This window comes from Leptonychotes weddellii, chromosome 6 (assembly GCF_054177405.1).
Source record: "Leptonychotes weddellii isolate Sample4059 chromosome 6, ASM5417740v2, whole genome shotgun sequence".
NCBI classification, from domain to species: domain Eukaryota; kingdom Metazoa; phylum Chordata; class Mammalia; order Carnivora; family Phocidae; genus Leptonychotes; species Leptonychotes weddellii.
The window spans coordinates 25,291,161-25,395,283 of record NC_138374.1 but is presented as its reverse complement, the minus strand read 5'-3'; the positions used below and the strand labels follow the sequence as shown (position 1 = coordinate 25,395,283).

At 52.6% G+C, this 104,123-nt stretch overlaps 1 protein-coding gene across 1 annotated transcript; it reads left to right on the top strand.

Moving 5' to 3' along the window:
• Positions 1 to 31,886: 31,886 nt before the first annotated feature.
• Positions 31,887 to 92,115, top strand: PAX2 (paired box 2). The gene is made up of 9 exons (XM_081823072.1): positions 31,887 to 31,929; positions 35,464 to 35,629; positions 36,433 to 36,630; positions 63,415 to 63,500; positions 65,063 to 65,182; positions 70,759 to 70,827; positions 89,001 to 89,176; positions 91,425 to 91,551; positions 92,006 to 92,115. Exons 1-9 carry the CDS (start codon positions 31,887 to 31,889, stop codon positions 92,113 to 92,115), a joined length of 1,095 nt encoding a protein of 364 aa, XP_081679198.1.
• The last annotated feature ends 12,008 nt before the right edge of the window (positions 92,116 to 104,123 follow it).

Below are 104,123 nucleotides of genomic sequence, written 5' to 3'. Positions count from 1 at the left end.
TTTCTGACAGTCCTTTGTCTCTAGTTCTCCCTGCCTGGATTTCCCTCCCCAACAAAGTTTGCTGCCAGGGACACATTCTGGGAGAGAGAGGAAAATGAGGAAGCCAGTGGATCTGCCTCGGGTGCCAGAGCACATGAGCACACTTTTGGACTCCTCCGTGTTCCAGGACCAGGTTAATTTACAGGGATCATCCAAAAACCAGAACAGACCCTGTTCCAGGGCTACCTCTCCCGGCTCTAAGAGCTCCTAAGAGTCCTCTTAGCCTCCCTCCCTTCCCCTATCCCACTCCCTGCCTCCACAGCAGGTCAGTGTGAAAAACACAGAGGGGGCACATCCGCCCCTGGCCACATCACAGTTACTTTTCACCACCTCCAAGGGCCAGGAGTACTACCATTGAATTCTCCTTCCGCGCGCGGCAGCCTGCCCCAGCCCTCCTGATCCTCCATACTCGCCAGGGAGAGGCAGCCTAGCAGGCCGGACATGTGGGCGGCGCCCGCCGCCGGTGGAATGGAGTGGACCCCTTTTCTGGAGAGGTTCATCGTGTCCTGCCTGCAGTGTGGGTGGGAGCGGGGGTGACGACCGACACTGGATCAGAGGCGAGAACCCCAGATGAGAACGAGATGAGAGGGGCCAGGTGCCTATGGCTCGGAGCGACAGGACGGGTGGCCCGAGAGGTCCAGCCCAGCCCGGCCGCGCAGGGGGAGCCGGGAGCCGGGTGGGCGGGGTGGGGCGGGCGCCACCAGGCGTGGCGCAGGGAACCGAGCAGAATGAAATGCAGATGCAAAACGTGCTCGTAAGAGTTTCCTCTCTCTCCCCATCTGCCAAAGCCGAGATTTTAATCTTTAATCCATGAGCAATCAGCGAGCAGCGGCGAATGGCACATTACAGATGTTTTACTGTCGCGGGCGCTCGCAGCTTCCGCGCTCCGCACAGGCGCGCCCGGCGCCCCCGCCCCGCCTCGCCCCGCCCGCCCCCTCCCTCCCCCTGTGGTCCCTCTTCCTCTCCCCTTCCCTGGTCGTCGTTTAACAATATCCCCCTCACGTGCACGCTCGCGGCCTGCTGCGGAGGTGGGAGTGGGGCACAGGACCATTAACCCTTCCTAGCGGCCCTGGGACTCGGCTGGCGCGGGTACAGGCCGGAGCAGTGGCGGGGCAGGGGCGGCGCTCCGTGTTGTGTCGAGGCGGGTTCCCGGCCCGTCCAGATCCGGGAACGGGAGAGCAGGGGCGTCGAGTGCCCCGCTAGCTGAGCTGTCCCACACCCACCCCTTTCCCCGACCCCACCAACCGGGCCGCTCGCGGCTCCTGCGATTAGCGCTCCAGATGTTCCGCTGCGCTGGGGCTCCAACTTCCAGATGTTGGGCACCTCTGTTCTCACGCATGGTAAGCGAGGAGATTACTTTCATGGTCAGATCTGGAAGACCCTAGGGAAATCTGACAGGATGGAGTCTTGAAAACCAGCTGATAAAATCTCACTTCAGTTGGGGAGTTGTGCCCTCTCTAAAATTGGGGCAGAAGTCCCTCCTACCTCTTGGGAGCTTGAGCAAGAGGCAGAAGATGAAGCCCTTATCAGGCTCTGAGTCCAATTTGCTCCTCACAACCCCCTGAAAGCCACAGAGATGTATTATTCCCCCAGCTCAGAAATGCTTAACAGTGATCCAAGTTTTCTAAGATATTGTGTGATGATTTGATTACAATCTGTCACTTCCACTAGTCCATAAGTTCCATGAGGTCAAAGATTGTGTTTTCACTCATCATTGTGTTCCCTGGGTCTTAATACCAAGCCTGGCACATACTAGATGCTCAATAAATAAGTGTTGACATAATGGAGAATTCATATGGTCTGCAGTAGTCTTGGATCATATTTTCTTGTGCCATTATCAGTGAAGACAGGCCCTTCACCCCCATGCACCTAAAGCATGCTCACACATCCCCCTCCGAAGACGTCCTAATCTGTAGCTCTCATCTCTTTAGTTAATAGCCCATTTCCCTCCCTATGTCCACGATGGGTCTTTAAAATTAAATAGAAAGAGATGCCAGAGTGTGTCGGACACTAAGCCAGGGCTTCTTTGGCAAGCTGCCTTCTCTCCCCAGGCCCCAAGAGCCAGGGGTCCCTCTGACTCAGCCTTCACCCACAACTCTTGGACATCCTTCCCCTTTCCCCCACCTGAGTCCCTCTGTTGGCATGGACATACACCATAACCTCTCTGACACTTCCCTTCCCCAGCAGCCCCAAATGTACCCCCAGTCCAAGCCCAGTCCCAACCTAGTCCAAAACTCTATTTCACTAAGCAGGGTCCAGCCCACCACTGGGACCCCACTCTCCCGCCAAACAGCTTCTGGTCTTCTGAAAAGAAAAAGGAACGGAAGGAGGTGGAGACTGGAAATGCAGTGGATAAAAAGGTGGAAACGAAAAGCCTGAGAGGAAACCAAGACAGGTGGAAGAAGAGATCCACAGCATAGGTAGGGGCGGAAAGGGGCACACCCCGAGACGACAGAAGCCCGCCTGAGAGAGGGAGGACAGAGGCGGATGTAAAGCCGAGAGGCAGAAACAGTGATTGGCAGAGGCCTCTGGAGAGGTCCAGGCAGACGCCGGTGGAAAGAGGGATGGGAAGGAGGGAGGCTGCTGGGGGGTGGGTGGGGGAGGCTGAAGAGTCGGGGCAAGAGGAAGGACTCGGATTCTGGAAGCAGAGCGTCGGGGCGGGAGATGCCAAAGGACCAGGGTCTGAGATGGGTCGAATTGGCCTGGAGTCTGGGCCGCCCGGAGCCTAGGCCGCAGGGCCCACAGGCGGCCCTGAGAGGCGGCAGCGGCGGTGAGGAAAGCCGGAGTGAGAGGCAGCGGAGCCACGTGTGTGTTTTTATTATTATTATTTCTGATTAAAGAGGAATTCATCTCGTATCTGCCTCCTGCCAGGGGCCGAGGCGCCGCCATTGGGGTTAACGGTGCGGAAGAATACAAAAAAATTTCATTGAGGAGGATTATAAAAGTTACTAGCTGGAACATTAACAGAAGAGTAACTTGTAAAAAATGCAATATTACAATATTCACAAGGACGGCAGAGCGTGGTAAAGCTATAAAATTCAACATTAAAATCTTCCACAGCCTAGATAACCTAGTTAACAAACATGGTATTGGAACTACTTTTCTGTTGGGGCTGAGGGATACGAGCCGGGGGCTGATCACACCTCGGCGGCGGCGGCGGCGGCGGGAGGAGCGGGGCGGCCCTGTGCTAGCCCCGCCCCTCCCCGGCCTCAGCCTCCTCCCCAAGGAAATGGGGATGACCCGTCGGTCCAGTGTGGGAAATGAAATACTTCACAACCTCGAGTAGGGATGTACACTGGTGAGGTTATTTTTTGTGAGAAGTGCTAATTAAAGCAGACAATTCACCATGGATTTAGTCCCGATGAATAGGATATAGGTTTCTGTAACTACAGAATGTGCATATAACATATATCAAGAAAGGATTGTATGTGTGTATGAATATATGTATTCAACGTGAGATATATGTACGTGTGCAGGATGTGTGTCCTTAGGGTCTCTGTATGCATGTGCATAGTTCTGGAGAACATATGCGTGGCATGGAAATGTGTAGGTAGGTAGGGTATGCAGGGCACAGAGCTTTGGGGTGCAGGGTGTGGGTGTTCATAAAATGTATGTATGTCAAGTGAGTTTGTAGGGTATATGTGTAGGTAAGATATGTGTCTAGACAGCATAGGTATTTGCTAAGTATATGTATGTACATGGTGTATTCATGTATAGGTCATGGTGTCATTGCAGGCATATTCTATATCTTTGCAAGATGTATTTATGAAAAGGATCTACGTGTGCTTCTGTGTGCATGCATGTGCAAGGTATATATATATGACGGCATTATGTGGTTGTGAACATAGAATATGTGTGCAGATAGCAGAGAAAGTATAATATGTTTGCTGTATGTGCAGAATATTGCCTTATGCATAAGCTCTGTATGGGATAGTATGCATAAATGTGTGTGTGTTCGGGGCATGTGTGCATGAGTGCAGTACGAGTGTATGTGAACAGAGGGGATGTTTGTGAATGTGTGTCCGGGTATTTTGTATATATTCAAGTATTTGCAGCTCATATGTATGTGAGCAGAATACATATATGTGAAAGGCATGGGTATGTATATGCTATGTGTTTATGAACAATATACAGACATCATGTAAGATGTCTGAGTTGTGTAATGTCTATGGATATTACAGAACATCTGTTTTTGTCAGGCCCCCGAATACTTGTGTGTGATTAAAAGCATAGACTTCAGAGACAGGCAGATTGGGACTGAATCAGAGCTTTGTCATGCACTGAGTGTATGATCTTAGGCAAACTTAATCTTTGGTGGCCTTAGCTTCCCTAACTGCAAAAATGGGGATAAGTAATAGCACCCACTTCAATGAGTTGTAATTGGAATTGGATGAGTTAATACTTGCTGTGGTAGGCAGACCAATGGCTGGCTCCCCAAAAATGTTCAATTCCTAATCCCCAGAATCTATGATTATGTTTCCTTACATGGCAAAAGGGATTTTGAAGATGTGATTTTGTTAAGGATTTTGAGATGAGAAGATTGTCCTGGATTATCTGAGCAGGCCCAATGTCATCACAAGGGTCTCTGTAAGAGGGAACCAGGAGTATCAAAGAAGATGTGAGGACAGAAGCAGAGATCAGTGATGTGGCTCTGAGCCAAGGAATGTGGTGGCTTCCAGCAACTAAAAAAGGCAAGGACACTCATTCTCCTCTAGAGTCTCCAGAAGGAACACAGCCCTGCCTACCCATTTTAGACTTCTAACTCAAGAACTGTAAGACAGTAAGTGTGTTGTTCTAAGCCATTAAATGTATGGCACTTTGTTACGGTGGCGATAGGAAAGTAGAACACTTGTAAGCTGCTTACAACGGTGCCAAGTACACAGCAAGGACCTTGTAAGTATTCGTTAAATACATTTCGTGGACACGATGCTTGAGGCTCTAGGGGAAGCCGAGTTTGTTAGTCAGTTGCCAGGTTTGCTATCCCCATCTAAGGCTGCCTTTGGCTACCATGGGCCCTCCAAGATTCTGGATCCCGCCAGAGCCTATGTTTTGTCAACACAGGCATGGACACATTAATGGGTGTGTGTGTTGGGGGGGGTGTTCCCTTAATATTTGCCTGTTTATTCTCCCTTAATCATGCACTGGAGTTCAGGCTAGTATTGGGAATCCAGGCATGTGGCTGAGGGGGTAGGGGGTGCAGCTTGAGAATCTCTGGACTTCTCAGTGTATTTGCTCTTTGGCTCAGGCTTGGCAGGAGGACGAAGTTGTATGGGGAAAGAGAAACTTGTGTGGGAAGTTGGGCCTTGCGTTCCAGTGGAGTATACATATGTCTTTGGGCACAGAGAGCTACACCAGGCCACTGGTCACACTTAGCCACAATTTTAGCCAAAGGACTCAAGCCATCAGTGAGGGAAGTACTTGCTCATAGGCCATGGCTCTCCCCTTACCTCTCTGCTTCTTTTGCTGTCTTCTTTTATCTCCAGCTTGGGGCCCCTGGGTAATGCTCCCTCCAGGTTTCCAGATGGGGACAGGGATTTTGGAGACACTGCCACAAGATAATGGAATAATTGGATTAATTTGCACCACAATATATATATATATATTTTTTAAAGATTTTATTTATTTATTTGACAGAGAGATAGAGAGAGAGAACAAGTAGACAGAGAGGCAGGCAGAGGGAGAGGGAGAAGTAGGCTCCCCGCTGAGCAGGGAGCCCGATGCGGGGCTTGATCCCAGGACCCTGAGATCATGACCTGAGCCGAGGCAGCCGCTTAACCGACTGAGCCACCCAGGCGCCCCTGCACCACAATATATTTTTAATTCATACAAGTAGGTGTGATGTTATGAGCCTCAGTTTCCTCATCCACAAAGAAGGATATAATAATAGTAATCCTTTCTTGCCTTCCTCACTGCGGGTTAAGAGACTCAAGAGAGAGCATGCTCTCCAGTCGTTTGGTTAATGCCTGGGGCCCTGGAGCCAGATTCACATTTACTTGGAGAAAAGGGGCAACTCTTGTTGCTCTTGGGCATGGGGCAGTGCAAGGATATAAGTAGGAAGGGTGAGTCACAAGGGATCTGAAGGACCATCGCTAGAGGTTAGATACCCAGTTCTTCTCACCACGCAAGAGGACATAGGAAGTCTGTGCAGATGTGTCTGGACTATAGGGGCCACTGTGCACTTGTGGCAGACCCGAGGGAAGTGTGATAGAGCATTCTTGGGATGAGTCCGCCATGGGTACAAAAACAGGATGCAGAGTTCTCTCTGTGTGTTGAGATGGTTAAGCACTGAACTCTGGAATTAGAATACCCAGGTAAGGATCTTGGCTCTACCATTTCCTAGCCAGTGTAACTCTGGGCAGCTTAATTAACCTCTCTATCTCAGCTTCCGCATCTGTAAAATGGGATAATAATGGTGTCTAACTCATAAAGTTGTTGTGAGGATTAAATGTGACATGAAATATTTATCAGTGCCTAGCATATAACAAATTCCCAATAAACATTGTTGTTGACAATGATGATGTTAAGCATCATTCTCCTCTCCTCTTCTGGAAGAGGCAGGATGGTGCTGTGGCCTATGAACCAGAGGGACCTGGTTAGAATTGAAGCCCCACCACTAACCAGTTGTATGAACTTGAACCGCTGTGCAACTATAATCCAAATGAGCCTCAGGCTCCTCATCTGCATAATGGAGTCAGTAATAACTACCTTCAAGGCACATGCCATGAAGATCAGAGTTAATAAACATGTGGCCCAAAAGCCATGGCTGCCCTTCAGCTAGGTTTGCTGTGCCTCTACTGTAAATAGGTAAATCATGCTGTTACTGCCAAAGTCAAAATATACTGAACGGTACCCAGGGGAAAAGCCTTCCTTCCACCCCTGCCTCTTTCTTTGAGGCAACTACTATTTCCAGTTTCTTGTATACCTTTTCAGGGCTCATCTATTCAGGTACAAATTTGTGCATGCATGTGTGTGTCTCTTTTTCTCTCAATAAGTGGTACCTTACATGTTGTTCCATGCCTAACTTTTTCACTTAATTCGTCTTCGAGATCTTTCCATATCTTTTTTTTTTAAGATTTTATTTATTTATTTGATAGAGAGAGACACAGCGAGAGAGGGAACACAAGCAGGGGGAGTGGGAGAGGGAGAAGTAGGCTTCCCGCAGAGCGGGGAGCCCGATGCGGGGCTTGATCCCAGTACCCTGGGATCAGGTACTGAGCCGAAGGCAGACGCTTAACAACTGAGCCACCCAGGCACCCCATATATCTTTTTTTTTTTTAAGATTTTATTTATTTATTTGACAGAGAGAGAGAGCAGGAGAGCAAAAGCAGGGGAGAGAGACAGAGGGAGAAGCAGGCCCTCCGCTGAGCAGCAAGCCTGATGCGGGACTCGATCCCGGGACTCCAGGATCATGACCTGAGCCAAAGGCAGTCGCCTAACCAACTGAGCCACCCAGGCGCCCTTTCCATATCTTTATATGTAAAGATTCACTTCATTCTTGTGAAGGCTGCCTAATATTCCATTGAATAGATGTGTCATAAGTCATTTAGCAAGGCTCCTAATAATGGACATTTAGATTACTTCTAATCTGCAAACAAACCTGTAATGACTATCTTTACACATTTGTCATTGGCCTTACACACCTTCTGCTTGCTTAGGTTTTGTGGGTTTTGTTTTGTTTTGTTTTTTTAATTTGTGATAGTTTCCAATGAATTTCAAATAAAAACCAAGATTCCTGGGTGCTCTTAAAAAAATCAGACAACCTGGTATCACTGGCCCCCACTTCCACATGACAGTCACATCCGTAAGAGGCCATGCCCTCTCCAGTTGCCCCAGAACCCCCCATCCTGTTGTCTTCCCAATCATTTCTGCCCCCATAGGCATTTGTGTTGATGAACCCCTAAGTAAGACTTAGGATATGCAAATAGTGTCTAGTAGCCAAGGAATGCTCTTGTTACTCTTTCATGGGGAATTACTGATCTACAGTTTTTAGAATGGGCCTGTTTTAGGGGCACAGGTTTTTATAGTATGCAGTGGTCCTGGTGGTCCAAACAGGAAGAGGAGCCATGCTCAGAGGCCCCAGGCTCATACTCACAGGCCTTCCGAAGCTCTGGAAGGAGGGAGGGCATTCCTTCCCATATACCCTGCCCCATTTAGTGAAATGAATACTAACCTGCCAAGAGACCTGTCCTGGTCAATATAGTAGCCATCAGCCACAATTAAATTAAATAAATCAATCAAAACGATATATATTTTATATATAAAATAAAAAATCAGTTCCTCAGTCTCATTTGGTACTCTGTGAATGCTCAGGTCGCCACATGTGGCTAGTGGTCTCTGTTGAAGGGTGCAGATATAAAACATTTGCGCTCACAGATCATTCTATTGGACAGCATTGCTCTAGAGTGTAATCTCCATGGAGGCAGGACTGGGTCTCTCTTGTCCACCACTGTACTTCCCATGCCAGGCCCAGAGCTGACAGAGGAGGCCCTCAGCAGTGGTTGTTGCATTAATGACTGAGGAATGAATGAATCAGCCAACTGCCCACAGCACAGAGCCACAGGCTCCTCCACAGCAACCTACTGAGGCAGGCTTTTGACGGGAAACTGAGGATGGGCTAGGTCAGAGGGAACCTCAATATGCTGCCGGAGCCTGGCTGCCTCCAGAGAGGCCAGCAGGGTCCCCTCAGGACTGAAGCCTCAAAAGGGAGCTGTCACCCACCGCTGGTTGTTTGAGTCAGAAACCTGTGCTCTGGACATTCCTGCTGTCACGTTTTGTGAGGTTTCCTTCCTTAGAATCTAAACATTCCATTGTCTGTGAGTCTGAACCAAGGAGACCTCGCTAACCCCTGGGGGTCAGTGCAGAGCAAGTGGGGCTCTTCCAGTAGCTAGATGGGGCAGCTGAGATCTTGCTGGTTACAGGGGAACTCCCCCACCAAGCCAGAAGTTCCTCCTGCGTAAAGTGCGAGTACAGGCTAAGAGAGAAAGAGAGGAGAGAGACGAGGGAGGCTAGGAACCTGGGTGAGGAGACACACAGCTATGTGTTGGGAATGTGTGTCTTCCTGTACTTCTGGGCATCTGTATGTACTGGGGGCTCTGTGTATGTATCGGGGGACTGTGTGTGGTCTGAGGGGAAGCTATGTGTGTAGAGATTGGCTACATGAGTACGGTTAGGGTCCAATGTGGGGGAGCGTGCTGAGGGTTATGTGTGTTGGGGGCTGTGTGCGGTGCATGTGGTGCGGGGCTGTGTGTGTGCTCGGTGTGTGTGTGGTATGTGTGGTGGAGGCTGTGTGGGGTGTGTGGCTGTGTGTGTGCCTGGGGGGGTATGTTTGTAGTGTGTAGTAGATTCTAGTGTGTGATGGGCAGGAACACGTCTCTCATGTGGCCCTGCTTTATTTGCTCAGACTCCATATGGGCCAACGTCGGCCCGGGAATGGACCTGGGGAAGACCTCAGTCCAGGAGGGGGGTTCAAGCCGTTCTGTTATGAATTGCCCTTCTTGCTTCTTGGTTCTGGCAGGGAGATGGGGATGCTGCCTGGGGAAAAAGCGAAGACCCAAAGAGACAGGGAGACGGAGAGAAAGAGAGGAACAGAGGGAAGACCTGACCAGGCCCTAGAGACCAGGTGAGGGGCTGGGGGTGGGGAGGGAGAGTGAGAGAGAGCGGGAGCAAGCTAGTGGGGAGGGGAAAAGCGGAGACGCAGTGGATCAGAGGCCAGAGGGGGAGCTGGGAGAGGGAAGAGAGCGGAAGAGAGAGGAGAGAAAGAGAGATTGATGGGGAGTGGGGAGAAGAGAGAGAGTGGCGGGGGCCAGCCGAGGCAGCGGATCAAAGGCCAGAGTCGGGGCCCGCGTCCTGGGGGCGGCGGGAGAGGAAGGGGGGCTCGGGGAGGGGGCTCAGCGGGGGAATTGCCGGGCTGGCGCTCGGGCGCTCCGAGCCGCGCGGCTCCCCGGGGAGACGGCAGACACTTTGCGGAGATGTTACTCCGGAGTTGGAGACGATGATAAATATGATAATTTGTATAAAATCTGAATGGGTCTTGTTTTCAGGGAGAATGCCTGGGATGATGAATGGGCCCGGCTCTCAGATAGATGGCTGATAAAAAGTGTATTGGATTGTTGAGAGCGATTTTAATTCTCATTCTGTACCTGCAGATGCCGCGGCCGCCGCGCCCGGCCTCCTCCTCCCTCCTGCCCACGGTGCGGGGCGGCCGGCGGCCCGGCCGGCCCCGGCGGCTCAGGAGGCTTCTGAAATGACTCTAATTACAGAGTTATTAATTTTAAGAGGAGGGTGAGCGGGGGGTTTATGATTATTAATCGAGCGCCGGCGCGCGGCAGGCGGGGCGGGGCGGGGCGGGCCGCGGGCGAGCGCGCTCGGAGCGGGGAGGACGCGCCTGGCCCCGGGGCAGCTCCAAGCCCGGCGGGCTCTTCGGCGGCGGCGGCCAGGCCAGCTTCGATCGCGAGCTGCGGGCGGCCGAGTCCTCCCGTGCGCATTCCGCCCTTCCCACCCCTACCCCTAATCCGACTCGGCGGTCCAGCCTCTCGGCCTGGCCCGCTCCCCTGCGCAGCCGAGCGTCCGTCTCTGCGTCCCCGAGACCAGTGGGTCCGCAACCCCAGGCCCGAGAGGCGCGGCTCTGGCGGAGGAGGCGCACCTCCCAGCTCCCAGCTCCCACAGGTGCTGAGGAGTCCCCGTGAACCCCGAGCCTGTGACTGAGGCAGTGCGGGCTCCTTCGAAGGCCTACGATGGTAACAATGACATTTAGGGGGTCGCTGTGTGTGCCAGCAGCTGTGCGGGCACTCTAATGCTTTAATTTCCGGTGCAGAAGGGATGCACCTCCCACTTCCCAGACGAGAAACCTCAAACTTGGAGAGTAACTTGTCTTTGGGAAAGGGTCTGTTTACTTCAGGGATGCTGCGGGCAGCACCTCCCACGCACCTCCCCCCATACCCACCCACCCCGCCAAGTACACAACAACTACCTGATGAAGACCTGGGGTGGGGGACAGGAAGAGAAAGCTCCTCTCTAATCCATCCAGTCACCAGCGCTAGGGTGCTAGTCTCAGCTCTGAGGGATTTGGCAGTTGCCTAACACCCTGTTCATCTTGGAGGGAGGTTCTCCAAAGACTAGGCAGCAAACTGGGAAGCAGACACCTGAAAGTCCATAAGTGGCTTTGCTCTGTGGGGCTGGCACTTTGGGAATAATATCTTCCTGGCTATAGTGACTAGTTTTAAAGAACTCACAGGTAGGGAATTGGTTAAATTCCAGTAAAAAAAAAATATATATATAGGACATCTCCAGTATAGGCTCAGACTTCTCTCATAGGCACACATTCATCCCTGTCACTCTACCTGCATGGGCTCAAAGAGTATAGATAGTTTCCACAGGCCTGGGAACTTCCAGAACTTCTTCAACTTCTGTCTTTTGGCAAAGAGAACTCCTGCTCAAAGGGGGAAAAGAAAGACCTCTGTGGGCCTAGAGAAGGAGGGACTGTAGGTAGTTCCAGCACATAGCAGGAAGGGCAGCTCTCTGGCCCCAGAGAAGTCAATGCTGAGGACAGCCACAGGGCCTGTTATGGGAACCCAGGGGAGCCCGTAGAGAGGATGGGCTCATGAGCAGGGTCCTCTCTGCTTCCCTGCAGTTCCCAGGGGCACCTTGGTCCAGCTCACGGGGATCTGTATGGGACAACCCAGATCAGGCCTGGAGCATGGGGGTGGGGGGTGGGGCATCAAGATCAATCTAGGCAACTCTTGGCTGTGGCTGCTATTAAGGATCAGGATCAGGGCGCCTGGGTGGCTCAGTAGTTAAGCATCTGCCTTCGGCTCGGGTAGTGATCCCGGGGTCTTGGGATCGAGCCCCGCATCGGGCTCCCTGTTCAGCAGGAAGCCTGCTTCTCCCTCTCCCACTCCCCCTGCTTGTGTTCCCTCTCTCTCTTTGTCTTTCTCTGTCAAATAAATAAAATCTTAAAAAAAAAAAAAAAAGGATCAGGATCCACCCAGGTCTGATCAAAGGCTGAGTACAGCTGGAGTGAAGCTGCAGGCCTGGAAGCTGGAAAAGCCTGAGAGTCCCTACAGAGGCAGAAGGACTGGCTGGGAAAAATCACAGTCTTCCAATACAAAGGACAGCTCTTAGGGTGGGGCTCCCAGCTTCTTGAAGGGCTGAGTGAGGGCTGGTGGCCCTGAAGCCACACAGACTGTCTGGCCTGGTCACAGGAGCCAGCTCTCAGTTTCCAGATTCAGAGGCCCTGGGCAGAGAAGAGAAAAGAGCATGGAGGTGGTGAAAGGGGACTGGTGTGAGGATCTGCAAGAGAGAGGGGAGGACTCCTGGGTTCCACCAAATGGAGGCCCTGAAGAAATCCTCTCAGACCCATTCAACCCCCTAATCACAGCCAGTGTCCCTTCTCCCCCTGACTTCCTTGTGGGCACTAAGAATATCTAGTATAGCCTGTGCTTAAGAACGTAGGTTATGGAAGCAATATCTGGGGTACAGATCCTACTTTTGCTACCTACTTGCTCTATGATTGTGGACAAGTTACTAAAACTCTCTGTGCTTCAGTTTCCTCATCTTTAAAATGGGGTTAATAGTAATAGATGTGGATTAACAGAATTAATATATGCAAAGCACTTAAAACAATGCCTGACATGCAGTAAGCCCCTCAGGCATGTTAGTTGCTTTTGTTGTTATTATTAAGGTACTCCAGTGGGTGGGGCACCTGGCCTTCCCCTCTGGATTGACAATTTTTCCAGAGTATCTCTATATTACTGCTCTTTGTACCCCCTGACACTCTGTTCCCTGTGCAAGAGAAAATGCTCAATGAGTGCATGCAGAGGCCTGGGCCTGGGCTGGGCATGAAGAACGAATTAATGTGGTCAGACATCTATGGCTAGGGGTTAATATACCCTTTATTTAATACCATCCAACAATTCCATAAGCAAATACTCTTGTCCTCATTTTACAGATGTGGACACATAGGCACAATGGGTTCAAGGGATGTGCCCAAAGTCACATAACTAGTATGTCTTAGAACTGAGGAAGGTGGAGTCTACCTCAGGACTGCCTGGCTCCATTTTTCACTCTTGGATGCTGCCTTCTCTGTCTTGGGGTTCGTGAGAAGTTACCCCCTTCTGTAGTGCATGTTGTTTTATGAGGCTGCATGAGGTGAGGAGAAAAGGGTTACCTCTAGATGTGATACATGGATTTCCATTTCTGTAACCATTATGGGGGGGATGACTTAGGAAGGGGGGCTGGTGAGTGTGGGGAGGGGTCACAGTTGAGACTGAAGTTATTCAGAGACCTTAATTTATCATCTTATTCCACAACACACACACACACACACACATCCAAGTACTCACCATCTTGCCTCCATCTCTCACATATCTTCTCTATCTCCCTCAGACTTTTTGTTTTCAACCTTCCATCTTCTCTTGTTGAGAACACTGTTTTCTCAGTCTCTGCTGCTCTCTCTCTACCTCCAGCCCACTGCCCACACCTGCAGAGTGGTGTTTCCCCTCCAAATCAGATCTTTTTCCTTCCCTGCTTAAAATCCTTCAATGGCATCCCATGGCCTAAAGGAGAAATCAGAACTCCTTAGCAAAAGTGGTCCTTGATCTAGGCCCCATCTACCTCCCAGTCTTATTTCCCTTGCATCACCTCTGACCCCCTATTGCCCTCCCAGAACCCTTAGCAGTTCCCCAGCTAGGTGGGTTGTTGCCCCCTCCCCATGTCTCTGCCCCAGTCTCCTTCTGCCTGGGAATATTCCCCCCAGCTGCACCCTGCATCTAGTGGACATCTAATCATCTTGCAAGACCCCATCCCCTTTATGAGGCATTCTCTGACATCCTCTGTGTCCTCCATCTTGACACCTTCTGGAGTTTCTTGGCAAAGCTCTCCATTTGCCGCCAGATAACGTCCTCCTTGAAAGCAGGGACAGTGTCTGATTTACCTCTGTAACCCTGGTGTTCATCACTGAGCGGACCAAGGTGGACTGACCAACTGACTGATGCCCTCTGAGCTGGTTTAGCTTGGTCACTTGCCTCCCTACTTTCCCCAGCCCAAAGGGTTCTGGTCTAGGTATCAGTTTTGTCCTGTCTCCCTACAAAAGTAGGAATGGCCTGAACTGTCAATCTTCTTCCTGAAGGTCTTTTCCCAACTCCTGTAGTCCAGCTCTGTGGCTGCCCGGGCCTGCCAGACAAGGCAGGAGGACGGGGCAAGAGGGGGAGGAGAAGTGGAGTGGACTGGACCATACCCACCCAGAAATCCCAGAGGTTGGAAATTTTCCAGGCGCTAGTCTCCAGGGGCTGCCTGGCAGGCCAGGAAGCCTTCTTCTCCTCTCTCGGTCCCATATGCACAGAGTCCCCCAGCGGCCCTGTTGGGGTCTCAGTCTCTAGCCCGACGTCCTGGGGGCGCCACAGCGCAGGGGCTTGCAATGAGTGAGACCCGGGAGGGGACGTTCCACCTGTGTCCGCGGAGTGACCTCGTCAGTCATGAGGGCTGACGCTCCCTAACCTCCTTGCTCCTTCTCTTCCCTCCGGTCCACATTTCCACTTTTCATTCCTCCCTGCTTCTCTTCTGCTCCGCTCCCCCGCCACGCCCCCTCGCTTCTTCCTCCTCTTTCCTTTCCTCCTCCGCACTCTGTGCCCCGGGAGCTTACTGCGGGGCCTGGCCCCTGGAGCGAGCGGAATCTGCGCCGCGCCTCCCGGTCGCCGCGGGGAGGCCGTTCAGGAAATGCGCCCTCCACTGGCGCCGGGGCGCGGCTCTCTCTGCGTTACTTTTTCCTCGACGCTCAGCCTGGCGCGCCGGCCCGGGCGCTGGGGATCTGCAAGAGGGGGCTGGGGTGGCGAGTTCTCCGAGGCCCTGCTGAAGAACGGGGGCCGGGGGTCCTAGCTGCGCGGACGCCGAGGGGTCTGAGCTAAGCGGCCGAAGCCCGCCTGCCCCGGGTCCCCGCCTCCCTTCGCGCCAGGGCAGGACGTCCTAGGCTCCCAAGGCGCGTCCAAGAGAGCCTTGCGGCTTGTATCTACCCATCCCCTCCTCCGCCGTGGATCCAGGGTGACACCCCACACACAAACACCATGCCTTCCGGGGTCAGATACTCCTGTGCGCTCAGCGCCCTGGAACTTCAACTTGGAGTCGGGTTCTGCGCGCGACCCGACCCAGAGCCCCGAGTGCGGAGGCTGCGCTGCACGCCCGGGCCTCCCGGGTCTGCGGCCCTGGCGAGGGATCCTTGGCCGCCGCGGGGCGCGTTTTCACTGCCGAGCCTCTGACAGGGTAGTTTCTGTAGATAAAAGCATTTGTTCTTTTGGTCTTCTTTTATTTTCTTTATTCTTTTGTCCCCACCTTCTTAATCTCCCCTCCGCGCCCTCCTTTCTTCTTTAACTTCCCCTTCCCCTCATTTTCCCTTTCTTTTCGTTAGCTTTTATTCCTCACTCTCTGTGTCCGTCTTTTTCTGTATCTCCCTTGCTTATTTTGGCCCCTTCTCTGCCGCTGGGTCCCTGACTTTCTTTGGGTCTCCCTTCCCGGACCCTTCGCTGTCCCTAGACTAGGGTTGCGCCATCTCACTGCCTCCCTTTCCCCCTGACGCCGTTCCCCTTTTCACTTTTTCGTTCTCCCGGCGGCCCCAGTCTGGCGGGCTCGGGTCCGGCTCCCCCGCCGCCGCCGCCGCAGTGATTTATTCGCCTCACCCGGCGGAATCAGGTGCTGAACCGAGCCCCGGAACGAGGGAACAGATTTCTCCCAGGAAGGGTTTGTGAACGAAACGATGCTAATTACGGGGTGGGGGTCGCGCCGCCGGAGGAGGGGAGGCGCGCCAGGCCGAGTGCGCCGGGCGAGGGGAGAGGCCGGGGTCGGGGCACGGCCCTCCCAGGCCGCCTCCCCGGCCTCCTCCCCTGCGGCTCTCGCCCTGGCTTTCGCCTTTCCCTGGGAACTTTCCTGTCTGAGTTAACTATTAACCGCTGGCGAGAGGCAATTTTCTTCGGAATTCAGCGATTTCCTTTCCGCGGTGGAGGCAGATTAACATGCAAATGGGAGATGCTCGGCCTGAGTCTGCGCGCGGACAAGGATGCCTCCGTCCCTCCAAACAGGGTCCTTCGCGACCGCGGAAAACTACAGCCCCGGCCTTCGCGCCCCACCCCCCCACCCCCCCCGTGCCGACGCAGGAAGCCGTGACCGAGCCAGTGCCCGGCAGGTGCCCGGAGTGAAGGTGGAAAAAGCCGAACGCCCGTGCTTGGGGGCGGGGTTGAGGGGGAAGCGTAACCTGGGCAAGCCCGGGGCACCTCAGACTCGGGGCTGGGCACGGCCACCCGAGGAGCCTGGGACCAACACAGCCTGGTCCTTACTCGGAGCCCCGAATGCGGGGACGCTCGTGGGGGCGTTGGCAAACTTTCCCACCTCCAGAACCCCAAGACTGCGCCTCACGTCCTCCCCCTTCGCCACTGCCGAGCACCCCGACACACTTGCACACACACCCTGCTCTGGCTTGTGCCCGCTGCAAACTTTGTCAAACTTGAGCCGTTGGGCACAAACTCCTCGCCTTTTCCTCCTTTCCTCTTTTGCCCGGGCCGCTCTTCCTGGTGCAGGACGGGAGGGGTTCTCGGCTTCCAGACATGGGAGAGGACAGTTTGTGAAAGTGCTGGCCTGGCCTCGCTGGGATGCTAGCCCCTGCCTCCCTCCAGGCCGCCGGACACCCAACGCCTTCCACCGCAGAAGGCGCTGGTCGTTGCGGCTGAGAGGCTTAGCAGGGCCCTGGCCCACAGCCCCCGCGGTCGCCCCGGCCGGCCCCTCACTGTCGCGTCGGGCCGTGCTGGGCGTGGAGGCCCGCTTCAGGGCTCCCAGGCCCTCGCCAGCCGTCCTCTCTGCGCTCCCTGTCTTCCCAGCTTATCCTCCTCCCCACCCCACCCCCCCAAGCCCACGCCCCGGGTTAGCTCTCTCTCCTGACCGACTCGCCAGCTCCGTCTCTGGCGGGCTGCCTGTCTCTCTGTCTCTCCCTGTCTCTCTGTCTCTCCCTGTCTCTCTGTCTCTGTCTCTCTTGTTTGTTTCAAGGCGCGGACACTGATTGCGCCTTATGAAGTTCTAACTGGTTTTGTGTCAGGAAGATCTTTCTCGCTGCTACCCAGCCTGGCGTGACGGATTAAACATCAACTAGTTAAATAAAAATTAATATCAACTGCCTCCTAACTTCTAATGTCATGTTGTTTATAACTAATGAACTGATTAGGGGATAAACACATCACGAAGACATTCGGCTCTCCTGCCTGGGCTCCGCCGCCTTCCGGTGCCCGCTCCCCGGAGCAGCCTGCGGGCTGCCAGGCCAGGAGAAGGGCGGTGTCCGGAGGGGCTGGGAGCTCCCCCGGGCTTGCTCCTCTGACTGCCTTGGTCTCTTTCCCGCTCTTTCTCTGTACATTCCTCTGGACATTTCCTTTTCTCAGCCTCTCCTCTTTTCCTTTTCTTTCCTTCTTTCTTTCTTCTGTCTTCCTTCCCTTTCATTCTTCTCTGGCCTCTGCTTTTCTGCAAAGACCAGTCCCTCAGACTGTCCCTGGTTGTGTCTGTCTGTCCGTCTGTCTGTCTCTGTCTCTCTTCCTGTTAGTCTGGGCCCCCAACCCCCCTTTCTCTGTGGGAGTCTACCTCTCCCTTCCCACTTCTCCCCCCTCATTTGGATTCATTTCTCCCCCAGCTCAGAGTGTAATGATTAAAGGTGTCCTTGTGACCGGGCTTCCACCCTGCTACAAAGCAAGAGGCTGTCACCTCTCTTTCAGCACCTTCTCAGCTATTTAGGGGAAAGAAGAGGGTGGAGTCCGGTTTTTAATTTCTCTTCTATTTAATCTGGAACAGGAGAGAGAAAATAAATGTGATTTTTAAAACTTTCACCTTTCCTCTTGTCCCAGAAGCAATTAATACAGGTTCAAGTGCTAAATTTAATTTTCAAGGGAAGAAAAACTGCTCTGATGTTCTTCCTCCAGGGGCTTCAGAGCCCTCTCCACACACACCCATCTCACCAGCCAGTCCCAGTCTGATCTGAGCAGCCTCCTGCAGGGCTCTTTCCCTAAAGATACTTAAACCAAATCACAATTGTCATCATGATAACAATAAGTCAGGAGAGCAAGTAATCACAGACCTGGCCTCAGTGATTTTTTTTTTTTTTCCTAAGAAGCCACAACGTTTAAACTTGGTTTGCCCTGGACCGCAGGGTCTGACAAGACAATAACAACAGAAAAGGCTTTTAAAACCAATTTAGCACACGTGAAAATGTAATTCTAATGAAGAATCAATAGACTGGTGGTTCATTTTTCCTGGGACTCCTTGGAGAACCTGAGAGAGACTTTCAATCAATGGGACAGGCAATGAGCAAAAAGGCCCAAGAGACAGTGTGGGACAGGGGTGAGGGCTGGAAGACAAAGAGAAGCAGAGCCTGAGGGAGGAGGCTGGAAGGAGGCTGAGGTACAAAGCTGGACCCTTTGGCATCACTTTGCAGGCTTTGGGAGTCCCCAAGGCTCCAAGTGTATCAGAGCCAAGAGCTAAGAAAGTTCCTTCCTCCTCTTGGTCCCTCTGGTATGCGACAGGCTACTTAGCACAATGGCCTCAGCTGCCTTCCCCTGGGCTTGGGCCCCAGCCCTGGCACTGCCCCAACCCTGGGTCCTGTGTTCAGGTAACTGTGACGAGCTGGCTCAGGAGCAGGCAGGGACACTGATCCAAGTGTGTGTGTCCCCAGTTCAAAACATCTGGTTTCCCAATGGGTGCCTCCCTGCTATGTGTGTATCTGGAACATTGGGGTCTCAGTTCCTGTCTCTGATAATACAGAAACAAGAGAAATGAATGTGTGTGTAGTCACACTTCACATTTTAGAAATCACTTCCACACAAGTTATCTCTTGAGAAACCTGTGAGAAGTGCAAGGATTATTAACGCTATTTTATAGTGGTAACAAAGGCACAAAGAACTATGCAGAGAAGGTGTGACTCAGCAGGCCCTGGGTGATGACTGGGTGTGGTTCTGAGTAGGTGACAGGGTAGGGGGCTGTGTGTGTGTGTGTGTGTGAACATCTCGTGGGTGTGTAAAATAGTGACCGCATGAGTGTGATTTGTGTGTGTGTGATTAGGGTTTCATTTATGCATACTGCTTTCCCATCCTTGTTCTTAGGAATGTTGCTCTGTGTATAACAAAAAGCAAAAAAGTAAAATAAATAATTTTTTTTTGCCTTAAGTTTTTGTGCTCTTGGAATGGAAAATCACTGTTTAATTTTTTAAAACAAAGACAGGAAAGAAACACCAGCAAAGTCTGATGTTTAAAATCACAAATATTGGTAAGATGATAATTTTGCCATGATTTTCCTAAAAAGGGCAGAAATTCTTGTTCCTGTAGGAAAATTTTTAAAAGTTGAGGAACCATGATATAGGTTTTCCCTCTGTGCCACGCCCCCCCTTCCTGTGCCTGGTCACACAATCTTGAGGAACTTTTGCTGAAATGGATAGGACTCCCAGAGAAGAACTTCCAGTTCCTTACCTAAGTGGGCTCAGTAGGCCCCGTGAACCTGGTCCCTGCCCTTTGCTTGATGCCTTTCTGCCTGGGGCCTGGAGGTGTATGTACAGGAGATGAAGCCAGCCATAGGCTTACCCAGCACTTTCCTTGGCAGCCTCTGAGTGTTACTCAACACATGTGAGCAAGGCTTTGTGAGTGTGGGAGGCCCAGGGTGGGAAAGTTGGTGGGGGTATAAAGCAGGATAAATGAGAAAGGGGTACATGGGGGTTAGAAGGGGGAATATAGTGCTTGAGAGGTGTGTGATTATGTAAGTAGGAGTACAAGAGAGTGCTTATGTGAAAAGTGGTTTATGAGAGGTTTTAGGGAGAATTTGTGATAAGGATGTGAGGTGCAAATTCTAGATTGGGGGCGCCTGGGTGGCTCAGTCGTTAAGCGTCTGCCTTCGGCTCAGGTCATGATTCCAGGGTCTTGGGATCGAGTCCCACATCGGGCTCCCTGCTTGGCGGGAAGTCTGCTTCTCCCTCTCCCACTCTCCCTGCTTGTGTTCCCTCTCTCGCTGTTTCTCTGTCTGTTAAAAAATAAATAAAATCTTTAAAAAAAAAATTCTAGATTGGGAGGGCATGATGTGGACAAAGCTAAAGTGAGACCTTGATCAGGGCTGAAAGCATGAGTGTGCTTGGAGATGGTGTGAATCTGAGGGTCCAAGGGCCTGGAGAAAGAGGACCAGAATATTTTGGAATGGTGTGGCTCAAGTGGGTGGTTATTTGAGTGAGGCCAGAGCTAGGGAGGGATCTGGTCATTTTCCCTTTCTTCCCTTTCCTGAGGCCCTGATCATCTCCTTACCAGCAAAGAAGCCAAGACTTTTTCCTTTTATTCTAAGTTAAAGGAAGGAGGAGGAGAAGAAGAGGAAAGGGGAGAGAGGAAGGGGAAGGAGGAAGGGGAAGGGGAAGGCAAAGACGAAGAAGGAGGAGGGGGAGAGGGAGGAGAAGGAGGAAGAGGAAGAAAAAGAAAAAGAATCCGCAACAGGAGAGCTTGTGAATGTATTAATGACAAGGACCTTCAGGGAGCGACTATGGGTTCCAACAGAGTTGGGGTGCGTTTGTTGGGCTTGGAAACTGAGGCTGAGACGGGGGTTGGGGGGCTGGCAGGCTGCGGAGCCCAATATCGGGAAAGCAGAACGGGGCAAAGCTGAGAGTGGGGGCGGGAAGGGGGCCGCCCAAAGTTGGGGAGTGCGCGAGAGTGAAGACGCCCCTGCGTGTGAGGCTGTGCGACTGACGGGGAGCGTGTGACAGTGAAGAAGAGGGGGTGGGGTGAGAGGGTGTGCCGGCATCTAGGCTGGGGATTCGGTCTCTGGGTGCCTCTAGCAGCGCGGGTGGCGGCGTGCGGGCGGCTGGCTCCGGGCCTGGGTGCGTGTGCGCGCGGGTGCGCGGGGCGGAGAGCCGGGGGCTCCTCCGCGCGTGGCTGTGCCTCGGCGCGGCGGGCTGTGCGAGCGCGGGCGCGGGCGCGGGCGCGAGCGGACGCACAGCCCAGGCGGCGGGCAGCCTGGGTTATCTGAGCCGCTCGGTCTTGGGTGGCTGCGCCCAGATCTCGGGGCGGCGGCGGCGCAGGCGAGACGCGTCGTCGGGCTGCGGCGGAGCCGAGAAGCGAGACCCGGGCCCAGACGGCAGCGGCGGGGCGCAGAGCATGGAACAGCGCACGGGCCGGGCAGGTAAGAGCGAGGAGCGACCGGTCAGCGCCACAGGCGAGGGGGGGGCGGGCGGCGTGTGAGAAAGATGGGGCAACCCGGCCAGCCGAGGACAGACCCCACTCCTCTTTCCTTCTGTGCTTGCCCTGTGGCGGGGGGGGGGGCACTGTAATCGCTGGGGACCGGGGCTCTGCGGCCTCTCCCCACCCGTGGGACCTTCTGGGCCCTCCCTCCCGGTGTCCTCTAAATCTGCTGAAAACTTTCCACCCAGAAAACGTGAGTTTTACAACTTCTCTTGGTCTCTTTACAGAGCCGGGCTTTTCCATTCTGTTGTGCCTTTAGGACTTTATCTTTCCACTTTCCAGTGTATAAATGTTTTGCACAACTTCCTCCAAGTTGGGTGCACAAGGAAGGTCTTGGTTTCTAGTGGGAATGGAGTGTGGGTGTGTGTGCACATGTGTTCGTGGATGGGGACACGCTGTGTGCACAGGTGTGAGGGTCTTGTGTCTTTGAGTATGAACCAAAGTGTAAGCACTGGTGTAGATGTGTCTGACGTTTGCAGAAAAGGCTCTGCCCCCAAAATAAACAACTCAAGGGAGGCCTGAGGCAAGGGGAGGGATGGCAGGCCTCAGGGGACCCAGATGGAGAGAAGAATCTGAACCTGCTGACTCAAAGGGCTAAGGGAGTGGAGGGCTGCTCCTTTTTTTTTTTTTTTTTCCCCTCCCTACCCCTCTCCTCCAGGCCTGCCAGTTCAGCTCTGTCTGCCCATTAGGTGCCCTAGAGTAATGCAGAGGTGGGAAGCCAGGGACCCAAGTTTAGTTTTGGATTGATGAGGAGGGGGAGGGTTGGATCAGTTTCTAAGTTTTCCAAATAATTCTACAGAGGTCAAGGACCTACTCCGGGCCCTTTTTTGCCTCATTCCTCAACTTTCCCAACTCCCCCCACCCCCCTTTCACCAGACCCCAGCAGCTCAGGTTCTAGTTCTTTCAGCTGATAATCCAGTCTCAGCATTGGTCTTCCTCTAAGCTTCTTGGCCCAGTCCCTAGGCTGCCTCCATTCCCCCTTGGGGGCCTGGACCCACTAGGGAACCTGGGCCCCCAGGAGTGTCAACTGTGGCCTCCTGGGCTTTTAGGGTTCTGGGCCACCCCTCTGCACCAGAGGTTTAAGTAGGGAGATCAATAGCAAACAGTTGTAATGATCTAATTAATTATGGCAAAATTAAAAGCGAGTACAAAATCAATCTCTGATGGTGTTGAAGATGGAATTCAATTGAGAACCCATCTGTGCACCCCCTCGACCGTATAAATATGCAGCCCAAGGACAGACCTAATGGCTGGGCCTTCCTGGAAACCTCTCTCCCCCTTTCTTCCTCCCCTGTACAGGGCTTCTCCCTCACTCATAGCATCTATTTTGCTTCCTACCACCTCCTGCCCCCACCCCTCCTTCTTTCCCTGTCCCTCTGCTCAGGCTCTCAACACTCCCACTTTTCCATTTTCCCTCTCCGAAGGCGGCTCTTTTCTGCCTTGCAGACCTGAGGTGCGCGGACCTGGTTCCCAGTCCTGGCAAGTCTCCCAGCCAGGCACCCTCCCCAGCGCCTCGGAAAAGAGAAGGCAGAGCGGGATGGGGAGGCATCCCTGAGCTCTGCTAGGGCCCTCACCCCACGTTTCTGAGCGCGGGATACTCCAGAACGGACCAGGGCTCTTACCCAGGGTCGCCTGCGCCTACCTGCACCAGGCCTGGTAGCCGCTCTCCCAGCGCGGGTGGCAGAGGGGCCGGGCAGACCAGCTGTGCACCGTGCTCCCTTTCCCTTCCCTCCTTTTCCCACTTTGGCCGGTGTGGGGACTGCACTCCCGCCAGCCGCGGCTTGGGGAAGAGTGGGGAGGAGCTGCGGAGCTGGGCAGGAGGCAGGACTGTGTTTGAGAGAAGGAAGCCACCGTTCCCTTCGAGGCAGCCCCACGGAGCCCCGGAGTCTTCTGCCCTCCGAGCCGCTTTCTCTCTTTCTTTCTCTTTTCACCGCCCTCCTCCTGCTCCTCTGCCCTAATTTCTACTTCAGGCACGTCTGGCCGGGGCACAGCTCCCCGGGGGCTCTGCGGCCCCCAGACGATCCCCGCGCCCCTTTGGCTTCATCCGGCTAGTTCAAAATGACAATGACACGCGCGCGCGAGCGAGCGTGCCTGGCTGACGCCCTGGCGCAACCGCCACAGCCGGGTTTGCGAAGGATGCGGGTTTTATTTAGTCTCGCTGAGCCAGACCGGGAGCAGCGAAAACCACCAGGAAAAGGCCAGGTATGGGGGAAGGAGAGAGAATCTGCAACTAGATCAATTGTGGTCTTTGGCCATCGTAGCCTATACCCCCAGAATCATAAAAATAAGACGTTTATTTGATGTCCGCTGGCCTGTCCTAGTTGGTTCTCTGGCTCCCTGTCGCTGGTCCCCTGCCTCTCCCTCCTGGGGCTCTGGGCCCACTCCCTGGCCCACACTGAGTTCCCAGGTTTCTTTCTGCCCTCGGAGACCCCTCCCACTCCCTGGTCCTGCCGCCGGGCCCTCAGAGCCTGGGGGAGACACAGCCCGACGCCTCCCCGCCCTCTTTTGCCCGGCCTCCTCACCCCGTTATTAATTGCTGTGTTGACCTGCAGGATTGATTGGCGGCCCCGCAGGAAGAGGCTGAGAAGGCCTTGGCCTCCGAGCAGCCTCGGCGGAAGGCAGAGGGAGGAGGAGGAGGTGCTGGATATGGGTCCTGAGCTCCAGTCTCAGCCCCGCCTGGGACACAGCTGTTTGCCCAGACACCCTTCTCCACCCCCTCACACACACACACACCTTCCACGCACCCTCACAACACACTCAGACGATCCCCTCACCAAGAGATGTTCAGCCCCCAAGGAGACCCATCAGAAATTCTCCTTAATTGATTTAGAAACGGAAAGAGGCTTCCTCCCTCCATTAGTCAGTTTCTTCAGTATGTTCGTTAGCCGCGGGTCTAGACCTCACCGCCGGTCCAGACATGGCGGAGCAAACTGCTGGGACCAGGGCTTTTTTCTGTCCAAGATTCACTTTGCGTCTTTTTTTTTTTTTTTTCTAGGAACAGTTACAGAAAGTTAAGAAATAATCCTGGATGCAGTGACCTTTAGAGTTTCAAACCAAAGCACTTTTTCCAGAAAGAGCCCTTGTCCTGGCTCCTCAGGGATTCGGTGCAGCCCTTTTGTTTCAAGTTCGGGGAGTGGACGGCTCTGGACCAGGAGGGTGGAGGGCGGAGGCTTGCAGCCTCCTGGGGCTGGGGTCTAACCCTACAGCCGAGACCCTCCCTCCTCCCCACCCCCACCCCCGCCTGCTTAAACCTTAGCGCGCGCGCGGGCGCGCGCGCGCACACACACACACACACACTCTCTCTCTCTCTTTCTCTCTCTCTCTCTCTCCCTCTCTCACGGCCCCCACAGCCACAGCAACACCACTCGCCCCGACCCCAGGCCACAGGCCCACGGGCCAGGCACCCAAGCAGGAGTGAGCCCTCAGACGTCCCAGCTTTGGGCTGGGGTGGGAGGAGGTGGCAGGAGTAAGACAAACCTCAGCCGGTCCCCAGAAGGCCCCCTGTGCTTTGGTTCTCTCCCTGTCTCAACCAGCCCCACTCGCTTCGGTTTTCCCTTCTCCCCTCCGCTCGGGTCCTTTGTCTCCAGCCACTTCGCGGCGCCAAGCAGCCTGTCCCCCGCCTTGGCGGCCCTGCTCTTCGCTTCCCTGTTCCGCTGGCGGGTCCCCCCACCCCCCCTCGCCTTACCCGCTCCCGGCTCTGGCGCGTTCTCCGCCTGCTCCTCACATCCACACAGCTGCTGCGAGAGGAGGAAGGGAGGGCGGGCGCGCCGCGGATGGATCCGACAGAGTAGATTTGGTGCCTGCTCGCAACTCCGGCAAAACTCAGCCCGCCGGGGTGCTCCCGCCCCTCTCCAACTATTCCTCAGCGCTGCCGAGCCGCGCGCCCTCGCCCGCGTTTGGCCCCTTCCTTTCCTTGTACGTCGGCTGTGGCTCTTTCGCTCCCCGCTGGCCGGCCCAGCATCTGCAGTTGCGCTCCCCCTCTGCCCTGCACTCCGAGCCCGTTCGGCTGCCCCCTGCTAGCTGCCGCCTGCCCCCTTTCTCCGCAGCCCCCTTCGTCGCGGTGGCGGTGGCGGGGAGCGCCGGGGCGGCCCGGGGCCCGTCGGCACTGTCTCCCTCCACCCCAGTCAGGTCAGGCTGCGGGCTCGACGTCTGGCTGAGAAGGGGGTTAATCATTACTTGGCCACCGGCACAGCCTCACTCGCACTCTCTCACCCGGGCTTGGGGAGGAAGGGAAGAGGTAGTTGGCCGGCTGGGGACCTCGGCTTTGCCCCAACCAGCCTCTTGGGGCCTTCCAGAGACAGGTGTCTTCTCCGTTCCCTCGGCACCCCTTTCATGTCCCTTTTCTTCCTCTCCTCTCTCCCCGCCTTCCACGCCTCCCCTTCAGCAGGCCTCTCCCCACCGTCTCATCTCTGCTCTGGCTTTGGCAGGTTGACCGAAGGCCCTGGGAGGACCAACTTTCTTTGTTTGGAACTGGACTGGACGGGATTTCCTTTCCCAGGTCTCCGTGAATGGGCCAGCCTCCTCCCAACGGTTTTGGCCGGCTGGCCCGCAGGGGACCCCGCCTGAGGCTACAATTAACCTGGCTGTTGGGGGGTGGGTGGGCGGTAGGACTTTAACGGATCCTCTAGCATCTGCCTGACGCAGCGGGGCAAGGGTACTGGAAGAAGTGAGAATGGAGTGGCAGGAAAGATAGATGAGAGCAGAGTGGCAAATATGGACAGGGTGTGGTATAGTCAACACAGGAGGGGAGGCAGCAAGGAATCCTCTTGTTTCCTTTATAGGATAGAAGTTGGATGGAAAGCACCACCCCTTGCCCTGCCTAACCAGCCCAGATCCCTCCTTCCCTCTTTGTGGAAGGGTAAGGGTTCAGAAAGCTGGGCACTTATTCCTTAATCTACCACAGAAATGTTTGGTTTTCAAAGTGCTTTGGTCCACGGAGTAGGCAAGACAGGTAATCATCCCTATTTTACAGGTGAGGAGACTGAGGCTCAAAGAGGGAACGGGACCGTGCATGTGGTGGCTGTTGCTCCTTCTCATGGGTTGTGGGGTGAGTGGCCCCTTTAGCTGTGCAGAGGTCCATGAGTGTCTGGGGGGTGTGGGACAGGCTGTATGCAGGTCTGAGCTGGGAGTACCACGGCCTCTGTGGGCCTCTTGCCTCCCCCCCCCCCACTTTGTTTTCTGTTACACAGGGCCCTCCACTCCTACCCTGTAGACCTACTGGCCCAGTTTCTCCTGGTTTGACAATTTTTTCAGCTCCCCAGTCGGGTGGCCCACCGGCGGCCGCCACCTGGCAGGCCCGTGCCGCTAAGAGGCCGCTTTAGTGGCCAAGTGGCTTGCATTGTCGTTTTCCCTCAAAGGGGCTGCGAAGGGCCGGGCAGGTCGCTGGGACCTCTTGCGAGGAGCAGCCGGGTTAAAGGGGGAGGGGCCGGCGAGGATAAAGGCGCAGCACGTGCGCCCGGCCTCCACAGGACCAACAGACCGAGCGGGCGGGGCCAGCCGGGAGGCGCCCCCCCCCAACCCGGGCTTCACGCAGGGAGCCCAAATATTGGGAACAAAAGCAGGAAAAGAACTGAGAGAGCGGGAGGGAGGGAGGGAGCAAGGGAGGGAGCGAGGAAGCAGAAATTAGGGGGTCTTAGATGAAAAAAAAAAAAGAAAGTAGCTTTAGGGGGAATGTGCCGTGGAGTGTGAAATTGCAGCCCATGGTGCTCCATATTGTACCAGAAGCTCTTCCAAAAAAAAAAAAAAGCCATCCTCCAACGTGACCAGAGGGCTAGGAAGGGGGAGGGGCGGGGAGAGAATGGGGAGGAGGAGGGGAGAGGGCTGGGCGGGAGTCGGTCAGGCCGAGCTGGAGAGGGGGCCGGGTGCGTGCGCCGGCTGTCCGGGATCTGGTCGCGGAGAGCTGGCGCCCCAGGGTGCGCCAGGACCCAGAGGGCGAGTGGGCCGCGGCCGTCGCGCACTTGGATTGTCAGCGAACTTTTTTTCTCTCCGCCTTTTTCTTTTTTCTGGTGGTAGTGGTGGTGACTTCCAAAACTGGGACTGATTCAGAAAAGGAGCTCGGCTGCGAAGCTGCTACTCTGCTCTACCTTCCTCTCTTCCCTCCGTTTCTGCTTCTCTTCCCTTCGGAGTAGTTTTTCCCCCCTTGGTTCTAAACAGCTTCCCCACCCCCCCGAACTTTAATGCGTTTAATTTGGTCCGCGCTGTGGGGAGCATTTCCTAGGGAGATACATTTAATTTCGGAATTTCTAATCCCCTCCCTCAGAGGCCGGGCCCTGGCTCCCTTCGCCGCTCCCCCGGAGGTGGAAGGAGTGGAAGGAGGAAGACAAGCCCAGGCCAGGGGAGAGGGGCAGGGCGGGGAAGCTCCTCGCGGCCCCCAACCCTCCCCCCACGTGACCCAGCCGCCTTCCCAAAGTGCTCGAGGACCCGGGGTCTGGGCTCTGGGTCAGGGCCCTGCCTTCAGCGGAGAGGCAGCTACACCTCTGCCTTTCCTCACCCGGACAGAAAGCACTGGGCCAGGGAATGGGAAACCGGAAAAGGAGCAGAAGGGTGGAGAAGAGAGCTGGTGCAAGCGGGGGCAGCGGACAGGGTCTAGATGAGCACTTGACTTCATGCACAATCTACCCAGAAACGCATTTGGTAGCTCTGCGCGCTAGTCGTGCTTGGCTTGCCTTGGGATGCCTGTGGATGTGTACACGTGGGGTGCGGAGGAGGAAGTCAACGGGGGCCCTGCTTCTCCCACACCTACACCCTGCAGAGCAGGCCCTGGACAGCACGAGAGTTAGGCCAGCTGCAGCTCAGCAGCCAGAAAGGAGGCAAGGGCTGGGGCAGCCGGAGAGCCTGGCCGAGCGGAGAAGGCGAAGGAAGGGAGATCCACAAGGAAGATTTATTGGGCAGATCAGATGCACAGAGGCGGCTAATGAAGCAAATCCCGAGATGGGTATCAGAGCAACTCCCCAAAAGTTTATTTGCCTTTAAATTTCCGCAGGGAGGCGGGCGCCTTGTTTGAAGTGTAAATGCCCCTAGGTTGGGGGGTGGAAGGGCCGCTTTGAAAACACCAGAGAGAAAAGGTTCATTTAGAGGCAGACGGGAAAAGCAACCAACCCTGACAGGTCGGAGCCCGGGTTGTGTTTGGGGTTGGGTTGTTTTCTTTCTTTCTCTTTCTTTTCCTCTTTCCTCTACTTTCTTCTTCCCTTTTCCCTTTTCTTGCTTTTTTCTCCTCTACTAGACTCTATAGAAGAAGAAAGGGAAGAACAGGAAAGGGAGCATCAGAGCTGGAGAAGCCAGTGCCTGGAGAGAAATCTATAGGCCAGCCCTGGAGCCATAGGAGAAGGCAGAGCCTTGGTTAAAAGCGTTTCTAATCATCAGGGATCATTGCTCTTTAACTTTCTAGACCCAGGAATGGGCTGGAGCCGAGGAGGAAGCTGCCAGGGGCTGGGTTGGTGGGAGGGTGAGTGTCCAGCTAGTGCAGTGCTGGGGAAAGGGTCCCAGAACTGGGGGTGGCTGGGGTGGGAGTGATTCTGGAATCTCAGAGGCTACCTGGGAATTGGACTATCCGGGAAGGGTCTTTACTCCTCAGGGGGTACATGGGAAAGATAGGTGTGTGAGTCTAACTTGCAGCACACTTGGCGCATTAAGTTGCCCTAAGTCCCCTTTCACAAAATGTGAAATCCCCCTTGCCCAACACATGAAAATGCCTGTTGTCTGCACCCACACTTCTTCATAGTATGTGCAACACAGAGATATGTCTGCTGGTTCTAGAAAAATCAGTGAGTCTATGTGTGGAGGGGGATTCTGTCCACAGTCTTATTCCTCCAATAGTTCAGACTCCCCAAGACTTATTAACTTTCTGGACCAACATAGGGAGACCTGGGGCAAAGGGCTTCTTTAGTTTTGAGCTCCGCTCAATAAGGATCCTTCCTCTGTACCTCTCCTTCCACCGCAATCTTGGTTAATCACCTTCCTGAAGGAAGCCCAGAGCTGCACCAGGTAATACCACCTGAGAGCCCCTTTCTCCCAGGCCTGGGAGCCTTTCCCTTTAGGCTGCCCGAACTGTATTTTCCTTTTTTTCTCTCCCCACACGAGGTTAGTGCGGGTACATGGGGTTGTGAGGCCAAAGCAAACCCGGGAGCGCCATCTGCAGGTCTCTAGAGGAAGAGACTGACCTTCGGGGCTGGACCCTGCGCCTTCACCCTCCAGCCCAAGGGAACCAGCCTGGCCACCCAAGGAAGAGGGAGTGAGGGCTGGGAGGGAGGAGCCTGGAGGGAGGTGTTTTTTTTGTTTGTTTTTTGTTTTTTTTCCCTCCCAGAAGTTACTCCGCAGGTGGATTAAGCGGATCAGGCTCAGGAGGATCCAGGAAGGGAGTCAAATGTCCAGCCGACTCAGCCCCCTAAGGAGTGGGTGGTTCAGAGTCCTTTGGGGACTGAGCCTGGCTGGATCCCCGTCGGAGGATTAAGGGCACTCTGAACACCTGGGTGCAGGAGGCCCAGTAGGAGTCTCCTGGCTGAGTGGGGCGGGTGCGTCCCCCATCCTAGCTGCTGCCTGGGCACTCGCCAGCGGGACAGCGGCGCGAGTCTGCGGCTCTTTCACGGGTGCCAGGGTCTGCAGTCAGGGGCCAGAGGCGCCTCAAGACCGAGCAGCAAGAGCGGAGCTCGGGCTTCCCTGAGCCGCCCTTTCGCAGACCCAGGGAAGCGGGGGGAGGGAGCGAAGGAGGGAGAGAGAGTTAAAACATCAGCTGAAGTGCCAAGATGATTTATGAGACGAGGGAAAATATTTCATAAAGATCTCCCGGATATTCTGTACTTAACCAGTTAGGAGACAAAGGGCTTCTCCTGCCTGGTGCGTACCAGCGGACCCGAGCGAGTGCGGACGAGGGCTGCGGAGGCTGGGCCAGCGGCTCTGGCAGGAGCGGGACCAGGCCCAGCGCGCTGCGCCTCCTGCGCTACCTCGGGATCCGTCAGGCTGGCAGCGGGCGGCGCTCAGCCTCGTTCGCAGCCTCTTCTCCCCAGCCGGGGAGAGCAAAGCTCGTCTCCCGCGTCCTCTGCCGCCAGCGCCCAGTCGCTCCGCACTGTCTCCCCTCCCCAAGCCCTTCTCCCAGGCCACCCGAGGGTCCAGAAGCCAAGTCCCCGGGCTCTCCCACCGTCCGTTGGGTCCCACTGAGGCAGGTGGGTCCTTGCTGGAGGTCTCCATCCAGCTCCATCCTAAACCGAGCGTTCTGGGCTGCCCAGACTCTGATGGCCAAGGGGAAGAGGGAAGCCCTGCGCGCAGTCGCGCCTGGGATGAGAGAGGACAAACTGCCGGGCACTTTGCCCTGGAATGAGAATTGGGGGTGCGTGGGTGGGGAGGTACCTCAGGAGGGAAAGGCGAAAGGGAAGGACCAGAGAGAAGAAGGAAGAATCAGGAAGGAACGGAAGGGAACTCAGAGCTGAGAGGAGGGGGTTAAGGCTAGGGATGCGGACCGGGGTCCGGGCCGCGTGGCCCACGCGGGCACTGGCCCGTGGATGGCAGGGCTGGGTGAGTTGGGACTGCGAGCCTGGCTTCCGAGAGCGGCGCGCTCCGGGGCACTCTGTCGTTGCCTGAATATTCATTAGACTGGCCGCTCTTTATCCTTATCTAACGTTTATCTTATCGGCGAGTTTCGTTTCTCAGTGCAGTTTTAATCCCGGGCTCCCCTTTCCCCTCCCCCTGGCCCGCTCCCCTCCCTCCCTCTTCCTTCGCCCACTGCTCCCTCCCTCCCTCCCGTTTCCCCCTCCCCTCCCCTCCCCTCGCCGGCACCGGAGTGACAGGCGCGGGGCCCTCCTCGCCGAAGCTCGGGGCTCCGGCGCTGGCGAATCACAGAGTGGTGGAATCTATTGCCTTTGTCTGACAAGTCATCCATCTCCCAGCGCGGGGAGGAGGAGGGGGTCTGGAGGGGGCTTTGCAGCTTTTAGAGAGACACACACCGGGAGCCGAGGCTCCAGTCTCCGGCCGAGTCTTCTCGCAGCCGCAACCCACCTGGGGCCAGCCCAGTGCTGCCGGCGCTGCTCGGCTCCCTCCCTCCCTCCCGGCCCTTCGGCCGCGGCGGCGAGCGCCTGCCTTTTCCGGAGGCGGGGGCCCGGCTCGCGCTCTCCCCTCCCGGAGGCGCCCGTTCGGACATCCCGAGGATTGCTACTTCTCTGCCAACTTCGCCAACTCACCGGCACTTGGAGCGGCCCGGCTCCCCGCCCGGCGCCCTCGGGCCGCCCCCGCTCCTCGCCCTCTCCGACCGCCGCCTCTCGGATGACCGGGTTCCAGGGGAGCTGAGCGAGCCGCCTCCCCCGCCCAGCCTCAGCCCTGGCCTCAGCTGCCGCGCGCGCCATGCGCCCCCAGATCCCCCCGGCCCGGCCCGCCGCCCTGGGGCCGCTCTGCTGACCGCCCAGCCCCGCGCCCCGACGGTGGGAAGTTGCGGTCGCTGCGGGTGCGAGATCCGATCCGCCCGGGAAGCGTCCCCGCGGGGAGCACAACGCGGCGTCCCCCGCCCGCCCCGCCGCAGCCGGGCGCCCGTTCACCTCCCCCCACCCCAACGTCCCTCCCTTTTCTCCTCAAGTCCTGAAGTTGAGTTTGAGAGGCGACACGGCGGCGGCGGCCGCGCTGCTCCCGCTCCTCTGCCTCCCCATGGATATGCACTGCAAAGCAGACCCCTTCTCCGCGATGCACCGTGAGTACCGGCGCCCGGCTCCTGTCCCAGCTCGGGGCTCCCCGTCCTAACCCTCTCCCGTCCAGTCCTGGCGCGGCCCTGGCCCCCTGCACTCAGGTCCCATCTTGGAGACTGCGCTGGCTTCTCCAGGCCCCCCCTTTCGTTCTTCCTCTTCCCCTCATTTTCCAGTGTTTCTAAAGCCTCCAGTTTCTCTCTTCTGCCTTAGGTCACCAATACTTCTCCCTCTACCTGCCTTCCTACCTTCCCTCGTGCCCATCACCTGTCTTCCTTTCTTCCACCTGCTCCTTCTTAGGTCATCGATCCACAGCCCCTGGCCCTGGCTCCAGCCATCCTACGCCCTGGTCACCCTCTTGCCCTGGGCTGGGAGACTAAATTGGCAGGCAGTTTTGAGGGGTTTGAGTTGTGTTGTTTTCTCTGTTCTCTCCCTCTCCCTCTCCCTCTCTCCCTCTACCCTCGCTTTCTCCCTCTCTCTCTCTCTGCCTCCCCCACCCTCCATTCATCTCTACCTTTCTCAAACTTAGAGTGTGCTTGTCCAGGTGGAGACCCCTAGCATGGGCAGCTTCCGTGTCAGGGCAATCAGGCAGAAGAGTGTGGGGTTGGGTGCCCCCATCTGACCCTCAGCTCCCAGCATCTCCAGGCCCTGGCAGCCCAGCCAGGGCTTGGTGTGAGCTGGTTTGTAATACTCCCTCTTCTTTTCTTTCCTACTTCCTTCCCCTCTTCTTCTCCTTCCCCTGCTCTTCTCCTTCAGTTGGGAGTCTGAGATTGGCAGGATGTGGTGGTCATCTTTCTCCACCTCTCCCTGGGAGATGCTCTAAAAACAAAGAGGGGTTCCAAGGAGAAATCGAAGTCAGGAAGAGATGGAGTAGAGGAGCCTGCCAGGCAGCCCCTGGGCAGAGCCAAGCTCTGCTTGCAGTTCTGGAGGCGCCTTGCCGGCCTTCCACTCCCTGGTGAAAATGGTCCTGCCAGTGACCTGGCTGGTGGGTAGTCAAAGAGGGGGAAAACGAGGGGGAAAGAACAAAAGGAAGGCAAACGCCAAAGCTGGGGAGAAGGGAAAGAGAAATTTTTTAAAAGGGGAAGAAAATAAAAGAAAGAAAACAGAAAGGATGTTATAGGGGAAAGAGAAGGGGAGAAAAAATGAAAAAATAGGAAAGAGGGAATTATTTTAATGAAATTTGAATTTATCTAATTCATGTCATATGTCTTTAGCTTGGAGAACAATTCAGAGGTTGGTTTTTTTTTGTTGTTTTTTTTTTAGACAAATGGATTCTAAATAGAGAACTTCTCCTCCTCTGTAGATTAATAATTAAGGATGATTTGTAACTTTTCACAGGGAAACTTTTTTAGACCTGGCTTGGATCGGTGCTCCAGACAAGAGAGCCGAGGAGGAAGAGCTCTGTTTTTCTCTTAAGCATATAATTAGCATTACAGGGGGAGCTTTAAAAAAAAATACTCCTGGGGTAAAATATATTTTCCTAAATAATTTCCAAGTACAGGTAATCCAAGTCAGGGGCCTCGGGCCGCCACGGGTCTCCGTGAGCTGAGCCCGAAATCCTGTCTCCTTTTCGGAGCGAGTGGAACCGGGTCGACACGCCGGCTTCGCCTAGCCCGCCGGCCTCCCTGCCCCGCCGCCTCTGCTCTCGCTCTTCTCTCGGGCAGATTCCGCGGGGGATTTGCCGAGTCCCAGCCGCCCACTGGGTGTCACTTTGAAACCCAAAGTGGGGCAAGGCGAGCTGAAGGTGGTCGGAGGAAGGGAGAGACGGCGGCGCGGGCGGGCGGGCTGGCCAGCAAGCCGGAGCAGCCTGAGTCCGCGCGGGCGGCAGTGGCGCATTCCAGGCCCGACTCAGCGGCGACTCCCGGCGCTGGACCCCTGTCGTGCCCCCTTTCCCGTCCCCTTTCCTTAGATTGGGGACGAGGGGCCGGGCCTGGAGCCCGGGGAGGCTGAATTATTCATCTTTAATCTGCCCGCAGCTGCCGCCTTTTCATACCGGTAACGCGAGTTCTCCCGGGGCCTAAATTATTGATGGTCGGGGTTTGGAGGGAGGGGAGGGGTGAGGAGTGGGGCTAGAGGTAGGGAGAGTAGCGGGAATGTGAGGCAAAAATAAGAGGTTCTAGCCTCCCCCAGCCTCCAGATCTGAAGCCTCTCCCCAGGGGTTTTACCGGCCCTTGCTCTCGGTACCCCCAGAAGGGGACGGGAAAGAAATGAGCAGAGCGCAGATGTTCCCGCTTTCTCCGAAAGCCGCCTGAGGCTAGCAGGGCAGGGGCTGTAGGTTGCCGGCCAGGTCAGGCTGGCCGCTAGAACTCTCTGTGCTTGGATTGCTCAGTAACTGCAGCTGTGGGTTGATCGCTCTGGGTGCAGGATTTCTAGACTGCTGTAGGCCAGGGAGAATGGGGCGCCGCGCAGCGTCCTCAGGCCTGGCATCCGGTGACCACTTGGGCTCCGAGGTTGGGGGCCCCAAGCTGGAGTCGGAATGGAGACCCAGCGCCCTCCTCCTGGCCAGGAGAGCAAACGCCCTTGCTTCGCGGTGTCCTGGGAGGCTGCCGAGGTCTAAGAGGTCAGAGGGATGGGAGCCGGCTCTGGCAGGCAGCACAGGGTGCCCCGTGAGCCCTCAGCCCGTCTGGGCAACCTGCACCAGGCTACCTAGGGGAAGCAGTGGGTCCCAAGCCTGGCTCAAGGCGGCAGGCAGACAAGCCCCGGCAGCCTGCGTTCTCTGGCTGCTGCCGAACCGAGCGCGGCGCGGCCCTCCGCTGCCTCCCTGGCTCTGAGCGCAGCAGACTCTGGACCCCTGCGTCTTCAGCCTTCCCTCCTCCACCTGGCTTTCTTTGAACTTTAGACCCTAGGGAGACAAGTGGGAAATATGGCCCCCAAATATCTAAAGATAGAAAACATAAAGGAAAGGAAAAATCCTGATCAAAACCCAGAATAAAACAAAAACACAGGGAAAGAGGCATGAACACTCTAACTCTGATTTAAAATAGATACAAGAGGTAAGGAGCAAAAGGAGGGAGTCAGACACTTAGTCCCTCTCTGTGCTCAGAGCCCTTTTGTACTGGGTCAACTGGTCCCAGACCCCCAAAATCATCTGCCTCCAAGCCCTAGCACACACCAACGACTCTCCCTTGCTTGCGGCTCAGGCGGGATCTCACCTGGCCCTGCTTCTGCTCTCTGCTCGGCTCCTCTTTTCCTCTCCTACATTCTTTCCTGCCGGCATCAATTTCCCCCCTGCCCTCTTTCTTCTCACCCTGCTTCTCCGTTCCTTCCCTCACTTTCTCCCTCGAGAGGTACTGGTCTTAGAGCCATGTTCTTCCCAGCTCTCTGCCCTGCGTCTGCGTTTCCGCGTCTCTACGGCCAATGGGTTTCAATCCCCAATCCCCCGTGTTGTGCTTGGCAGCAGACCACTGTTCTGCCGCAAGTCCCAGATCATGCCCCTCCACCCTGCCTGCTCCCTTCGCACAGCCTGGGCCTTGGACCCTGACTAATGGCCGGTCCCTGCTGTGTGTGGGGTGTTGTGTTTTTTTCTTGTCTCTCCCCAGCAGGGCACGGGGGTGTGAACCAGCTCGGGGGGGTGTTTGTGAACGGCCGGCCCCTGCCCGACGTGGTGAGGCAGCGCATCGTGGAGCTGGCCCACCAGGGTGTGCGGCCCTGCGACATATCCCGGCAGCTGCGGGTCAGCCACGGCTGTGTCAGCAAAATCCTGGGCAGGTGAGGGCCTCAGAGCTGCCCCTGGGAGAAGCCTTGCCTCCTTATCCCGCGGCCCTGGGTCTCCAGACCAAGGACTTGGCTAAAAGTCCAGGATGCCAGTGGGGGTATCTAGATACTCTGGAGTATCTAGAGAGCTGCTCCTTTTGGAGAGGGCGCTTAGGTGGTGGCCATGGCCCCAGGAGCGAGGATAGAGCAGGGTCATTCAGCTCCTGCCCAGCTTCAGGGTTCTCGTGAGGAGGCTGCCAGATACCAGACTTCAGAAAGGGAGGGACTCCTCTTCAAGCAGAGTTAATGCAGACTTGCGGGGGGTGGGGGTTGTCGGAGGAACAGGGTGGGGAGCGTAAATGGGTCCCCAAGAGGAAAGAAAAAATCAGCATTGGGGAGGGGACAGTTCTCACCCGGGCTCTGTGTTCAGTAGGAAAGGGCTAGAGGTGGTGGCTCAGCCCTGGTGGGCCTGAAGGCCTGGAAGCGGCTGCCTCCTCTTCTTTCCAAATGCAAGGCTGGGCTTTCAGACTCCCAGGGGCACCTATCCCCGCTGGTGTGCTCGCAGCCCCCGGCATGACTGTCTTCCTGGAGGGAGTGTCCCTGTCGTCCTCCCCCGCATCCTGCGGCCCATCCCTCGCCCTAGCCAAGCGCCCTCCGGAAGCTGGCTCAGCCATGCTGAGTCTTTGCCCTCCACGCTGCTGCCTCGGGTGGGAGAGTGGTGCTGCCGCCGCGGCCGGCCGCAGCCGCCCTGGAGCCTGCAGCCTCCCTGCCCCTGCCACGGCCTGTTCTCGCTGACCCCGCCGGCCTTCCCGGCGCAGGTACTATGAGACCGGCAGCATCAAGCCCGGAGTGATCGGAGGCTCCAAGCCCAAAGTGGCGACGCCCAAAGTGGTGGACAAGATTGCTGAATACAAGCGGCAGAACCCAACAATGTTCGCCTGGGAGATCCGAGACCGGCTCCTGGCCGAGGGCATCTGCGACAATGACACGGTGCCCAGCGTCTCTTCCATCAACAGGTGAGCAAACCACCCCGGACTGCAAGGTGGGACTCCAGCTCCCAGCTCCTGCCCATCAGGGCGTCTCCCAGCTTGCAGTCTCGTTCTTTCCCTAGCTTCTGCCCTTGCTCCAGGCTCCCAGTCCCCGAAGTCCTTTGGGCAGGGAGAGGAGACCTGGAAGGCAGAGAGAGACAGACAGAGCTGTCTCCAGCTCAGGGCTGGGTATTCCCTGCCAGGCTTCTCCCGCCGGCGTCCTGGAAATGAATCCAAGTGTTTGTGGTAATTAAGACTCCAAGATTACGTGCCTCGGTATCTAGAGACAATCACAGCCCACAGCCGAAGCCTTTAAAATGACCAGTGTCTATTCATTGCTTCCAAACAGACTTCCCTTTCTAAAGGCATGCTCCTTTCCCCAGGGGCAGCCGCCTGTCCTGGCTGCCCCACCCTCCCTGCCAACTCCCACAAAGCTTGCCTCCCAGGAGCCCAGGCCTTGCTAGCCAGCTCGCACAAATTTCCGGCCTACGAGCACGAGTATCCAGGCCTGCAGAGCAAACGCCGGCCACCAGCCAGCAATTGGCAGGGAGTAGGGAAGCTGGACAAGGAGTGGGACACCAGGAGGGCAGGGAGAGAGCTCTGGACCCCAAGGCTCAACTTTAGGATGCTTAGGGCCAGGGATAAGTCTGCACCGATGACAGGCTCAGGCACATGGGCCAACATCGGCTGGAGTCATCGAGACCTGTAGTTGCACAGGATAGTCTCCCAATCCCCAAGCCACTCCAGCATGCTCTCTGGGAGAGTACACATGTGTGTTCCACGTGTGTATACCGTGCCAGTGTGCAAATGGGCCTGTGCTGGGTACAACACGTACAAGGAGCAGTGGGATGCAAGCACCCAGGAGGGCTTCCACATCACAGAACTGTGCAGTGTGACCTCACCAGAGACCCTGTACAAGTTCCAGACAGCTTGGCCAGCCTTTCAACTACTGCCCCCCATTTTAAGACAGAGTCCCAAATGAGAAGAAGGCTGAGGGTTTCTTACCCTTGTTATTCTTTGTATTCTTCATAGATTCATTGTCAGGACAACTAATAATTCAGATGGTGACTTTTTCTGAAACTGGCATCACATATCAAGGTTTTTTTTTTTTAATATTTTGCAAATGATATGGAATTATCCCAAATCATCCTGAAAACAGCAGGTAAAATTAGCTGGTAGAATGTACCTTGGCTAAAGAAGATTCCCTCTGCCACACTCGTGCTGTAACGTACTGCGCGGCGACCCCAGAAATTATCCCAGTGTGTGCCATATGTATTAAAATGGTTATTCAGTTATGAACAGGGTAACATAATACTGATCAGCTAATTATACACCCTCCGAAAACCCTCCAGCTCCCGGGGCCTGGCTCGCTAGGTACTGAAAAGCATAGCGGTTTGACATTCAGACACCTTGGAAGGAGCTGGAGAAAGACTCTGGGTGGTTTGGGAGAGGAATGTGTCTTTTTGCATTTAAAAGCCAGAGGAGGCTGGGGAAGCTTTGGGGCTGGGGCAGGATTGGTGGGTTAGGAACGGGCTTGGGACAAAGCATTTGTTTTCGGAGCCATCTGGAGACTCAGCCTCTCGGCTGTCTGCTGGTCCCGGGAGTGAGTTGGAACGGAGATCTTGGGAGGAGAGCTGCCTGCTGAGGAGCGATGTTGCTGGGGCTGGGAGCTGGTGTACTGGGGGACATTCAAGAGAAATGCTTGTTGTCAGTGATAGGATTTGCAAGCCTTTGGAGGAACCCGAGACATGCACAGTTAAGGCAGTTTGCTTTTCTTGATGGGTGGAGGATTGGAGCAATCAAGGCACTTCTGACGGCAGCATCCCTCACCTACCACCCCGTCTAGAACCCCGTCCCTCCTCTCCCCAACATATACCTTCACTGGCTGAGATGCTTTGAGAAGCTGGCTTATGCAGGAGTTTGGGGATGCTCCCATTCTGAAAAGCCACAGAAAGCAGGGAACAGGTGACCCCAGGATCAAGCTCAGAAGCCTGGGGGTGCACTCCCCAGCACCGGGGCAAAGTAGAGGGGTGGGTTGAGAGTAGGAAAAGAATGGCCTCAGCTTGGTAGTGCTGACAGCTGCAGGATCTGCACTGCGTGGAGCCCCACCACCTGAGGGGCACCGAGGCTTCCTTTGGGTGTGTAGAAATAGCTATCTGTGGGCAGGTGTTGCTGGAGATGGAGAGGGAGTGGGAGGAGAGGAACGGGGAATACACCGGCAGCATGGGCAGCCAGCCCTGGGTCTGCGGTTAGGCTTCCCGGCTTGCTTTGTCGACAAGGAGCAGTCAGGGTAGTGTTGATTTCACTTTGGGACAGAATCCTACCATGGTTCCAGTTTGGGAAAGAATTCTGAGGGCTTCCCAGTGTGCTGCTGAGTTGGGGCTGGAGGGATGCATCTAGGCCCCCATGTCCTCCACTTCATCCCTGTAGGTGTTTTGCTCTAAAGGGGGAAAGGTTTATCTGAGATTTGTTGTTTCACCCTGAAACCTGATAAAGGCGGGATGTTTCTTCCTGTGTTGGTGGTATCAGGAACTTTGTAAATTTTCACTCACTATAGGAAGACCCTGGAGACTTTCCTCTGTGCAGAAAGTGTGGTGCATCGGGGAACGGGTGGTTCTCGAGTTTAGGGCCTTCCTGTTGGTGAGGTACCCACTTGTCTTTGGTATTTTATAACCGTTGTGAGTGTGTGCATGTGCCGGTGGTTGGCAAGAAAGGAAGTCCACACATGCTCAGCCTCCTGAGCCAAATTGTGAGTTTTTTTTTTCATCTTCTCCTTCCCAAAACAGATGTTGTCGCCGCACTTGAAATATGCTGTTATGGTTATAAACGAAATTGCTTTTCATGCTTTAAAATTGGTTTTGGTTTTCTCTGATCCTGTCGCGATAAAGGCTTGGACGTTCCATCCATATACTCCACTGGCAAATCCTCAGAGAAATACCTCTCTGAGTCAGTGGAGTAGGTCAGGGAGGCCTCCCAAACCCACTCCTGCCCCCCAGAGACCACTGTCAAAAATCCAGAGGGTTGACAGGATTGCTTAGCACGTGGAATTTCTGTGACTCCGTCTCGATATTGGGTTACTGATCACTAAGCATGGAGTTGCCAGCTCCTCAGCTTATACACGGCCGCTGTAGAGGGCGGATGTTTATAAACAGGTTACTTGAGACTAAAACCTGGTGTGGGGAATGGCCTAGAGGGGGGAAGAGATGGAGGGGGATCCATGCTACTGAAGGGGGGAAAAGTCGCCTAGTTATATCGCTGAGCAATTGACTGGGCAGGAAGGATCTTCCTGATTATATGCCAAAGTCTTCTGATTTGGCTATTGCTCTGGGCAGAGAATACAGCTCCTTTGAAAGAATAGGCACAAACTCCAGGTAGAGTATAGGGTTACCAAGGATCCCCTGAGGGTGTTTCTTGGAACGAGCTGACAAAAAGGCCGTTGCTCTCTTAACTTTTCCAGCCTGCACTACACTCTTGGGATCAGGGCCTTCCCTGCCCCTAGATCTTTGGAGTGGGCTCTTCCAGAGTCCATTTCTCACTGATCACCTGCTACCCACACTTTCTCTCAGCCTGTTTGGCTCCAAGTGAGCACGTTCCCTGGCTTCAAGGCCACAGCCCCAGTGCTGCGCAAGGGTTCCATCCTGTGTCATTCGTAGGCCTCATCAGAGGTCTGGCAGTGGGGTGACCGTAGTGGGCCAGCTGTTCCTTGGAAGACCTATCCAAAAAAGCTGGGAATGCTGAAGACATGTTCAGGGCTGGAGTTTGTGTCTCTTTCTCTGAAACTCAGGTTTTAGAACATTGCACATTTGACTCGTAGACTCTTAGACCTTGCTTGGCATGAATCTGGGCCAGAAGAGCAGCTTTACCTGCCACATCTCTATGCCCTTGTAGCTATTTGGTGGTCAGGGCTGTTGGTCTCATGGCAAAGAGCCAAGGCAAGTTGGTGGGCTAAGAAGAAGACTTCTGGGGCACCTGGGTGGCTCAGTCGGTTAAGCATCTGCCTTCAGCTCAGGTCATGATCCCAGGGTTCTGGGATCGAGCCCCGCATCAGGCTCCTTGCTCTCAGTGGGGAGCCTGCTTCTCCCCTGCCTGCCGTTCCCCCTGCTTGTGCTTGCTCTCTCGCTCTCGCTTTCTCTGTGTCAAATAAATAAATAAAATCTTAAAAAAAAAAAAAAGAAAGAAAGAAAGAAAAAGAAGACTTCTGTCCTCAGAGGAGTGGGAGAAATAAGGACAGAGAACTTGCCTTCTGTGGCCCGGGGCCTACCACCCTGGGGTCACAAAGAGCAAACAAATATGCCAATTTCTGTCTGAGAAGCCTTGCTCACTTATCCTTCCCCAGAGAGGGCTCTCCTCCTGCGGAGATCACCAATCATTGGACTAACATGTGAAATAGGTACAGCTGTTGATCTTATTTCTTAAAATGAGCTGAAGCTGTCCTCCTGAAAAGCCATTTTTGTTCCCTTAGTTACTTTAGACTTCTTGGCCCGCCGTCGTATGGGTCTGTTTCCCTCATCAGCTGGCTCAGAGCGGGTGTTCAGGCCACTAAATGGCCTTCAGGTGAGAGCAATGGCCGGTTGCCCTGAGTTCTTACCTCAGCTGCCAACTCTGGGGAAGAGAAAGACAGGAGGTGCTGTCCCTAATGAAAACTCCAGGTAGGTTTTGGAGGGCAATGCAAAGCAGAAAAGAGAGGGAAACTCCTCCTAACTAACTAAATAGTGTCCCAACTATTTTGAGAACTCGATAAAACAATCACATCAAATATGAAGAGGCATAAATCTTGTGTCTGCACAGGTAACCTACTCAATTGCTTTTATTATCGTTCAGGCTGCCTCCATTTATTACCGTCCACAGCCTGGGCAAAGGAGGTTGCGTGGAGGGTGGTCTCCAGTGCAATCCTACACCCTGAGAGGCAACAATCAGCCCATAGAGCCAGGGATTTCGATGGGAGCTCGGGAAGGGCCCATCTGTCTGCATGAAAACCAATCAATAACTCTGTAACCAGAGCCCTTGTCACAGGGAAATGGACAACACAACAGTTCAATACAGGGGCCACAGGGGGAATTAGCCAGTGGAGATGGGGCCAGGCAGGAACAGCCCCTGGAGAAGGGAAACAGGGTACCTGGAGAAAGGAAGGTTGGGGAGGGAGTGGCGCTGTGTGTATATTGGCAGATGGGGCGAATGATTGTGCAGAGTAGATCCAGGGAATGGATCTACGGTTGGAACTGGTGTGAGAGGAAACAGTTGGGAAACGGGCTTATTCTGGTGCATGCGAGAGAGTGTGGTTGTATTATGTGATGGTATGTGCTTGTAGACTAGAACATTATGGCTTCCAGAGAAAGAGTAGCCATGGTAGAAACTGGTGCAGAAGATGAATCTCCCCCTCCCCCCAACACCACCAAGAGCCTGCATCTGAAGAGGGCCTTGTCATGAGCCCACCTGGGAGAGGGGTCCTGCTTCCCCATCTTGTCAGCAGGACTGATGAAGGAACGCCCTAAGCCAAGGGCCCCATTTTCTGCTCCCGGCTTCCTAGGTCTCCAGCTCTGGCTACTCTGTAATTTCCCCTCTTAGTTCTCAGGTCTGTCCTTAGTCCCTCCTTGTTGCTACCTGGAGTTGGAGGTCTCATAGCAAGAGGAAACGATGTATATGTATTTCTTTTTCACTTTTTGTTCTTTCTTTTTTAAAGACTGATTTATTTATTTTAGAGAGAGAGAGTGCACGCACGTGCCAGAGTGAGCGTACAGGGGAAGGGGCAGAGGGAGAAGGAAAGAATCCCGAGCAGACTCCCTGCTGAGCCCGAAGTGGAGCGGGTGGGGCTCCATCTCATGACTCTGAGATCATGACCTGAGCCGAAAAATCAAGAGTCTAACGCTTAACCGACTGGGCCCTCCAGGCACCCCTTCACTTCCTGCTCTTTTAAAGAGTGCAGTAAAGGGTTCTAACCTGGCCTGCCACTTGTCTGAATCCCTGCTGTTTCCCCACACGCCCCAAGCCAGGTGTCCAGAGTTCAGATTCCTGCAAGGGAGGCAGTTACAGGTATAGCTATGGCCAGTGCAGCTCACCTATAGCCATGTGGGTGAGTCTAGAAAGGAGATCGGGGCCGCTGACAGATCTGAGGCGTGGGAACCAGTATCTCACAACCAATGCCCAAATCACAAGTGAAGTAAACAGAGGAGAAATGAAATCGCATTGGGTTGATCAGTCTACCAGGAAACCATGGGGTTGAATGTTTTCCTCCCGTTGAACCTGTTGTTTTGGTGCTGGCAAGGTGCAGCTTGAACATGGTTCACAATGGTTTCTAGGCATAGCGGTTGACATGCTCAGTGTGTATGGATCTGTATGTGTATGCGTGTGCCATCCTGTGTCTGCTCTTTGGTAAAAGGGCTCCAAGGCCAAGAGGAAAGGGAGGAAGTTCCAAAGAATGTGTCCCGCACTCACAGACAAAGGCTGGACACCTTGTCCTTGGCCCAATAGGTCAATCAGTGAGGTAGTCATTGGGCCATTGGGTGATAATAGGGCTCAGCTGAAGATTCTTTGTTTCACAATTTGGGCAAACTGAGGTCAAATTTTCCTTCAATCTTTACTTGCGCTGTAACACTCCATGGTCCTGTTAGCCCCCCAAAAGCAGGGCCTGGCTACAGTGATGTCACCTTCATATTGGAGAGCTGTGAGTTCAGCTGTCCATCCTCACTTAGACACTCATTCAGTTCTAGCCCAGTCAGCAAGACTAGTTAGGGACCAACTGTATAAGCAGCTAAAAAGATGCTCTTCCCAGTGGGCCTCTTTGCTGTAGAGTTCTGGTGCAGAGGCCCACCAAGGGGTGCAGGTCCCTCTAGCAGGAGGTGCGGTGGCAGCTTGGGGACAGTCATTGACAGAGCTCTCCCAAGGTCCAGGTCCCGGGCCCAGCCGCCACGTCCTTCCCCAGTAACCCAGGTGCCAGTGAAATAAGGAAGAGGCTTTTTGTGAGAAACACGTAACTGGGGACTGGAGAGGCCTTGGAGACCAGGCAGGGCATGAAGGCACAGGCAGATGCCTGGGGCCTCCAGGGAGGGCCAGGCCTAGGGGAGCTGTTGGGGGTGGGAAGTAAGAGGAGAGTGACGTGGCCCTGGAGGAGAAGGAGCAAGGCCTCGTGCAGTTCTCCGTGGGTAGGAGAAGAAGGTATATAGGAGGGAGGGAGGGAGATGGGAGAGGCCTTGGAGCCAGGTTCCTCTCGTAGCTCATCCTCAGCAACTACAAAAATAACTGGACTCTTTCTTTTGGTTTTTGAGAGATAATATGATAAGAAGATATTTTGTGTTTTTCACATGAGAGTGAGAAACTGAGAGTCGTCAGCATTCTAGAGAGGTCAGGTTTATTGTAGGGATGTGGAGGGAGGAAAGTAGAGCTGCAGGAGCTAGGATGGAGCTGGTGAGAGCTGGACCAAAGGGCTGGGGTATGCGGGCCCAGCCTAGAGGCAGGAAGATTTGGGTTTTGAAAACTCTGTGCTGGCCAAAGAAAACACAGCTTCAGGTCTGATTCAGTCCATGGGCCCTGGTCTGCAGCCCCAGAGCTGTGTAACCAGACTTGGCTTCTCTTCTCTGCTTCCGACCAGAGCGCTCACAGGGCAGGTGCAAGGGTGAGGGTGATGTTTCCTGAGCCCCTTAGTCCAGGAGCCCCTGAGGAAGGTAGGTCGAGGGGAGAGTCCACTCTCTACCGTGAGGACAGGGGAGGGTGAGGCGCGAGTGGGAGGGGAGGGCGGAAGTCAGAAGGAGGGCTCAAGAGTGAGAAAGGAGGTGGGGAGCCTGAGGGGTGAAAGAGAGAGGCCTCGGAACTGGCTTGGCCAGATGAGAACGGAGCGCATGGCCAGAGTACAAAGCAGGGAGCTCTGAAAGCTTGAAAAGGGGGTTGGATCCTGTGCAGCTCCGCCAAAGGCCTCTGGTGGTGCTTGGAGGTGGTCGGATGGAGCCTGAGCTCTGGGCAGCTGGTAGACCAGGCTGAGGGTGACTTCAGGGAGCTCAGAAGGTGGTAAAGGAGAAAAGGGGAGGCCAGCCAGGAAGGACAAAGGTGGCGGGCAAAGGAAGTGGCATGGGAGGTCAAGTCGTGGCCACCTGCACCACAAGGCAGGCTGGCCCTGGCTGTGGGGCTACTGCACTGTACTTGCCGCAGCCTGGTCGCCAGCAGAAGGGAGAGTGGGAGAGAGGCCAAGAGGAAGGGAGGGAGGTCTTCGCTTCCTAGGTGTTCCAGACTCAAGGCCCTCCACCCGGGAGCCTCTGGTCACTCTGCTCTGGACTTCTTCTCTTGCCTGCCTGCAGCCCTGCCTGAACTTCTCTGCAGTGAGCTCACTCTGCTGCCATTCAGGGGCAGAGGAAGCCAGAGGGACGCCACAGGCAACGCCTGGAGGGAGAAGCAGAAAGGCTGCAAGACAGGGCAGCAGGCTGCAAGGGGACCTGCACCCACCTTGTAGACACAGTAAGGTCAAGAAATCAGAGAGGAAGCCCTCAGAGGTCGGGGAGAGAAGGGAGGAGGGCAGGAAAGGAGGACAGCAGTGGCCGCAGAGCTGGAGCACCTGGGAGCAAGCCCTGAGGCAGCTTCCCCCCTCCCCCGCCCTTGGCCCCAGGGTCTTTTCTGGACTGGTGGAGGAAGCTGCAGGAAACCAGGGGCCTTGTAGGCAGTATCTGGCTTGACAGGCCACAGAGATGGTCAAGGAGGAGACCCTCATTCTGCCCCTTATCTTGTGACTTTCCATTTAATTCTAGAGGGCAAGATGGTCCTTGCCTACATGTCCTGTGTCATATGGAGAGAACTTGGTGATTCTGCGTTGAGGGCCTCTGTGTGTCTCTGTTTTGGAAAGAGCCTGAGAACTTTGGAAAGAACATGTGGTATCTAACTGAGCCTAACATTCGTGTCCTGGGAAGCTGTCTAAATGGTCCTGGTATTCCAGGGAGCTCTTAAAAGGAGTCAGTCTTGTCAAACAGGGGGCTGGTGGTTTGTTATTCAGAGAGTTTCCAGCTGAAGGGACTGTTTGGTCTCAGAATGAAAGTTTCTGCCATCGTTTGGGCGGCGACCTGTCTATTTGGGATGTTAGCAAATGTTATCTGGCAAGCGTGGGTTGAATGGACGATAGATCTCCCAATGGGTTGACGAGTGGGGGTCCGGTCAGGTACAAAGGGTCCCGGCACACGTAGTCTGTGTGCACACACGTGTGCATTTTCTCTGCTAGAGGTGAGGGTGTACAGTGGCACGTGATGGCCAGGTCAAGGGTGTGTAACACGGCTACCAGGAGTACTTGGTTTGTGTCTGTCGAGGTCCTCAAAGGGCGTGTGCATTTAGGTAGGGACACAGGTCAAGCTGTTTATCTCCTTTTATCATCTGCAGAGAGGATACCTCCCCTTCCTCCCCCCCTCCCGCCCCGTCACTTACCTTTTTCCTTCCTCTCTCTCCTCCTCCTCAGGGTAGCTGGTTTGGGTTAGGAGGCCAATCTCAGTAAACTCTAATTGAAGAGAGAAGAGAATTTGATGAGATAAGGAAGGCCATCCTTCCTCTGGGGACCAATAGAGGTTTCACGTTCCCCTACTCCGCTCGGCTTCTCTAGGGAGCTGACACCAGGGCAGGCGGCCTCCCCACAGACTGTGACTGTCTGGCCTCTGGGAGAGCCAGAGGAAATGACTGGGGTCAGGACTTGGGTTCCCTTCCCAGTCACCATGGGTCTGGATGGAGGGACAGTCTGATGGAGCCCCCGACGAGACAGGCAAAAGGGGTAGAAGAGAGATGGCCCAAGACAGGAGGAGAGAAGTGAGAGGCCAGAAGTGACGGAGACAGGCCAGCTCCAGCTAAAGCCTGTTTTTTGGTCCACAGAAGTGGACTGAGTATGTGTGTTGGGAAGGGAGGTCTTTTTTTTTTTTTAATTAGGGAAGAGGCTCTGAAGCCTTTTGGCCAGTCTGCTGGGCTGAGCACTCAGCTCTTTGCAGAGGGTACAGCCCTGGTTCGGTCCAGCTCCCCGTAGAAATGGTGGCCACCCCTCACTCTTACACCCCCTGCCCTCCCGCCCCAGCACGTATGCATTCCCCTCTTCCCCCTCCCTTTACTCCCCTTAACTTGGCCCTGAGGATCAGGTAGTTCCTGACCCCAGGGAGGCAGCCTGGAGACTCCTTAGGAGATTGACCTCCCAGGGTGGGTACAAAAAAAGTTGAGAGAAATTCATTTCATGGCCAGTGACTGCTTAGAAAAGGCGATTCCAGCATACGAATGTGATAAATGTTAACTGAGCATTAATCGCATTAAAGAGGGCCCTATAAACTTTTCATTTCTAATTAAATTCGTCCAGTGATGCTGCCCAAGCGAGTACTCTGGGCCTTTGTTTATGTGGAAAATTAAAATGCAAATACAATGGGATTTATTTCCAGGAGTGGAGTGATGGGCTGGCCCCTCTGGCTACTGGTCTCCAGGCCTCTCTGGCCAGGTAACTGCTTCTTTGGAAGTGCCATCCCCCCTTGGGACACATTCTGGTGTGAAGGGAGAGGACAGAGTTCAAGGTCAACTAGAGTTAGAGATGAGGAGAGGGTGTGGAAAAAATTGAAGAGAGGGGGAAAAAAGACAGTAGATGACCCAGAAATCTAAGAAGGCATTGCCCTGCCCCCCTCGCCCCCTCCACTTCCAACTCATATCTCTAAGAGAAGAGATCCCCCAAATCTCGCTTGTGAGTAATGTCACCACAAGCTTCCGCTGCAGCTCGGGGATGAAGGGTGAGCGTGGGAGGGAGAATTTGGAGGAATCAGCCCTGCCACGCATATGTGGACCTCCGCCTAAAAGAACCGACTGGTCATCCACAGGGAGGGCCCTGGATTTATCTCCAGCAGTTTGAGGGGCGGCTGCAGTCCACACCATGCTTTCACTGATCTCTTCCTGCCGGCGCCAAGCGGCATTGACACAGGGCGGCGGAGCGGAGAGGCGCACACCGAGGGCGCCCGCAGCCTTCCCGTGTGTGGGGAGAGCCGGGCGCTCATGAGAATAAACAAATGTCCCTTGCAGGGAGTCCTTCGGTGCCGTGATGCCTTTGATAAAAAGCAGTAACCCTAAATACTGTTGAATAGAACGATCTAAAGTTCCTATTTACCAAAACACAAATTAAGTCGAGTGGAGAGCAAACATGGGTCAGAAAAACCATGTGGGTAGATCAGTGGGGACACTGAAGGATCGCCGTGCTGCTCTATGGATAAGGAAGTTGTAAACAGCATTAAAATGTAGAGAGGGAAAGAAAATGGAAGTGGAGACATGATAAAAAGCAGAGCACTAAATCACAAATAGGGGTACATGTACAAGGTCACAAACCAGATTCATGCCAAGTGTTGCAAGATCTACAGCTTGGTCTGACCACACATGGAGATACTCTGCGCATGGGCATGCGGGCGTCCGGAGAGCGGATAGAGGCTGTGTCAGCATGAGGAGGGTGGACTTGGTTGTAACCTGGGCCCTCTCTGTCGGACAGTGGGACTGACCCATCAGCTCCACCGTGCAGGGATCTGATTGGGTCCGGTTCTGCAGACAGCCAAGGAAATAGCCTTAGGAGGTTTTTAAAGGTGTTTGAGCACATAAGTCTCCTGTGAGCTGGATCCATGTTCTAATGGATCTCCAAGGCCGCAACCCATTCCCAGATGGAGTCTGCTTGACTAGTTTTGTTAAATAACTTGCTACCCCTGTTCTCTTTAGTCTGTTTTATTCTGGGTTATTTTTATCCTTTTCAGCGTTCACTTATGTCTCTTAGAAATGCATGAGCACTTGCTGACAAACAGGTAAATGTGACAGCTCCCAAACATCTGGATGAAAACCAAACCTTTAGGCAATCATCTATGAGGGTTGTCAATAGGATGCCAAATATCTGGTGATGTAGAGTCATCTACATAATTGATCAGATTTCCAGTTTTTATCCAGGCATCGACACTCATTTTCACTTCACTGGTGTCGCATTTCATTGGGAAACACCTGTTTTCAGAGGAAAATATTCTAGGTGACAAAGTGTAGAGGTTAGGAAGCATCTTTGATGCATTTGGGTCTGGTTTCTGGCTTAAAAGGAGGCTGGTCTTGACTTGAAAGTCAGGTGGAGAGCTGGTGCTTAGAGAGTTTAGTATCTGAACAAGCACAGCAGGTGGATGCTTTCCGTGGAAAGTTGGTTGGGAGGGCAAGTCACTTCGTCTAAATGAGGGTAAGCTGTCCGGTAGGCCTGGCTTCCATAGGGAATCCACTTTGCCATCTTAAAGGAGAGTATTGGGTTCTTAGAAGGCATGGTCTTTCATTCACGTATACTTTCATTTCTCCATTCAGAAAACCTTTGCTGAGCCCCTGCTATCTGCCAGGCAAGTCACACAAACCTACGTAACCCAGAAAATGTAAGAAAGTGGGCTCTGGGAGAGATCGCTGGAGTTTGAGGCAACTTCCAGACCTACTGGCTACGTGGTTATAGATAAATCTCATCTCCTCTCTGGACCTCGGTTTCTTCACCGAGGTGAAGATAACCATATAAGGTTCTCGTGAGGGTTACATGAGTTAATCCATGTAAACCTGCTTAGCATTGCACCTGGCACATATCAAGTGCTCAATAAATGTTAGTTATTTTCAGAGCAGTCATAGTCATAATGTGTCTATTTCTTGCTATGTGTCTATGTCAATGTGTGTGACTTCTGGCTTGTGTGTGCATCAACAGTGACCTCTTTTAAATAAAAAAGCTTGAGCTGAAAGGATATTCTGTGAAAAGAAATGTGTATCATGAATGCCAGTGAGAATTACGGTCCACTATGAGCCCAGCCGGATTTAGGAAGGGGCCTGTTCCATGTGTGTGCAGGAAAAAAAGCCCATGATGAGTCAGTTATCTGACCATTGAACAGAATTAGTCAGATAATTGCCTCCTTTGTGCACTTTGTTTGAGAGCCCAGCCTCTGTGTGTGTGTGTGTGTGTGTGTGTATAAACTTCTTATGCCTGCATACTCCTTCTCTGGAATGAACCTACTAGTGTTTGAGGAGTTGAAGGTTGGCATTTTCTGGGCTTCATGGCATTTTCATGGGTTGTGGTGCTTTGCATTTTGTCTTTTTTTTTTTAAAGATAAAATGAAACAGTAACGGGGAAAAAATCCTTATTTGATGGGTTTGAAGGGTTCCTCTGATTCTTAAATGTCATAGAGGGAAGAGAAGGAAGGTAAACAGGAAGAGGAAGGGAAGAGAGGAGAGAAAGTAAAGATAAAAGATAGGAGAGGGGGAAGTAAGCAGATATTTGACAGGTTCAAACCAATCTGTCTGCTATTGTCCCACATTTCTGTATGTTCCAGGGAAGCATAGGAGGTTGATTATCATTGCAGTTATTTTCACTGTTAAGGGTTAAAAGATTTTAAGGAGAAAATTTAGGAGAAGAATTTTACTTTGGGCTTGACGTATTAAGTGCAATGGCTCAAAGTAACTGGAAAACTACAGATTCTACTTACTCTGTGCTCAAAGGAGCAAAGATGAAAACTAAGGTTTTCCAAACTCACGATGATGTGTTCTGGCTCCCCATCTTTATGGGAAGGCCCGTGGACTGAGGCCAAGGCCCAATCCCATTCTTGCCTATAGCTCTCCCTGCCCCTTTGGCCTGGGTAGGTAGCCAAGTTCAGCTCAATGGACTTTCTTAAGATCCACACCCAAATGCCTTAATATTCACTGATCTGATTTCTTTCTTACCCCTTCCTTATTTCCCAACTTGACCCCTAGATTTCACTATTCCTTGTTTATACCTATTGCCTGACAAAGGTTCTGAGTTTTTAAATTAGAAAGTAAATCTTTTAAATGAGCTAAATTTGAATCCCGAGAACTCAATTATCCTTGGATTTTTTTCATAACTGTAAAATGTTTAAGGGCCACCATTTTCCTTTCTGCCTATTCATCCTCACAGGGCTGGATGCAACCTCGGTATGGAGATGGGCAGTGGTGAAATCTATCATCCCCCAGCCCCTGCCCCTGTCCAAATGGACCAGAAGGCCAAGGAGGGAACTAGCCCCTGCCTCCATGCTGCCTGACTGACCATACACACACCTCTACTCATCTTAGGGTTTAATGTATGTTAGCACACGTGTGGACATGCTTGTACACATGCATAGCCAATCTTATGGCTGCTTTACTTGGTAAGCCCTTATATTCATTATGATAGTAGCTAACAAGTGCTTACTATAGTAGAAATCATTATAAGCATGTTGCATGTATTAATTGATTTAAGCCTCGTAAACAACCCCATAGGGCTTTATAGGATTGTTTATAGATGAGGTAACTGGGGTACAGTGACGTTAAATAACTTACTCAGGTCACAGGCTAAGCAGCAGAACTAGGATTTGAACCCAGGCAATACTGGCTCTAAAACCTATGTGCTCATCTAGCGCTCTATACTACATATTACCTTTCCATCAGAGGAAGGGCATGCATCTACGGTCTCTTGTGGGGCTCCGTATATCTTTCAGTCTCATGCCCTGTGATGTAGTGAGACATTTCCTGACAAGCTCAGAACAAAGGCCCTGCGCCCTGGTAGAAAGTCACGCCTAGTAGGTATTCTGTACTCTTCTTTGGTGTGTGCGTGTGGCCCTGAGTGCAGGCCACTGTTGAGCCACATCATCTGGGGATGCTGGGAAGGAAGAAGGTGCTGATGGCCAGAGTCAGAGAGATAGTGGATTGGGGAACTAGAGTTCATGCTGGACTTGGATTCACGTTCATTGGAATCAGTGAGTTTACTCCCACCCATCCTCCTCTTGCCGCATCAGGGATCCAATAGGCATTGAGTCTGGCTTAGGGCTTTGACGCATTAGGCAGATGTAGGGAGGGTGGCACCAGGATCTCTGTCAGAAGTGTTCCATAGATCAGGGACAGCTGGCTTCCAACAGAACAGAACTGTGCATTTGGTCATTGAGAAGAGATTTGTCCCATATCTCTAGAATCTTCCTTCTGGAAAGCAGCAATGCAAATGAACCTAGCTGGAGGAAGCTAAAAAAGCTAAAGGATGGGCCCTCACACCCACCTCCCACAACCACACCGAGAAAGCAATTACTGAATCCTACACCACCACCCAGATCCAACATCATTACTCAACCCACATCACCAAGGAGACACCCATTAACCTAATCTCTGAGACATACATTACAAAAAAAAAAGATGCTGATATGATCAACGAACACAATAATTCAAAGCAGAAACACAGACATTGCTGCTAAACAATACTCAAATTCCTCCAGCTCAGTGTTACACAAAGTGCAGTCACCTCAATACAATATCACAAAACACCAGGTAACAAACCTTAAACCAGCTGCAGGAATGCATCGGGGCACAATGCAATACAATGTACACCCAACACAATTCAAACTCTCCAGCCCACAGGCACGCCCATACACAAAGGCTGCAATCATGTGGCCACCAGAGCAATAGCAAACACGGGTCGGGCATGCCCAGAGATGGGGCACTCAGTACAGCTCCCAGCCCCTCTGCACGCCCAGCAGAAAACGGTCACAGCCACAGCCTCCCCAAGCTCAGTGCACTCCTGATCCCCCGGCCCAGCGCAGCCTGCCAGCAAGCAGCGGCACCATCCCGTTTCTCCAGCAGGTGGATGTGTCCAGACCATCACCTTCAATAAGGCCTCCAGGCTCTGGTTGCTAGTAAGAGAATAAACTGTCCCCTGAGCCTGCTTCCTGAGACAGGACAAATCAGCTCTATCCTGGCTGGGGTTTAATAAGACTTTGCTGTTACTGAAAATGACAGAGCTCCAGGGGTGGAGGGAAAGGTGGGGGTGGGCCGGGAGGGGGGGCTCACCGAGCTGGGTGCAGGAATTCCCCCTTCCTCCACCAAGCCCTGCCTTCTGTGGCCATTCCAGAGCCGAAGCCCTCTTGCTGGGTGTTCACTGAGTATCGATTCAGTCTGCAAGCAATTTTAATATTTCTTCAGGGACTTTCCAGCAACAGCACAAGTCATTAATTCACCCTCCCAAATTGCTTATTCAATAGCAGGAACATGGCTCCTGAATAAAGTCCCAGAATTTATGTGACTCGCACGAGTCAGGAGGTCAAACAACTGTTATGGAGCGAAGTTAAAAATCCAAATAAAATATTGACACTTTTTTGGGGAGGGGGAGGTGGAGGGGGGGGGAAGTAAAGGTATTTAAAATAGGTTTTTGTTGCAATGCCCCCAGGATAAAGAATGGAAGGAGACTGAAGACAAGTTGGAGTTTATAAAATCAATGGAATTTATTGCACATCTACTTGGCATTTAATAATTCTCTCATTTCCACATCGCCCCCGCCCCGTCCTAGCCATAGACAGAAAGATACACAGGTGTGTACAAGTGCACGTTTATCCACATCAATACCAGTGCATGGACCAGTATAAAAACACAGCTGGGATGTGAGAATCTCAGACACTCTGGGAAGGGACCAGTGCAGTGTGACCATGGCTTACGTATTTGACAGAAATAGGCATAACTGGGACAAAAATTTGTGAAGTAGGTTCTGATAAATATATCCAGTATTATAACTGGTGGATCAATGCATTAGAGCCGACATGAATATAAAGATACACTAATCATATTAGTAGTTTCTAGAAACATAGAAACACTTTTGTGTGCACACTCATGTACATGATTTGGAAACTAAATAGATAAATAGAGAGAATTTGGAAACTCTACACCCAAAACCTACCAGTGCATATAAAATACTGAAACCATAGCCACTTAACCTAAAATTGTGGTTTGTTTGTAACATGGACGTGCTGTTCATCAGATGCAGGGGAGAGGCTAAGCATGTTTAGAATGGCTGGTATATGCAATTTCTGCACATTGTCTACACATACATTTGCTCGGTTGTCCAGATCATAAACGAGAAAAGACTATGCCCAAATAGTTAGTAAACACAGATAACTATTAGTATAGAAATTTCCAGAAGAGGTAATATGGTTCAACCTGTAGACATTGGAGTCCCAGGCCTGTACCCAAAGTCTGGCTCCAGTGTTATTAAGCACGTGACCTTAGGCAAATTGCTCAGGCCACTCTGTTGTCTCCTTGGTATCATAGAGAACATGCCTATTTAATAGAGTCGTAGCTAGGATTTATTTTTTTATTTTTTTAAAGACTTTATTTATTTATTTGAGAGAGAGAGCACAAACCGGGAAGAGAGGCAGAGGGAGAGGGAGAAGCAGGCTCTCCGCTGAGCAGGGAGCCCAACGTGGGGCTCGATCCCAGGACCCTGGGATCATGACCTGAGCCGAAGGCAGCCGATTAACTAACTGAGCCCCCCAGGCGCCCCTCGTAGCTAGGATTTAAATGAGCAAACGCATTTGTCACAATGGCTGTCAGTTAATGAATATGAAATAAGTTCTAATTATTTCCTTTGCTATGATTATATGCAGCTCTTCTGTCCGGGCCCCACCTCTCATAGGTTCTACCATCTGTTCTTGGTATGAGTTATTCTACCCAGCGTGGGTTCTGGAGCCAGGTTCCCCACTTTAAATCCTGGTTCTGCTGCCTAACAGCTGTATGCCCTTGGGTTAGTTACTTAACTTCTCTGAGCCTCGGTTTCCACATCTGTAGAATAGTTAAATTAATCCACGTAAAGTGCTTAGCACAGTGCCTGGTACATAGTGAACATATATTAGCTCACTACATTCCCAAAGATGTTATCCTTATTATTATTAATAATAACATTCGTTTGTTATTCAGCAAATAGTCTTTAAGGGCTAACATTCTGCCAGGCACTATTACTAGGTGCTGGAAATACAATAGTGAGAGAAATGGGTGTGATATCTGCCCTTGTAGAGTTCAGAGTCTAGGGGAGGACTCAATGTGAATTGAATAAGCTAGAAGACAAGCTTTCAGCTCTGTGCTAGACCCTGAGGGGAAGAGGGGTATGGAGAGAAATAGATTGGAAAGCCAGGGTGGAGCCAGATTGGGAAAGATTTTGAAGGCCAGGCTGAGGAATTCTGAATTGATTCTGTTGGTAATAGGAAGCAATTGTAGGGTTTAGCCACATCACATTCTTTCAGGAGACAGAGACTGATGGATTGTTTTCGAATACTGGAGTCACTGGGCAAGAGGTGGGAGGGGCGAGAGGCCAGGAGTTCAGGCCCCACCTCGGCTGCTGGCTGCTGCTCGGGGCACTTGCTCCAGGCTTCCTCCTGCTTGCCTAGGGAGGTGGGCATGCCAGGGAGGGACACGGAGCATGGGCAGGGAGGACTTGGTCCCAGCAGCGAGGCTACTCAGCACCTCTTTCACCATCACATCAGGCAGTCTTCTAGCCTCTGGACCTTCGCAAGCAGGACCGTGGGGTGGACAGCTGGTGGACCCCAGTTCTAGCCCGGAAGCACTGAAAGATGAGGGCAGGGCTGGTGGTGAAAGGAGCTAGTCTGGTCACGCTCTGGGCTTGGCATGCACTGCAGACTGGTTTCCAAATGGTTAGTTAAACACATTGCCCCTTAATTTTTAAACCTATGCATATCTTGAAGTTAAATCAATCCATATGCTTACCATTCATCATATAAACCATCACTATTGCCCCCTTGGGCCAGCCCCATGGCCCATCTAGCCTGGTAAATTGTATCTGGCCTGGGCTCCGGGGGACACGTGGTGGAAGGATTATCGCCCTTAGATCCAGTCTTAGAAGGCTAAGTTGATGCAGAATCTCTGAAGAAATAATATCTAAGGTAATATCTAAGGAACCCAGTGGGAATCTATCATCCTGGAATGTACAAAAACCTATTTTGAAATTATTTTTATTTTTAACCTATGATTTAGTTTCCACGGAGGGACTGATAACTTCTTGAATTTTGGTTACTGGGTCAGTGGGAGTCAGGATCAGCAGATGGAGAGCAGTGTCAATTGACAGATATGAGTAAGGAACCTTCTGAGGCTGCTAAGGCTTTCTCTCAACCCTCTCAAGTCTCCCCTATATAACCGCAAGTATGGCTTCTTCACCCCCTGGCTTAAACACAGTCTTCTCAAATATTATAGAGTTTAAGAATAATCTGGAGAATTTGCTTAAATACAGACTCCTGGGCCTTAACACCATCAGAAATTTTAATCAGGAGGGCTAAGGTGGGCCCCAGGGGATTTGCATTTTAACACGCACCCCAGGGGATTCTAATGCAGGTGGTTCAAGGACAGTGGTTTGAGGAAACTCTTCTGCAAACTTTTCATCTCTCAGAGCTCAGTCATGCCTTCTGAGAAGCAACAAAGGAAGCAGAAGCTCTGGACACATTTGGGGGGAACCCTGTTAAGCTTGGAAGTTGTGCGTTCCAGCTCTACCATGCTATAGTCAGAATGGAAGTTCCTGCCCGTACCTTCTCCTCATCAGCGGCCATGCTCATGCACAGACCCTGCCTGGCCTTTGGGTGGTTGTCCAAACTGAAAGCTGTAGGGCATGTGAGTGGGTGTAGGCAAGCCACTCTGACCTGCACAGATTGCAAAGCCAGAGCCTAGGAAGACAGAATTTGCACAAAACACTTCTGGGCTGCCAGTGGGTAGAGCAGGTTGGATGATGCTGTTTCCTCTGTGAGGAGGAGGTCCTAAATTTCAGGGCTTTAGTTCCTGGGATGTACCGAGGGGAAATCCTAGTTCCTTCAAGTTCTCGGGAGTAGGGAGAGGTAGGAACCATTTTTAGGAGAGGTGAAATTTTCCTGGATAATCTATGATGTTTCACTTGAGGTTCTGCCATGAAGAGTCTCCAGCTGTTTGCACTGCTCCAGCTGGACTCGGGGCTGAGCCAGGGACATGTACCTGGTAGAGGCAGTTCTCAAAGGCCTGTGTTGAAACAATCATGTGCAGTCACCGGGCAAAATGTCCTCTGCTGAAGCAAATACGGTTTTGCCCTCTGGAATGATCCAGCCTATATAATACCCAGGAAGCCTGAAGGCTCTGGCAGAGGCCCCTCCCCCCACTCACCTGGCTCTGTGGGTTGTGGGGCCAGCTAGTCTGAGACATTCTCTACCCTGGAGTTCCCTTGATTTACCAAATCAGGACAGACTTTCCTCCTATGAGGAATTAAATATTTTCTGCAAAAACTCTGAAGTCGGCAGTCTACCCTAGGACAATTTAAACTGATTTATACATGTGTATGACACATGTATATAGACACCTGACTTCTTACCCTAAAGACCCTTTCAGCAAACCAGTAATATGACCAAGCCTGGGGCCAGCCTGCCGTTCTACTAAGAAGTAATTCCATCGTGAGGAAAGCCGTCTGCTCTAGGCAGCTGGACAGGATTTTATGGGGACATGTTTGGAGGTCCCATGTATACATCACATTGTCAGCAGCTGGTTCCAACAGGTGTTATTACTCCCATTTTAGAGAAGGGAATACTAACTCTCAGGGAGCCCCTTACCCTTTGTTTCTCAGAACACAACAGAAGAGGCTGGAAATAGAATCCAAGAGTTGGGATTCTGGGTTTGAGGGTATTTCTTTTCTGGAGGTAGGATAGCTTCGTGGTTATGGGTATGGGCCCTGCATTTAGTGTCCTTGAATTCAAATGCCAGACTTGCCATTTATGAAATGGGTGACATTGGGCAAATTGCAACATGCCGTATCTCCAAAATGGGTTGCTGTGAGGATTTTTTTTTTTTTAAAGATTTTATTTATTTATTTGAGAGAGAGAATGAGATAGAGAGATCATGAGGGTCAGAGGGAGAAGCAGACTCCCTGCCGAGCAGGGAGCCCGACGCGGGACTCGATCCCGGGACTCCAGGATCATGACCTGAGCCGAAGGCAGTCGCTTAAACAACTGAGCCACCCAGGCGCCCCTGGTTGCTGTGAGGATTAAGTAAACTGTTTGGGGCATGTAGAACATTGCCTAACCCATAGTAAATACTTAGTAGAGAGTGGATTTTATTCCCGCTCCTTCCTTAGCTCCTGCTAAGGAAGCATTGCTCCTAGAAATCCTGACCAGCCTAGTCCTGGATATGCTGCCACGTAACTCTCTCCAAGGTGAGCTGTCTGAGGTCACCTCGATGCTAATAGGACCTCTTCTTGTCTCCACCTCAGGGGGAATTTTTGCACACCATTTATTATCATATAATACAATGCAATATAATATCATACATAACATAACATAATATGATAGGTAGGTTAACTTGGAAACCCTGAGGCGGACCGTGGATGGATGGATAGATGAATAGATACATTTGTACTAAGTATACATACATTATATCATTCTATTGATTTGTAAAAAGTTCCCGGTCTGCCTGGCTGTAATGAGATTTTTGAACTTTGCGTGGCGATCAATGAGTGGAATATTATTGGCCTGGAGAATTGATATACCTGCTCTCAGTGGCTTGTTCTGCTCGCAGGCTGCCCCGGCCCCCCAGGTGTACGATTCCAGCAGACACTTAACCTTTTTTACAGTGTCATCAGGCTAAAAGGAATCTAATAGTGACACAGGACTTGTGCTCAGCACTCTGCCACTATTGCTTTCCTGTCACAAATAATTTATAGCCTTCTATTTCCATCCCTGAGCCTGCACCCCAGCCCTGCCTCCCGCTTTCCCCCAGCTCCCAGGAATCAATAACCTCACACAGCCACAGTGGGACTTCAGGGTGCAGAGAGACAGACAGACAGACAAAGAGAAGGGAGACCGACAGAGGGGCAGAGAGAGCCACGGGGGAGAGAGACAGAATGAAACACGGAGGAAGGAAGGAGATGAGGAGGAGGAAGTGGGAGAGGGAGGAGAACCAGAAGAGGAGTAAGGATCTCCCTGGCGCTTTCTTAGAACGTGGAGAGCTCCTCAGTTTCTTCATGAGTTTAGCAAGCTGTTAATAGGAGACTCATTACATGCTTTCATTCTAACTCACAGGGCTGATGAAACTGTTTTGATCTCCAGCTTGGCGGGAGGTGGAGGCCTCCTGGGAATTTAACCAAAGAAAGAGTGACTTCACCTGCCTTGTCATCTATACTCGGAAATGCTCTCACAGCCCCCTGGCACCTACTGGGCCCCAAAGGAGCTGCTGCTCATACTGTCTGTGGATCCCTCCCAGGGCTCCCAGGCAGGGGACCCTCGTCTGTCTTGCTGAGAGTCTCTCTGATGCACCTGCTTTGGGGTCACAGCAGGCTGTGACACCTGCTGTGGCTGCTTCGGGTCTTCTCAGCGCTCCGTCCGGGGCCTCCGTAGCAGCTGCACTGACCAGGCTGGACCGTGTTGGGCGGCGAGGCCTCCTGCTTGCACCTGGCTCGGTCCCTGGAGAGAAGGCAGCCGGTCCTGATGGTCACCCATAGGAATACTACTACTACCGGTCGTTGTTATTATTATTAGCATTTGCATTTATTGAGCCAAGCGTCACACTAACCACTTGACGTGCATTATCTCATTTAATCCTCACAACAATCCTAGGAAGTGGGCAGTATCATTATCTTACTTTGCAGATGAGGGAGTAAGAAACTGTCAGGGGTTTCACAATAGTAACAGAGCTGGGACTCAGACTCAGGCAGACCGGGCCCAGAGCACATCCCCTTCTTCCCTTTGCCCTAGTCACAGCCTTGCTAAGTTCCTAAAGTCCCCCATGCTGGGCCTAGGCAAAGCCAGGGAAAGGGGAGGAGGAAGGGTGCATCCCTGTGAAGGAGAACGTGCTGGAAAGAGAAGTGGGGAACAGGGGTCCTGACAGGGCCGTTTTCCCATGGCAACAGGAAGAGAGATGGCCTCCAGGACTCCCCACTGCTTCCCCCCCACCCAAAGATCCTTACCTGCAGACTTGACTTGAAGGCCAGACCTGCCTGGGGCCTTGGAGGCTATACATGTGTCTGGCTGACCTTGCAGTACCAAGAATGAAAAAGATGGGAAAAGAAGGAGGAGAAATGGGGAAATAATATCAGACAATCACCCAAAGCAATGCTTCACTTTATCCTTTTAACCTCTGGTGATAATCCCATGAGTTGTCGGGTTGTGTACGGGATGCAGGTCGGCAATCGATAACCACCAGGTATCCATGATCCCAGTTCTTAAATTTCCGGAGGTCAGCTCTGGGGACTAGTAAGTGCCCACTGCCTGGGGGGCACGGATGGATACCAAGAGTATTAGTGACTCACGCAGGCACCCTGCCCAGCTCCTCTCCCGTGGACCCCCAAGCCGCTGTCAGGGAGTAGTGATTTTCCATCACTTGCTGCCTCAGCTAAATCTACACCAGTGCCCCAGGGGTCAGAGGCTCTGGATAACAAAGATAGAAACTCCGCAAGGCCAGCCAGTTATCTGAGTCAACCAGCCCCAGCCCTGCGGCTCCCTTAGTCCAGGGCTCATCAGCCCGCAGGCTAGAGCCACCCACAGCAGACCCAGTGAGATCCCAGAAGCTTTTGCTGCAATGAGTTCGGAGCAGCTGCTTTGAGCTGCATAGCCTCCCTCTAGACTTTTCCTATAGACCAGTCTAAATGGGCCTTGGCTACCGTCTGATCTTTCCCATGGTGATCACGCTCCACACCTTCCCCCAGCTCTAGGGAGATGAGCTTCCCTTCTGCTGTGCTGAGAGAGAAGAGCTGTAAAAGCGCCTTTTCAAAGCTTTTGACCGCCTCAGACTGTACCATCTCTTGCTAGATCCTCCCGGTGCGTCTCCTTGTTCTGCCTCGTTCTCTCGGTTGTTCCGCATTCTGCCAGGCAACTTCAGGCTCTGCCCTTCCCCCCACCCCGTTCTTCCCCCGTTCTTCCTCTTCAGCCTGCCAACATATCCAGGTCTTTCCTACCCTAAACTGCCTTCCCTCCACTCAGCTGCCAGTTCCATCCACTGGCTTCCACACCTTCCTCTCCTCTCCTTTTCTACAAACTTCTGAAGGCACTAGTCTATTTTCACTGCCTCCCTCACCTCCTATTCACTCCCTAACCTCTTTCTGTCTGGCTCCAGTTGTTCCAGTCGCTTTGTTGAGACCGCCGTCCCCCAAATTCCCAAATCTTATTCGCACTTCCCTCCAGTCTTTACATTGTCATTGATGCTGTGAATTATATTCTCCTTCTGGAAACGTTCTTCTCCATTGACTTAGGTGAAACGGCCCAATCCTGGTCCTGCCATTTCCAGTGTGACCAATTCTGAGCCCTCTGCAAGGTCAGGCTCTTTTCCCCCGCCTATGAAAGTAGGTGCCCGCCAACACCCGCTCCTTCGGCCCCTTGTCTCTATCAACACTCTTTTTCCCTGACAGTCTTAGATCTGTGTCTGCCATGCCATCTGGACGCTCCCCTACCACCCCAGACACTGCATGTCCAAGACAGAACCAGCCACCTCCCTCCCTCTCTCCTCCTGACAGCGGTACAAACCACCAGCCTTGCAGGTACCCAGAATTGAGAGTCTTAGAGCCGTGGTTGACTCTGGTTAGTTGCTAAATCCTGGTCATTCTGCCTTCACAGTCTCTTGCAGACTCTTTCCTTTCTTTCCCGAGACCTCGTGCCTGCATGTTGCTTTACCAAGATCTCTAGTTTCGAAATCCCTCATGGCTTGAGACTCTCTAACCCTGGTTGCTGCACGTTGAGAGAAGTATGACAAAGTCACGAAAAAGCACCCATTTTAGAGACTGCGTTCTGCCTCTGCCCTCCCCAACAGTGTGTGGTCTTGACTAAGCCACTTAACCTCTGTCAGCTTTGGTTTTCAACCTGCAAAATGAGGATAGTAGTATCTACTCTGGAGGTTGTTGGGAGAAGGAACAGTAGTATGTATAAGTAATATAAATTGCATATAATACTGGCACCTACTAGATGATCGACAAATGGAAAATCACTCTTTATCATCGTCACTTCCAAGTTTCAGCCTTATTTCCTCTTTCTCCTTTACGTAACTCCACTGTTCCTGGCTGACCGGTTTGGGCTTTAACCGCTAAGACTCACTCGGCCTCCATGCTTTTCTTCTATTTCCCTCCAGCACCTGCTTATAATGCCCCCACCCCCATCCCGCCACGGCTGCTTTGTTCATCTTAGAGCCGTAGTATTTTTCACTGGGAACGAGACCTTCGCGATCCTGTAGTCCCACCTTTTTGCTTTATAGCTGAAGAAACAGAGGCCCCGAGAGGTAGAATGATGAGCCCAAAGCTATTGTGGCGGATGAGAGGCAGAGTCAGAAGCAGGACTCAGGGCCCCTGCCGAACTGCCTGCTGACCTTTCCACTCTCCTCCATGCCTGGGGTCCCTTCATCTGTTCATCCCTGCCCTCCTTTGAAGGTCTGTGTGAAGATCCACCTCCTCAGGGACTTCTTTCCTAGTCTGCCACCTGCAAGGGGCTGGATTCCTCCTCTGCCTCCTTCTAGCGTTTACTGCCAGGCCCCTCGGGGCTCCTTAGCTTTCTCTGGGTGTGTGTCTTCCCTCTATCCAGCTTCGTCTCCGGCACGGTGAGGCAGGCGCCTTATCTCTACTGCCTGTGAGCGCTCACTTAAACCAGAGTGGAGTCCGCTCATGGCTTCTGACTCACCTGGCTGGTTTGGGTGAACTTGGCCCACACGCCGCTGCGTAGGGAGGGGCAATGCCACGGGAGAAGTTGCTTCCAAGGGTACCTATTCTTTTTTTTTTTTTTTAAAGATTATTTATTTATTTATTTGAGAGAGAGAATGAGAGACAGAGAGCACGAGAGGGAAGAGGGTCAGAGGGAGAAGCAGACCCCCCGCTGAGCAGGGAGCCCAATGAGGGACTCGATCCCAGGACTCCGGGATCATGACCCGAGCCCAAGGCAGTCGCCCAACCAACTGAGCCACCCAGGTGCCCCCAAGGGTACCTATTCTGACTAAGGGGCGGCGGGGAGCATTCCTTGGTCTTGGCCCCAGCGTTGGTCTTTTGCCTCACCGAGCCGTGGGCTCCTCAGATCACTGACAAGCAGGCCCAACCCCAGCCCTGGGATGTTTGACCCCACCCCTTACCCCGGAGTGCACAGGGTGGGTGCCAGGCTTTTCAACTAGGCTGGTAAAGAAGCTGTGATCTGAGTAAGACCCCAGAAAAGCAGATCATTGGGCCAGCGAGCTGGGCAGGGACAGGGCAGTGAGTGGGCTTAGGAAGAAGTTGTTCAGGACCTGGCATCTGGCAAAGGGACCGTGTGATGTGCTGAAATCTCAGGAACAAAAAGCACCACCTGTGACCCAGCCCTTTCCTGGCTATTTCTTTTTAGCTCAAGACACAGGGATGGGCGCCTGGGTGGCTCAGTTGGTTAAGCGACTGCCTTCGGCTCAGGTCATGATCCTGGAGTCCCAGGATCGAGTCCCGCATCGGGCTCCCTGCTCTGCGGGGAGTCTGCTTCTCCCTCTGGCCCTCCCCTCTCTCATGTGCTCTCTCTCTCATTCTCTCTGTCTCAAATAAATAAATAAAATCTTTAAAAAAAAAAAAAAGACACAGGGAAATCTCACCCTGTCCCCCAACTCTAGAGGACTGTGATACAGTCCTAGTAGGAAAGCCAGCTCCAAAATGATCTCCAGACCCAGGGAGTCCTGTTGCCAGGAGGAGATATGGTGTGGTTGAGGAGGGAAGGGTGGGCAACAAGCCACCAGGGCAGCCCCACCCCCAGAAAGGGGAAGAATGCTGTGCTGCACTCACCCTGCTGCCCCAGTCCTTGCCGCCAAAAACCAAGCCGCAGCTCAGATGGTGCGCACCGCAGGAGAGAATACCCACCACCTCTGCCCAGTGGCACTGGGCTGGATCCGCGGAGCCACCGGGAGGGAAAGCACATGTCTGGCAGCGGTCAGTGAGGGCAGGGGCACAGGGAGCAGATGGATGAGGAAGGAGCTGGGGAGCTTGGGAGAGCCCCTCTGCAGGGCTGGGCTGGAGCTGGGGCAGGCAGGAGCAGGTGTGTGACGTGTGATGCTGTCGTGATGCTGTTGCAGGATCATCAGGACCAAAGTTCAGCAGCCTTTCCACCCAACGCCGGATGGGGCCGGGACGGGAGTGACTGCCCCTGGCCACACCATTGGTAAGAGGTCTCAGGGAAGGGAGGAAGCGGGGCCCCACCTAGGAGAGCCAGGCACCCCCCCTCCCCCCGCCGAACAGCCCACCTGCCCACCCACCTGGAGTCCCAGGCCCCCTTTCCCAGCCCCCACTCTCCCTGAGCTCCTAGAGGTCGGGATCTCCTTCAGAGACTTGCTCACCAGGACTGCTCTCTGCCTCCTGCCCACATCTCCTTGCAGCTCCTTGTCTGTCTCTCTGTCTCTGTCTCTGCCTCTCTAAACCAAGACTTTCCTTTAGCTTTTCTTCTCCTCCTTCCTCCTCCTTCCTCATCTTTTGTTTTTATCTGATTCTGTCTCCACTTGCCCTTTTCTTTCATATCTACCTTCTTACTGCATTTTGTAATTTTTAAAATTCTTTCTCTCTTCTCCCCTCCTCTCCCTTCTCTCTCTTCCCTCCTCTCTCTGCCTTTCCCTTTCTCTTTTCTCCTCTCTGCCTGTGTGGCTCTGGATCTGTTCCCATCTCTCTGCTCTGCTCCTCAAGGCCTCTTTCCTCTGAACCCATCTCTTCTTGATCTATCTGTCTCTCTTCCCTCCCCCCTGTAACTCTCTGCTGCTCCAGCCTCCTTATTTACTGATGCTTGCTCATGGCCTCTCAGAGACATGACTGAGGCCCACCAGAACACCAGCTAACGTCCCCTCCCATAGGGTCTTCCCTTTGACGCAAGGGCGCTTGGTGCTGCTAGTAGCCATAGATGAGGCCTGGGGCGTAAGGGGCTGAAATATGGTTATACTTCTCCCACTGCCCCTCTTGGCAGCTGTCCCCTTCTCTCTCGACCAGCAGGAAGTAGAAATGGCTGGTCCCAGCCCTCCTGAAGTTGGCAGGAGCCATTGTTTCTGAGGCCATGTTACAGTGTGTGCCGGGAGGGAGGGTTGGGCCAGGCTGTACCCTGAGTTGATCACCTCAGAGTGAATGTTTTCACTAGTCTGTGCCCTGAGGGAGGAATTAGGAACTTCTCAAGTGATTTCAAGACCAGAAGCAACTGGGAGAGACGAGCTGTGGCCTCCTCGGGAATATCACGACCATTCTTGTATCTCCTAGAGGGTCAGAGACAGATCCTAGAAAGCCACAGCCTCGGAAACAGGATCGGTAAAGGCCAGCCCAGGACACTAGAGAGAGTGAGCTGGGGTTTGTTTAGAAGGGTTGGCCCGGCCCCAGGGATTGGTGAGCTATGCAAGGAGGCCTGCTAGGAGCTGTGCTCCCTGCAGAACCACCGAGTCACTCTCTAGATGAGTCAGTGTTGGTGTGTCCACGTATCCTCGGGAAGTGAGTTTAAGGGCCCAGCGAAGTCTCTAGGGCTGTGGAGAAGGCCTGGGGTTGACTGGTCACCACTTAGCCTGGGGCTTGACAGAAGTGAAGAGCCTGCACTGTGTATAGCCATGCGTTTCCCTCTAAACCTCAGAGGACGAAGGGGAATATGGACTCCCCATCCCTCTTACTGCCTCTGCTTCTCTCGGCCCCCAGCCTTGGGGCTTTGGCCTGCGATCACAGCTGTTATCCTGATGGCATTTCCTCCTTACTCTCGTCCAGTTCCCAGTACGGCCTCCCCTCCAGTTTCCAGCGCCTCCAATGATCCAGTGGGATCCTACTCCATCAACGGGATCCTGGGGATCCCTCGCTCCAATGGTGAGAAGAGGAAACGTGATGAAGGTAGGGAGGAGGGAAGAGGCTTGGCTTCCCTGTGCATGCTTTGTCCTTGGACTCAGAGCTCCGGTTTCGGCCCGGCTTCGCAGCTGCTCTGCTGTGAGATCAGTTTTAGTAGCAAAGCCCAGGTCCCCCTACTGTCCTGCTGGCTCCTGGAAAGGGAGGCGGGCTGCTGGTAGGGCCTTCAGCTTCACCATCTGCTCAGCAGCCTCAACGGCCTCATCTTCCGCTGGGACTGCCCCTAATATCCCCGTGGGGTACCAGGGGAGGAGCATGAACCATGTAACACCTTGGGAGCGTTCAGGAAGTTGGGGGACAGCTGATCTCTGACCCAAGGATGAAAGGCCGATCTGCCCTTGTTCTTACTTGATCCCAACCCATCAGAAGATGGAGGTGTGATGTCACGTGCAGCTGACCCTGGTGTCCTTTCTCTGTGGCACATGGATTCTGCCCCCCATTGAAACCACTCAGGGAGCTGGACTCTTCCCTACGGGAGGAGACATCACTCAGGCTCCTCCCTGGCCCTTCCCCCGCATTCCCTATAGTGCCTCAAGGTGCAGCCAGGCTGTTAGGCAGGGAGTTCAGGGGAGGGAGAAATGAATAGGAGGAAGAGAGGGGAAAGGACACGAAGAGGGAGTGGTGGCCACAAGCTTGGGAGAAGGCATTTTATAAATGTTGAGACATGAGGGGTCCCTTGGTGACCATCTGGTTCTCTTCTGATGAGGGAAGGGCTCAGGGCACAGGGCCGGCAGGCCCAGACCAACGGAGACACCAGTGTCTGGAGCCTACTTCCTGTCCCAGTCTCATGGTCCCTGCTAGGGAAACAGTAACCTTCTGGTCTAGGGAGGGTGTATGATTTTAAGGGTATCTCCCACGAAATAGACAGAATCCTCTAGAGATGAGCATAAAGGGGGACCACATATCCCATTAGCCTGGACAGTCCCAATTTATGCCTTTTGTCTCTGCATCTTGGCCAGTCAGCATCTCTTTTTTCTCTCAAAAATGTCATGTTTGGACAATAAATCACATGGCCATCCCAAGCATAGACAAGCCCTTGATTGGGGCAGCATTAGAGGGTAAGGAACAGAGAAGAGGGACAGAAGTGAGATTCCCTGGGTCCAGGCTGAGGGCAAAGAGAGTGTGAAAGCCCCGGTCTCCAGCAAAAGGGACCGAGCATGGGAGAGGCCTAGGTCTGGCAAGACAGTGATGACCTGGTGCTGGCCTCCTTCCAGAAGCCCTAATAGCCTCGTTTCACAGGGAAACAGCTTGTCTGGCTCTATTTCTCCTTCTTCCAAAATATCCAAACCCATTTGGCTGCCACGGCCTTTGCCACTCACTAAATTTCATTGTGGCGGTTTTGGCGGCAGCCCCTGATGGGCAGGGGGAGGCCTCGGGAAAGGCGCTAGGTCCCAGTTCTCCCTGGGGGCTTCCCACACTCCTCTTAGCCAGGCGCCCTGGCACCCTGAGTGGTTTGGAAGATTCTTCCTCAGGCCCCAAGAGTTTCCCCTTTCACCACCAGCCCCTGCCTTTTTTAGAGTGTGAGATGTCCAGCAGGCGGGGTAGGGGGAGGCCACAGGAACCCTCCCCCCCGCTGCCGCCGTGTACTCTCCCCTATTGGTCTGCGGTTGGGGCCAAGCATGCTCTGTTTCCTGGACTCCTATGGGCCATAAGAGGAGGCCAGGGGTAGGGAGGCACTGGCGGGAGGCTGTGGCCACCCAGGGTCAGGCCCAGCCGGCCCAGAACAGAGTGCTCTCCTCCTTGCAATTGATCACATTCATTGTTTCAAGTCAATTCAATTCAGTGAACCTTTCCTGTGCATCAGCTGCAAGAAAGGCTTGAAGACCCCAAAGCAGAACAAGATATGATTCTTGTCCTTAAGGAGCTTGTAGTCTAGTGGGGCGTGTAAATCATGTGAGCCCAGAGAGCAGAAAGGCCCATCAGATAGCTGTGTTGTGATGGAGGTCTGGGCTGCAGGCCACGGGAACTCAGAGTCAGGAGGGAGTAGCCTGGCAGAAAGGGCTGCATTTCGAGGAGGGGCCTGAAGGATGGGTCAGGGGCATGTTCAAGGACAATGGCAGTGTGAAATTCTACCTGGTAGACTGAGCCTTGTGACCAGAGGGTACTGTGGTGGGGAAGACGCAGGCGTGCTCTGGCAGGGCTGAAGGGGCAAGAGGGAAGGGCCGGAAGGGAAGGCGAAGTACATGGGTTAGGGCCACAGGAGATCAGGCCAAGACCGGAGCGTATAAGGAGTCTGGACTTTTTTCTGCAGGCATGAGTAGCCACTGAAAGTGTCTGAGCAGGAAGGGAGAAGAGCAGGGCTGGGTTTGGGAAGACCATCCTCCAGCAGGCTGACCATGATGGCAGTGGGGAGACATCTCAGGAAGCAATTGGCATCTTCTAGGTGAGGGGTCATGGGGGCTCTCAGTTTCCTCTTACTGCTTAAACACTTACCTCCTGGGCCTAGCCAGGGGACAAGGAGGATCCGAGGCCCTACTTCTTTTGGGGGGGATGGTTCTCTTGCCTTGACTCTGGCTTTCCCTGACCAATCGCAGACCAGAGGGAGCTAGCCTTTCCCTGGTGGAGGCCAGCACCTGTGAGCGAAGCCAGTTCTCCCCGACCTGCCCCCCATCACACCCCGGGCCGCCACACACACTTGACCTGTCTGATCCAGGTGGAAGGGAGAGGAAAAGAGAGAGCAAAGGCAGACCTTTCACAGCCCTGCTCCCCTCCCCCATCCTGGGTGCCTCCAAGCAGCCAGGCCCAGTTTGCATTCGGGAGCAGCTCGGATGATTAAGAATAGGAGAGATAATTATGTGTCAAGATGATGTAGCCCAAGTCTGCAGTCGGGCCAAGCTAGCACAACACCTGGCAGGCCGTTGCAGGAGGCAGCCCCAGGCGTGGGCTCCACACACCCAGGTGTGTCCTTCAGATACTGGGCCAGCACCGCAGGCTACGAGTGACTTGGGGCGCTGAGGGGCGCTGGGATGGGAACAGGGGCACATGTCAAGGGACTAGACCTCCAGGGGCGGAGGGGCACATCTCCCTCCAGGAGGACCCTGCCGCCCCTGCCAGGCTGGCCCCCCTTTGGCCCCACGCACTGGGGCATCTCTCTAGAAGTGCCATGCCCCGGGGGCAAGCTGTGAGCCTCTCTGTCCTCAAGGAAGCCGCTCCCGCTCCTGCCTCTGGGTACAGTTCGGCCTATTCTTCAGCTCTAACAATGTCACGGTGGTGGGCATTAGCGAGGACAATCACTGCAGCGTGTGCTGCCATTATTGGAGACAATCTCAGCAGTAGCTGCTGGCGTTCACAGTGCTAATACCCAGAGCATTACTGGCATTGGTGCTCGGAATATGGACAAGCGTTATTAGTATCTGCAGCAATCATATCTGTGGGGATATTAGTAAAGGGCCGATCAGCTGTGACTCTGGGGAAAAAGGGAACTGACAGTGACTGTGAGCCTGCCTGAGACGCCTTCTCACGCCCTGGCCGTCGGAAGTATGGAAAAATCCCCAGACTTTCCTTTGAGAAATGTGCTAGTCGAGACGCCTTGACACTGCCCACCTACCTGAGTCCAGAAACGCCCAGAATGAGACAGGGACCAGGGACAGATGAGGAAGCTATGTCATGAAGCATCCAGAAGACAGGCTGTCCATCAGTCTGAGAAGGTAGCTCCCCAGTTAGTACCCTGCTAAGATCCTTACCTCTTTTTGGCTACAATTTTGGGTGAGTATGTCAGGGTCCCTTGAAGGGACACTGCTTCCCTGAACGCTGCGTGCCCTGGTTTATGTGGCTGGAAGATAGAGACTGTTGTATTTTTTCAGGCTGGAAAACCAGAGTCCTTTGCCTTCACCCAGTTGCTTTCGGCCATAGCCCAAAGCGTTGCTGTCCATGCGTGTTGTTGAAGCACAGAGCAATTACGTAACTTGTCCAAAAATCCAAATGAAGTCATATGGTATGAGTCTGTTGATCTGTGTGAGGGGAGGTGTGTTGGTATCATCCTTTGCCGTGTGGGATTGCAGGGGGCCGTGGTTTTGCATTCCATTAATTAGGTGCACAATGAATTGTGCAGTTGAGAGGTGCCAAACCCGTGCAGGGGTGCATTTGCAGACAGGGCGGGTTGCAGGGAAGCGGCTCAGCCCTGTCGCTGCCTTTAATATCTCCCTTCTGCTTCGGATGAAGCCGTAACCGGAAAAAGAGGCTTATTTCCTGAGTTAGTTTCCCTCCTCGACGTCCCCGAGTGTGTTCCTCAGGTCGGACATGGAGCAAATGAGGGGATTTGGCCTTGGCAATGAGCAACACCCGCCCGGTCCAGGAGCCCTGGCTTTGGGCAAGGGGAGGCTGCAGGACCCCCACCCAGCAAGAAGGAGGAGGAGGAGGCCGGGGGGAGGCCAGCAGGCAGTCCCTGGAGTGGCGTGGACGGGCAGTGTGGCTCAGTGGGGAAGGGTGTGGGCCCTGGAGTGAGGCACACCCAGGTTTGAATCCTGGTGGCTCGGGCAAATCACTTACCCTTCATCAGCTCAGTTTTCTCTGTAAAATGGAGACAGCATCAGCACTCACTTCAGGGGGGACTGTGGAGAGGGCTACACAAAAGCACGGATATTGCCTTGAACCAGCTCCATCTTGGAAGACGGGTCGTCGTGGGTCTGCGGGGGAGGACCTAATCGGCAGGTTTATGTTTGGGGGGGAAGTGAAGTCATGTTAGAAGGAAACTTATTTGGGCCCAGGCTCCCTAATCTTGGTGCGGGAAGCTGATGCTGGGACAAGCTCACCGGGATGGGACCAGGGAGTGGGGGAAAGATGTCCGCCACCCATGTGTGATTGGGAGGACCTTTGTCCATCTCTGTGTGGTCATTTGCTCTATGGTTATCTGGGTGGGCCACGTGTCATCTCTTAGCATCCAAAGGCATTTTAGATGTACGTAATTAAATCTAGGACCCCTTCTTTTCTAACATGGAGGCATCCCTCTCTCTATCCATTGCTGTGCATTTCTGCTCTCACATGTAAGTTTATTTATTTATCTAGGGAAATGTGTGTTTGGTGTTTTATGGACACCATGTAATTTTTTATGTGGTTTAAGCAAATGTAGGTATGTGTGTTTTCTACCATTCTGAGACCTTTGGGTGAAAAGGGGCATGGAATGCCATGTACTGGGCAGGCATGCAGTCTTCTGGGTAGTGTATATACTTGAATAGACGACCAGATGTGAGCAGGTGCGTGTCCACCAATACTAGTGAGCGGGGAGAGCTGTAGGCCAGGCCTGAGGATGTTAAGGCTCCACGGTCCTGAGACATGGGTGTGCATATAGAGTTTTGCCCAAAGGGCCCAGTAGGCATCACCTTGCATTCTGTAGGCAAATACATGAGCTGTCCTGAGCCTGCCTCCAGGTTTACCTGGGGCCCAAGGCTGGGGAGATGGAGGCTGGGAGCCCTTACACCCTAAGGCTGTGTGGGAGTTGTGGCTCAGAAACCTCGAAGCCCTTTGAGGAGGAGCCTGGTCTCCCAATCTCAGGGTCTTGTCCCCAGTCTTCTACCTGCCTGTCTTTCGGGATCTCTCAGTGTCTGTCTGTCTCTTATTTGCTCTAGTCGAGGTATACACTGATCCTGCCCACATTAGAGGAGGTGGAGGTTTGCATCTGGTCTGGACTTTAAGAGGTATGGGGGCCAGAGGGAATATGGTGTGGGGGTCAGGGGAAAGAGCTGGGGCGGTGGCGGTTAGAGACAATTCGGAGAGTGGGCTCCTAAGAGCCAGGGAGCAGAAACGAGGAGGTGGGTCAGGCTTCCACTGGGAAACCAAGAGGCTAACAGAGTCTCAGGGCCTGGATCACTTCCGCCACGGGCCACTGCTGGGTTTGGGGGCTGAGGCCCCAGTGGCCTGGAGGGTCAGTCACTCAGTGGATGGGGGGCACTTTTTCCAGCCCTTGGAAAAACAAAGAACAGATCGGGTAGTAAAACAAAAGCAAAGGAGACCTGGAAGCACCTGACAGCCCTAATTCATCACGGCCCAAGTTTTTTCCTGTGTTCCCATTATATTTGTTTGTAAAAGTGGAAATCAATTTTGAAGGTAATTTTCTGGAAAGAATGGAAGGGAGGTGGGAGGGCCGGATAAGGCAGAGATGGTAAAAGGAAAAATTTAGGCCAGGCACAGCCCAGGGGCAGCTCTTGGCAAGGTGAAAGAAAATTGCATATTCAGTCTCCATCCATGAATCTCCCTCACTGCTGCCCGCCTCCTGCTTGAAAACAATGAAGGCTTTTTCCCAACGCTGGGCAGGGCCTCGGTATCAGCCTCACTTTAACTTCAGGGTCATTAATTCCCTGATTATTGAAGGAGAAGAGAGGGTTGCAGCATCGTCAATTTCGAAGGCACACCCACCCCCATGTGATAGGGCCCTGGCTGGGCTGGGGTGGGGGGCAGCCGGGGTGAGGTGAGGTGTTGTTTCAGAAGAGCAAAGGGGTGGGGAGGGAGGAAATGGGGAGCCAACTGGACTGGGGGGAAGGAAGCCAGGAGGAGGGTGGAGGAAGGCAGTCATTACTGCATACCTCTGTTGTGTTGTTATTGCAAATTAAAAGTAGCATGTTCCACTCCACAGCTATCTTTGGGGAGGGAGGGGCACCGAGGGAGGTGGGGGATCTTATCATTGCTTCTTCAGCAGACCAGCCGTGGTGTCACCGTGTGAGGTGACATTTGAATTTACAATTCCGCTGAGAAAAGCCATTAATTCACAAATTAACATTTCTCCCTCTCCCTCTCTCTTTAACACTCTCTCCCTCTCTCACATGGATGTGCAAGCAATTGAAAAGACAAAGGAAATAGCCTTAAGGAAGGAGACTTTACTGCTAGTCTGTCTGTGCTGAGATTGCTCCCCCTGCTTCCAGATAGATAAACCAATTACCTGAGCAGCCCTGCTCCTGGCCGCCCGCGCTCGCCTCCTCTTGTAGGCTGCCTCCGTGGCCGGATTACACCCGGTGTATCTCATTAATGTAAGCCAGGCGAGCCCTGGTCACCGGCCTCTCTTCCCCACTCTCTTCCTGGAGGGGCAGCGGGAGGAGTGCTGGTGTCAGAACAGGCAGACAAGTAGGACCCCCCCCCAAGAAGAGAGGCTCCCCCCAACCCCTCCGCCGCAGCCAGGCCCTGGGACTTCGGCGCGCCCGCCATCCTGGAAGAGGCTGATGGGGGAAGCGGGAAGGCCGCAGGTGAGCGTTCCTTGGGAGGCTGGCGCAGGCGGAGGGCTTGAGAGGCAGAGGCAGGAGCCAGAGCCTGGCTCCCTCGGGCCCACTGCGCCGTTGTCTGTGGCCTTTTGGTCCAGATGCAGAGGGCGGCTTGCACGGGAAGAGCTTCGGGAAGTTTGCAGAGTATACGCCATGGTAGTGGGACAGGATTCAGCCCGAAGGAGCCGGGAGGGGTGCCGAGGAGTGTCCAGAAGACACCTCGAGGCTGCACCATGTTGCAGAGTCCTTAACCGAAACCCAGAGCGTGGGCACAGTTATGTCTGTGTACCTCCTCCTTCCTCCACACCTACGTGCCCAGCCAGCTGCTTCCCTTCGCAAAGGATACCACCCCCTACCGCCCCAGGAGCGTGGAGCCCAGGGTGGGGTGCTCTCAGAACCCTGGCATGAGCTTCCATCGTGGGCAGGAAACCATAGAACCTCTTTTGGCTTTCGCTCTCCTCTAGGCCCTGGCCGGGCACTGTAAGAAAACATTATATTGGCAGAGGGAAGCTGAACGGAGTTCGAGTTTCTCTAAGGAGAGGTACTCTGTGGATTATGGCTGGAATGATATGATTTCACATGCCCGATACCACCCAGCCCAGGTCACATGAGGCAGGTTCTATGAAAGTCCAGAAACCAAATCTACAGGAAGGTAGTCATCTGTCTGGACAAGTGCCTGAGTTTAACTGTATCAACAAAGCTCAACTTATGTTCATTTTCCGACAAATCATCAAAACCTGGCTAATGTCCACTCCAGTCCAGGAAAGAGTTAAGGTTTAAAGGTCAGCACTCACTAAGATACCAAAAAAAAAAAAAAAAATCCACTTATGAACACACATTCATTGTTATGATTCTATCTTCCCAGTAACCTGGGAAATTAGACCGTTCGAACGAGAGGGGGGAGATTCTCTATCTTAGATGGATCACGTATTTTAGCCCCATTTTCTGGGTACTATTGGCCATGAGCCTGTTGAACACTGACCATATCGTTATACAGAGGTGGGGGTAGGTTATGTCGATATTTTATTTGGCATCTGCGTGCATGTGGGCTTACTTTTTTCTGGAAGTACCAGGGTTTAGCCTGTGTAGTTGACATAGGGGCCTGAATTTGTACATAAATCCCTGTGTTTACACCGGAGACTGGCAGCCAGACCACTAACCAGTGGCTTCCCGGCCAGTCCATGCTGCTGTGGAGAAAGAGTTGTATTTGGTTGTTTGAGGAAGTATGTTGAGATTTAGCACAAAAGAGACTTTCTTCATAAGGTGCCAGAATAGACAGGTTGACCCCTGCCCCCAGGAGAGAATGTACAGGTCTGCCGTGGAGGGGCTGCCTGCCTGTGTCCCTCCACCACTGGAAACCAGGGTGGGTACAGCACAGTATCCCAACTTTCCCAGCAAAGGCCTCAGGTCCTCCCCCCACCCCCTGCATCCGTGCACTCCTGTGCACGTGCATGCACACCCATTTTGTCAGAATCTGTCTTCACCTCCTAGTCTTCCACATGGCGACCCCCTTCTAGCCCTGCAGGTAGGCATCGTTCTCCTTCCTCCACCGGCAAGGGCACCAAGCGAGAAATCCGCTGCCTCAGCTCTGCCCTTCTCCCCCAAGTGCAGGCTATGGATGCAGGAGGGAGGAGCCAGGCCCTGCTGCTTCTGGGCTCCCCTCTCCAGGCGCTGCCTCCTCCTCAGGCCAAGGGGCAGCTGGGAAGGGCAGGGGCATGGGGGACACTTCAGAAAAAGGGTTTGGATGACAGGTAGGCCAGATTGCTGCCTGCCAGAGGAGTGGGTCTGAGCAGCCTCTCTGATCTTGCTGGCTGCCCACGAAGGAGCCCTGAGCTCAGGGCTTCCCTGCCTGCCTTCCTCGGGGCCTCGGTGGCCGCCGGGGCTCTCCGGGACCCTCCCCATTCTGCCCTGGGTGGGGGTGCAAAGGCAAGGAGGCTGAGGGGAGGGCTGGGCCTGACTCTGGGGCTGGGAGACGGATCACGAGCCTCCAAGCCGAGTTGCAGCAGAGCCAGTAATTCAAACCATCCTGACCCTTCGGTGAACCTGAACCTGCTGACCTTGACAACACCAGACAGGGAGGCCTCACAAACCTCAACCTGCACCAAGGCCTCGCCTTCTCTCCCTCCCTTCCTTGGAGCCCCAGGCCCAGCCTCCAGGTGGCTCCTAATTTGGCTGTCCCCACCAAATGTCAGTATCCCCCCCTCCCTGAAGTGCCCGCCTGCCCCCGTCTCAAAGCACCCTCTGTGCTCTGTCCCACCGGAGACAGTATGCGGGCATCTCACAGGGCCCCTCCAGGGCCAGGCCAAGGAATGCTCCTTTAAACAAGGCTTGTACACCTTGCCCATTCTCCTCTTGCCTGAGCCTTCATCTCGCGCGCACACACACACACGCACGCACGCAGGTGCGCACACATGAGGTCTGGGTGCACACAGGGCCAGGGATAAAATGTGACCAAGACAGAGCAGACAGAGGAGGGAAGAAAAGCCCGAGGAAAGCAGCCCCAGGAACCTGCATTAAAGTAAATGCAGTTTATGAAGTTTATGCTTTCCTCCTAGGGAGAGCTGGATTCCATCCAACAGCCTCTCAGAGCCTGGCAAAGAGCTCCTGAAGCAGAAAGTACGGGCAGGAGCTCAAGCAAGCCAGTGACAGAGGGAGGGATGCATGGACTCTCTCTCTCTCTCTCTCTCTTCCACGGGCTCACACAGATCTCCCTAGGCCCCCGGACAACTGCAAAGTCTGGATGGAGGGGTGCAGACGGTGTGTTTGGTAGGAGTGACTCCAGGAGCTTCACTTTCCTTCCCTCTCGCCTGCTCAGCCCCCCATCTTCTTCTCCTTTGGTGGGGTGGCCAACCCAGACACATGGGCAGTGTGCCTCCCCCCTGGGCAGATTGGTGGCGTGGCAAGCCAGACAGAGGGCAGCAAGGAGCCCTGGGGCAGCCAGCCTGTGGAAGCCGCTCTGCGTGAGGGGCAGTGCGGATGGTCCTGGGGTGGTCGTTGGGAGGCCTAAGTAGTAAAAGGGACCAGAATGTGGCCTCCCAGGAAGCTGCCTTTTTTCTGACTCTGGGATTCCTTTTCTCTGGTATCATGGTCTAGGCCAACTGGATACCCTGTAGCTACTGAAGACAGCTGCTGGAGTCTCTTAAGGAGAAACAGAGACAGTATTTTTTTTTTTTTCTGGGAATTCAAAGGAAATGAATGGTTGACAAGGTTAAGGATATGGGCGCTCTCAGAGGGCCTTATAAGTAAGGTGGGATATCTGCCCTTCTAGGGGTTCACGTGTGCATACACTAATATGTAAATGGGCCAGAATCCTTGACTTTGGAGGAAAGGGGAGTGTGGGGTTGGTGTGCCCCTTGCCCCTGTGCTCCGGTGACATGCCTCAGCTGGGGATGGGATGTGGGGAGGGGAAGTCTGTCTCCCTCCTCTCCCGGGGAACTTAGTGTCCCTGTTCAAGTTCCGCCAGGAGCTGGGACAGAGGAGGACAGCAGAGGTAGAATCATCTGAAGCCGGACAGTCGAGGGAAGAAGAGTCGAAGGGAAAGTGAAGGATGGGCAGAAATTGCTGATTGTGGAGGATGCTCTGGAAGCCAGGAGATGCCAGGCCTGGAGGGAGACAGAAACTGGCCAAGGATGGCTTTCGCCCTTTCTCTCTCCTTTCTCTCTCCTTTCCCCCCCTCCTCCCCTCCCTCCCTCTCCTCATCCCTCCCCTCATCCCTCCCCTCTTCCCGCCACACATCTTTATTGGTTCCGGTAATAGCGTTGATTTGCATGTCAGGCAAAGCCTTGCTCCACACACAAAAAGAAAACCCCAGCCTCAGCGGTGTGGCAGTGTCAGCTCTCGCTGTTGTTCGACAGTGTAAAATTAAATTAATAAAGCCCCCAACACAGGAAAACATAACAGGAAATTAATGGCCTTTACTGTCGCTCTGATGCAGTCATTTGCAACCCTGCTTTCCGCACCAAAGACTTCATAAATGCAAGCAGTTTCTCTAAACAAGCATACTTAGGGCGGCCTGGTATGTAATTTTTCGCCTTGCTTGTGTCCTTTGAGCTAACAAAGCCCCCTTCCCTCCTGGCTCCAGAGAGGTTTCTAACTGGTCCTGGCCCCAGCTGGAACCCAGCACCAGGCAGCAGGCCCCAGCCCCTCCCTGAGAGCCCACATAGGTTGGAAGGAAGTCTCCGTCCCGCACAGACAGATGCTCCTTCTTCCCCACCGGTGGTCGGTGGTCAGTGGCCCCACCGGGGAGCCTGGAGCCCTAGCCTCTGCCAGGCGGCCAGCAGGAAGGCACGGCGCCTGCTCTCAAGCAGGAAAGTTGATCACTCTGGGGAATTCACCCACACCCACCCAGGGCTCACTCCTCCCATTTCTCTGTGCAGTTCGATTCTCTCTCCACTACCTGTTTGCTCCCCTCCCATCATTACCTCTGGTCTTCCCTTCCCTCCAGCTTCATCTCTACCTGCTCAACCCACTCCTACTTCATAGATGGGTCACATGCACTCACTCGGGCTGTGTGTTGGCCGTGGGTACTCACACCCTTCTTTGCTACAGGTAACTGGGGGGTTTGGGGAGGAGGGGGGATGAACTTTTTCAGAATGCCGGAAGTAACTGTCCTGTTATAATTCTCTGGAGTTCTAGGTCTCTCTTCTAATGTTTGGTGAGGAAGTATGAGGGCCCTAAATGATCATTCACGTCATGCCTCTGTCCTCGGGCAGATTTCCTATAAACCATTTCAGAGAGCTGAGAGTCTGTGGTTTTGCTTTGGTGTGTAAATAGTGGAATATTGAGAAAACTTACACTTATATCTTTGGAGAGCTTTCTATCAGTGTGGGCCCAAGTGCCCAATGTGTTGGGATGTACGAGAGGAACGAATAACCAGGACGTGGGTCTCCAGGCATTTATAATCTACTGGGGGAGACAAGACTATCACACATCAGAAAATAAGCTATTAATTAAATGCTGAACCACGTGGCTGAGCATTCAATAGGAATCCAGGGAAGTGGCTAGAAGAGCGAGCAGGAGATGGGACTTGAGCCCCGGAGTAGCTAGGATGCAGAGAGACTGTGTCGAGAGCCCCCTCCCATGTGGAAGGAGACCAGTGGCTGGGCTAAGGGTGGTGACAAGGCCAAGTCTCCGATTCTTAAAGGTCATCTGGTCTTATCTGCCACTCACATAGAACTCTCCCTTCCTGCAGTGCTGCCTGACAGGACATAGGACATACATGGACAGTTGTCACTGTTGGAAGCACTGCCTTGTACTGAGTCAGGGTAGTGTTGAGGGAAAAACCTTGGAATCCAAACGTCTGGATGTGGGGTCCATCTGCACTCCTTACTGGCTGTGGGACCTTTGGCTATTCACATGATCTCTCTGAATCTCAGGTTCCTCATCTTTAAAATAGAGACAACAATATTCACCACTTAAAGTGATGGTGAAGATCTCCCTTTGACGCCCTCTCTTCTCTCCGTCCCTTCCTCCCTTCTTTCCATTCATCCCGCGTGGCCCCCGGTGGATTTTAGTTTCTCACACGATGTGGTTCCTGCACTGGAGGAAGGTTTCCCACCATACTGGTTATCCATCTCTGAATTCATCCTTGACAGTTAAAGTCTCTCCTACGTGCACACTGAACTCTAGAGACAGTCTAGCCAATGCCAAGAACAGTAGACCCATTGCCAGTCTCCATCTGGAGATTCTGCATCCATAATGTAGCCTAAGATTACATTCGATTTTTTTTATCAGCTCTGTCAAACTCAAGATCATATTGAGTTCGTGGTCAACGAAAACCTCGAGATCTTTTTCACATCAATTGCTATCAAGCCAGGTCTACCCCATTGTGCACTTGTATAATTGATTTTTTTTTAACCTAAACATAGGGCATTCCATTTATCCCTGTTGAATTTCATCTTGTTGGTTTGGGCTCTTAATTCCACCTGATTAAGATCATAAGGATGTTTTCTGTAGCATCATCCCAGTAGGGTTTTTTACAAGAATTTGCCTTGGGGCGCCTGGGTGGCTCAGTCAGTTAAGCGTCTGCCTTCGGCTCAGGTCATGATCTCAGGGTCCTGGGGTTGAGCTCCATCCACATCGGTCTCTCTCTTTAGCGGGGAGTCTGCTTCTCCCTCCCCATCTCCCTCTGTGCTCTCTCTCTCTCAAATAAGTAAACACAATCTTAAAAAAAGGAATTATTTGCCTTTACAATAAAGGAGAGAGTGCCCACCAGTGGAAACCTCCCTCCTGGTTGCAGTAAACAAATGCTTTGGGTACTACTGAGCCCAGCAGCCATCAGCCATTTCACTTTTCTCCATCTTGTCCATAAAATTAGGAAGGGGGTTCTTTGTGAAATGTTAACATCCACAGCATTTCCTTAATCAATAAAAAATGCAACTTATGTTGATGAGCAGATTGAGTGCCTGCTATATATAAAACATGGAGGGACTGATTCACAAAAGTAAATAGAATACAGTTCTTGACTGCAAGAAGCTTCTAATCTAGTAGGGAGATAAATGTACACATCATTATACTAGCAGAATGTGATAGATGCTATGATCAAGGTATAAAGTGCTCTGATAAATGTTTTAAAAAGAGAGAGCGCGCAGTTGCTTCCAACCAGGGCAATTAAGGAGGTTTTGGTGGGGTTAGCGTTTGATCCGAGCATTGATAGCTAATTCATGTGCCACAATTTATATCAACATGTTCTTACCTGGGGCCCACAAATTAACTGTATAACAATTTCTTCTAAAAGATTTCCTGACCCTAGCATTAGATTTATTAGAGCATTATTTGCATAATCCCCCTTTTGCAGGGAAGATGGCATTGGGCTTTGTCACTCATTGCCTCACCCTTTTATTGTGACTTCTCAAGGATTATCAACAAAAAATTTAGGATCCTATCTACTTTCTCCTCCAGGGTCCTGGTAGATGAATTATCTGGGCCGGGGCAAGTTAAGTAAATTGGAATAGATATGAGTTACCTGCCTGGCCCCCTCCTGACCTGGGCAACTCCTGATGGTCCCATTTTGAAGATTCTTTTCTTTGATGGAGAAGACGAAGGCAAGCTGAGGGAGAGAGGGTTGAGAGGTTCTGCCTTCTCTCCCTTTTTTTCTCAGTCTTACTCCCCTTCCCAAGTACTGAACCTAAACCTGCCTTCCTTTTTGTTCTTTCTTCAAACATAGCTACAAAGGCCCTTTTCTGTTGTCTCAGCTTGTTCTGAGCTTTTGTCTTCCTGACAGGTTCATGCTACTCTCATATCTATCCTTGGTTATGGTCCTCTCCTTCCATCTGTTGTGTGTCCTTTTTAAGAGAGGAAAAAATAACTTTTGTCTGATAATAAGTGTCATACATGCTCATTGGAAGATATTTGGAAGATACAGTAAATTTTTTTAAAAATCACCCATAATCTCATCACTAAGAGATAACCACTGTTAGAATTTGGTATATTCTTTACAGTCTTTTTTTTCCTTCTGTGCATATATAATTTTTTATCAAAATTGGAATGATACTGTACATACAGCTTGTGTCTTGCTATTTTCACTTAACATTATATAGGACCATTTTCACATATCATTAAATATTCTTTGAAAACATGATTTTTTAATGGCTGCATAATCTTCCACTGTTCGGTGTACATGTCCTTTTAAAATCTAGGCTCATCATATTTTAAAGCTTATCCGTGTGCAACAACAATGATTTTCCTTAAATGTCCTTCTCTTTCAACCCCTCCCCCACTCCAGTCCTTTTCCTTTGTCAGGTTGATTATTTGAGCTTGTAGAGGTGGAATTTCATTTTTAGAGCACCCTGTCTTTACAGAATTATACTCCCTTGTAGAATCTCTTGCAATCACACGACTGTTCTTTCCCTCCCCATGTAGCAGTTTGCTTTCCTTAAGTTGGATTCTGTCCAATGCCTCCTTCCTTGGCTACTGTCAACTCTAGACATGCTTGCTTTCTCCCCAGATCGCCATCACTTCCCTTTTATCGGTTTTTGTTTCTCGGTCAGAATTAAGCAGCTTGGAATAGTGAAAAGGGCATTGGGCATTGAGAACCTCATTTCCCATCTTAAAGATGACCAGCTGTGTGACATGGGAAAATTACTCAGCCTTTCTGAGCCTTTTTTTCTTTTTGTCTCTGAGAGGGAATCCGAATAAGTGATCTCCGTGACAATTTGCAGCTGTAAAATGCAATGACACTGAATCCAGAGTAGCAATTTACTTTGTTGCTTCTTTTTTCTTCCAAAAGATAAACTGTTGAGCAAAGCAAGTTAAGAATTTATCAACCTTTGCTTCTGGAATTCTGTTAAATGAATCAGCCAACATTTTTTTTTTTTTTTATCACCTCGGGCCCTATGCTAGGTTTACAAAGATGAAAAAGATGGGTCCCTGCCTTCAAAAATAGTCACAGTTTAGTGGAGAAAACAAACATTAAAAAAACAACTATGATAAAAAAATATATATATATATAAAAAAAAAACTATGATACATACAGATTCTAAATTTGGCTCTGCCACTTACTGGCTATAGTAGGTAATTTGGGATAAGTTACTTAACCTTTCCATTCCTTGGTTTCTCCAGGTTACAAACTCAAGCTGCCACAGGCAAATTGCCTGTGTTTGCTTCTGCCTCTTGCATCACTTGTTAGCTGTGTAACCTTAGGAAAGTTCTGGAACCTCTGCACATCCATTTCTTCACCTACAAAATGGGGATAATAATAGAAGCTTCCTGCTTAAGTTCTGGTAAAAATTAAATGAGTTAATATATGTACAATTCTTAAATGAGTACCTAATATATAGTAAGCACTTAATGTTAGTTGCTGTTACTGTAAGGATTAAGTCAGTGTCTATATGTTACACATAGTGTCTGCTACTGTAATAGGAACTGGATTGATTTCAGTTATTATTATTATTTCTACAATAGAGGTTTGGTTAGATGGCTACTGGCACACAGAGAAAGAAGAAATTAATACTGCTGAGGGAGGAACTAGCCACCCCCTGGTGTAACTTTGAGGAAACTCAATCCAGAAAAGCTCATGGGACTTGGCCAAGGCCATGTAGCATGTGAGCGACAAAACCAGGATTTCAACTCAGATGTCACTCCTAGTCCAGTGTTACGTTACTAGATCACTAACGTGGTATAGTGTCCCTAGAGGCACATGGGTGTGTAAATGGGCACAGCAAGACTGAGGTCAGGCAGGCCAGGCACCACCCCCACTCTTCCCCCTACCATGAACTCACTGAGTGTTTAGAAGCTGAGCTTGGTCAAGGAGAACAGGTGGTCTGTGAAGGCTAGAAGGCCAGGCAGAACCTAGTCTTGCTCAGAGCCTAAACTTTGGGCCATGTTTCCAAGGGCTGCTTTATGCCCTCCTCTTGAGCTTGGCTTGGCCACGGCAGACTCGAAGGTTGTCCAGTTTAAGGATGGGAGGCGACGGGGAATGTCATGCCATCTCCTTGGACAAACTGGGTTCCCACCAGCACACTCTCCAGCCTGGCTCTTGCAGCCCTTCCCAGCACAGGGCAGCAGGCCTCTCCTCTCTTCCTTTTCCTGTCTCTCTCTCCTTTCCCCCAAGCTTCCCCTCTTCCTTCCTTCCTCCCTTCCTCCCTTCCTCCCTCCCATCCCCTTTCTTCCCATTCTGTCCTCACTGCCGCCCCCCCCCCCCCCCCCCCCCCCCCGACCCGGTCCCCTCCCCATGGCTCCAATCCCTACTCCTTCCCGATGGGCAAGCCCGGCGGCCGGCTGGCTCCGAGGGGAGGGCGGGAGGCGCGTGGGGGAGGGGCCGGGCTGCACCGGCGGGCTGCCCTGAATGACAAGCGGGGATATTGATCGCGTTCTGAACTCAGCCCAGCCGATAGAAGGTAATTAATGACTCCATTTGCCTCAGTACCGAGGAGAACAATTGAGTTTGAAACTGCAACAACTGGCAGCTGGGGGTGAACCCCGCAGAGGGGAAAGGTAGTGTCAGAGGAGGCGGAGGCGGACGGCATGGAGCCCACGTTAGCCGGGGCCCCCCACCCCAACCACAGCCAGCCCCTGCCCCTCCAGCGGGCCGGCCGCCTGGGGCTGAAGTCGGCGAGCACTGTTCCTACGTCCTCCGAGCTTTTCTCTCTTCTCCCTCTATCGCTCTTTTGGGTCATTTTCTGTCTTCGGATGAAGTAAGACTAACTTTCCCCCAGACTGCTTCCCCTCTGCTGTGCGATCCTGAACATTTATTTTTACTCTCCCTCAGCTTGTTCCCTCATTTGTAAAATTGAACTAAAGCACCTCAAGCCTGCCTAGTACATAGTGTCCATAAATGATGATGATGATGATGATGATGATGATGATAATGATCTTTGACACTAAAGGCAAATTTGGTAGAGTGGAGAAGGCTTTGGGGTCAGACATCCTGAGTTCAAATCCAGGCTTTGCTGCTTAGTAGTTGGATAATGTTGAACAAATAATTTTGCCTCTCATCTGAAAAATAAGAAGTACCTCGTAAAGTTGAGTGGATTCAATGAATGTATTTAAAAGCTCTAATGTTGTCAGTTTCCCCATAGGTAGATATGTGTACTGGGGCTTAGAAAATTGAAGTTAGCATAGTTCTTTCCTGTACTTTAAAAGGATTCCTCTCAAATGCCTAATTCCTACTTCTTGGGACTTGGGGGATAGTCCTTGTTCATCCCACCTTGATTTTATGGACTTTGATGAGCCTTGGGTGCTTTCTGACCAAGGAAATGGCATTATTTCATTCTGTCTCTAATCATCACCCTACCTACCTTTTGGTCAGTGCACAAGAATTTGTCTTGTCCCTCGCAGTGACTACTTTGAGAATTCAGGTAGGAAGTCATCCCACAAGGAGGACAGAACACTTCTGTGACTAGCCCTCATCCCTAAGACCTGCTATTCAGTGGCTTCCCTCCTGCCCAAGCTGCTGAGCTCTCACTGGACAACACTATTCATGATTGGTCTGGCCTGGAATCAGAAAGGTAGAAGGTAGGGCTCTGCTCCCAGGACGCCCAGAATAGATGGGGAGTGACAAGGCTAAGTGAGTGAGGAGATCAGATCCTTTTGCTGAGGAGTAAAAGACATTTTTATTAACAATTCTAGAAGTGGTACATGCTTAATGTACAAAGCCTGGACAATACGGGAAAACTTAGATGAGAAGAAAATAATTTGCTCATGATCCGAAGGTAACCTTTGTTAACCATGTCAGTGGCTCTACTTCCAGTCAAGATGATCTTTGGTCTTGCAGTTGTCTTTGTCCCCATGGAGACTGGGCACAGCAGCTGGAGCCCACACTCTGAGCGTTGGCTGGGCAGGCAGCTCCTGCAGCCCATTGCCCTTCTGTCCTCAGCTGTCCACGGAGCACCTTCCTGGTGCCAGGCTCCCTGCTGGACATGCCCTTGAGCTAGCCACCTACCCTTATTTAATCTACACTTTGTTTACTCTGAGCCGTTTCCTCACCTGTAGAAAGGGGATCATCATCCCTACCTACCTTGGAGAGTGGTTAGGAAGCCCAGATAACCTAAGGTCTGTGAAAGCTTTCTGTTAACTGCTCAGCAAATAGGAAGCAGTCAGAGGAGAAGACAATATGAGCCTTTGTTCCCCTGAGAGAAAAATATTCATCAAAGTTTTAGCTCAGCAGTTTGTTTAATTAATTAATTTATATCTTGCCTTATTCCAAAAAGGACTTGTAGTAGCTCACTCTCCTTGAGAGTGCTTTTGCTGTAGTGGACAAAACACCTGGAATGGGCTCCACTCCTGAGAGCCCTACCACCTAGTTGTGTGACCCAGGACTGGTCACTCCCCCACCCCCCACCCCCCTCCGCTCACTGCTCACCCCTTCTAGTTTTTCTTACTGTAAAATGGGAAATTTGGACCAAGTGTCTCCTAGTCATTTTCAAACAGTCTGTGCTCAGCCAGCTCAGGGCCATAGGCTGTGCCTTCAGTGTAGGGAGGGTGCAAGGCAGAGAAGTGGGGATGCTAGGAGGGAGACCATGCCCCAGATGGAGTCAAGTGGTCCCCAGCTGAGCCCCTGGGTTTGGAACCCAGGCAGCACAGTGAAATGATGTAGTGGGTAGGCTCTAGATCAAGCAGACCTGCAAATCCCGACTGTCACTAACCAGCCGCCTAGCCTTGGCTAAGCTACTTAACGTCTCTTTGCCTCAGTTTCCCTCTCTTTCACATAGGTATCACAGTCCTGACCTCACAGGGTTGTGGGGAGGATTCAGTGGCATGTAATAAGCTGATTACTGTAAGCTGCTAAGAGCTGGTGGCTGGGGACAGCAGGAGAACAGGGCTGAATCCTCCACACGTGGAGGCTAATTAGCACACGGTCCCTTCCTCGCTCTGGCAGGGTGCGGGGTGAGGTCTTACTAAACTTACAGCAAGCACATTTTCCAGCCTTAATCTAAAAATATGGCCTGGCAGTGGGAAAGAGAATTTTAAAAATCAGAATTGTTCCACAAAGCCCCGGACACGTGGTCACCATACTCCAGCCCTCTTCTGGGAACCCTGACAAGGGGTTGGCTTATCTCATCAAGATAAAGGCCGAGGGCCTCCTCCCTCCCATCATTTAGGAAAGGACTTCTTGGCAACCAGCTCCCACCACGGGCCAATAGACCCATTTTATCCCACCCCTGCTGTCTGTGACAAGGCCTTGGTGTGGGGAGTCCAGTTTAGAGGCTGTCTCTGGTCCCAGTTCTCAAGCGACCTCCGCTGCCTTCTTTGGATGGTGGTTCTGTACCTCCCAGATCAAGTGTTGCTCTTAACTGGGAAGACGGTGTTCTCTGTCCCATGAGCAAAGGCACTATAGGTGGGCAGGGTGGTGTTGCTGAGAGTGATGCTGTTAGAAGCTCACCAGCAGTAGGGGTGAGTGAAGAAGGGGCATAAGTCTACCCAGGGACCTGGTGTGGATCTTCCCACAATCTTTGATTGCTAGGGATGCATGAGACTTGCCTGATAGGTGACTGGGTGTTCTGGGGTGCCAAGCCAGTCAGGTGGCCAGTCCAGAGATCTTCAGCCAGGGGTCTGGGTCAGTCATTCACTCACTCATCAAACACCTACTCTATGCCCATGTCCGTGCTCAGCGCTGGAACCACAGAGATGCATTCAGTCATGGTCTCTGCCCACAGGGAACTCATGGCCTGGCTCCTTGGCACAAGGGAGCTGTCTCTGTTGGGTCAGTAATCTTCTTGGAGAAGGATGCTATCTAATTACTCACACATTTCCTTCCCCACTCACTCCGAAACCTAGATCAAGATGTGCTTCTGCCTCCTCCTCTGTTTTGGCCCAGCTCTGCCAGCAAGCCTTGGATCCCTGGGCCGAGCAATGGTCTCCTAGTGCGGTTCCATCCCTCTCCTTGCTGTCACCTCTGAGAGTCGCCCCTTGGGAAGTCCCACCCGGAGCGCTCTCTCCCCATCATCCTCAAGAGGTGCCTGCCAGTGGTCAGCGCTGAGCACCGCTTCATCTTTTCCTCTTCTAGTCTCTTCTTCCATGTTCTCTTTTTGTGTCTGCTCCTCTTCTCTTTTTCCCCTTCTTCACCCTACCCTCCAAACCCACCCCCATCCAGGCCCTTGTTTAGCTGGACACCCAGGTTTCCTGTTCAGGTGCCTTCTCCCCAGCCAGCACCTCCCCGGGCTTCTGGCATAAGGAGCATCTTCCCTTCTTCCTCTGCCCATTCTCTGCCTCTTCCTTTCCTCCTTTCCTGGACTTCTCCTTCTTGGACCTCTGACCCCAGACTTCTCCCAACCACCTCTCCCCTTGCCTTCATCCCTTCCATCCTTCTCCAGCTGAAGGATGGGTGCCACCCCCCTCCAGAGAGAGCCTGCGAGAGCTTGCTGTCCCCATCAGTGGGGCCATTGTCCTCTCCCTGTCCCTGCGCCCCCACCCCCACAACTTTCTTTATGCTCCTTTGGCATTCATCATTACCAATGCCTTTCCTGCCTCCTCATTGCCTTCCTCCTCCTCTGGGGAGTTTCCTCAAGCCTCCTGTAGCCTCTCTTGGGGTTCTCTGCAGGCTTTCATCACACCACCTTGCTTCCCTGATCCTCCGGCACCTTCTTTCTCTCCCTCAGCCCCACGCCCTTCCTCCTCCTCTCCTTCCCTTTGCCCACCTCCCGCCACCACCTCTTCCGAAACAGGCTTCCCTTTGCCTTTCCTTCCTCCCTCCCCCTTCCATTGCTGCCTCTGTAACCTGTCTTATCACCAGGGCCTGAGTATACAAATAAATAAATAAATAAAAAGGTCAGTGAGCGGAGGGAGCAGCAATAACCCCTAAAACAGTACCATCAGTGGAACATGATTGATCAATTGAATTCCATAGCGGCTGAAAAATGTGGGATTAAGTAGTGTATTATACGCACAATGAGTTGAGGCATGATGTTCATTTCAAGTTCATTTCGCCGGCCTCTGCCACCAGATCAGGCAATCAATAGGGGCAGCAGATATCATATATCACCTCTCTGCGGGCTGGGGAGAGAGCACCATAATCTCTCGCAAATTTAGAGTGACAGATTTGTCAAGATCTGAAGGGCCCCTGAATAAATGAAGGAAAAGAGACTCCTCCAGCCAGTGACCTGAGGACAAAGCTTCAGTTCAGCCCCTACACACACACACACACACACACACACAAGGTTGAGCCAAGCCACACGCAGGCTTATACACAAATCCCCACAGAGGCATGATACGAGCCTTCCCCCACATATGCACACACCCATGCACATAATGTATGAGCACATGCTCCCAGACAAATGCACACCTTCCTCCCCAGGACCCGTTTGGTGACACTGCACTAACCACACACACAGACACTGCTGCCTCCCTTGGCCCGACAGCAGGGCTTCCTTAAAAGGCAGGAGGACTCCAGCAGGGGAGGGTTAGACACAGTGGGACAGGCAAACGGCTACAAGGGGTGGAATTAGGAGGATGGCACATCCTTGAAAGAAAAGCAGGCACAGAAGAAACATGGGGCACGTGAGCTCACGCTCCCCGTGCAATCACACATGTGTACACACACACACACACATGCTTTGAGAACAGCTCTCGCTCTGTCACTTACACAGACACACACACATATTTATCTGGATGTTCAGACGTGTACAAATGCATATACACAGAGAATACCCACAGAAAAGGAAAAACTAAATATGCCACACCCCGACTCATATAAGAGAGACACACACAGTCTCTAAGACAGAAAATCATTCCAGAGGCTTACACAGTAAAAAACACAACCACCAAGTTTTGTGTCCATAGGAATGCAGGGAACATAGAAATACCATGGAGGATGCCCCTGTGTCTGTCTATCCACCTCAGACTAGATCCTGCTCTTCATTTCTCTCTCTCTCTCTCTGTGTCTCTCTCTCTCTCTCTCTCACACACACACACACACACTTTCTTTGCTTTCCCACCTCCTGAAGAATAGAGTGGAGGGAGGGGGAAGACAGCAGGTCCCATTCGGAAAGCAGACCCCATGCTCCATCTGGGAGGCCAGAAGAGAGGATGGCGGCAGGCTGAGGTTAATCAATATGTAATATTTTCTATGGTCTCCTGAACGATACTGTACAGTGTTACTGTATATAATGCAATATTGATTATATCATATCGTATAATCACCTATAAACTGATATATATAGCAGTCCCAGAGGAACACCCTGAGGCCTACAGCGTGGGCTGGCCCCAGGCCCAGGGCTCCTCAGTGGGTCTTGGGCTGAAGGAAGCCAAGGAGTAGCCACGCTGTGGCTGGCGAGGACCCAGCTTCCGGGGGTAGACATTCAGAGAGAGACAGAGAGCAGGCACTTAGCTCACTGTGTGCTCTGGAAACTCTAACAGACCTGACGCAGGGGGGCAGGTATGGGGAGGGAAGGGTGGCAGAAAGCCCAGGTAGGGCGGGACCCGGACAGCATTGGCCCGAGTGCGGCGCCACCGTTGGCCTGTCCTTCACGGAGTGAGTCTCAGCTCTCTGTGAGAACCACAGCGGGAGCCGGGGCCCTGAGGAGCTGGCCCCTGACAGAGGCCTAGTCAGAGTCCGGGTCGGAGACAGAGGCTGAGGAGGACGGGCTGGGCACAAGAGCACCCACAGAGATGCTGTCTTTAGCCTCTGCCCAAGGCGGTGTCTCACTGCTCATGGGCCACCTGCTGTCCTCCTGCTCTGGTCTCAGTCCTGGCCCAACGCGAGCAGAATGCTTCAGCTTGACTTTCAGGGTCCCTCCTCCCTCGGTGGAGAAGTTAATTACTTCACCCAGCCCCCATGTTACACTCAGCCTTGGAGATTTGATGATTTTCCACCCTTGGAGTCAGTGGAACTGAAATTCATCTCAGAGCCGAGTTCAATTCTCCACAGGCTCGGTAATGCTGGTCTGAGACACCCAGCTCCTCCCCCAGGCTGACACAGGCCTGGGGACAGAGGGGGTTCAGGGGAGACATCCCCAAGAGACCCCTGGCTGTACCTCTGCCCAGTCCTCCCCGCACCCCTGGGCCCCCGCACTCAGAGGCTCTGGCTTCCCCAGCCAGATCTCTGAGGCACGGTCAGCCCCTGGGTCTGCTGCTCTAGCCTAGAAGCTGGGAATGAGGGGTCCCAGAGGAGGTAGAAAGCCCCCCTGACCCACCGTGCCTGTGCTGGCCCGCGCTGATGCCCCCAGTGTCTGTGTGTCCTCCAGATGTGTCCGAGGGCTCAGTCCCCAATGGAGACTCCCAGAGTGGCGTGGACAGTTTGCGGAAGCACTTGCGAGCTGACACCTTCACCCAGCAGCAGCTGGAAGCTTTGGATCGGGTCTTTGAGCGTCCTTCCTACCCCGACGTCTTCCAGGCATCAGAGCACATCAAATCAGAACAGGTGAGGAAGGAGCTCTCTGCTTGCAGGAGTGGACAGGAACGGGGCAGAACAAGGCCTCCGGAGAACGCACGTAACCAGCGTCACATGCACGGCATATGGGTGCACTGTGTGTGGGCCGAGTGGACACACTCACACAAGGACGTTATGGTAGAGTTAAGAAAAACCATTATGGTATATGGCAGGCAGAAATGATGGGTGACAGGTCTTGGGGAAGTCTTGTCTCCTTTCAGAGCCTCAGTTTCCCGATCTGTAGAATGGAGGACTTGGGTAAGGTCTAACAGGTCCCTCCAGCCCTGTCATTCCACAGATCTGGCATAGAATACCCAGGAGACATGCTTGTCCTCTTGCCATGTCCCTTGCCTTAATGGCCCAGAGGTCTTACAGAAAGTTGGGGCAAGGCCGGGGTGCTCTTCTCGCCCGATGTCAGAAGGAGAGCCCTCGGTGCCTGCCTCCTGCTCCCAAGTCCAGCTGTCCAGTGTGACCAGAGGTAGGCGGCCGGCCTAACCCCCCCGCCCCCGCCGCCCTGATACTTCGTCCAGATGCAGAACAGCCCAGTGCGCCATGCAGCCCACAACACACCCACACAATACACAACGTAGAAACACATCTCCTAACTCCTCGCATTTACCCATGTGCACGTGTTTACCCACCACCACAGGCACCTGCTCCCTCCCCCACTCACAGCTCAAAGTCCTCAGAGCACAACACCCCCCCCATCTGCCAGAAGGGGTGCCTTGTCCCAGACCACAGCTCGGCACACCTCCAGCACCTGCTTGCACCCACACATCCAGAGGGGCCCCCAGTGCACACACTCCCATTCCTCCCAACCTACGGCCCAAGCCAGGCCCACAGCCGCCGCACAGCAGTCAACTGGGCTTGTACGCGCACGCGCACGCGCGCGCTCGGACGTGCGTGCGCGCGGCCCCGCAGGCTCCACGCAGCGCAGTTCCGCTCTAGGACTCCGGCAGCTCCCAGCCGCTCGCCTTTCTCTCCGCCCGCCCTTTTATCCCATAAGCTGTTTGTCTTCATAAAACAAAAATCAAAAGTCTTTTTAAGGTGCCCTGAGCCATAAACCAACAAAGGAGGAGCCGGCCGAGGCGGGCGGCTCGGTGCACCCTCCACGAGTCCCCGGCTGTATTACAATGAATAACCTTTATTTACTTTCATTAGACTATTAAACACCAGCACAGTCATTTTTCCCCCTGAAACTCGGAGCAGGGCCCATAAAGCAAATCCGAAGCCTAATTGAGTTCATTTTAATTTCTCTCCGATCACAGCGAATTACTCTGGTGATAAATCAGGGGGCAGCTTCACCCCCAGTAGAAGGCCTAATTTGCAGCTAATTACAAAACTGATTTCTACAGGAAGATCAATACGAGAAGGAATTGGAAATGACGAGGCAATCCCGGCCAGCCAGGGAGGGGAGGGGAGGGGGCCCTCTGGGGGGCCCAGGAAGCGGAAGGGAAAAAAACGGACCCGAAAGAGCAGAAAATCAGTTTTAATTTAACGTAATATTAATCAGGGCAACTTTTCCTGCTTTGTGCAAGCTCCTGGTCGGCCCAGCTCCGGGGTCTGGCTGAGCGGTGACGGCAATAAAAAGGCAATTACCCGAGTGTTTCGGGCAGGACACCCTTTCAGAGGCAATGACTGGCCCCCTCCCACCCTTCTGTTAGCCATGTGGACTCTCCCCCTCCCCAATTTCATACCCCAGTGCACAGGCAGAGAGCGAGGGGCCCGTGGGGCTGTCTTTGTTTGTTTTTTAAAAAGGGGGCGCCAGCACCCGATCAGCTAGCCCAGCAGTGCCAGGCCAGAGGCCCCACTCGGCCCTTCCCCCAGCTCCTGCCTCGGCCATCATCGCGTCATGGTCCGCCCCTCCTCCCCAAGACTCCAGGGGGACCTGAAAACACCCCTTGCCTCTCAGCAGGGGGGACCCAACTGCTACACTCCGCCCTTGGGGCGTCTTAGGCAGGAGAAGCTTTAGCGGTTTAAAGAGTGCTGGGATCACCACCAATAACTACAGGCTGCACCTCCAGCTTACCCCGAGTCAGGTCTACCCCCCACCCACACAAAACTCTCCATCATCTGCTGAGCCTGCCCCTCCCTCGCTCCCCTCCCTCTGCCTGGCCATCTCCTTCCACCCCATCTGGGAAGGCTCCCCGTTCCTCCTCCCCATCTGCACACTGAGCCCTTTCTCCGCATGTTCATGTGCCTATCAATAGAGAGCTGTCGCTTTTCTCTCTTCTCCCAGGGGAACGAGTACTCCCTCCCAGCCCTGACCCCTGGGCTTGATGAAGTCAAGTCGAGTCTATCTGCATCCACCAACCCTGAGCTGGGCAGCAACGTGTCAGGCACGCAGACATACCCCGTTGTGACCGGTAAGGAGGCTTCCGGGGGCGGGGGGGGGGGCACTGCTTTCAGTAGGGGCACCTCAGCCCATGCCATCTGGGGCCCAGTGTGACCCGTGGGCCCGCTGGCATGATATCTGCAGAGAGAGAGAGCCTCCAAAAACCAGGGTACTTTCTAAATCCTGAACAGATGTGTGCAGATGTGAGGAGAAGAAACTGTGGTCAGGGTCTCTGTGTGCTTCAGCCTGGAAAGGTCAAAGCCAGGAGGAGCTGTTGCTGATTCCTTCTACCCATCCTCTTGCCTCTCTCTTTGCCTTTTCTCTTGCCTCCACGGAGGTGCCCAGAATTATATGCGTCTTGTGAGGACGTGCACAGAAGAATGCAGAGGGTAAATAGGCCAGGCTGAGGAGAGTGGGGCAGAGGCCAGCCTCCATACTCCCACACCTCCAAGGCTCCTGGGGGATCTGGCTTCCTCTCCCTCTAGGCAGCCTGCGGAGCTGTGGCTTTGGGCTTCAGGGCGTGGCATCCAGCTCTGTGGTTACAGATAAGCACAATTATCGCAGTCCTTCTCCTGCTTCCCAGAGAAATCACTGAGACTGAGGCTTGATTTCAAGGCCAGGCAGGTTCAAGCCTGTCCCACAGTCAAATGCAGGGGGAGAGGACATCTAATCCAGCTGCTCCCATGGATTAGGAGCAGCAGGGGCAGCTCGAGGGGAAGAAGGCCGAGGTGTGGTGCAGCGAAGGGCCCAGCTAAGGAAGCTCTAGGCCGTAGAGCTGCAGGCTGTGGAAGGCTTCTGGCACTGCAGAAGGGTTTCCGGGCCAGAAAAGTGCCCAAGTGGGAGAAACACACATTGAGGTGTTATTAAAATTCACCTAATTATTCTGGAGACACTAAAGCCAATGTGCCGTTTGTTCCTTGGGAGACAGAATGATTGAGAAGGGTCTCGGTGGGGATTGGGAGACACTGAGGCGTTACCTGCCGAGCGAGGCGGGCGGAGGCGGCCTGGGGACCTGGCAGCAGGGCTGTAGGCAGCCATCGTCATAGCTGGTGGCAAAGGCAGGGAGCAGGGCCCTGGTTCTGGCATGGAGCTGATCTGAATAGGGCTCAGGCCCGAGCCGGGCTGTGAGTGGCCATCCAGCTTCCACCTGTGGGCTTGGGAGAGCCCTGTCCTTAGCTTTCCCGGGCTCTCCTCATGGGGTGTCCTGGTACAACAGTTTCCAGCCCAGACAAGGTTGAGCTCTTTTGCTAGGCGATCAGAGATTGAGTTCTGGAAGTGTCAGGGAACCAGATGGGGCTTTTGGGAGCGACAACCTTAGCTGGGTCAGGACATAGCCTATTATCAACTGGCCCTTGACATGAGCCCTCCTTGGCCAACGTGGAAGCTCTCTGAGCTGCTGGGTGTTCTGACCCAAGGCAGAGAGATGGTGCAGGCCAGGCCACCCTTCTCATCTGCTGAGAGTTTCAGTGGCCACTTCCTGAAGGTGGCCCACCCCAGGCCGCTGATGAAAGAGAGCCCAGGAGACTTTTCTCTCATCCCAGCTGTGCTTCTCTGTGCCTAGGGCCACAGTCCAGAAGGCAGGGGCTCCCTGGGGTGGAGAGATGGATCTTCGGGTAGGGTTCCTGCTGCAGGAGAACTCGGGCTGGTGCAGAAAAGTGCCTCCACCTTGAGCATCCCCCGCCCGCCTCCCCCGCCATGGCCCTGGAACGGTCCCAGCTCAGCCTGGGAACATCTCCGGCTGATCCATCTGGATCCAAGTGTGAGAAAAGTTCATTTCAGACCCAGCTTGACATTCCCAGGTGGCAAGTTAGCACTAACATCTCAATCTGTATGCGACATTTCAATCAAGCGAGGAGTAACAAAAGCAGAACCATTAACATTCGGAGCTGTTCACCAGTGGTAATGACGGGAAACTCGCTCAGAAACTGGAAATTACCAAAAAGAGAGAAGTGTGTGGAGAGGTGGGGGAGGGGAGGTGGGAGGAGGTGGGGGCAGGGAATGATTTTTCTACACTTAGGCCAAGATCCAATGTTTGGATTAATGGTGCCATTACCAGAGAAAGGGCTGCAGATTATGCTCATTCTTAAAATGTTTTTGCTGGCAATTAAACGGCTGCAGTTATTGATCTTTGTTGATTTTATGTCCTCCTAATTTGCATAATCTATTAAAGATGAATGATTCATGATGTGTTTATTATGGGGACAAACAGAATTTGCTGGAGGTATTGTCAAGGTGAGAAACGGGGCAGTGCCCAGAGACTTGATGGGCCACCTCAGGAGTGGGTCCAGCATGGTGGTGGCCTTCGGGCCAGGACTTTGTGGGTAGTGGTAAGCAGTGATGCAAGGACAGCAGACACACGAGAGGTGGACTTGGGCTAGGTTCTTCTAGAAAGATGTTGGCATCTGTGAAAACTTCAAGCACATCTGGCATATGGGAGAGGCTTTGGGTGTATTTGTAGAAATTCCCCTCGAAGATTCTTAAAAAGCCTATTTTGTTGGAGAATATGAAGGACCTTGGTCGAGAATGAAAAGGGGGAGGCTCTTTCCGGCCAGCTGTGTGCAAAACGTGAGGGAGCAGGGAGGTCATCTGTGTCCACAGGCCGGCTTGGGCTTGCTAAGGTGTTCAGGCCCCCTCCTCAGCCCCCATGTCTCAGACACCCAGCTCATCTTCCGCCCCGGAGACAGGCAGCTGTCTTCAGGGATGAGCCCTGGGGAAACCGGCCCAGCAATGCCCTGGCCCAACCTGGAGAGCCGACCTTATTGATATTCGTGCCACCTCCTGGCACTGGAGGCTGATTTCAAACTTCACCAGCCACTTGATACAGCTGTTCCACAAGGTCAGGACTGAGAGGAGAGAGGAGCCCGGGCTATTGTGGGGAGGGGAGAGTGGGGCCCAGTGGGCCAGGACAGCTAATCACATTGCAAGCTAGGGTGGCTGGCGGCGTCTGCGGCTCGGCCTGATAGTCTCCCCTCCCCACCTTCCATCCTGGAACCAAGAAGAGAGACGGATTTTTCTGGGTAGTGTTTGCAAGTTCTGCCGAGATTTTAATTTCACTGCATCACAACTCAGCAAGCTGCCAAGTCAAGCTGGTTATTTAAATTTATCACCCACTTTCCCTTCCGCCGCTGGGCTGCTCTAGCTCAGCGGCATCTCTTCTCTCCAGCCCACTGCTCTAGGCTGCTGGTCTGGAACGGAGCCGAGTCTCTCCGAAGTGATAAGGAAAAAGGGACCAGCTAGAGGAGAGAGTGGGTTGGGGGTACTCTGGCCCCGGGCCTCCTCAGGTTGGCTGGCGGTGGCTGGTACCTTCTTCTATCAACTTCTTACCCTTCCAGAGGACCCCAGAGGGGGCTGTCATCAGCCCCTCCATAGTCCCAGGGACCTCTGGGCCAGGACTTCAGTGAGGACTCCGGCTCCAGCTGTGTGCTGGTGCCTTCAAATCTCCCTTCACTGGAAGAAAAGAGCCCCTCATCCCCATGACCTTCACCTCGACCTCTCCCTTCCTGTGCCTGTCCAGGTCTTCAGCCATAGAGGAGCATGAGGGGACACTGGCATCAATGTTGATCTGGGAGAAGATGAGTACTAAGCTCAGGATGCCCCAAGTCCCTTGGAGAGGCACCTGAGCATTTAGAGAGTCCCTTGGCCTGGTGAAAGTCCACCGTGAAGGTGAGAGCAGGCTCCCTACCCTGGCGGCCACACGGAGGGAGACAGGGAGTGTGTGGTGGCTCTCTAGGCTAACCCTAGCAGCCCAGGAATCCACCTGTCAGTCCCTGGAGCTACTGCTCTGAGCGGGCTTCCCTGGCCTCCAGTGGGCATTGGCACTAAGCACTGGGAGAGCTTCGCGCAAGGGTAGTTCTTGCCACCCTCCTTTTAGTCCCAGAGAGGTGAGAGAGGAATGAGATCCATGTCCAGAAGCAAGGCGGGCTACACTCCCCAAAACACAGCCGGATAAAAAGGTAACAACAAGAATTGTTAACACAATAAGCAAACCTCACTCTCCGGGTGCCAGAAGGAGAGGGAAACTCAAAGCCAGAGCAAGAAGTGAGCGACCAGGGGTATCGCACTGGGGGTGGACCCTAACTGGGGGGACTGCAGTTGTCACACAGCAGATGGAAGCCACAACCTTGAGTCCAAAAGAAGCAGGAAGCTAGAAGTGAGTATTACCCTGTGTAAAGCTGGGAACAGAGCAAGACGCCATCTGTGAAAGGGAAACACACAGATTATCCCAGTGGTCCAGGGAAGCAAGTGAGTGAAAAATTGTCTCCATGAAAAATGGAGCCCCCAAGCCTGACCCTGGTTCAGAGGCCAAATTTATACCTGAGTACGTGGCAGGAACCCCCAGCCAAGAACTGGCATAAAAATTTGTCTAGGATAATAACCCACTCAGAAACCCCAGCAGGAACCAGGGCAAACCTTCTCTGTAGAGGCATTCCCCAACCTAGGGCACATGGGACTCCACCACCAAAGATGAGCTCACGCCAAAAAATTACACACCTCATGTGAATACAAGCTATCATGAGGGAGAGTTAGCAGAAGCAAGAAATAGGACAACTAATATCCCCAAGAGCTGGAGATAATAGAACAGTCCAAAAACAAGTATAAAATAAACACGTTTCATATTAAAAAAATAATAATAATAAATAAAAGTATTAGTTTTGTGTTTATCACGGTTCCAGATCCCACATCCCCTTCCCCACCACAGCTCAGCCAATCTTCAGGTAATAAAAATCAAGAAGGACAAGGAAGGAAGACCACACTTATATATAGCTTACTGTTTTGAGGTTCAGGAGCCTCAGGCAGCCCTGAGAGTAGAGCCTGTCCCCTGCTTATTCAAGCTCCCAGACTCAAGTGTCAGCAGAGAATCTTCCCTTTGGAAAAATGTCTGAACTTTGGAAAGCTAGGGACAAGGAAAATACAGTCCTCCTCAGTGAAGAAAGAGCCTTATTAGCTTCTCTACCCTGGGTGGATGGCAGTGGGGAGAGAAGGTGGTTTTATTCAAGAGTTTGGGAGCTAAGATCCGGAGGATGTGGATGCTGCCCAAGAGGGGAGAGTGCCCAAGGTGGGGAGAGGGAGCACAAGCTTCTCCTGGAACCTGGTAAATTGAGGAGAAGTCAGTAAGGCAAAATGCAAAGCTGAAAAGCAGGGCTGACCCCCCAGGTCCTGGAGGCCTGTGAGAACCAACCATGCAGGCTCAGCTTCTGAGAAAGGGTTGTGAGCCCTCAGAAGCTCAGACCCCTTGCCCAGATCTGGGATGGTCAGCGAAGTGGCCTTTTAGCAGACAGAAGTGTGGATCCTGGGAAACCCTCCTCCTCCTACGCAGGGAGTCCTGAGGACCTCCAGAAACTGCCTCTTTCCTGTAGTTAACAACCCCCTTCCAATGCAACTGCACTTCCCTCCATAAAACAAACAGCTTAGCCCTTGGCCAGTCCCTCCGGGGGAGGAGAGGGCAATAAAGGCTGAGAAATGTTTCTAAAGGAGGCTGGCAGTCTCCTAGCCTTGTCTGTCGGCTCAAAGCCCCTGATTAGCTAGAGGAATTTAGGGCACAGACATCAGAGCTCCTCTCCAACCTTGAAAGGAACGGGCTAGGGCAACTTCTGACATACAACAAGTCGGAGCCCTTTGCTGCGGAGGCCAAACCAAGCCAGAGGGCTTCTCCATGGCACCCATGCGCCCTGGACCCTCTACTTAGGCCCCGAAGGCCCAATAGTATGAAGCTAGCTTCCTCCAAACATCCCTGAGGCCTCCAGCCACATCCCCAAGGACCTCCAGCCCCCAGACCTCAGCTCTGATTTAATTACGGGGGCATTTCCATAGCAATGAGACATTGACAGATAATGCGGGTGCCCTGGGCCTGCAGCCTAGGGAGTCATTGGATCTGGGCTCTTTCCCTTCCTCCTTTATCCAGTTCACCTTTAGAGGGAAAGGATATTGAAAAGAAGGAACACTAATCCACTCTAGGCCTGGGAGAGTCAGATCGAATTGGAGCAGAATAAAAGCTGTACCACCTCAATCTCCATCCTAAATCCACGTCCATGTCTGTGCTACCAGCCATCCCTGGTGGTGATGGGCTGTACATCCCAGCAGGGGGCCTTGGACAGAAGCACATGGGGCTGCTAATGGAGCTGCAGAGGGGAGGACAGAGCCATGGGGAAGATGAAGAAGGTCTGAAAGGCTCCCAGGTATTTTAGCAAAGATGCAGTACCATGGTCTTCTAAGCTGAGCTCAGATGTGGCCCATTACCTTGGGCCTTTCTCTTGACTTCTCCCTTCATCTCTTTCCTCCACCCATGAGACCCAAAGGCTGAGCACCCCAAATGGACTGTGCTTAGTCCTCCACACCGCCAGGGCTCACTGATCCATGTAGAGATCAGGGAGAGGGGCCAGTTTTAATATGAATCAAAATATTTTTAAGAAATCAATGATCTCTATTTCAAGTGCATATAGTAGCCAACTCAGGGTAACGAAGCGCTGCCTAATAGAAAGCACTGGGCACCATTTTTATGATTAACTAGGTTATGGAGAACCCCTCAGCTGTTGTTATATAGATGTTTAGAGATGCTTGGGGTGTCCCAAAGGAGAATTCTCCAAAAGGGGATCTCCTGGCACTGAGCTTGTTTACTCCATTATTTGGCACTTTCTGAGAAGAAAAGATTGGCTAAGTGAAAGTAAAATCAGTCAACTCAGTCTTTTCTGAATGACCAGAAATCCTAAATGGTGGTGTCCCAATGAATATTACAGGTATGCACTGGGACCAAGGGCTCCAAAATGACTCCCGGTGGCCTCAAAGCCACCTAGGTAAGACCTGAAAGCCTGTTTCCCCCAGAGAGCCAGCCAGCCCCCAAGGGACAGGAAGACCTCTTCTCCCCCAAACACATACACACACTGCCTCCCTAGGGCGATCAGAATCTTTCCTTTGCTGCTATCAGCCTCAGAACAAACAAGCCAGCACTTTTTCAACCCTGAGCTTTGGGAGGCAAGCCCTGCCACCATTGTTACTTCTGAGAGGGCTTTGCTCCCTTCAGCCTGGAATCCTCCCCTCTCCTCCCTGGGCTGCCAGGCAGGGAGGGAGGAAGTCCGAGGGCCCGCTCCCAGAGCAGCCTAATGCTCCAGCAGCTTAAGTGGCCGTTTTCCTTGGGATTAGGGTTTCACTTACACAGAGCGCCTGAAAAACGCTGCGCTTTTGGAAGGATTAAAGCTGACAATTCAGTGCTCTCAGAGAACAAAATAAAGCCGGAGAGGAACTGGGAGACCTGGAGTATCGGGAGACTGTGCAAACAGGCTTAACCTTTGCCCACCCAGCATGAGGGTCTCTGGTGCTCGGAGCCCATCGGTGAGTTGAGCCCAGCCTCCCCAGCGCCGGGGCACCTGCCGACTCCAGTCTCCACTTGCGATATGCTAAAGGAGCTAGAGAAGGCAGCTTGGAGAAGTGAAGGAGGAGAGGGCTGGGATGTCTTCCCCTCTCTCTGAGCCTCAGTTTCCTTCTCTAGAAGATAGCCAGACTCCCTTTCAAGCTTCTGAAAATGTGATACTCGCCAACACTCCCTAGCCTTCTCCCAGGATCCGGAGGCTGCAGCTCCAACCACAGTCCAGCTGAGTTAAAAGGAAGCCACCTCTTGGGGGGTCCTAGGGCAGCAGGGGACCATGGCCCAGATGAGGGCAGTGTGCTGGAAGGAGAAGGGGTGGGAAAGGCATAACTGGTTATACACAGCTGCTTGGCTGACAGGGTGCAGACCTTCCTGAGCCCACACAGATCCGGGCAGCATCCCTGCCTAGGACACAGCAGGGACGAAAGGTCCAGCTGTGTGGGAAGCAAGATCAGCTAGGAGAGCAGCCACCTGAGCTGCGGGCACAGCCCCCTCTGCTGGAACCCAGAGAAGGCAAGGCTCAGGATGAAGAGCTCTGGGGCCAACCCAGTGCCTGGGCTGGGGGCTCTCACACAGGCACCTCTGCGCCGCCCCACCCCCACCCCCGTAGAAACCTTGGGGAGGATTCAGAAACATGGGAGATAAGAAACAAAATGAAACATATAGAAAACTCTTTTCCTGTCCTTTAAAGGCAGTTTTTACAGATTTAAAGTTTGTTACTTCAGTGTATTATGTAAACTTGGATTGCTCATAAAGTGATCATAATTGGTATAGTCAATGTAAATGTACAGTATATGTAGGCAGTAATTACAAATTTAATAACTGTGTTCTTGGAAGTATTATAAATGCTCGTGTCAAATGCAGGCACAGACTGCCAACCTTGGAACAATCTAATGTCTTCATCTTCACGACCTTATGAGAAGCAGACAAAACTTGAGAATAGGATAGTAAAACAAGAGTTATGTTTTCTGGCCTTAGGGTCCTCCACAGTGTCAAGTGGATAGCAGAAGTGCTCATTTTCAGAGAACGATGCTGAGGAAAAGCATCTCTACACTCACTGAATAGAACTTTTGCTGTATAAATCTATGTCTAGTAAGTCTTGTGGTCTGAGTCATCACGAGGCCAGAGCATCTCTGCCGCTTTGGCAGCTGCGTTTTTATTATTTCCTGGGTCTTGTGGATGCTGACGTTTTCCTCACTTGCAATCAGCCTCTCTGCTCCTTCACCTGTTATTTTGCTGTTCTTTGTATGAGCAGACTTGTCTATTGGTACAATTCAAGTATATTTAAACAAATTGGTGTCTTTCTTATGCCAAAGAACAGGTTCTTTTGCTTTGTTATAAATACTGTTTATCCATATTCGAGTCATGAATACTTTTGAGAGTATGACAAAAGCCCTATAGATGTTATATATGCGTACCTATAACATTTGATGTATGGCTTTATATGGACCGTGTGAAGCGCATCCATGGAGTCCTACGGAATCAGTGAACCCCAGTTTAAAATCCTTGCTGTAGAAAATGGAAGAACCCGAAGCACGCAAGCAACAAGAAGCAACAAGATGTTGTTTTAGGAAGGATTCACTTAGCATAATCCCAGGTTACTCTCCTGGACCAAATACCTATTTTCTGAGTCTATAATATTCAAGGATGTCATTCTAGAATCAGTTCCCAAGGATACTGCTTGTTCTGTTCATCCAGATTCTGCCATCTACTATCTGTGGAATCTTGAACATAATACTTAGTCCCTCTGAGTTTCAGTTTTCCATCTATACAGTGGGGATTAAAAACAGATCAACATCATTGGTTGATACGAGAATTAAAAGAGATAAGACATAGAAAATATTTAGGACGGTGCCTAGCTGTAGTAGGTGCTCAGTGAAGGCTAGCTAGTCTAGCTTAAGTAGAAACGCAACTCTGTCCTTGAGTCTTAGAGCTGACAAAACAGCATAAATTATCTGGTGACTGAAATTTTCCAGTTTCTTAATAAAGTCATTCCCTTTGCTGTTCTCTGTACTTGTAAGAGGAACTGCACTTAGATTCTCCAAAACAGTTGATTTGATCTGGCCCATTTGGTAAGGAATGTCTGACAAAAGTGCACTGTCTGATTCAGATGCAGTGATTGCTGTAGAAATTGGCTGTAGACTCTTCAGGGACTTCCGCAGTTGAACTGAGAAGACATCCTCATCAAGTACAGTGCTTCTAACACTTCTGGGTACTTTAAGATTCTCAACTACTACTGTTTCTTGAACAGCCTCTTTGTTTTTTAGAAAACTCTCCAAGGAGATTAATACTCCACCCGATGGAGTTTTACTACAGACTTTCAGTGTCAGTATTTTATTCTTTATGTCCTGTTTTTCTTGCCTCGTCTTAATGATGACAGTGACGATAGGAGATTTTTGCTTGTTGGGTGACTTCGTTTCCTTTCCTTCAGCCCTTTTGGGGATTATCTGGCTTCATGTTGTCATTCAAAGCCAGTGTGTGACAGACATAGCTTCGAACGTGGGCTCTCCCGTTTGGCCATGAGGAAGTCATTATGCCTTTGCGCCTCCATTTTCTCAACTTGGAGACAAGGAGGTTAGACAGATCATCTCGAAGGTTCGTCCATCTTTAAAACTTTGTGATCTTAGGAAGCACGTCTCCCACACGAAATACCCATCCCCCTGGTAATATGTGGGTTTTTGTTTTTATCCATTTGTGATTCTTGTTGCTGTTGTCACGTGACCGGCCTTGTGGGTGAGCAAAGCACCTTGCTGCTCCCTGGCTTCTTTTGGGCGGCACATGCTTTGTAACTGATGTATTTTGCCATGTCGCTGTTTTCTCCTCTTTCTGTGCTTTTGCTTGTTTGTTTTTAGGGGGTGGTTGTGCTTACAGTTCTAGAGCCCGTCTCCGCTCCCCTCTGTCCATCCGTCTGCAGTGCTCTGTTGATTCTTCCTTGTACACCTTCCATTACGCATTCATATCTCTCACTAAAAGAGGCTTGCTCCAAGAATGCTGTGGGCAAATGGTGTGACGGTCTTAGTAATTTGAAAACTTCCTGCAGTATGTGTTTTCCGTTATTGACAATGGTGTTCCAGAAGAATATATGGCTCTGGCAAGAGTTTGGTCAATTTTTTCCTCCTCTTCAGGTGTCCCCTGCGTACTAATGAAGCCATTGGGAGTGCTTTGTTTGCGGTGGCTTACGCCTCTGTTGGTTCAGGGCTCCTGACGGGCACCTCTTTATGGTGATGCTGATGTCCCAGGATAGAACAGCACGGCTGTGTGCCGAACACTGGGAAGCAAGTATGCTTCTTCCTCATCATGGGCCTCTTCTCTCACATTTTAAAAATGTCTGAATGGCACTTCCCGGATTCAGTTTTTTAACCAGAATTTAGAAGTGTGTCTTTCAGTGAACAGTTCTCGGGGCAACTTGCAGCAAGCAGAAGTTTCTGTATGCCGCAAGTTAGCCTGACTGTTTTTGCGAGAGGAAAAGCCAGTGGAAATAAACATCGCGATAGGGTAACTCCAGGTTAGCTGGAGACACCTTTCTAGGCATCCGGCCTTTCTTCCTCTCTCCTGAAGCCAGGTAGGGAATTGTATGACAAAACCTTAGATTATAAGGAATTCACGTGTGACAGCTTGTAGGAACCAGGAGGCTGAAAATCAGAATTCGGGTGCATTTAAATTCCTGTTTTTAAAGAAAGAAGCCTACTTCTTTCTCTGAATGCTCTGTAGGCATTAAGATCACAGGACCAGGAGGAATTGGGTTTCTATATCTTTTTAATTGCAAAACCTCTGCCTCTTCCCTAACTCTCCTCTGTCTTGGGGCCTTTTGACCAACAAATGCTATATTATTAATCTCTCAAGGAATTGATAGATATTGCTGTCCTCGTCCACTTCAGACCCACTCCACTGAGAGATGGGCAGGAGGAATAAAACTTTTATTAACAATAGAAGTCAGTGAAAGAAAACCCACAACAAAGCAGATGCAGATTCTTTCTTCTGTCTCCCTGGGAGTCTGAAGTGATCTCTTGTCTGACAGTTCTGCTCTGTTGTCTGTTCTTGAGTTTTAGGAAATGTAAAATCTTCGCTATATTAGGTATACAGGAGAAGCGTTCTATTTCCTGATAAAACTGAGTCACAATAAGTCACTGTCATCTCTCCCCATCTTATAAAAATTCATAATCCCTGTTCAGACTGTTTTTAGAGAAAAAGCAGATTTCAGCATTTACGTTTTGTCCCAGCCTTTACCTCTTCAAAGGAGACCAACACACATGAAACAATTAGAAAACAGTACAACCCACCTGGAATTGGCTATGAGTGCAATAAAGTGATAGAGAATCAATCAGTAAAGTATTTACTGAGCATCGTTTATTGATTTCTCAGCTATGCAAGACAGAGCGGAAGACGAGACCCTGCCCTCAGTTTGATTATGGTCTATTTGAGGAGGCGAGCCATAATATGAAACAGGTCTGATGCCTTATGGAATGTAATGACGTGGTCAACCATGCAGCACAGACACTGTAGAAGTTTAGAAGAAAGAAACTTCCCTGATGGGTAGAATGGTAGGCATTTTAAGGCTTGAGTTGGAAAAAGAGGGGAAACTATGAGGAAGAAGAAAATGATACAGCAAAAGCACAGAGAGTTTCCACAGCACACACGTCTGTGAAAACAGTCCAACCAAACCAGGCGGAGTGAGAATCCGAGCTGAGAAAGTCAGATGGGGAGAGTACTCAGGAGGCTTTGAAAGCCTGGCAGAGTGTAGATTCCAGCTGTGGACTACAGAGAATCAGTGGTGGTTTTCACAAGGGAAGTGATATGTTGAAAGCAACGTTTCATGAGGACTAGCCGGGCAGCCACACCTGGGATAGACTGGAGGGGCAAGAATGTGCAGGCAGGAAATACAAGCAAAAGCGCTGTTGCGGCAGACCAAGGGCTCGTGCTCAGGAGCTGAGCTCTGGAGGCTGTAGACGAAACGGAGATGGGGCCAATGTAACAGACATTGCTAAGGGGAATTGGTAACACTTGGTGACTGACTTCATCCAGAGGGGAAGGACACAGGCTATACCAAGAAGGATTTCAGGGCACCTGGGTGGCTCAGTCAGTTAAGCATCTGACTCTTGATTTCGGCTCAGGTCATGATCTCAGGGTTGTTCAGGGTCATGAGATCGAGCCCTGTGTCGGGTTGGGAGTGGAGCCTGCTTAAGATTCTCTCTCTCATGCTCCCTCTGGGGGGGGGGGGGGGGGGGGGGGGGGGGGGGGGGGGG

What these genes read in the sequence shown, in the direction of transcription:
- PAX2 (XM_081823072.1), top strand. Translation starts at nt 31,887, where the DNA reads ATGGATATGCACTGCAAAGCAGACCCCTTCTCCGCGATGCACC. An exon ending in GAAGAGGAAACGTGATGAAG is followed by an intron (nt 65,183 to 70,758) that starts GTAGGGAGGAGG and finishes TATTTGCTCTAG; the next exon opens with TCGAGGTATACACTGATCCT. An exon ending in TCTGGTCTGGACTTTAAGAG is followed by an intron (nt 70,828 to 89,000) that starts GTATGGGGGCCA and finishes TGTGTCCTCCAG; the next exon opens with ATGTGTCCGAGGGCTCAGTC.